General features: G+C 54.7%; 2 protein-coding genes across 2 annotated transcripts; one reads left to right on the forward strand and one right to left on the reverse strand.

The window, feature by feature from the left end:
• Positions 1 to 1,477: 1,477 nt before the first annotated feature.
• On the reverse strand, positions 1,478 to 13,058 carry LOC147413152 (coiled-coil domain-containing protein 40-like). Its single transcript, XM_086480601.1, has 17 exons — positions 12,896 to 13,058; positions 12,518 to 12,708; positions 11,912 to 11,995; positions 11,604 to 11,823; positions 10,615 to 10,769; positions 9,669 to 9,791; positions 9,146 to 9,267; positions 8,180 to 8,423; positions 7,890 to 8,072; positions 6,404 to 6,649; positions 5,450 to 5,663; positions 4,731 to 4,900; positions 4,515 to 4,606; positions 3,792 to 3,912; positions 2,940 to 3,128; positions 2,570 to 2,728; positions 1,478 to 1,810 (listed from the first exon to the last, which is right to left on the reverse strand). The coding sequence occupies exons 1-17, from the start codon at positions 12,996 to 12,998 to the stop codon at positions 1,565 to 1,567; spliced, it is 2,862 nt and encodes a 953-aa protein (XP_086336727.1). The 5' UTR covers positions 12,999 to 13,058; the 3' UTR covers positions 1,478 to 1,564.
• A 1,497-nt stretch (positions 13,059 to 14,555) lies between these two features.
• Positions 14,556 to 106,021, forward strand: LOC147413153 (M-phase inducer phosphatase 2-like). Its single transcript, XM_086480597.1, has 12 exons — positions 14,556 to 14,602; positions 15,125 to 15,141; positions 53,074 to 53,213; positions 103,359 to 103,493; positions 103,644 to 103,718; positions 103,974 to 104,153; positions 104,280 to 104,375; positions 104,698 to 104,760; positions 104,853 to 104,951; positions 105,266 to 105,399; positions 105,505 to 105,616; positions 105,881 to 106,021. Exons 1-12 carry the CDS (start codon positions 14,556 to 14,558, stop codon positions 106,019 to 106,021), a joined length of 1,239 nt encoding a protein of 412 aa, XP_086336723.1.
• The last annotated feature ends 33,428 nt before the right edge of the window (positions 106,022 to 139,449 follow it).

The following is a 139,449-nucleotide window of genomic DNA, read 5'->3' on the forward strand; positions in this document are numbered from 1 at the left end:
AGCCACCGACGCCTTTCCCCAGCCCCAAACAAGATGTCAGAGGTTGCAGGGCCACCCCCACAGGCGCAGATGAGCCACCTCCCTCTCCCTCAGCCCCGCTCCGTACCACAGGCGCCATACCCCGATTCCAGAGGGTGACCCTGGTCCACGCCGTGTCGAGGACCAGCGGCGTCTGGTGCTCCCCCAGCCCAGAAATGAAATGGGAGGGCAAAGAGGTGGAGATCTGCAGGAACTGGTCTGCGAAGAAGAGGGGCGCGACGGTGGTGTTCGGCCTGTTGGAGAGAAAGGGAGACTCCGGCAAACAGCCCCAGCGGTGCCCAGCAGCCGGGTTTCGACTGATCTCTGGGACTCCTGCTTCCCTTCCCAGGCACCGAACCGCAGAGGGGCTCAAAGCAAAGCCCCCGCAGCCGCTGACCGCCACCCCGCTGCTGTCACCGCCATCCCCTGCCGCATCCCTGCTCTGTCCCACGCACCGCTGGGGTTGGGGCCAGGACCCGCTTCCAGACCGAATCCCTTCGGGAAGGCTCGGGGCAGGACGGGCACTTACAGGACCTGCCCGTCGCGCTGCCGGCAGACGACGAGGCCGAAGGGATCCTGGTTGATCTGCAGCCCGTAGAGCGGGGAGGCGGCTCGGCCGCTCGCCCGCGGCGTGGCCAGGGGCACCTCGTACCGCTGCCGGGCCGGGTCCCGCAGCTGCGGGGACAGAAGGGAGGGGGGGGGTGTCAGCGGGGGGGTCCGGAGCACCGGGGCACCGGTCCCGGGGCCGGCTCGCACCGTGAAGCGGAGGCGGGTGGGGGTCTCCAGCGCCACGTCCAGCCGCCAGCTGCCCACGGCCCCCGGCAGGAAGCTGGCGGCGACGCGGCGGAGCCGGGTGGCGGAGCCGGTGGCGGTGGCCGTCAGGTTCTCCGCCCGGTAGCTCCGGTAGTCGCTGGGGAAGAAGCACCAGGGCGGGCCGGGGCTGGAGCCGGAGCCGGGGCTGGAGCCGGAGCCGGGGCTGGAGCCGGAGCCGGCGGGTGCGTAGCAGCAGCCCCGCTCCTCGCAGTCCGCCCGCGACAGCAGCCGCTCGGGGCCGCAGTCGAAGCGTTCGCCCGGGGGCACCTGGCAGCCGGCGGCCCCGGGGCTGCCCGCCGCGGCGGAGCCCAGCAGCGCGGCCGGGAGCCCCGGCCCCGCCATGGCCCCGCCGGCCCGGCCCGGCCTCCCAGCAGGCGCGGCGGGACCGGCCCCACGGCACGGAGGCGTCTGCGGGGCGGGACCGGCCCCGGGAGCGGGCGGGCGCCTTCCCCCGCCGGGGCCGGGGCCTTCCGCCTCCCGGAGCTGCAGGGAAAGGCGGTGAGAGAGGGGGGGCCCGGAGGGGAAGGGGGCGGCTGCCCCCAGCGCCCCAGGCCAGGGGGAGGGATGAAGCCACCCTTGTGCAGCCAAGGAAACAAAAATCAGTTGCACTGCTACAGCTTTGGTGACCACTACCTGCTACACAGACTTAGTTTTTAGATATTTGTTTATTTACAAAGCCTGCAGGCTCCAGCAGAACAAGAGCTGAGGGTTACATGGATGGGGTTGGTGGCAGTCAGGCTTCCTGCGAGCCCAGCCTGGAGCCCAAGCACTGTCTGAGCCACTGGAGAGTCCGGTAGTGCTGGGGATGGTCCTGCTGGATCTGCTGGACGATGGCATCGATGGTCTGGAGCCGGTGGCGCAGTTTCTGGTGCTCATTTCTCCAGGCTTGCTCCGTGCGGCACAGGGGAGTGTACGTCCCTTCCTTCAGCGCCTGCAGGTGCTTCCGGCGAGTCTGGTAGGACACGATCTCCAAAAGGTTCTGAGGAAAGCAACAACAGAAATTGCTTTGACAGCAGGCCGCAGAGAGAAAAGCACTAAGAAAGGCAGGTGACTTTTGTCACCGGTACTGGAACCATCACATTCTGAAAGGGAAGGGCTTCTGAAGAGGGACAGGGCTATGAAGTCCCCCTTGTACCGGCAGAACAGCTGCTAACGGGTACAGCCAGAGAAGTGGTTAGGTTGGAAGAGACCTTTAAGATCATTGAGTCCAACCATGAACCTAACGCTGCCAAGTCCACCATTAAACCGTGTCCCTAAGCACCACATCTACACGTCAGCTAATAGAAAAAAAAAAATAAATTAAATGTTCATCACAGAATTCCATAAACCAGAGAAATACCTGCATGCACAGGGCAACCCTCGCCAGGACAGAGTTTGACCAACTTACAACCTTTGCAGGAGGCCATTCAAGACCTTCAGCTGGCTCTCAAATCTGTAACATATGAGCAGCCAGAAAGCGCTCACAGAGGAGAGCTGTGACCGGGTATTTTCAAGACACAAACCATGTCCTTCAGGCTGATGTCTCCAGGTGAATGCTGCCTCGCTAAGAGTACAACTGCAGCCCCAATTCAGGACCCCCATGAGCCCTCAAGGTGTGCTCAGTTAACTTAAAGTGCCGCTAAAATGCCAAGCACACTCAGTTCAGGATGGTGGCGAGACAGGGAGATGGGGAGCCGGCACCAGGAGAAAGCAGCCGGTCCCGTCGGGCTCGCGAGCTCCAGGGAGCGGAGCCGCTCACCCGTCGCTTCCTGTTCCAACGAGCTTCTGCGTCTGCATCGAGGCCGTCGCACTCAGCCTCCAGCCTGCGCAGTTCTCGCTGCTTTTCCGAGAAGGCGGCACCGAGGGACGCCTGGGCGCTCTCCAGCTCCAGGAGGGTTGCGTTGCAGTCCTGAACGTTCTGGCAAACGGAAGAGAAGGAAAGGGCAGAGTGTGGTTCTTCGTCCAGCTGCACTCCCAGCCATCTCCCCAGAACTCTCCTGTGGGGTTTTTTAAGGAGCCTCCAAAGCCTGTCCCGTCCGTGTCCCGACACCCCGCGTGTCTGCGCTCAGCCCACCCTGGTGCTCCTTACAGCCCCGGTGAACTCCTGCAGCCCTGCTCTGCTCGCTCACCTTCTGGGCTTTGCTGATCTTCTTTCTCAGCTCCTGTTTCTTGCAGTGGAAGACGCTCTTGGGGACAAGCTTCTTGTCTCTTTTGTTCTGACCCTCTCCACAAAGCGCTATCACCTCTCTGTGAGAAACAGATGCCTCCATATCACGAATCATCTTCTCCTGCTGCTTCATCAGCTGGCCATAGCGGACCTGCCGTGTGTCAAGATATGAAATAGGCTGAAAGTAACAAATGTTCACAAACGGCACCGAACCGATTCTGTGTGGCACATCCCCTCTACATAAACCAGACATACGTGACACGTGAGCGTTGGCAAGCCAAATTTGCTCTAAACCCAAACCCGGCTTGCCCTGTGTGGATCTGGAAAGCAAAGGGCTGGATTATCAACTCGTCTAAAGTAATCTTCAAAAGGTTTCACTGGAACTCCTTAGCAATAGGAAAAGCAGAAGAGTAAAGTAACCTGGGAACAAAAGGGAAGAGTTGCTTTGCCAGAAGACAGAAGGCTTCCCTAACCAGTGATTAAGATGATGCAATATTTAGTCATCAACATTCCTTTGCTTATAAATTGGGGTCACGGCATAAGGTGGCAAACATATTATGTTTTAAATAGATTGCTCAGGTGTCTCTAGACTCTGCTGCAGCCCATTACACGGCAGGCGCAAGGAAGGCACGAAGAGCACGCACGCTGGATGTATTTCATTCGGCCCAGCTGGAGGGTGTACGATTTCCAACATTGCTGTGGCCTGGCAATGCTGCTTCCCCAGCCCGTTTCTCATCTCCTGCCTTCAGCAACGCCGAAGCTGAATCCATCGTGTGCAGCTTCCCCTCCCCAGTGCTCCTCCCCCGGGGCTCACCTGCATCCTGTGAATCTCTGTTCTCATGGCGTGGAGCTCGCCGTGCCCTGACTCAGACTCCACCGCTGCACGCATCTCTCTCGTCAGCTGGATCTTCTTCTCCCACAGCAGGATTTGATGCCTTCAGTGACAGAAAGGGAAAGCGGCACCTTTGTCAGCGCCCGAGAGGACGCTCGCTCCCTGTGCACGCGTGGCAGCACGCTCCCGAGCTCAGTCCTGAACATGGAGCTGAAGGTGCAGCAGAACCTGAGGGTTTGCACGTGGGACACGTAAAAGGGCAGCCAGGAGCAGCGTGGAACCAGACAGGGAGCTCCGCCATCCACAACGTGGCACGGTGGTGGCACGGTGACTAACAACAAGCGTGCCCAGGCTGCCGGGGGCTGGTGGACCCCAGTGAGCTGCCCAGCGCAGCACGCTCGCTCCGAGTTACTGGCGGAGGAGAGCGCAGGCAGAGTCACCCCATACAGATCTCAGCAACGTCCAGCACGAGCCTGCTGGAACTGTTAAAGCCGACATCCTCACGGCTCTCGCTGCTTGCAGAGACAGCTAAAGCACCTTTCAGCTTCTGCGCCCCAAAATCCATGAAACTCCTTTCATCTTCTCCGAGAAGGACAGAAGCACATTTGCTGTTGCTGGTTCAGTTCGATGAGCAGAGAGGAAAGGTGACATGGACACCTACATTCAAAGAGGGTGGCACAAAGCAAGAACCTCTCTGGTACCTACTCTGCTTCCACCAGGCTGTTTAGGAGTCTTTCCTTCTCCTCAGTCAGCTGACTGTGCTTCTCCTGCATCTCAACCGACTCTTTTTCTGCTGCCTAGGTTTGGGAAGCATAACATTGTCAGACAACACAACGTGGTCAGACTAAGAAAGATTTACACGGTCACTGTCTGCCTCCGATCTGCACGGGAGGCTGAGACCTGGAAATGAGATGTCTGTACCTTGAGAGAGCGCACAAACTCGTTCTCGGTGATCGTGTTGCCATATTGCAGCTCCTCGAAGCTGCTGCTGTTCTTGTGGATCAACACATTCAGCTTTATCAAGTCATTGGACATGTTCCTCATGTGACGTTCGATGTCTTTCTGCTCTTTTGTTTCCTGCTGAATTTCATCTACAGGTGAACAGAAAAAAAAAAAAAAAAAGTCTTAAAATTCCCACAAGCAGCAGGTGGAACACAGGCAAGGCGTGACAGACTGCCATCAGACCAGACAACGCTGCCTGCAGAGCCACCTGCGTCCCACGTACCCAGCCAAACCGTTTTTCCACAAGCCCAAAACCCAAATACGGTTTTGAAGGAGACTGCTGTGGAAAAGAGCTGGTTTGAGCCAAGGGAAGTGCCATCGTGGTGGGGACATTTACCCACCAACTACTTGCAAACGTTATTTAAGAAGTGTAGCACGTGACACGGCCACTTCGGTTCGGTTGTGCCCGTTAAGGCAGCGGGATCAGTCGGGACAGGGAATAACGCCAGGCAGAGCAGCAGAGGTGCCTGGCTCGTAGCCCCAGAGCAGCGCTGGGGCCGCCTGCGTTACTGCTCACACGGACGTAGGAGCACGGCGCATTCTCTGGTGAAGGTCTGGCTCACCCGTCCGTAAGCCCTCGCTCCCTTTTTCCTCCATTCACAGCTGAACGTTTTAAAAAGAGTTGGGGAATGACCTACTTTCCCTGCGCACTTTCTTCTGCTGCATTACTGTGATCCGTTTCTTTAACGTGTCCAGGGAGGCTACTTGTTCCTCCCGTTGGTGTGTTAACTTGACCAGCTCTTGCTGCTGATTGAGCCAGTGCTTTTGTAGCGTCATCACCTCAGAGTGATATTCTTCTATCTGCTTGGACAGCTTGTTGATCTCCATTTCCAGTGGCCCCAGTTCTTGACCCTGGATGAGGGCAAGGTTGGGGATTAATCAGGCAGAAGCTGCTGAAGCACTTTTTGCAGAAGGCCGGTCCAGCTGCTGAGATGCCTACCGAATACTTCAGCAATACTGTTACTTCCTTTGTGCCTCTATTTCCCAGGAGCTGGATGGGACCAATCATTCCTGACCTCACGGGAACAAATGCAAGGGAAGCCCGAACAGCTCTCAGGCTCTGGGGCGAGAGGGGCCTCCTAAGCTCCTACAACAGGCACATCTGGGTGTCCAAGAGTCTGCCACAGCACTCATTCTTGCATTGGGCTCTATAAAGGTCTTGCAGCTCACGGTGCCAGGGGCAGACCTGGGTATCTATCAGCTGAATGGGGCCAAGCACCAAGTGATCTACATCACCCCGCCTGCTCCATTCGCCCCTTGTCAGGATTTGCAGGTTTTCTGATGAGACCCTAGTTACTCCCAGAGTATTGATGTCATTCAACGTTTTCATCAGGCGCAGACAACTCCCTGCAGAAATCTGTGCTGGGCACACCCTCATTTCACAATTCCCTCATGCCAGCTCCTCCCCCCGTGCACTAAGAGCTGTTTGACAGACGTAAACATTTACATTAACTAGTGCAGCTTTTAAACCTCTATACTGATGCCTGAAAGTTTTAACTACTCAGCACTTACACAGCTACATTTATCAGGGGCACCTGTGGTCACCACAAAGAATAAAATCAAGCCTGGGACTGAAATGGGAATGTACATACCCCCTGCCGCGCAAGAATCTTCTCCAACCTCTTGTTGTACTGGCTGAGCGCCGCTTGCCTGTTCTCGGTCAGGAGACTGCACCTTGCAATCTCGCTTTCCCTGCAGCTGATCAGGTCACGGGTATTTTTCACTTCCTTGTCCAGCTGACAAAGTGTGTTTTGGAGAACTGTCAGCCTGCAGCTGGTATGAGTTCCATTCAGAATAACCTGGGCCACATCATTCTCAACCTTGGAAAAATGCAGCTCCTAGGAACGCCAACAGACAGAAAACAAATTACTGTCACCAGCAGCAGCCCATTGATTTGGAACGCCCGCTTCCCGAGGCACAGGAGTCAGGGGATTTAGATTCTCCTCCCAGGTCTGTGCCACAAGCTGCGAGCCAGCCACTTACCCGCTCTGTACCTTTGTTTCTCCATCTCCTGACGGAGATACCAACATTTACCTCTGCCATAAGGCTGCTGAAGAGCATGAAGGAGCCCAAACATCCCAAAGCCTTTAAGAGGCCGCGCTCATCACCTCTGCAGTTACCTGCCCTGCCTGGGTGTCTCCAGCTGCCCGGCTCACCGGAGCAGGACATTCTCCACCACACCCGACAAGCACATCCCTCACCGAACCACCACCGCAGCAGCCAGAAAGGCGGGTGCCTGTTGAGCGCAGCGCGAATGCAGCCGGGTGACTTCTGCTGCCCCCGCGCCGCCAGCGGCCACGACTCTCTGGCTACATCCAGCCGTGCACCGCAGGTGCTGATGGGAGACAACGCGAGTGTCCACTTGTTGGTGTGCCTGTGGGAAGGGGGCGGGGGGCCCCTCTCTCACAACGAAAGCCAGCCCTGGAACTCTTCCTCTTGCTCAAGATAATGCCCCCGATTTAAAAATCCCAGGGCCAGGCTGAAGTAACCCGCAGAAATACAGAGGTGTGGGTGCCTTGTTAGTGCCAGCCCACACAACTCAACACCACAAACACTACGCTGGATCTTCTCGTTTTTCTATCTGTTCCAGTTACACACTCCCAAAGAGAGCAACTGATCGTGCCACAAAGAACTGTGGGTCTGGTTTGATTGCTCCTTGGGCTGTAATCCTCACTCAGGAACGAGAGCAGGCCTGTATCGCATTCCATGATGCCGGACAGAGATACAGGTTAGTTCAATGTGGAGTACAGCAGTACTACATATCCACTGTCTTCCTCCAATACATAAGAACTGGTACTACTTTATGGTAAAAACTCCCAGAATTCATCGTTCTGTCCCGTTTTTTAAGTAAAGAAAGAACAGTACATTATGTGTCAAGGCCTTTTTGGCCAAACCCTCTCGCGTACACCAGAATCCCACAATAAGAGCACTGGAAGAACCAAACTGAAGTCACAAACTCAGCAGACCTTCAACTTCAGGTCTGAAAAGCAGAACAAAGGCGCGGACGAAACACACTTGAGAAACACCGCTCAGGGCGGTTTCCTTCCCCCGCCCTCCCAAACGGAAGAGATAACACACCAGGTCTGTTTTTCTCCTACGGAGCTTTGCAGCCAGCTGCGAGAAGTGCTTTGTGGCTTTGCTGGACACCATCTGGTCCTGAAGCTTTGCCATGATTTCGTTCTCCATCTGCACTTTGGCATCAGTTCCTTTCTCTATGTCCTTACTGATGGACAGCAACTGATTCAGACAAGCAGCTTGATCCTAAACACAGGAAAGACAGGAGACAGGGTCACTACAACCGTTTGGGGAAGGGGATTAAACATCTGTGTCTGATTTGAAAGGTTCTTCTTCCAAGTAACTCTCCTCACCATCCTGGTCCTGTTGAGGGCCTGCTCTGTCTCGTGGAGAACGCGAGCGTAGGTGCCAGATTCCACCTTCAAGGCCTCCTGCCTGGAAAGGCACTGGGCAATCAGCTTCTTTGTCATGTTGGCATCGTTCTGTGAACGGCTCAGGATGGCGACAAGCAACTCATTCTTCTCCTCCTCCTTCCTGATTGACTTCCTACAGCCATGGATGTCCGTTTCTAGGGACTTGAGGTCATGTCTGTACTTGCTGGAGAGGCAAAGAGGATGGAAAATCACCACAGGGGTAGACTCACGCGCTGAACAGTCATCTACAAATTCCTCTTTTCAAACACGCTACTGCAGCGACAACAGACCAAGGAGGAAGATCTTTACAAAGGCCACCCTGCTGTGACAGTGCAGAGTCATCAGAAGATGGATGGAGACAGAAGACTGAAAAGCAAACGTACGTAGGAAAATTAATTCCCGCTTTCAGTCCTGTCCCCACCCCCCACTCTTACCAGGATGCCACCATCAAAGCACATTGCAGGGAATCAGCCAGGCTGACTCCAGAGCAAATAAGCGCTTCCTTTGGCAACAACAGGACGGTTTTCCTGATGATTTCTGAAGGCATCACAAAACCCTAACTGAGAGCGACAGGTAAAATCCCTCTTGAAGTCTAGCTCTTTGGATTGAGAGATGTTGCAAAGGTGAAGGAACTCTTCTAAAGGACTAAAATATGAACAGAAAAACTCTAAACAGCTTTAAAAACCCCACACATTTGGGGGGAGAGTTGTGTTTTGGATACAGAATAGTGACGAAGAACTGTGCTTCCTATCCTTTAACCTTACTACGTGCTTCAGAGCAGCAAACTTGTTCTGCTTGACATACCCTGCACGCGCAGCAATAAACTGGAGACGCACTGCCCCTTTCAGCATCCCTCCCGTCCAACCCGTGTGAGGCCTCTCCTGGGACTGTTCTCAGACACCGTACCTCAGCAGCGCTTGGGTGGCGATATAGGCCTCATCTCTCTGCTTCATTCCCGCCAAGCTGCTATTCCAGTGGTTCATCAGTCGCTTTTTCTCCATGTTAATAGCCTGAACCTCCATACAAGCCTGGGGGAGAGAGGATTTGTAGACAGGATAAATCTGTACTAGGCTGGGAAACCAAATTCACGTTACAATGCCTTTTTTGTGTGTGTGTTCATAATACGCTGGGCAGGAACAGCTTCAGCTAACGTGCCTCTGGTTTATGGTCACCCCCGACCACAGAGCATAGGTCTGCAAGGAAAAAAATGCAGAGAGGGTGGGGGAGGAAGTGATTTATAGGCAATTCTTGAGGACAAAGGGAAAAACAAACCAAACCAAACCAAAACAAAAAAGTCTTCATTCCTCCAAACAGGAACTGATCATACAACTCTGTCCTACACTGTAGCTACCACGTGAGCATGAGCCAACGGGGTCGGTCCTTCCAGAGGGAAATATTAACCAGAAGCGAAAAAAAAGCATTCTCCTACCTCATTTGCTGCTTGCCGAGTTACTTTTGTGTCCTCTGCCTGAGCCACAAACTGAGCTTCGAACAGAGCAACCTGTTCCTGCAGCTCGTAGGCTTTCCGGGTCAAGCGGTCTACCAGAAGATCCTAGAGAGGCAGAGCCAAACAGCTCAGGATGAGTAACATAATCTCAGGCTTAACCAACTACATTCTACAGCAATAACTTGGGCTGAAAATGAACTCAGTTAGCTTTGATTCCTACTGAAACTCTTCCATTCCTATCCAAACGACTCCTGAATGCAGCAGTGACAATTTTCAAGAGAACAAAACCTTCTTTGCTGGTTTTTATCGTTCCACCCACAGTAGGAAATTGGTCCTTCAGATCTGAAGCAGCATTCATCCCTGCCAGCATGGGTTACATTGCGCCACCTCTCCAGCAGCTGGGAATCTTGATAATTTATGGTTTAAAATCCTTTGTTAAAAACCATCTAAACCCATTCCATCTCAACCGTTTGCCCGCAATTCTGCATCAACAGTAATTAGTTGGTGTCCTGCTGCAAGCAGGAGGCAGCAGAGGGAGTCCAGCACACCGACCGCTCAGTTCACCTTCCAAGTTCGCTCTTCCTTGGGACTCAGAGCAATTCTCCAGACTTCAACATATGATACTTCTTTGCTAAATATCTTTCTGCCCCCACACCCCCGTTGCCTGCGTGAAGAGTGATCACTACTGATTACCACTTCCTATTATAAGGCTCATAAAAAAATTCTGTTCAGTACATGCCACTATCTTGGTGGTGGGGATTCTTCTCATTTTCAATTATTTGGGGAAAATATCCCCACGCACCTTCCATGGTGTCTGTATATTCACTACAGCCTTCCTTCTGCCAAGGCAGCACGTCCTCCGAGACTCGCCGCTAGCTGTCACCTGAATTCATTTATTTATTTGAAAGAAGAGAGTTTTACTTGATACCTGTTTTTTCTTTTCCACGTCAGCTTGGGCCTTCTCCAGCTCAGCCCTCTTTGTCGACCGTTTCGTTAGTAAAATATTATGGTGCATATGGTCCGTGTTCTGCACGTAGAAGAGGTGCAAGGCCAAGTTTTCAAGCTGGGTCTGCATTGCAGAGACTGGGGAGGCAGGGGGAAAAATATTTACAGAAAAGTATGTTTGTAAGACACACTTTAAACAGAGGTAAAAGGGAAAGAAACACAGAAACACCCAAAGCCAAATTCGCACACTGACCAGCCAAATCGGCCCCCCTGAAATGTGAATTTGCATCGGCTTTGGAGTACAGCTCCACAAGCACAGCTAATATCTTGGTAAGCAATTCATTGCTTCCCAGCACTCAGAAGCCCAGGAGATCAAAGAAGGGGCGGCCTCAGGAGGCTGTGACTCCACTCCTCTGCCCCAAAACAGAACTGTCTCTTTCTCAGTCTGTTGAACGCTTCTCTATTTTTTTCAGCAACCTGCCAAACCTTTCTAGGCAGTTTATCCTACGCTGAGTTACCCTCGCCATCACAGTTGTTTTCCTGTCCCCTACCCACAGGCCTGCAGCACAACCAGCATGAGTCAAGTCCATTTCTTTGGCTGGGACGGGTTCCCACACGGATGGCACTCTCAGGCTCCCGCGTGCCCCTCACGACCCACGACCTTTGCGATCTCGTCACACCCTTACAGAGACACAGGCAAACGTAACAGAGCGACAGGATCTTCCTCCTTCTAAGTCACAGAGCAGCCCATCTGCCCGGAACAGTTTTAGTCCTAAAGACCTTCTTAGAAGTACAAGGTAGCCACACGGTCTTAGAAACAACCAGGAATACCTGTGAAAGGTTTCAGCGAGTGCCTTATTCCTGATCAATGTTACTGTATTTTTCAATCCAATGCTTGACTTGGATTCAAATAAATCCCTTTCTCCACACAGTACTAGAGCCAGGAAACCTGGCAAGGGCTGCCTCGGTCACCTTTCTGGCGTTCATCGTGTGTGTTCTGACACATTTGCTTGTAAGTAAGCCTGAGGCCCTCCAGCTCCTCCTCCAGCTGCTGACGTGCTGCGGCCACCTGAGAACGGCGGTCGTGGCTCTTCTCCAGTTCCAGCTGCAGGCGGGCCAGCTGCTGCTGCGCTCCGTAAAGAACCAGCCCAAGCTCTTCCCTCTCTGCTTGCCCCTTCTTCGCTGCTGCCCTCTGCAAACACAAGAGGAAACCAGTTACCTGGCTTCAGCTCGGGCAGGGGTGGGCTGCTGCGGGAAGGCAAAGTAAGAATGCCACGTACCAGTTCCTGAAGCTCTAGGCTCACTTTTTCCATCTGCTTAGTGAGGTGACTCTTCAGGGCAGCCTGGAATCTTCTCATCAGAGGCTGTCAAGAAGTATGACATTGATACAAGTCAACGTACTTGTGTAAAGAAATTATGAAGAAACCTTACTGCTGCCCCCGCTGTTAAATAACACAGCGTATTTTCTGCCACAGACCCTTGCATTCTTCCTTTAGCTACGCTCACTGTAACGAGTGAGAGGAGTTACATAGTGGGTATTTGTTGACAGCAGAAAGCCACTACTGAGGATATCTGAAAGTCAGAAACACATCAGAAGAGCTGCCTCTGAGAGCCCATCCCCTCGCTCTTGCTGACAGTACTTCTCTTTCAGGAGCACTGAGGAGTATCAGATTTACCCACTACACGGCTCCCTCCTGAGCCTCCCGTTTGGGGTTAACCCTGAGGGAGCAGACACGCTCAGGAGTCAGTACTTCTGCAAAAGCCTGTTTTAAACATGTGGTTTCAGCCTATGGCTGAGCCGCTGCTGACAATCTACCTTGTGTATTTCATACAAATAAAAACAGCAGGTCTGCGAAGAAGAACGACAAGATTTGAGGACTTCTCACATGTTCTAGATCCAAGACAACCAGCTCTGTTTCTTCTACGGTTTCTTCACTTCTTCCACTCATTTCGTGCCCCTCAGCTCCACGCTGCTGGCATGCCTGTTCCCGCCTTTGGTCACCATGCTCACTGGTGAGCTGATCCAACTGCTCAAAGGCAGTCTCTGAGCAGAGAGAAATGGGTTCTCCAATGTCACCTGGACCCCACCCCCCAAGAAAAAAAAAAAAAAAAAAAAAAAAGAAGAAAAAGACAAAGAAAATGCTTAGATTTCAAAGCGTTGTGCCTCCAGTTGGACTAACAATGATGAGAAAGGGAGAAAACTAGAAACTGTGCTTGACGGGTGGTATGGAGTGTTGTACTGTTAGCAAGGGACTGAAGGATACCTGACTCTGTGCAGCTGTTCCGCTCCGCTGACCACGCAGACACCTGCTGAGGAGCTCCTGAAGGAAGGGGAGGGTTTTCTCTCTCGGTTACTGGCTGCTCCATGTCACCCAACGCAGGAGGACAACTGTCTAATTCGACTTTGTCCAAGAAAGTCTCAGGGGATTTTTTCTGAAACGTAAAATCCACCACCTGAAACAGCTTTTCAGTCTGCCCTGACAATCTGCTTGTTTCTGTCATCACGAGACAAGAACGATGCAGACACAGAATCGGCAAGAGGGCCTTGTTCTAAACTCAGCCCACAGATACACTGGCAAAGCTGTGCCTCTGCCGATTCAAAAACCACCTTTACCCACATGCAGCACAACAGAGGAACCTCTCCAGCTCTGTCACAGCTTTTGTAGACTTTGTGCCTGACCAGTTAGCTTCTCTCTGTTCAGTTCTGGTCGGGTTTGTGTTGGCAGCAACAAAACCGCCCCAGGAGAATTTGAAGTTACAAATACCGACCATGCCTTCTGTGAATAAGATTGTGTGTGTTATTAGTGTCTCACCTCTGCAGAACTAACAAACAGCTCTGTAGCTCCTCTTTCTGCTGCTGGAAATGTCTCATTTTGGTCCTGCAGAGGAACGGACCCTTCTTCTTCACTGTCGCTCCCATTCTCCACCTCTACTGCCTAGCACACATGCAGGCAAAAAGCAGAATAGCAGCGTTACAGCAGGCTGTGCATTTCGTTTAATGCTCATGCTACGGTGCTGTAACAACTGCTTTTTGTCATGGGAGTTTAATTTTGAAGTTTAATCTCGTTCACAAAAACAGTCACCCAGGCAGCATGAAGATGGTAAAGATCCTGACAAAAATTCTACACACCACTTTTAATTTCAGATGTGTCTCTGGCTCACGTCTATTTTTTAAAAAAATGCCCTTAGGGATATTAGTCCTCCAGCTGGTGCTACACGTAGCCAAACTATTATCTTCTTTTTAAAGAGACACTGTTTTATCCCGTACCATCATTTGCCAAATTCAAATATCGTGCAGTACCAACAGACAAAAAAAACTTAGCACCACCAACCTCGAACACAGCCCCCGTACGTGTGTCTGTGAGATGGGGGCAACCTCCCGTTTAACATGCCTACAGCCATCTGGGAGCTGAGTGAGAAGCACATGCTTCAGGACGCTGCTGACACACAGAACTACAACTACATTTAACTTGGTTTTTTTTAATAGGCAGGGCAAGACTTCAACAACCGCTCCCTTGTTTTACTTCTCCCTATCGAAACTGCTTCCACGAAGCCATCACTCTGCAAGGAGAGCGTAGGAACATCATGCTGCCCCGCGAACGTTCTGAAGGAAATCACCTCCATAGCAAGAGGCGACGGAACTCGGACGATATCCCGCGCAGCGGAGCCGGATTCCACCCCAGAGCCCTCTGCTGCGCCACCGGCGGCCTCCTCCATATTGCTGGGCTGGGGATGGCCTGTGCCTGCAACCAGAGCGGAGGGAAGAGTGAGAACCAGCCCGGCTCCCCGGGGCCCGCCAGCTGCAGGCCGCCGCGGGGCTGGGCACGGGCACCCGCGGGGCCGGGGAGGCCGGGCGGCCGAGGGCCGGGCGGTTCAAGGCCCGGCCGCGGCCCAGCCCCGCACTCACCCGCCGCCGTCTGCGCCATGTTCCCGTGTTCCCGTTGCCAGGCGACGCAGCAACACCCGGTCACGTGAGCGCTCCGGGCCGCACCACCTCAGCCCGGGGCGGGGGGGGGGGGGGGGAACGCGGGCCGCACCACCTCGGCTCGTGGAGATGGGGGGGGGGCTGGGGGGGGGGGCGCTCGGCCCGCACTACCTCAGCCCGCCGGGCCTGGGGGGGGCCCGCGGGGTCCCGGCCGCCCTGGCGGCGCCAGCCCCGGTGCGGGGCAGCAGGTAACGGCGCCGAGGGCTGGAGTCCGGGCGGGGGGAGCTGCGGGGACGAGGCACCCGGGACGCTGCCCAGCACCCCGGGGATGCATCCATTTTCTTTTCTCCCGCTCTTTGTCTTCCCTTCCACCGGAGCCCCGAGGCGCTCGGTGTGCTGCCGGCTGGGGGGTGGCGGAATGCGAAAGAGTTCATTTTAACTTTATTTTCTGCTGTTCTGGGCTGGCTCCCTAAAGCTTGGGGTGTATTTAGGATTGCCCTCCTTTTGGGGAGGGGGTCCTCTCTCAAATTGCCCCAGTATCTACCTCTTCCTTTGCTGTTATCAGCAGAGACATGAAGGTGGACGGTCGGTGTAATAAGTAACGTATTGTGCTTTGTTCATTAAACCTGTATGGGAAGGTATGGAGGGAAGATTTATGTGCCTGCAAGGCTTGATAGCCCAACCGAAGGACATTCGGCAAAGTAAACAAGACCCGTTGCTGAGGGGGTTGAGTAATCACATTCTTGCATAAGTTCACCCACAGGGCAACGAGGAAGACCCTCAGCCTTCATCCTTACGACCACCAGGAGGTAGAAAAAGACCCCCTAGCAACAGAAGGAGTATGCGCAGAGTATCGACCTGATTGCGACATCACCCTGATTGTGACGTCGCGAATACAGAAAATGAGACTGTATATAATGTGCTTACACGAGGCGGGAAGTTGCGAGCCGTTGGCGGAGCGCAGACTCCCCGGCCGCCCAGCGCTGCCTTTGCTCTTGTTCGCTTGCTAATATAATAAAATTCGCATTGGATTTTGACACTTTAAATTGTCCGTGTCTCTACTTATCACAAACAGAATGAGTTAAAAAATTTCAACAAAACAAGGAACAAAGTCTGAAATACAAATTACTGGGATAAACCTATGTTAAGGCAGGTTTATTAAATGCAGTTATTCTGTCACAGAACAGATTGACAGAACAGTCGAGGTTGGAAGGAACTTCTGCAGACCATCTAGTCCAACCTCCCTGCTCAAAGCCTATGATCTCGTCTAGTCTTTCAGTTGGCTTTGGATTTTTTTATTTGACTTCAGTTTCTACACAAAGGTATTCTGACAAGTGTTCAAGCCATCCAATCACAGTTAACCTTAAGCCCAACAACAAAGAAGCAAAAGAAAAGGTAAGTGAAGGTAGTTTTCCTTCAAGGCAATAAATATTATTAAACATCACCAATTAACATGTGTACGCCCTGCAACTGAAGCATCCTGAATTGACAATAATTATAGCAGTGAGTCTAAAGTTTTAGAATACTTACTTCAGAAAAAACAATTCCAAATCTAAGACTTTGCAGCTGTTTAGTTTAATATCCACCTACACCTGTTCTTTTACTCATTTTATTGACTCTATCAGCCTGTCTGGGCTCTACATTTTTCAGAATGCAAGATGTATATAGATATGGTCCTACTTTCTATCTCAATGAACAGTGACACAGTAAAGTACTCGGACATTTCCGATCATCACTCCAAGCTGGGCTAAAAACTGGCTGGATGGCCAAGCACAGAGAATGGTGGTGAAGGGAGTTCAATCCAGCTGGCGGCCGGTCACAAGGGGTGTCCCCCAGGGCTCAGCATTGGGACCGCTCTGGTGTCACATCTTGATGGATGAGCTGGATGAGGGGATCGAGTGCTCCCGCAGGGAGCTTGCAGATGACACCACGTTGGGTGGGAGTGTCGATCTGCTGGAGGGCAGGGAAGCTCTACAGAGGGATCTGGACAGGCTGGATCGCTGGGCCAAGGCCAGTTCCACGAGTTGCAACAAGGTCAAGTGCTGGGTCCTGCACTTCGGCCACAACAACCCCCAGCAGCGCTACAGGCTGGGGAGGAGTGGCTGGGAAGCTGCCCGGCAGAGAGGGACCTGGGGGTGCTGGTCGACAGGCGGCTGAACATGAGCCGGCAGTGTGCCCAGGTGGGCAAGGCGGCCAACAGCATCCTGGCCTGTGTCAGCCATGGGGTGGCCAGCAGGAGCAGGGAGGTGATCGTGCCCCTGTACTGGGCACTGGTGAGGCCGCCCCTCGAATGCTGCGTGCGGTTTTGGGCCCCTCAGGACAAGACAGACATGGAGGTGCTGGAGCGTGTCCAGAGAAGGGCAGCGAAGCTGGTGAGGGGTCTGGAGAGCAGGTCTGATGGGGAGCAGCTGAGGGAGCTGGGGTGGTTTAGTCTGGAGAAGAGGAGGCTGAGGGGAGACCTTACTGCTCTCTGCAACTGCCTGAAAGGAGGGTGGAGTGAGGTGGGGTCGGTCTCTTGTCCCAAGTGACAAGCCATAGGACAAGAGGAAATGTCCTCAAGTTGTGCCAGGGGAGGTTTAGGTTGGACATGAGGAAAATTTTCTTTACTGAAAGAGTGGTCAGACATTGGAACAGGCTGCCCAGGGAGGTGGTGGAGTCACCATCCCTGGAGGTGTTCAAAGACGCACCCATGTGGTGCTCAGGGTCCTGGTTTAGTGGCGGGCTTGGTAGTGTTAGGATAACGGTTGGACCTGATGATCTTAAAGGTCTTTTCCAACCAAAATGATTCTTCTATGTTGCGCCAGGGAGGTTTAGATTGGACATCAGGATAAATTTCTTTACCGAAAGGGTTATCCAGCATTGGGACAGGCTGCCGAGGGAAGTGGTGGAGTCACCAGCCTTGGAGGTGTTCAAAATCGTGTTGATGTAGTGCTTCTAGACATGGTTTAGTGCGCATGGTGGTGTTAGGTCAACGGTTGGACTTGATGATCTTAGAGGTCTACTCCAGCCTAATGATTCCATGATTCTATGATCACTACTGGCACAGTTTTAAGAATGGGTCAGTTCATACCTCAGAGCTATTGTTTTAAGCTCTCTGACAGCTCAAGCAGACAGTGTGTTACTGGATTGACTTGGTTTTGGTGTTGAATGTTTCCTGGCAACTACAACTACAGAACTGGTTCTCATTTGAAAGCAAAATCAAAAACACAGGTCTACCTCTGTTCCCAAGATACTTTCTTTTATGTCCCCTGGGATTGCTGCTATTATTCTAAGAAGTTTGGCTTTACACAAAATCCTGCTTAAATTGAAGATGGCAAGGAACAGCATGTATTACACAAATCTGCACACAAAGTTCCACCAACAGAACTTCATTGATTCAGGTTGTGAAAATTTATGGCTACTGATCACCATGTTCAGAAAAAGGAATCAAATAGCTACACAAGTTCACTACAAATATTTCAAATCTTACTGTATTAAGCCTTTGAGTGGAATAGATCATCAAAAGCAACAGGACTGCTTAAAGAATGGAAGAGAACTTGCATTTCCAATGCACTGAGAAAAAAAATAATAGCCACCATCATCATCATTTAGTTGGATCAAAGTAAGTCCTCGCTTTTTATCTGTTATCTGTTTAAAGGCTCCATATTTAATAACAGAGCTTTAATAAAGAACAGAGGACTTCCCACATTTAAGATACCCAGAGGACTTCATTAAGCTCCTCAGTACAACCTGACACCTGAAATAACAACATCCAAACAAAACACAGACGTCTCACTGCGTTACTCAAAGGTCCATGGGGACTAAGGGTTTCTGTACAAAAGCCGGGGTAGTACAAATCTGGAAAAAAACAAAAACCATAAAGCACACTGGAGACTTTTTGGACTAAATAGTTGCCAAAGGAAGGTGCAATGGAGAGGGGATAAAACTAAACAAAATACAATCCGTTTAACTCCCAGGACACTCTACACTTTGTAAGTGAACAGGACAAAGTCTCCTTATCACAGTAACAGGTAAAACTTGGGGATAACACTATAGATTAGCCATGAGAGGTAGTTTTATGCATTTTATGCATATGAATATAACTTTTGATGAAGCTATTACAAAGTAAACATTTGAAGCCAGTTTATTCCCTACTAGTTTGTTTTCTGTAGTGGTTTTATTGCTTTTTACCCAAGGGCTTACAGAAATAAGCATTAATTAGGTCTTTTTTTTTTCCGCTGATGGCAGAATACACACATGGTAATCTGCCCAAACCATTGTTTTCCCATGCTACAGCTACTGGCATAGTAGAAGCTAGCCCTAAAAGAAAAAAAGAGAGGACTAGAAGCTACTGAATATATTTTCCTGTTCATTGTCAGAGAAGTGATTGTCTCGATCTCTTTCAAAACAGACTTTGCTTTATACCCGTGTGTTTAGATACCCTTGCAGCTGGTTACCCTATGGAGAACTCCAAAGATTAACAACCAAATCTGAAGACCCAGGTGAACCTTGTAAAACACCATTCAGTGATTCTGCACCTTCCATACTGGTTTTGTTCAGCCATGTGCCTCTAGTGGTATATTCTACTTTTGTAGTGAGATGCTCTAAGAGCTTTTACCGGCACATTATGTCAGCTTACGTGCCCCGTCATGACAAGCTTGAGTAAGGAATGCACTTGAACGCCAAGCTATGACTTTTCCTAAAGTCACTGGACGTGACCAGATCCGAAAGCATGCAGGGTGTTAACGTCAATGGTGTGATACACTTTGCAACAGCCCTACTGCTCATTGCTTAGTGAAGACACACCTCAAAAGAGCACTTAAGTCTTCCTCAGAAACTATCACTGACATTTCCAAGAACTGAAAAGACAGGCTGTCTTTCTGAAGCCGTGCAACAACTTCATGCTAATCATCCAGTGTCAGGAGACAGATCAAGAAGTTGTACAAGTTCAGAAGTACAATGACAAATCATACCTCCAAGTTTTTTGTCCCCGAGGTTGGTTGGAGAGTTATCGCTGCAGTGAACTCACAGTCCACAAAGATCACTAACTAGTAAAATGTTTTGGGGCTGTTGAACTATAAAGTTGCAACTGTCTCTCACTCAAAATAAAAAGGTTGTCAGGACGCACTCAGTTTTGTAAAGCAGTCAGAGTACTACTTAACTAGAGGCTCTAGTTTGAGACTGGAAAACTCTCTGTGAACACCAGTATCACAGAACACAACTATTCCCGTTCTCGTGTTTCAGATTTGGAAGTATTTGCATTTTATTTCCAGTACTAATGGCATCACTTTTGTTCTAGCCAATTTTATTACTTTGCTGTCCTGGCTCCCGGTCCTTTTGAGAGAAAGGTTTCATTCAGTCCTTTGAACAATAACGATGAGGTTACTAACAATGAGTTTAAGAAAGAACTGACACACACAAACTTGTTCAGGCATGCAGAACAAAAGAACCTGGAAGTGTTGAGAGCAAAGTTCAGGACAATGAAGAAAAGGATCTATTTTTCATTTGTAATTAGACCAAGAAGGGAAAATGCTATAAAGTAGATTCAAATCATTCAGATCAGATTACCAGTGCAGCACTGTGCCAAATTATAAATTAGGACTTTACTTCATTTGACATTTTTATCGATATTAGAAGCATTTTCCAAAGCCTCAGTAGAAATTGATGGAAAAACCAAACTCTGAACTCTCACACCCTAACCATCAGACTGCTCTTCAGTCAACACTTACTCTTCCAGTGGTCATTCCAACACTTGGGACAACTGAAATAAACAGACTGTAACCAGGAATAAAAATCTGTGCTTTAAAAGTATTTTGCATAGTTAAGGCCAACACTTGACTGATTATTGCAAGTCCTGGCCAATTAACTTGAGTATATCAAAAGTAAAATAAACACAAAGTGCATTGAAAGCAAAGCACAAACCAACAGGAACTTCTCACACAGGTGACCGCCACAGCATAGTATTAATAGTAATGGCTGTGGCTGGGACAACCACCTGAAAACCTCCTACTGACAGAAAGTAAGACTAAGGCTTGTGCAACTCTACAGAGAAGCTGGCCATTCAAATCCCTGGGGCTCTAGCCCTTTAAGAGACAAAGAATTCCTTTATTTCTAGGAAAAGCAGAAAAGAATTGCCATCGAAACCACCAGAAGACCTTGAGATCTAAAACCACAGGTCAGGCTATTTATTTTGTCGTGGCTTTGGTCAGAAACTCATTCAGCAGTGTCACCGGGGTGTTTCTGCACTGTCCTCTTCTAAAATGAATGCTCCAGCAAACTTCATATTCATTTCTTCAGAAAACAAAACAAAACAAAAACCACCTTTAAGAGAAAAACCCACTATATTTCTAGCTCTTTGATGACAAAGGCAGACTTCCAAATAAGAATCATTTCAACCCTGTGCCTGTAGAAAAATTGCTCCTCTGCCTCCTCTGTTGCTATTCAGAGACTTCTAAGCAGCTACGAGTCCCGACCAGACAAACGTAACAAATTCAAACACTCCTGGCAGAGGCCTGTTTATTATTTTCCAGTATGACTGTCTGCCAAGTTTCCCTGTCCAGGGTTTGGCTTGGCTTTGTTTGGCTTTTTTTTTTAAAAAAAAAAAAAAGAAAGGAACTGTGTGAGCTAAGCTGTGTCAGGGACTCTCCTTCCAACAGTTCTTGCAGAAAGTGGAAGTGCACCAGCACGTATGCAGACTTGTATCTGAATACGGTTCAAAACCATTACAAGACACAGCACAGTCAAAACTTTAGTCTTCAAAAACCAAAATGCTATGCTGTGAGTCTTGGAAATCATTTACCAGTACAGAATACTCAAAGTTGTTCTTAACACATGATGAAAAAAGCATAAACTTTAATGAAATCAAGCTGAAATTGATGAACACAGACATCTTTGGCTCCCCTCAAAATACAACCTTTTAATAACACCTTTGGTTTGATGACTTTTCAATGCAATTCTACAGCGCCTGTTTCCAGTCTATTGCCCATCAGTTTAGCTGTACAAATCTGCACACAGCGTTACAGCACAAAGGCACAGATCTGGTGAGGGTTTCTTAGAAGCACTGCTGCACACTGTTATCTTAAATGATGGTCTTGTGATTAAGGCACCTAAAGGCAAGAAAAGGAGGACGAACCCCCCTTCAAATCCCTCGCGACCCTGTACAGGTCATCCAATCCCTCGCTCTATATTCCACATCTAAAATACCAAATTAAGAATTGCTCAAATATTTTAAATTTTTTAAAATCATTTGCTAACTGCATACGTGGCACTCAGACACAAATGCAGTCAGGCAGTCTGTATGTGCGATAAACACTGAAAACAATTTCTTTGCAGGAGTAGAATTAAAAGCAAGAAAAAAATCAAGAGCCTTTGCAAAGGTTCTGCACACAATTCTCAGCTTTCAATCTGAACACAGTCTGGAAAGGCCAACGTGAAGGAATCATCCTCTGGCGAGAGTTTAATCCAATTTCAAATAACTCCAGTAAAAGCACCCAACAACAGAGATATTGCTTAAAAGGGCAGTGGTTTGACACGGCAAGCCTTTTGATTACTCTTGCTATTAGGAGGTTTTCAGGTCTTGAGGTACAAAACTCTGTTCAGGACATGAACTGGGGAGTTGTGGGGGAGACAAAACCCTGAAGTTATGACTGCATGAACAACAGCAATCACTTCAAAGTTACCATCCTGAAGAACTAAAAACTTAAGCCCATACACGACTCACAAATGAGACCGTGGGTTCTACTGCTTCTCTCCTACAAATAAGTAACTCTCCTTGACAATTATGCATTAGAAAAATGCAGGGCTCCAATTATTGTTTCTAACTAAAAACATTTGTAGCGTATTTCTAGGAAAAAAGGATTAAGGGTGGAACTCCTGGAGGCAGCCAGACATACACTGATTTTATAGGAATTGTGATCATTCTATACTTTTGAAAAACCACGTTCTCGATGTTATGGAGCCACACCAGGCAGATCATCTCCTGACAAACTTCCTTGCACCCAACGGAAGGATTGCCCCTTGAAATTTTAATCATGTCTCAACTATTAAGAAACTGTCTTAAAACAAAAAGATAGATCTAATACATGATTTCCTACAACAACGGCAAGCTAACAAAAATATTTAAAGGTGACATTTTTGACACATTCATCCTGTTATTGTGGCTGCTACTGGTCAATAGCCAGGGATCAAGGTCTCTGTTAACACAGACAACTCCAGAACATAATCCTCACATGAATACACTACCTCTAGTGCTAGCAGTACCCTGGTTTGAGGAGCTGAAACAGCAGAATTCCTCTGCAGAGCTTCAGTGTGTGCAGCATTTCAGGACACACAACTGGTAGAAAATCCCCTGCCCTTCTTTAGTTACTCATCGCAGCATCCACAGGCAGCTCACAAAATACTCTGAAACAGTAAACTACTTTCAGCTCCAGAACAGCTCAAACCTCCATTAGTGCTAACAAAGAACTCAGTCATTTGAGGACAACAGACTGAGTCGACCTCCAGAAGAAAAAACACGAACCAAAACACCCCCCAGCCCTCCTCAGCTCAGCAAATAAATTGCATCAGGCTTTCCCCTCTGCTTCTCCCTGCCCCACAATTCTAAGTGACTTTCTAGTCTAAAGGCACTCACAAATAGCCACACCGTGCCTTTGTCCAAACAAGCCCAATGAAATCAGACGGCTTCAGAAAGCAACATTTACGCCGTGTGACGGCTGCTGCATCAAACCCTCGCACTAGGAAACTCCTGTTCACTATTGCACACCACGAAACATCTAGGATTATTAACGAAACATAAAAGAAAAATAATGCAAGCTACTGGATTTGAAAACTCAGCCATCCACCTTCGAGGCAGGTGCAGATTCAACTGCATGACCAAGCTTCCAGTTTCAACTGATGGCTGCTGCAAAGCAGCTGTAAAAACGGCCAAAGTTTTGTACTACTCAGTTTTAAGCATTACTTGTGCTTCTCCTGACCCTTCTACACCAAATTATCTATCTTCAGATAAATAAAAGCATTACGCTGCAATCTTAGTCGCCAAGGTTTCTCCTAAACCAACTTCTTACTAAAGGGTCTTTGGCCAACGCCACTCTGATCTACTGTTACTTTTCCATCACCATTTTATCTCCACAACTTTATTGTCAAATGTATAAGCTTCGGCCTCTCGCCGTCAATGTTCTGCTATCAAAATACCGAGTCCCTGGTCATGAGGGTACTACAAGTAAAAAAATGGAACCGCTCAACCTTTAGAAACTACAGAATTCAAACATCCAGGGAAATTAAATGGTTTACTAAGAGACAGATGACTATTGACAGAAACCAGATTATTAATAAAATTAAAATATCGCATTGCTAGTGGTTTCCACAAGAGAATGACATTCTGAAAAAGCCAAAGACTATCTTGGAAAGAATCAGATGTTGCTAAGGTTTTCTTTCAACAACTCAAGCTCCCACAAAACAAGTAAGGTATTTATGGAAGCAACTGAAGAACATGACAAACAAACAGGCTACAGAAAGCCTCCTGAGCCTAAAGAAGAGATGATCAGTTGAAGAAGTGACCTGTTTCTCACTGTGTTTGTGTTTTGTTCTGTTTTTTAAGTCTGTCACATAGGCACCTAGATTAGGCAGCTCCACCAAGCTTTCTCCGCCAGCAAAAGTATTTTCTTGTGCACGCATCACCCTGCAGTCAGGCTTGAAGTCTGGCTGGTTTTAGTTTATTTCTGCTGATACACGGGCAAGATGAACACTAGATATTTGGAATTCATTTTATTTACATTTTCACATCCCTTAACCTAAATATAACCACCTAAAATTTTCACGAAAGCAGGCAACACAAAACGTGCTCACAAACTGCACAGTGCTCACGAGAACACTGTAGTTCTCCACTATGTTCAACACCTCTTGGACACTTCTCAGCCAGGGGGACTTTGTTCTCCTTCTCTCCCACTGCACAGAGCAATCAACCTCACCTAACACTTCATCTACTTCCACAAGTCTGGAGATAAGAAATTCCAGGGGATGAGTCAGCCCCGTGAACCAAAGCAAGCGAAACCAAAAGGGAGCACCTTGGATCACTGGTCCCTGTTGTTGCAACTCCCACGTCAGCATTTTCTGCAGCCCTGGCTCTCAGCACTCTCTTCCTCCAGCCACCCCCACCCTCCCCCCCACCTCACCTCACATGCTCTGCATCTCCCTTTCCGCTCCCAGCCTTCCTTTCAACACATCCTCCCCTCCTCCTGTTTGTCCACTCGGGCAATCCCTCCTACAAAACCCCACTTCAAAATGACGACTAACAATATTGCCATGCCATCTGTTTTCGTAATATATCACTCTTCCTACACCTTTTAACTCCTCCTTTTATAGAGAACAGAATTCTTTTGGAGTGAGGACTATCCACCATTACACTGTCTAAAACAACTGGTTTCTGTTCTTAAGTCTTTCATCTTTAATATAGCCGTGGTTAAAAACGACTATTTATTTCCTTGATTAGGTTTCCAACTGCTGGCATAAGAACACAAGCTCACCAAAACCTGACATGCTGGCACAACCTCTAAATGCTTAGCAGAGCTTTAGTCTGTTCTTCCCACCTATCCTATGGTGGGTGGTTTTGTTGGTGGGTTTTGGAGATGTTTCAAGCACCAGACTCAAACCAGAAATCTAGACTGTAAAGGTACTAAATCCATCTCTGCATGGGCATTGCAGGTTCACAAACATACATGTGAATGCACAAATTCCTTAAGAACCATCCATTAAAAAAGAACATAATAAAGAATGACCTGAATTACCATGGCAAGTTAAATTACTTTATGCACAACATATGCCACTCTTCTGAAGTAAAGAAAACATGGGACAATTTAAAACTGTATTTCTGGTACAGAACACCTTCTTAGTCAAATGACGACTTCTATTCAGTTATTTTAGATCATTCCTGTGTTTTCTGTTCAGGTAATACATACCATCAAAAATCAGAAAATACAGACTCAGGATTTGTCACTATTACTTTAGTCATACCATACCCAAGATATCTACATAAAAGTTTTCTAAAAGCTACAAAACAAGCCTTGCTGTAATCAGAAATGAAATGCATCACGTACACGTTCACCCCAGAGGACGGCATGTTAAAAAAAGGAAGAGGTAACAACAAAACACACCCTGGAGAGCTCTAAACCAGATTTGGCTGTTATGCAGCGGAGAGAGAAATGAAACTGAAGCGAGGAGAAGCAGCCTTGTGGTAATGCAACACAGAGGCCAGTCACTAGTGGTGCTCCAGAGGTCAACACTGAGGCCAATATTGCTGAACACCTTCATTAACGGCCTGGACAGCGAACAGGTGTACCCTCAGCAGGTCTGCAGATGATAACATTTGGAGGAGTGCCTTACACACCAGAGGGTTGTGCTGACATTCAGCAGGACCTCGGCAGGCCGGAGAAACGGGCAGAGAGGAATCTCCTGAAGCCCTACAAGGGGAAATGCAAAGTCCTCACGCGGGGAGGAATAACTCCGTCCCTCACTGCGGGCTGGAGGCAGACTGTCTGGAAAGCAGCTCTGCAGAACAGGACCCGGGGTCCTGGGTGAAGCAGCCAGCAACGCGCCTCGGCCACAAAGGCGGCCAACAGTGTCCCGGGCTGCATTAGGAAGAGCACCAGCAGGTCGGGGGACGTGACCCTTCCCTCTGCTCAGCACTGGTGAGACACATCTGGAGTGCTGGGCCCAGGTCTAGGCTCCCCAGTACAAGGCAAACACGGACATACTGGAGCCCGATGAAGGGCTTGGAGCATCGGGCATACAAGAGAAGGCTGTGTGAGCCAGGATTTTGTAGCCTCAAGAAGGACTGGGGGTGGCGGGAAAGAATCTTATTGATGCGTATAAAAACCTGATGGGAAGCAGTAAAAAAGAGTGGGTCTGACTCACCCAAGTGGTGCCCAGTGAACGGACAAGAGGCAACAGGCACAACTGGAAACACAAGAAACTTAAAAAGGAAGTTTGGGGTGGGTTTGGTTTCTTTCTTTCATGGTTTCCCCCCCCTCCCTTGCTGTTTGTTTTGTTTTTCTGTGAGGGTGGTCAAACACTGGAACTTACACAGACAGGTTGTGGCGTTTCCATCCCTGGAGCTGGTCTAGGTGACCCTGATGGGAGCAGGGCGCTTGGACTAACTAAATGATCTCTAGAGGTCCCTTCCAACCTGAACATTAATCTGAGGGTAAAAAACCCACTTCTGTGGTAGGAAACAGAGGAACAGATAATACTCGCAGCAGAACTGGGTTGGTTTTCCTGCTGCTGTTTACACCTAACAGTAAAGATGATTAAGCCTCAGTATTACAAAGCTAATTCAAACAGCCTAAAAGTCAAAATAGTTGATACCAAGTATTTATAAAACCAGCTTTATTTTACCTCAATGTAAGAAACTGCCAGACAACCTCAGGCTCTACAGTTTTTAATAATGAATCGTTACTCATGCATTGCATAAATATTATTACATCATATCTCATATGTATGCAAAATCAGAACTACAATAAAATAGGTTGCTCTGTTTCAATATTGTATCAATTAACCCACTCATCCACTTAATTTGGAGCTGTAGATGCATCAGGTCACAACAGCTTTAACATCTCACATGCCTCTGTGTCTAAACAGGAACAGACAGACCATTCTAAATACAAAAAAAAAACCAACCCACCACCAACAAAAATCCCAAGAAAAAGACCTGCTCTACCATAATAACTGGGTGAGAGGAAAGATACCATTACTGTGCTTTTTTATTATGTTTTTGTCTTAACTAACATCTAACGTACATATCAACGCTTCACTTTCAAGATGTAAGTCAATAAAACACGCAGAAATACCTTCATCCCCAAGGTCAGCATTACACAATGTGAGTATAAAATGGATCACAACAAGGACGCTGAACACGGCTCACATCTCAAAGAACACAGCTTTTTTTCCAACTCGGTAATTAATGCATGAGTAAACTACAATAAGTATTACATTCATTTTCCTAAATATTAAACCCGTTAGAAATTTGTTCTGACGGTCAGAAACACACTTGAGACACGGGAAGACTGTAACCCTGAGCCCATGGAGAAGGGGCAACGAAGAAGTGGGATGTGACATGAGGAAGTCTCGGGGGCAACACGGGCCAGGGGTTAGGACGTTCCCTTCTGCAGCGCAGCACCAGTGCCCGCCGTTGTAGGCAGTTTGTACCACGCTAGCGTAGGACCACCATAAACCCCCCACTTTGCAAGTCCTGCACAAGTCTCCCTTGTGACTACGCCCAGAGGTCTCCCCTCGCACGCTCACCCCTTCGCCACCCGCCCCGCAGGAACACACCTCCTGCTGTGCCGCCTTCACCCCCGCGCCCACAGACTGACCCCCCAGGTGACAACCCAGGAATCATTTACAGCCACATGAAACATCTGAATTCGAATTACTTCGCATCTCCAGCTTCTGACTAGCAGCACAAAATTCAGTGGCTTTAATTCTGAAACAACCTTTCCTAATTCTAAGCTGCTGAAATAGGCTGCTGAGTCAGCACCGTATAAAAACTTAAGTCTTACGCTAAAGGGGGAGATGAAAATACAGGAATTTGTGCCCCCCTGTGCTGCACAGTAATCCCACCCCGAAATTCCACTCCCCGTGGCTGAGCGTAGGCTGTATCTAACAGACCCCAGCCTGGCACGAGCAAACCTGTCCCCACGGCATTCCAGAAGTCTGGGCAGAGACCGACTGCTGCTCCTGGCCCCGGCAACTCGGACCCGGGGGTCTCCCTCTTCACCACCTGACGTTGCCCTTGGCAAGCGAGCCCTGGTTTGAACACCTCCCCAGCAACCCACCAGCACAACTGGTCTTGTACCAGAGAGCTGCCCTTTTTCCTGACAGAAGCAAGGGGCTCGAGGAACTGGAAGACCAGCAGCCAATTATCTTTCCTAATCACAAAACAACCCCACAGACCTTTACTTCAGCTGATGGCAAACTCCTTCCGTTCACAGCTCAGTCCTTGCACAGTCCTCACCATCCTCCAGGAAACTGGGTGGGCCTGGAAATAACTGGGTTCTCTGGACATACACACACTCTTCACCTTGAAGGTGTACTGATAGCTACACCCACAAGGTACCCCAGGGGTCACAGCATACAGGCCTGTTGTTCTGCCAGAATAAAACACACAGTGCACACCTAGAAACCTGTACCGTGAACTCTGATCTGAGAATCAGAGCTTTTAAAATCTCCAGTTGCTGACACTGCTGAACTGGTAAAGCACGGTAGAGGTCTAAAGCTTTTCCAAGAAACTTCTCTGCCTACATTGTATTTACGTGCACAGGCTACAGGTATTTAGAGGTTCTTGTTCTTGAGTGCCTAAATTTTAACCAAACCTTCTGAAGCACAGCAAGTTCTCCACTACTCCAAGGTTCTTCGTTTTCGAGGAGACTTTCACACTTTGAATCAGCCTGTCTCTAGTTAGATGAAGCTAGCCATTTCCCTCCACCTTCATTGCCAAAAAAGCTCGTTTCATGTCCCCCCGAGATGGAGGTGTTTGTTAACTGACCTGCTCCTGTCTCTCCAATCCCACACGTGGGACCAGTCCGTAAGTATCACCTCGGGGTTGCTCAGCCACAGCTTTCCAGGCTCAGCTTCTCCTCGTCCACCAAGCACCTCGTAAAAAAAGACGTAATTACAAAAGTTACTGCCTTTGCAAAGTTGTGAGATTCTAACTGGGCGGAAAAGTTCCCCAAGTCATCATACTACCCAGTGTTACAGCACCCTCAAACACAGGGCTCAACTGGCGGTTCACAGGAAGGCCGAACACTCCTGCCTCGAGCACAGCCACACTCAGAAGCACCAGGAACACCTTTGGGGGCTGTAGCAGTTTGGGCTGTCTAACTGCAGTCCACGGGCCCCAGTCCGTTAGAGTTTGCATCCAGCAGCGTGCCTGGCTACGTCACCCCTGAGCCATGACTCTTCCCAGTCCTTCTCCCTCCACCTCTACCAGGAGAGTTGTTTCAAGGGACACAGGAAAAGTTGTGTTTAAAAAAATCCAAACAAAACCACAAAACAAAATAAAACAAGAGATAATTCTAAAGCCTCACTGATTGATGTGAGCGAGCTTAAAGCTTTGCAGAAACTTCAGGCAAAGCACCTAGAAACTGAAATGGCTATTTTTATCTTCTTTGCTGGAGGCACCTACACAAAACTGTTTAGAAACTCCACCCAAAAGGGAACGATTCCTAGGTACTGCCTTTTGATTTGGGTTGAGGTTTGGGAAACCATAGAACAGTAGGTACACCAGAGACATCAGAGAGGACTTCTCTGAAGGAAGGTGAGGCTAAGAACGCTTCTGAACACACTGCAAATGGTCAACAGAGCCTCAAATTGTGACTGCAGACAGTAAAACAGTGTCGAGTCCTTCATACCAAGTAAAATACCATCTCCCCTCAAAACCCACACCGACAAGCAGCAAGGGTTACTGACATTGGCATTACTGAAGCTACAGAGAACTGTGCCTGCTGCAGCTCAACAGCTGAAATTTTTACCTCACCTACAAAGCCAAAAGCTAGAACATTATCTTCCCATGGAACATACTTATTTGCCACTTAAGAGGCCACCTGAATTCAAAACTATCGGCTCCGTTCCCACAGCTTTCAACAGCGAGGGTTCTCCTAAGGAAAACCCACTGTGTGCTGTAAGAAAGCACAACCAGGGGCATTGATTGTCATTTTGCTCCAGTTAAACACAACCGCATCTCCGAGTCCAACGATTCAGCTCTGCCCTCCCTCGCTTCCCGGCGAGGTGACCTCGAGTACGGCGTCACGGCCAAGGTGACAAGTCCCGAAAGCTGCGGCTTCCCAGTTCAGCTCCCAGCCCCCACGGTCTGCAGTTACGGCAAGGGACGTCAAGCACTTCCCTCCCTCCTTCCCTCCCTCCCTCCCTCCCTCCCTCCCCCCCGGCAGCGCCGAGATGAAACCCTCTCACCTCCACCCCGCCGCGGCCGTCCCCGGCAGGCGGCTCTCCGAAGGCACGGGGCGGCCAGGGAAGGGGAGCGGGCCCGGCGGCAGGGACGCAGAGAGCGGGACCGGAGGCCCCGCGGGCGGACGCCGCGTTACCTCGCTCCCCTCCGGGGCCCGGCAGCGGCGCTCCCGCCGGGAGAGGCCTCCCGGCCGCGGGGCTGCAGCTCCCTCGGCCCGGGCCGGGGCTGGTGTCGCGGCAGCCGCAGCGCCGGCCCCGCCGCCGGACGGCGAGGCGGCCCCGGCAGCGCCTCTTCCCCCGGGCTCTCACCGCAAGTGCGAGCGGCGCAAGAGCGCAGGCGCCGGCGCGGCGCGGGGAGGGCGGCCCGGGGCGGGGGGGGTCGGGGGGCGGGGCCGGGGCGGCCCCTCCGCTGCCCGGGGGAGAGCGGGCGCGTCCGGGCCGCGTCTCCCGCCGTGCCGGCGCCTGCGGGACAACGGTCCCGGGGCTGCGAGCGTCCCGCCGGTTGCTTCCGCCTTCGGTCCCCGCTGCGGCGATGAACGCGCTCGCGGGGCGGCGGGCGGGAGGCACGCGCGGCTCCGAGACAAAGCCGCGATCGGGCACAGGGTCATCGGCCACCGCCGGGGCTTGGGGCCTGACCCCCCCCTCTGACGAGGCTGCAGAGCTGGCAGGTAGGAGGTGCCCTTGGGCCAGCGCCTTGTAGCTCCTTTTTAGCTGTTTTTCATCTCAAAACGGAGCGCGCGAGCTGGGGAGGCTCGTGTGGCGCCGTGGGGGATGTGGCTGGGGAGCTGACGTAGGCAGGATCTCCCTGCGGTTCCTTCCCTCGGGCAGAAATCAATCTGAAACTCGACTTTCCCGGGTGAGTTCGCCTTCCCGGTGGCAGCGTGGGATCCAGGAGCAGCGTCGTGAGTGATAAACCTCATGTTCGCCTCCGTGGTCAGAGCTGAGGCTTCTGCTTACCCGCTTCAAACACACCCCCCCGCCCCCCGTTCTTTTTTACCTTCCAATCTAGAATTTATTTTCCTCTGTGAGAGAAGGGGAAAGTACTGTTTCTGGGAGGTACATAGTGGTAAGGGGATGGCTCGACTTGCAACTGAGGAAACGGTTTCAACCATTGAGTCTTGACGGTGCTGTAAGCCTTTGTGTTCTGTCTTGATGGTCACTGCTTTTTAAACAAGATCGAGCTCGTTTTATACTTTAGATACATGGAGGAAAGGATTGTAGAAGAGTTGGATTAGTGGGACAACAAGAGGAGGTAACTCATCCTACTTACGGGAGAGGGAGTGGGGAGAGGGAGTGGTTTGCGGGGTTTTTTTTGTACTTGGTATTGATGTCCTCAACTTGATTGTCATTTAAAAATGCAGCCAACAAATGAACCAAACCCAAAAACCACAACCAAAACCAACCAACCAACCAAAAGAACCCCATAAAAAAAAACCCAAACTGGTTTGGATTTTGCATTTCAGTGGGTTTTTTTTCACTATGGTGAAAATTCTTGTTTTAAGACAGCTTATAGTAGCTTCTCAGTACCTCCCTACTTCTGGCAAATTTGGAAAATTCAAGCCTTGTTCTACACCTATTATGTTCTTAAGTTTAGGCTGTAGAAGTTGTAGGCATTTGAGCATCTGAAACTTGGGCCATTTTTTGGTTTAAGTATATGTTTTAAGAAAGTTTTAGTCCTGTGTTTAGTGCCATTTGTGTTCAGAAAAATCACAGAATCACACGCTCTGCTGACTTGTGCATCTGTATATCTCTTTAAATGTGTGTTTTGAAGCTTAATTTGCCTCTGCATAGTTAAAATCTTGATGTTTACCCAAACTGAGTTTTTCATGAGGCCACTTCACCTCCAGAGCCTGGGAAGCATTTGCTGAAGCAGTGCTGTAACTGACTCAAAGAAAACTCACTGACAACTCAGTGTTATTAAGCAGGGATTCTGTATTACGGTGCCGGGCAGCACGGGGGATGGCTCCTTCCACCCGTGCTCCAACGGGTTAGCAAAACACATCAGTTCCTATACACAAAGATCATACGTTTGTGAAAACGAATTTGTGAAACATACCTTTGTGTAGAAACTGGAGTCAAATTAAAAAAATCCAAAGCCAACTGAAAGACTAGACGAGGTCATAGGCTTTGAGCAGGGAGGTTGGACTAGATGGTCTCCAGAAGCTCCTTCCAACCTCGACTGTTCTGTCAATCTGTTCTGTGACAGAAGAATTGCATTTAATAAACCTGCATTAAAAGAGGTTTATCCAACTAGTTTGTATTTCAGATTTTGTTCCTTGTTTTGTTGAAATTTTTTAACTCATTCTGTTGTCTTCAATGACAAGAAGGAATACCTGAGTCATTTCCACGTAGTAGAAATTAATGGAATCAAAACTAGAAACAAGTTTTCAGCTCTTCCTCAGTGTTGAAAGTTTTACAAGACCTTTTTTAAAGGTGTTTTTTTTCTTTTATTTTATTAAGCTATCTTGAATATTCCATAGTAGACGAAACAAATCTAAGAGGGAGATGGTCATAGACCTAGGGATTATTAGTCAGATGACTGAAGAACTTGCTGAACACTAGAAAAAAGAAAACAAAACCAACCCAAACCCCTCGCTCTTGCCAGATCCAGTCCCTGAGCACCTCATCACACACCTGAGCTCAGCACTGGACACAGCTTAGTGCAAGGCAGCAGCAGCAGCTCATGCTGCTGCAGAGCTACACTTTCAAACCCCAACCTGTTTGTGAGGTAGCAGGGTCTGGTTAAAGCTGTTGGTTCTCTGAGTTCATTGATAACGTCAGAGTTAAAGAAATTAGACCGAAGCCATTCAGTACAATACTTGAATGTGTAGTGCGTCAGGCAGAGGGCTTTTGAGCAGTGATTGAGTTGCTTACAAAGAACAGAATCAGGATTACATGGGGCTGTTCTTTGATATTTTGGGATTTTCAGTCCTTTGCCACCCATGTGTGTAATTTTCAGCTATTTTGTTTTTTATTGTGAATGGACACAGTGAATACCTGGCTATCAGTGTTTTTAAAGCCTTACTAAAGCATTGAGTAATAAATAAATAGGGCTGGTTTTTCTCATGTTGCTACCTCCACATGCAACATTTTGTGATGTCTCGAACAAGGTGACAGTTCTTAAACTTTTGGGGTTTTATGCTTCCTGTACTACTTGTGGCATCCTCAGGGAGAAAGCACGATACCCAGAGCAAAGCAGCAGACTTTTGGACTGGGCTAACTTGGATTCTTCCCTTAGTTCTCTTGCTGCAAAGCACGTTCTAGTTACTCCTCACGGTTAAAAGCTTGGAGGCACAATTACCAGCTGACACAGCTCCCGTGTCATTTCTCTGTTTTCCCAGATGTTGAAATCATAATGCAGTGCCTCATTCCTGGAATGATGACCGGGAAAATGCTCACCAGCTGCATGTTATACTGTGTTTTCTTCAGTGTTCTGCAAGTCCAACAAAACTACAGTTTAGTAAACGCTTGTTCCCTGACTGCAGCATGGCCATCTGCACATGTTGTTGCAGCCTGTTGGGTGTTTATTTTTCCATAGGTAAAAATTAGAAGTACTTGATTTTCAGTTATTAGGGCTAAATGATGAGGAAACACATGGAAAAGTTCCACTGTATGTGATAGAAAATGTACCTTAAAAGCAAGAGCGTGGCTGTTTATTTTGGAAAACTGGTTGTCCGTGCTTTAAATTCAGGAAATGTGAGTGTGTACTCGCACAGTTGGATACAGCCGTGTTTACTCTGCATTTCTGAAATTACAGTGACTGTATCCAACCTGTTGTGCAGTATCGTGTGGAGTCCCTGGTGCTGCGTATTGCAAAGCCAACAAATTGTGTTCCTGGGACACCCAGCATCCAGCAGCGAGCTCAAGGGAAAGCCCTGCAACGTGCTCCCTCAGTACCGGAGCCAGAATCCCGCTCCTGCGGCAGTGCTGTTCTCGTGTGAGCCTTCCAGCCGTTAGAGCCTTCCGCTGGGATAGCGCACAGCTACTGGTTTTCAGCCTGCCTGGGACAGGTTGAAAGCTTAGGGAAGTAAGTGGTTCATCTTTTCTCACAAACTTTAATCTTTTCGAAGGTACTGAGAACCCTTGGGTTTCATTGGAAACCAGGGGCAGGTGTGAATAGCACCATTTTCTGCTACACAATAGAGATGATAAAAATCTACCCTGTGGGTGTGTGCATGCACACACACATACCTATGCACATCAATAGGTATTTTTAATTAAACGGAGAATTAGACTGTTCTGTTAAAAAAAAAAAAAATCAGCTCTGTATGTCCATGTGTGTACAGCTGTCCCATTCTTGTGGTGAGGCCGGTTTTTCCTGTTGCTTCAGAATAACTTAGAATGTCACATAAATGTACTCCCTGTTTTCCAAACTGGACTGGTATTATTCGGCTGTATGTTAATAAATGATTGTTGTTCTCTTTTACCAGTTGTAGTTCATTCTGGTCTTAACTATGCGAAATGGAAAGATACAATGAGTTACTCTGTGTGGCCTCTCTTATGGAGCTTAACAGCGATTCTGTTGATTGGAAATCTCATGGGTCATTATAACATGTTATTTGTAATTGTACGTAGCTAAGAAATTTTGAATGACAGTATGTTTGTTTATAGCTGAGATTATAATTGTGACTGTATCCTTGCTAGTGTTACCAGCATTTAATGTGAGTTGGTGGGTTTCCTTGCTCGGGCTGTAAATGAAAGAATTGTCGTCATATTTCATTTTCCTCTCTATCAGACAGGATGCATTCCAATCTGGCCGTGCATCTCTCAGAGCCCTTCTTGACTGACTGTACCAGATTAGAGATGATACCCCAGTGTCACCCAGTGGAGGAGCTTTTGTCAAGGTGACGCTATCAGGGCTCTCTGACAGGCACTTTCCCTTCCTGTCGGCCGAGCAGCTGGAGATCAACTTGATCTTGTGGTTTCTCTTTTGCTGCATTACGAGCAGACAGAAGGGGGGGAGGTTCAGTCTCCCATTTCCCCATTTTTTTTGGTATTTGTCAGATGGCTGAACTTCTGGCAGTTCAGGAAATATTTACACTTTATGCTTTCATGTACACTGAAGGCTCATTTCATCAATAATTCAACTGTGTTTTACTTGTGCAGTTTGGGGATCAAACAGTAATTATCTGTGTGTAACACGTCATTCTTCCTCTGCCTGTAGAGCAGAATGTCTTCCCAGAAAAAGAGTCCTGGTTCGGGAGATGAAACTCCCTGACCTGCTTTCTGTTGTTCTCATTTTATATGAGGTGTCTGCTGGCTGCTTGGTAAGGAAGTAATAAATATGGCCTGGAACTCTTTCAAATAATTAGCCAGTCACCAGCATACACCTATTTAACGTAAACCACAAACTTCAAGTAAAGAATATTTGCAGAATTTTTAAACAGTGTTCCTTTAGCATTTAACATTTTGAGAATGAACAAGTAAGTCTTGAAGTCCCGTTTCAGTTAACAAGGGTATCTAACCAGTGGGTGAATGGGGCTGAGGAGAACAAAGAACAACACGCTGTTTACCCTGCCCTTTAGAGCTTTGCCTGCATTCGGAGTTGCTCGTGGTAGTTGTGGGAAGAGCCAAACCGTTGGTGCCTGAGGCACCTTGCACATTAATTTGTCCTCTGAACAGCGATTATCTTAACAGTTCTGGGGTTTGCTTTTACTGCTCACTCTTTAGGTTGGGCTTTTGAACGTGATTTTTTCCTTGGTTCCCTTTGTGGCAACCTTCAAGAAGAAAGGGTGTGCTGGCGGGAGTGCTGGGAGGGATCTTGGAGCCGAGGACGGCGGTGAAACAGCCCGTGAAGGCTTATGAGCCTGACAAGGCTGTGACTGGAATGCCTGCAGCTCGGCAGTCGGGTCTGGAATTTACAGCTGACGTCACGTGCGGTGCCAGCGGTGCTGATGGGTCTGGAGGCGGGCCGGCGGGGGCGGGGCGGCGCTGCCGCGGCGGGGGCCGCCGCTGGGGAGAGCGGGGCCGGCCCGGGCCTGGGCTGGCGGCCGGGCTGGGCGGCGGAGAGCGGCGGAGCCACCGGCTGCTCGCTGGGGGCTGCTGGGGAGCGGCGGCCCCGGCCCCGGCGGCGTCGCGGGGCTCCCGGCGGGCGGGCGGTGCCGGACTCCGCTGCCCGGGGCGCGGGGCGGCACAGGCGCAGCGCGGACCCGCGCGGGGCCGGCCGGGCCGCGGGTGCCGGTGCCCGCGGGGCAGGAGGAGCCGTCGGCCGAGCGGGAGCGCCGGGGACCGGGGCAGGCGGGGTCGCAGTGCCCGCGGCGGGGCCGGGGCAGGGGCGTCTTTGGGCCTCGGGTAGCGGCGGGGGGGGCGGCAGGCGGCGGCAGCGACCGTGCGGGAGCCGCCCGGCCCGGCCCGGGTGCGGGGAGGGGCCCCCCGGGTGGCGAGCGGTTTCGCTGCGGGTGTGGAGCGAAGGGCGCGGTAGAGGTTTCCGCGGGGCTGCCCCGTCCGTGCGGGCCAGGCGGTCTGGGAGCCGTTCCGGCTCGGCCCCGCTCTCTCCCGAGCCAGGACCCCCAGGGGTGCGCCCTGGGGCTCCGGTGGCTTCGCGTCAGGGTCGGGACGGGCCGTGGCGAGGAGTGAGGCGGCTCCGACATGGCCGGGCTGGAGCTTGGGTCAGCCCGTCCTGCCCTCCCTGCCTGGGAGCCTTGTGGGGGAAAAAACAGCTTGTCCCGCGGTTTTTTCTTTTTCTTTTCTTTTTTTTTTTTTTTTTTTTCTTTGATGACCAAAGGACGATGGCTTTGTGCTGGCATCAGAGCCGATAATCCTGGGAAGTTTTCATTCCCGCTGAGCAGTGCTTGCACAGCGTCCGGGTCTTTTCTGCTTCTCCCACTGCCCCAGCAGCGAGCAGGCCGGCCGTGCGGAAGAATTTGGGAGGGGACAGAGCCGGCACAGCGGGCCCCAGCTGACCGAAGGACTGTGCCGTACCGTGTGACGTCATGCTCGGCAGTAAAGAGCTGGGGGAAGAAGGAAGGGGGACACGTTGGGAGCGGTGGCGTTTGTCTGCCCAAGTACCCGTAAGGCGTGGTGGAGCCCGGCTCTCCTGGAGGGGGCTGCACGCCTGCCTGCCGATGGGAAGGGGTGACTGGAGCCCTTGTCTCGCTTTGCCTGTGTGCGCAGCTTTTGCTTTGCCTCTTAAACGGCCTTTATCTCCACCCACGAGTTCTCTCACTTTTACCCCTCCGATTCTCTCCGCCGTCACACCAGGGGGAAGTGAGCAGCGGCTGTGTGGGGCTGAGCTCCCGGCAGCGGTTAAACGGCAACTGTGCCGACGGCTGCTGTTCCTGCCCAGAGGAAAAGCCGGCAGGGGATTAGGTGTGGAAGAGGCGCGGGCTGTTGGTTTTGCTGTTCAAAGTGCAGGCAAGGCTAACGGAGGGGTTATGACTGCGAGGGCAGAAGGAGGGTGGGGGCGCTTTGGGAGAAGCCCGGGGCTGCGACAGTGCGAAAGTTGGGCAAGTTCCTCCCCGCGGGGCAGGGGGAGGCTGCAGCCGCTCGCCGCGACCCTCTGCGTGAGAGCCCGGCCGGGAGCCGCTGCGCCTCGCCTGCTCCTCGCTGCGGGGGGAGATGCTGCAGCCCAGGAGGTCCCGTCGGGTCTGGTTCAGCATCGGCTGGGGCAGAGCCCAGGCGCTGACGAACCTCCTTTCCCCGCGGCGAACGCGCAGAGACGCCCCGGCCCCCGCGGTGCTGCCTCTGGTCGTGTCCGTCTGAGCGAGAGGGGTGCGCAGCGCGGTTCCCGGGACAGAGCGGGCCCCCGGGGAGCCCCTGCTGGCGCCTGGTCTGCCCGTGCGTGAGCCGGGCTGTGCCGGCGAAGGACGATTTGAGAGAGGCACCTCTGTCTGTCAGGGATTTGAACTCTCCCTCACTGTCAGCAGTTCTGACTGAAATAGCGGAGCTGTTGCGTTCCAGGGTGCGGAGCGAGGGCCGCGGTAGCTGTCTGTGCTGCCCCGGGGCGCTCCGGTGCCGGGCAGGACGGCGGCTCCGTGCCGAGCGCGGGGCGCTGGTTTCTGCCGCCCGCCGCGGTGGAGCTGCGGGACCGTCCCCGCTCCCCCGGGGGGAGACTTGCCGGGCCGGAGGCTGAGCACGGGCCTCGGGTGCCGAACGGCCGGAGGAGTGACAGGGGGTCGTGGCTGTGGAACGCTCCTGCGGCGCCTCGGTCTGGTCGGGGGCGTTTCCAGCCCCCACAGCCCAACCCCCGCCCTGCCGGTCTCCTCCCTCCCGCCCTACCCCGCCCGCCCCCGCGCTCCCAGCGGAGCCGCAGCCGGCGGGGACTCGCCCGGCGCCCGGTACGTCCCGCCCGGCGCCCCCAGCCGCCGGCCGGGCTCGCCTCTGCCGCGGGCGGACCGGCTCCGGGAGCGGCGGGGGCGGGAGGCGGGGACGGCAGCGGGACCCTCCGAGCCCCGCGTCCGCGGGAGGGGCCGGCGGGAGCAGCTGCCGTGAGCGCTCCGCTCTCCGCACGCCTCCGCGGGGCGCGCTGGCGCGGGCGGTTTGCGGGCAGAGAGCGGGGTGTCTGTGAGGGGCCGAGCGCGGTTTGGGGGGAGGTGGCAGCCGCTCCGGCCGGAGTCGGTCACTGCGGAGCCGCGCCGTCCCGGAGGAGGGGCGCGGCGGTGACGGCGGGGCCGGGGCTGAGCGCTGCCGCCGGGGCGGGCGCTGGGACGCGGCACTGTCCCCCGGGCGCTGCGGGGGTCCCGGCTCCCGGCTGGTCTCCGCTGGGCGCAGGCACCGGGAGAGGATTTGGGGGGCGCCGGCCGATGCCGAGCTGCCAGGTCGGAGCCGGGCGAGGAGAAGGCCCGGTCTCTCGCTGATTCACGTCAATCGTTGCCGTTAAAAGGATTCGCGCCTCGGGGTGCGAGCCCTCGGCCCTGCCCCCTCGGCGTGTCCCCTGAGCTCGGCCGTCCCTCGGCCCCCCCCCCGAGCGGGAGCGCGGCCGGGGACGGAGCGGAGCGGGCTCCCCGGCACCCCGCGCCCCGCAGGCGCCTTTCGGGTGCGTCATTAGTGATAATAATATCCGTTCTTTTTGTAGCGAGATTGAGGATGGATGGGGGAAAGCGATGGGAAATAATCGCCTTTTTTTCCGGTGGAAATAAGGAAACGTGAAAATCATGCACTGGGGGGGGGGGAATTTCAAACAGAAAGAAAACGCTTTTATTGGGAAAAATATGTCTGTAATCAAACCTGTCTAAATTAAATGCTGTGTACAAACCAGAAGTCACCAACCAGCAAAAAGTATACGCGCTCAGTTCGGTTTCCCCTTAGTTTTATAGTTTCGCTTCCGACTCGAAATTTCCAAGTGATTACCGCTCCCGATTTCAAGGCTGAAAGAGCATTTTCTGTAAACGTTCGGTTTATAAGTACAGGGAGAAACACGTATTTGGGGATCCTGATATTCAGGCGAACGCGCCAAGAAGAAACCAGCTGCCGGCGGCGGAAGAACAAATGAACGGGAGAGAAAGGTGCGGGGGATGCCCTGCGAATAAAGTAATCGCTACAGAGATATTTAGATGTATTTAATGGGATGCGTTATTCAAAAGCCCTGCTGACTGGTCTAATCATTTAGAATCGCCTGTTTTCCTAAAAACTTTACCAAATATTTACACTCAATAAACATTAATCGATTAACAAGCCGGTCATGCTCTTACAGGACCTTTCCTGCGGTCCCGCCGTCGCGTTGTCCCCGCACGTCTCCACCGTTTTGTCGTTTTGACAAAGTATAAACGGAGCCCTTCAGGCGGTGGTGTTTATAAACCAGCTCGTTTGGGCTCGGAGTGAGTCTCTCCGTCCATCCACATCACCAGATAGAATAATAGTAACGAATCAGACAGGGAAGATCCGGACTGAACCACCGGCCTTTTCCCTTTTTCCCCAGGGGTACTGAAGTCCCGAATCACCAATTCTTCTGACTTTCTGGCCGTTGATCCACGGGAATTCGTAGTTCAACGACAAAGGTAACAACAAAGCATTATTCGACTGTTCGACAGCTGGAGGAAAAGGGTAACTCCTGTGTACGAGCTGCTGCTGAGCTTGGCCAGATTGAGGGGAAAAAAGGGCGAACAGCCCGGCGGGGTGACGTCAGGCGCACCCAGCGCGCTGTCCGGGCTCCGGGGCTCCTTTCCCGGCGGGCCGGCAGGAGCCCCGGCGGGCGGCAGCCGCTGAGCTCTCTCCCCCTGCGCAGCCCGCGCCCTCCCGGCCCGGCCTCCCGCTCTCCCCCGCGGCTCCTCTGGCTGCCGGTGGCGGGACCCGGCTTCCACGGCCGTTCCCGGCTCGCTGTCCCGGGCAAGGCCGGCACCGCGCGCGGGCTCCGGCGGCGGATCCCGCTGCCCCTTGCGAGGCGCGGTGAGACCCGAGTCCTCCGGCCGAGGCGGGGGAAGCCGCGCTCGGCGCCGCTTCTCGGGGCCGGGCCGGGGGCCGGGTGCGGAGCGGAGCGATGCTCTCCCTGAGCCCGCCCGGGGCCCTGCTGCTCCTTCGGCCCCGCTGCCAGGGGCGGCCCGGAGCCCCCCGGGAGAGCCGAGCTCTGGGCGGGCGGCCGGGCTGTCCCCGCCGCTCGGGGGGAGGGAGGGGGGCGGCGGGGCCGGCGGCGGCCGAGCTCCCGCGGGGGGACCCGCCCGTCCCCGCCTCCCCATCCCCGGTCAGCGCCGGCGGGGCTCGCCCGCCCCGGGACGGCTGCGGGCGGTCTCGGGGCTGCCGCTGCTGCCCACCCTGCCCTCCCCGGGCGTTTGCGGGGCGGACGGACACCCGCCGCCGGGGCTGCCCGGTGCCGGGGATGCTCCCGCCGTGCCTCGGTCCCGCCGTGCCCGGGGCGGGGGGGCTCTCGCCCCTGCAGTCCCCGCAGCCCCCTCTTTTCTTTGCCCCCCCCGGCGCCGCCGTAAAAGGCGGAGCTCTGCAGGGGGCGCGGCGGGGACGGGCGCGGGTGCCCCCGAGCGAGAGGCGACTGCTGCCGGGCGGCCGCTGGCGTTCCCGGGACCGGCGAGGGGCCCGATCCCGTCCGGCCGCGACTTGCCGGCCGAAGCTCTCCCCTCCCGCTGGCAGCGCTTCGCCGGCGCTGTCGTGCCGACCCGGCGCTCCGCTGTGACGAGCTTTAGCGGCAGCGGCGCTTCCCCGCCCGCTCGACCCCTCGTCCCGGCCCCACCGTCGATTATCCCGGGCCAGCCCGGGAAATGTCTCGAGGGGCAACGGCCGGGGGCCGGGCCGGGCCGCGGAGGGTGGGTGGGCTGCTGCGCGCCCGATCCCGAGACAGCTCCGGGACTTGATTTTCGCGGGGGCCACTGCAGCGGCGGAGCCCGGGAGAGCGGCGCTCCCCCCCTCCCCTCCTCGCCCCGTGCCCCCGGCACTGGTTTCCCTGTGGGAGGGGGGAGCAGTCGGCCCCCTCTCCTCCGCACCGCAGCCGGCTGCCCCGCGGCTCCCCGCCCCCTCGCCCCGACCTCCCCGCCCCGCTCCGCTCCGCTCGCCACCCGGGCCCCTCCGGGAAGGGGCTCTGGCCCTGTCACCCGGATCCTGCCGCTCTGGCCCCCCCGGAGGAGGGCAAGGAGGGGCCGGGGGAAGGAGCAGGAGCGGCGAAAGCGGCGTGAGAGGGAAGGAGGACACTGCCCCTTTCCGGGCTCTCTCCCCCCGCCCCGTGGGCAGAGCCCAGCTCGGCCAAGGCACGGCCGGGCCGGGGCCGGGCCGGGCGCTCTGGGGGTTCCCCCGCGGCGGCACCGCCGCCCGGCCTGGCAGCCCCTTCCCGCGGCCCCCCGGGGCCCGACGGCGCCGGCCCCGAGCCGAGGGAACCGCGCGGCCGCGCTCCCGGCGGCACCGGCAGCGCGGGCAGAAACGGCTCCGACCGGAGCGGGGCGCCGGGCGCGGGGCCGGGGCCGCTGCGGGGGCGTTTGCCCTGCGGGACAGCGGCGGGGCCGGGGGTTGCGGGGCGCTTCCCTCCCGTGAGATACGGGGAGGAAACTTCCCGGGAGGGCGGCGAGGCGCTGACACAGGCTGCCCGGAGCGGCTGGGGCTGCCCCTGCCTGGCAGGGCTCCAGGCCAGGCTGGACGGGGCTGGGAGCGACTGGTCTGGTGGGAGGTTTCCCTGCCCAGGGCAGCGGGTGGCACTGGATGGCCTTGGAGGCCCCTTCCAGCCCAAACCCTTCTGGGATGAGTCTGTGAAAGAAGCAGCGCAAACACACTGTAAGCACCAAACTAGTATATGTTAATCCAGCTTTGTGATGAGAACGTACACTGCAGCCTCTGCCTTCCTCAGTCAGTACACGTGGATTACATCAGCTGCATACATTAAAATTAGGGAAAAAATCAATGTCAGACTGGTGACTTCTGTTCGCTGCACAGATTCATCCAGGAAATGTGTCTGTTCTGCGAGGGAAACAAACAAAAAAGGACAATAAACCCAGTAAAGAAACCTCACAGAAAAGTCCTTACACCAGAAAGAAAACAACAACAATTCAAACGAGAAGAAAAATGTCAAATGATTCAATCTTCTGGGGATATTCTAAAACCTGATGCTTTGGGGTGGGAATTAGCTTTGTATTTGTTCTGGCACCATTTACTCCAAAATATACCACACTAAAGCATACAGCCCTAGTTGGGGGGGAGGGCGGGGAACAACACCCCAAAACCAACAAACAAAAACATGTCTCTGCTTTTATTCACCCAGCATCCCGGGGAAGTTAGATAATGGAAAAGTAATTCTGTGGAGCCTTGCTAAGTTTTAATGCATTTGTAATCATTAATTATTCTTCCAATATATTGAATTTATTCACAATGAATGCGAACAGTTTAAACATCTTGTCTCTACAATGGAAAAATCATATGTTTATCACAATTATTTGTCAATATTAGAAAATTGTTTACTCTTCCTCCATATGCAATCTCTCCAAGCGGGCAGAGAGATCATTCTTTCTAGTCTAATTCTGTTTAGGATGACTGAACACCTACACAGAACGTTAAATGCTGCTTCCAAAGTGCTCTCAAAATATAAGTAACCCTCTTCACCACCTCTTGAGTGGGTAAATATTGCACCTTTTTTTAAAGGGAGTAAATAATGTCATTTAAATCTGTTTATGGTAGTGTAACCCAGGAAAGATCTCAAAGGAACTACTTTGGTATACAAGCAACAGGTACCCAGAACATGGCTCAGCCCAGTGGGGTCGGTAATTTTCAGGAATTCTGACTAATTGTGATTATTTGAGTGTTGGATGCAGTTCCCTCGGCTGCAATGAAGAGAGCTCACGCTTCAGTTACCACACTGACCTAACTAAAGCTTCGGACAGTGTTAATCCGCAACTCGACCGAAACCAAATGGCTTTTTTCCAGTTTTTGTTCCCACTTGGTCTACTTCGGGAAAAAGGCCACTTTTTTTTGATTTGAGGATTTGCCTTTTCCAGAGCTTTTTTTTCCAGGGATGAAGGCAGAATTTTTTTTTTTCTCATTTTTAGAAAAGGCACCCAGACAATGTGGGCTCAGAAGGAACTTGTGTACCCCTTCAGTACTGCAACTCGTGATGCCTGACATTCCTGAAAGTGTTACAGATTATTTATTTGTTTATTTTAACCTGGATAATGATGATACTGGCCACTAGCTCCTCCTCGCCCCCAGTCTTTATACTACCTCTAAAGCCAGGATCTCTTGAGGTAGAAAAGAAGAGAAAGAGATGAGGAGATTTACACTAATCAATTTCCCTAAGTCAGAAATATCTTTTTCTTTTCTGACTGTTCTAGTTACACCTATAGCTCTACTAATCAGAAAAATACATTTCAAGACGTCTCACTGAAATGTTCCAGAAATTATCTCAAATTTATACTTCCACGAGGTGAAGGGTTCTCGCTCACCACCTGCAGCAAAGCTCACGACCAAAGTGCACCCATCTGCCTCTCACAGGACTGTGAACTCCGCTCACAACCACAAGAGCTGTTTCCATAGCAACAAGCGAATTGTTCAGGGTTACAGATGACAGAGCTCCTGCATCCCTCTGTCAGCAGGCTGACAAATGAACCAACAGAGCCTTCAGTCAAAAAGCTGCCTCTCAGACCGTGAGGGACAAAAGGGGAGACGTTAAGTTTCTGAAGTAAGTAGGAACACAGACAGCAGGACTCCAGAAGACCTGCCCTGGACCGTGGAATCCATCACCTCCACCTGCCCCCAGCATCTCAGGTGACCAGGCCCAGCATTCCCATCACACAGTCCTCAAACTCCACCTTAAACACGGACTTTGGCTTTTCCACCCACTCCAGCCAGGCTTTTGCAGTTCAGGCTGTAAACGAACGACCAAAGCCACCCACCTCTGTCCACACCAGCGTGCAGGCATGTCAGCAGGCCCTCTGACACCAGGCTTTTACCAAGAGCACCTTTGCAGATCTCGCTGATTCCCTGCAGCCACAGTCACTGCCCTCTGGTTTGCCCTGACCTGGAAGGCTTTGGGGTGCTGCCTCCTCCGTTGGGGTCAGGGCTTCTACTTCCACGCTACCAGAAGTCTCATGTGGTACTTCCCTGCTGGCTGCAATACTAAGGAAAGCGGGAGGCTCTGGTTCTTTGGTGGTCTCCATGGGTTTTTCCTTTGATGTTTTCTTCTCTGTCGAGCCAGATCCCCGCTCGCGGTGCCTGGAGGCAGTTTTGTTCCTGCCCGGCCTGGCCTGCGTAGCTTTGGGCTGTCCCCGCTCGGGACGTCTGCTCCAACCCCTTGTTCCTGCTCCGCTGGCAGTGAGTCTTGCTCCTGCCCCGATGAGGCAGCTGGTTGCTATTCCTGCCCCACTTGAACTGGCCGGTTTGGCCCCTGCCCCAAACTGAGGTCATCCAGTTTTCCCAGTGTCCACTCAGGGCAGTTGGTTTTCCTCCTGCTCAGCTCAGGGCAGTTCGTTCTGCCCCTGCTCCACCCGGGGAGACTTTCTTCTTTTTATCCCCCGCTGGGGCATCCCGTTTGGCCACAGCCTTGCTCGGGCGCCTTTTGCTCATCGTGTCCCCCTCGGTTCTTCCCCTCCCTTGCTTGGGGAGGCTCCTTTTGCCCCTTCTCCACAGAGGCTGCCTGGATTTACTCCAGCCCTGCTCCGGTGGCTCTATATGCCCCTGCCCAAATCAGGGTGGTTAGCTTTGCTCCTGCCCCACTTGAGGCACTGAGTTTTGTCCCTGCCCTGCTCCCGCCCTGCTCGGAGTGCCATTTTTTGTCCCAAAAGCCTCATTTTTATGCTCCAGACCCTCCTTTTAGGGTACAAACTCCTCCCTTAGAGGACAAAGCTTCATTTTCTTCATGTCCAAAGCCTCATTTTTAGGGTCCAAACGGTCAGCTTGACTTGCAAAATCTCACTTTCAGGCTCCAGAGCCTCGTTTTTAGGATCCTGCCAGGCATTTTTAGGGCCCAAGCTGCATTGTGAGTCTAAACCCGCATTTGGAGGGTCCAAATCCCTCTTTTAGGGCTCAAAGTCTCAGTTTGAGTTCTGAAAGATGCATTTTTACGGTCCAAACCCTCCTTTTAGTGTACAAGTTTCTCCCTTAGGGCTCAAAGCCTCATTTTCTTCATGTCCAACGCCTCAATTTCAGCACCCAAAGACCCATTTTTAGGCTGGAAAGCCCCATTTGTAGGGCTCACATCCTCCTTTTTAGGCTCCAAGCCTGCCTTTTAGCACCCATAGCCTTTCCTCATCTTCCTCCTCCTCACTCTGAAGCTTTTAACGCCACAGCCCTGCACACAGCAGAGCAGCAGCGCAGCAATCCTTGCTGCACTCCGGAGCTCACCTCAGGAAGAGCCATTTGAATCTCTCCACACTGACCCCCGTCTCTGCTGGATCGCATCAATATTTCGTCACGTGAAACCAGCTGCACCCAGGGCACCTCATCCCGCTGCTTCTCCCGCTTACAAAACAACAGGAGCTGCAAAATGGTGTCAGAATGAACAGTCCCGAGCCATGGGCATTTTTCCCTGTTATCCAGGGTATCAGGTGGCCACCAACCATTCCAATACAGAATGAGGGGGGGCCCAGACATACACACACACAGAGCCCTGCAATCAAAAGCTGGTTGGGGACATGGGGAGTGACACACGTGGGACACGGAGGGACAGGAGGGGACAGAGACACAGAAGTGAGTTTATTGCTTAACTCAGCGAGCGCTCGGCTGGGACGGTCACTGTCCAGGCACAAGCACCTTGTAAACAGCTGAATTAATTCTGTGGTTCCTTGCTGCAGGCAGCGTTCAGGCTTTAGGAGCCTTCATCAGTTGCTTCACACCTTGATGTGGACGACTCAAGGCAGCGGAGCACTGTGCTACAACACACCACTGAATTCCGCCTCGGTCCGGACTACAGCTGACCACAGACCCCCCGTTATTGCTGGGTCTCCGTCTGTCTCACCGCTTCAATTACACTGGAGTTGCATAAAACCCGGATTGTGTTTATGCCTTCCCAGCCTTATCTTCCTCCCCTGATGCTCCTGGTTTCCTAAAATACCTGTCAGCCTAGGAAAGAAATCGTGTGTAAAGATAAAGCTTGATTTGAGGTTATGCTCCATGCCCGGTGTCACTTCAGGACACCTCTCCTAATGAAGCTCATGGGTCACGACCACCTGGACCTGCATATGCAGACAGCGAGGAGACACGGCCAGAAATGAGAGCTTGGCCCTCTGAAACTCCACAGGGCAGAGCTGTGAAAGAGGAAAGAGCAGGTGAGTGCGATGGCTCAATGCTGACCTCTCCGTAATGTACTCATTCGGTTGAAAAGGTTGGGAAAAATGCCGCTCAGCCCCTGTTTTTCCCCAGTGGGACATGGAAAAAAGCGGGTCCTGAGGGGCAGACCGTAACTACGACCTTCTTCAGTGGGGTGTGAAGCAGTTACGCCTGATCCAACAGCGGCGATACCCTCCGTCTTCTGCATTTTTCTATCAGTATTTAGGCACACGTGGACACACGCATATAAAATTTCTCACCAGTTATGTCAAATCTGAACTGGTTTCTGCAGAGTTATTATTATGCTGAAGCTCAGACATACTGTGACGGCTTAGAGGTCTTGCAGTTTCCAAACGGACGAATGGGAAAGAAATCAGCCAACCCGGCCACTCCTCAGAATTGCTGCCCAGATACACACCTGCATAAATCAGCATATTGTCCCCAAAGACACTTCAGAGAAGCATTTCCTGATGGCAAGAAAGAAATTACCTTCCCTGATCAAACTATGAAGAATTATTTAGGGATGGGCAAGAAGAAAGTGTCTTTCCAGACAGCGCTGCTGTTCATATCCAGCGGCTTTACCTCTTCAGGTGCCCGAGGCTGCTGCTGGGAGAGGAGCAGTTTGGGCTCACTGACAGAGGCAGGGTGTGGTGACAGAGCCAGCTCGAGAAGTTCACACTGGAACATACTGCACTGTAAACATGGATGTACTGCTGGAAAGTTGGATTTTGATGTTTTTTGATAGCTTGGAGGAGACATAAAGGCTGAATAGCCGTGTGTATTTCCTCCTACCCTAATCTGAGGGATTTTTCTCGCTTGTGCATGGTTCTGGAGAACATGGGAGAACCAAGGTGGTATGGCAGGCAGGTCTGACGGACAGCTGATAACTGAGAGCGCTCAAAGCATCACAGTTTACACTCTGCTTGGCCTGCTGCAGCAATAGACTTAGTGCAGAAGAGGTGTGGTAGAGGCTCTCAAGTATAAAGAAGTCAGGTCAGTTTTGCAGAAACAGGTTTTTGAGTACCAGCCAGCTGGGATGACACTTAACAGGCTTTACACAAACATCGTATTTTTAAGTTCTTCCTTCATTTAGGCTTGCATATTGAATGTTTTTCCTGAGATTAAGCTGAAGCCTATATATAGTCCTTAATTTATTTTTTTTTTAATACTTCTACACATTTCTTTAATGCAGAGATGGAAACAAAACTATGGAGCTCAGTAATGGCCAGAGAGAAGTACACACATCACAGTTCAAGAGACAAGAGCACCCAGAGGGTGCTGTCACGACTGTACCTGAAGGGACAGCAGGAAAGTACGTACGGCTCTGGGAGAGTCATGGCCAAGGATGGTGATATCACCAGGGGCACCGATTGCGGGTAACGTCAAAACTGTTGGGAGTGTTGGCACATCAGCAAAAAGAACGTACATTCCTGTAAGCAAGAGGAGAAACCCCTTTAAGCTTGTTGTGTATATATTGTTTACAGTTTTCCTGAAATAAATTTGTTTTTCAGTGGGTGTCAATCTATCAGAGCTTTTCCTATTTTTTTCCCATTTCTACTTTTAAGCAGCAGTTTATTGGTTCAGTGTTCTGTCACATGTAGTTTAGAGGGTCGGGTTTTTTAAATCCTCAGCTGTCAGTGGAAATCCATCAAACAGCTGTAGATTACCTTCTTTCAGACATCTAAGAAAAAAGAATCTTCAATCCAAGGTAAAAGGTTGTGCTGTTGGAATCCCTGCCATGGTGAAATACAGCAGGTGGCCAGCTTTAAGCGTCTGGGTATCAGCTTACTTGTTGCTTGACTTCCTCTGCAGTTCGCCTTAGGCGATTCTTCTTCCCTCAGAATCCCATTTTCTCTCCCTCTCACAGTCAGGAGGCAGCAGCATCAGCAGACCCCAAAGTCTGCTCTGCCAACTGCTCCTCTACGTTCATGAGGCCAGGACAGGGGAGACTGGGGGACAGGTTCATGCTCCAAGCTACTCAGAAATGTGGGAGGAAACACAGCAACAGCACAGCTCATCTCACCCCGTTCTTCCACCTCACGGGCACTTTGAAGCTGACTTGTCTTTTAAACTCCTGCAGTACCTACAAGCTCAGTGCTGCTGCCAGTGTCTGCTCCAGCTCTCCAGTGCAGTGGGTGCTGGGAAATGTCACTCTCTCACACAGCGGAAGGCACTCGCTTTCTTCCCCTTGTTCCCGCGCTTCTCCTCCGGGCAAGCGAGCTCTGCCCTCCCTGTGCCTGCGCCTTGTTACCCCAGGGGCACCCCAGCTTGCAGCAGTGAGACCTGCGCTCACTCACAGCTGGGAGGGGCTTGGGGGGGCGGGTGGGCAGGTCCTGGCACCCCTGAACAGCAGCTCGTAGGGAACGCAGGGCTAAGTCCCTTTCATGAGCATTGATAAGCAAGTCCTGTTTTGGTTTGGTTTTTATTAAATGAAAATAAGGAAAGAGAGACATTCTGAAGCCAGCACGCGACAGCTCTACTGGGCGTTTGCACCAGCACACGGCACGTGTCTGATTAACCCCAGAGGGTGCCCTAAAACTGTGAGGGGGCCCTTCCGCTGCCAGCACAGACAGGCCGGCCACCCCGCAGCAGCCTCAGCAACACGCCTGAGGGCAGTTTTGCACACTTCTTTCACGTGATCTTGAGGGAAGAGACGTACATAAGGATATGTGTGTACGTGCGCAGGAATGGGCACACACCGAAACACAGGAGGTCCCCTCTGAACATCAGGAAACACTTTTGTACTGTGAGGGTGACCGAGCACTGGAACTGGTTGTGGAGTCTTCATCGTGCCTGTTTTTTCCCTGATAATCTGGGCAGCGTTCTCTGTGGGGAGACTGAAACGGGCTGAGCCGTAAATGGAAGGGAAATACTATGTAGGAGTAAGTCAGAGGCGACCTTTGGAAGCCAGCCAGGCACGGTTGCTTTGGTTGGCGGGAAGCCGTGGGAACGTAACAGTTACCAGGGCCCGCAAGAGGGTATAAATAAGTTTGTTACTAAATAAAGTATCTCCGCTGGGTATAAGTAGGTTGTTGCTAAATACAGTATCTCAGCTGGGTATAAATAAGTGTGCCTGCTGAACAAAGGTGTCTCCGTGTGAGCTTTCACCTCAGCCTGAGCCCGTGCCTTCAATTGCCACAATACCACACTAGTACAATAGAGACATCCACAAGAGCCCTGACACATGGCAGTGGGAAAGAGACACAAGCTTGCAGGCGCAGGCTGAGAAACCTCCTGTTTACTCCAACACGTTCCAATGAACACTGCAGCTCCCGGAGGAGGAAGGAGGTGCAGGGACACCCCAAACACATCCATCTCATCACGACTGAAAACAGAAAACACAGCAGCAACGCAAATATGTTCAGAACAAAGGCAGTAACACTCCCCTACCCCCAAAGACTCACTCCCAGTTCCAGAAGGGTACTGCAGAAGTCTGTCCACAAACAGGCCTGAAACACAAACAAGAGTGACAGCACAGTAATGAAATGGTCACCTCCCCTCCAAGCCTTCTAACAAGACACTAGAACAAGAGTGCCCAGCACCAGCTGTTTGTCTGTTTTGTTCACAAACTGACTCCTTGAGACGCCCCTCTTTCATCCTACAACAGAAATCACAAGCTTGAAGCTCTGACACCCAAAGAAATGACGGAGATGGAACAGGGACAGGTTTCAACGGAAAGATCCGGCTCAATCAGAAGGCAGCTCGTCCTTTTCTAACCTCTGGGAGTTTTGGCAGTTTAGCAAACATTTTAAGGAGCTATTACTAAGAGCAAGTGAAAAGTACCTCTTCAGAAACATGGGTATGACACCTGCCAGGCAGTACCTATCCAGATTATTCACAAAAATTTTGGTCTCGAAATTTTCATCAGTTTAAAACCTGTTTCCCCAGCCTGATTTTGATAGATCAAAGCATCTATTAAACAAAACAGAGCCCCAAGAATATCGCACAGCGGTGCACTGCAGAGGTTAATTCCACTTTGCCTTCAGAACATGTTCTTTGGTGGGTTTTACGTGTGTCTCAAATTCAACTGACTGCACCTTCAATTCTGGAAAATACAACAAGGCAAACAACCCAGGACAACCCGGGTTTCCTTTCAGAGTTAAGACACAGGGGCAGCTCCCCACAGAAACAAACCAACCCACAGTGGAGCACCCACCGCACAGAGGTGTTTTGTGGGAGCCCCGCCTGCACAGCGCTGATGCAGCCCTACATTTCTCATCCCGATATCCAGGACGTGTTCTGGAGGAAGGGGTGCCAGAGCCTGCTGCTGACTCTGCCTGGGAACAGTTGCCTGCAGGGGGTCGTCCCACTGCTCATACCAAATGTCACAGCCCTGGCCCACCCGCACGGCGCTTCCTCAGGGCAACAGCAGTGCAACCACTGGGAGAGGCCGGTGCTGGAAACGGGGGTGTTTCAACCATTGCACAGAACAGGGGTGTCGCAGAAATCACCAGATTTAGGATTTTAGAATACTGCTTAGAAGTCCCCTTACTTTTCCCATTTTGATTTGAATATCAAGAATTCTAATCAGTGGATATTAGTAGGAGAGACTAATGATTATTTTGGGAAAATAAGTCTCAAACAGAATAAATGATCAAATTGTCTGTACTGCTAATGCTGCTAGGATACTCCTGTAAAGTCCCAGACCTGAGGTATTCATTAACCAATGATCTGTTAGTGGTTAGAAACAAGGATAATGTGTTGCAGTCCAAGATGTCTGCTAGACAGGGTTTCTGATGGTTCCCGCTGTGTATGATCTTTGAATCGTGACCAAAGGAGGTATGAGCCAAGAGCCTACGAGCCAAGGACATGTTCCTTGACCAAACATGGTCAATTCGAGGAGTGGTCGAGACCTCCGACTCATGGACCACCTACCCAAATTATACCCCCTACTCACAAGGGAACAATACAAGACTACGACAGAGGCTCCATGCTAATTTGCATCAGAAGCGAGAGAAGAAGAACCAATCATCGAGAAAAGGATAATGAATATGCATTGTATAGACTGAATCTGTATGAATTCAATGTATAAATATTTGTTGATTGCAACGTGCAGGTGGATATCTTTGGGAAGGATCCCATGTCCCCGGTGCGCATCGTTAATAAAGGACGTCTCTACTGATCCGACTGTGTGTAGAGGAGTTTTTCTTAACCACTGCAGATTGACAACAGGGGCGATTCTTTTTCCGTTGAAAATGTTAAGAAATGAATAGTCTCAAAGCAGAGCACAAAGTGATTTTCAGGAGTCTGTCACCTATCAGCTGGCTGGCGATTGACCACTCGTGTAACACGAGGATGGCATATCCAGTTTTCTTTTCCTAGAACTTTAACAGCAAAATAAGAACACAATAAGACACTGTACGGCCCCTCCCATGACAGCCCATGCAGGGCTCTATTATAGGAACCACTGCCCCATAGGCACCCCACAGACACCCCACAGACACCCCCTGTGAGGGGCCCTATAGGCACCACCCCCTCATAGGCACCCCACAGACACCCCATGCAGGGCCCTCAAACGTCATAGGTGCATGATACATAATGTAACACACATGTCTTTCTTAAATAATTCTTTGTAAGGGCATAGAGAACAGAATGTGAAGCTGTAGTTTCATGAGTTTTGACAAATCCATAAGGACGAAATGATAACACGAGCGTTTGTTGCTATTGTTCACTCGTTAATTAAATGGAGCTGAAGTTGAAATGGAAGCGAGGATGAGCCGTCTTCCCACCAAAGAGCTCACTAGGCCTAATTAGGCTTCTCATCCCAGAGCTCGTTAGGCTGCTCTAGAGCAGACACCGTTGCTTTCAAACGGCATCCAGCCCTTTCACCAGGACAACCCTCCCTGCCGCTCCCCGTCCCCTGCCACCCCCACAACAGCTCTGCCACCGCCCACCCTGCGTGTCACCGCCCGCCCTCCCCCGCTGTGCTCAAACCCGGACCTCCGCTCTCCCGCCCGGCAGGGAGCGATCGGGCCTGGCGGCGTCTCGCCGCCCGCCGCAGCCCAGCCCCGCCTCAGGGCGCCAACATGGCGGCAGAGGCTGCCCGTGAGGGCCGCGGCAGCCCCCGCCCCCGCCTCGCCGTGATTGGCTGTCATGGGAAGGCGGGTCGGCGAGGCGCTCGGTGATTGGTGGCTGGTCGGGGAGGCTGTTCTGGCGCGCAGCGGTCCTCCAGGCTGCTGCCACGAGGCTGCCGTCCGTCCGTCCTCCGCGCTGAGGGGAGGCGCGGCCCGGCCCGGCCCCGGCGGCGTCGGTAGGTCCGTGCTCCAGCCTCTTCCCCGGCGGTGGTGCTCTGGGGCCGGCTGGGAGGGAAGGGGCAAAAAGGGAAAAAAAAAAGAAAGGGCGGGGGCGGCGGTGAGGAGAGACCCAGGGGAGCCACGGGGCCGGGCAGCGGCTGGGGAGGGGAGCCGGGGCCGGGGCAGGCGGGGGGTCGCAAGGGACTCGGCGGAAAAGAGAAGCGATCGCTCGGGGGCGCGTGGCCGGGGAGGGGGTTTGCGGGGCGGGAGCGGCGGGTCCGGCCGTGCCGGTGGCGGGGCGGGAGGGGCGGAGCGGCCCTGGGGCGGCGGGGGGTGCGGGGCGGGCGAGCGCCTGCTGCGGGGCAGGGTCGGCCCTGCGGGGAAACGGGGGTGCGTTTGGGGAGGGTTTGTGTCTGCCCGCTGCGTTTTACTGTGTGCCGGGGGCTGGGAGTGACCTGCGGGGCGGCTCGGCCGCGGAGTGCGGGGGTGCGCCGTAGGGAACTTGCCTTTGGGGTTTTTTAAAGTCACGACACCCTTGTGAGTGGAAGGGAGGAGTTCTCCTGGGTGGCTGACGGTGATGAGGAACTTAACAGAAGAAAACTGAAAGCTCTGTGGTGTTTGAATTCTGAGATGACTCCAGTGGCCTTGATGTTTTTAAGTTCTGACCGTGTTGTTACTAGGAAATAGTGTTGAGAAGATGTAAAAAGTAATGTTTGTGTTCTGCAGTGTTGCAAGTGTGATGAGTCCATTTGTACGTGTTATTTGTGTGTGTAAAACGTGCAGTTTGTGGAAAGCTCTAGCATTTGCAGAAGGTTCAGGGAAAAAGACACTTTAAATGTGTCTTGGGATGTTGTCAAATACCGAGGTTTTAGGCTAAAAATACCTTGTGTTGATCTGTGTGTATATTTTATAAGCAAGTAAATCAGCGTTGATCTATTAAATACACTCTTAGTTAAATAACGACAGAATGACTGTGATTGAAGTTGATTGTATAACAATTCCTCGCTTCTGGTTCTAGTTACCTTAAATGCTGCACTCCTAAAAGCTCTGGCACCGCCTCTGTGGGCGATGAGCTCAGTGCCACAGGGGCCAGTTGCTTCTCCTCCGGTGATTCCGCTGGTTTAGGCAGACTGTTTTGTGAGAGGCTTCTGTGAGAGCTGTGTAGAGCCTGTGTGTGCTATGCAGAAGGGCAGCTGTGGGGGCCCGTACAGCGGAATTGAAGAGCCTTCCTGGGAGGTTGGCAGTGGGTGGTTTTAGTATAATCTGCTGTGTGTTCTAAAAGTTTTAACAGCCCCCTCGATATCTGATGGGATAGCTAAAAGAGAATAGTTGGGCTCAAATGACAAATGAATCCTGGAATGTTACCGGCCCTGTGTTTTCCTCTCGCTGAGGATAAATATCACTGCCCCCTCCGAAGGTTTTGTTCAGCCTTGCCAAAACCATCGGATGACAAACAGTTACTAGAGATGAGTTTGCAGATGGTGCTAGTAGGAAGGAAACTTTCTGAAAAAGGAGGTACCTGTAGTGTATGTCGCAGTGTGAATTGTACTGTTTCAAAAATAGTCGTGTGTATGTGTTTTGAGATGGGAAAGTAGAAAATATCTGAAAATATTCTTTTTGAAATATGTGATATGCTTTAGTCTCTGCAATATTAGCTAGCTAGCCTTGTCTTTGGTAAACAAGAGTGTGACCCCCTGCCCTTGGCAGGGCTTAAGTAGGGTCTTTATCACTTGAAGGCCTGCTTCATTGTGCTCAAGTAGGGTCTTGATCACTCGAAGGCCTGCTTCATTGTTTTAGGTGAGATGGGGATGGGGGAGGAATTGTATTTGTGCAAGAGACCGTGACCACGGAGGGGGATGTTGCCTTGAGCTGTGGTCGTGGGGTGGGGGTGGGGGGGTGTGTGGAGACGAGACACTGCCCAGCTGTGGCTGAACTGCGCACTCTGGAGGACGGGTTCAAAAGGACAGTCATGATGAAGACTATCGAGGAACTCTTACTTCCTCCCCAAGACCACCAAAAGACCCCCGAAGGGGAAGACTGTGCCTGCGCAAGGGGGAGGAGATCTAATTGACATCCGAAGCGGGACAGAGTGATAAATAGGTAAATATGTAAGTTTTGTTGCTTTAAATAGGATGCAATTACCACGGCTCGGGGTGCAGCATCCTTAGGGTACCTGACCCTCGCTGCACCCAGCGCTGCAGAGCTGTAATAAACAGACCTGCTTCACCATCAGCTTGGATTGCGGAGTTCTTTCGCTGATCTGTTCAATGACAGCTTTTGAAATCCTCAAATGCGTCTGAAGTGTCTGTGGGAAGTTTGAGATTTCATTTAAAATGCGGCTCTACTTTTAGCTTCAAATTTAGAATTTGGGTTTGCATCTGAGCTGCCTGTTTCAGAGTGAGCCTTTTAGTTCGGTTTTTACCTCACCTTTAGTCTTGGGGTTTGCATCTGATCTGGCTGTTTCTGGGTGAGGTTTTTGGTTCGGGCTTTAGCTCACCTTTAGAGTTTGTGTTTGCATCTGGCCTGCCTGTTTCTGGGTAAGCTTTTTGGTTCGGCTTCAAGCTCACATTTCAAGTTTGGTTTGCATCTGACCTTCCTGTTTTGGGGTGAGCCTTTTTGTTCGGTTTTTACCTCCCCTTTAGAGTTGGGATTTGCATCTGACCTGCCTGTTTCAGGGCGTGCTTTTTGGTTCGTGCTTTAAGCTCACGTTTAGAGTTTGTGTTTGCATCTGACCTGCCTGTTTCTGAGTGGGGTTTTTCGTTCGGCTTTTAGCTTCAAATTTAAAGTTTGGGTTTGCATTGGATCTGCCTGTTTATCTGTAAGCTTTTTCGTTTGGCTTTTAGCTCACCTTTAGGGTTTGGGTTTGCATCTGAGCTGCCTTTTCAGGGTGAGCTTTTTGGTTTAGGCTTTAGCTTGCCTTTAGATTTTGGGTTTGCATCTGACCTGCCTGTTTCAGGGTGAGTCTTTTGGTTCGGCTTCTAGCTCACCTTTAGACTTCGAGTTTGCATCTGACCTGCATGTTTCATGATTAGGTTTTTGGTTCGGGGTTTAGCTCACCTTTTAGAGTTACGGTCTGCATCTGAGCTGCCTGTTTCAGGGCGAGCTTTTTTGGTTCGGCTTTTAGCTCACATTATGTCATTTTACCTTTAGACTTCGTTGATGTCTTTTTATGTTTAGATGTTACATAATTATATGTCTATATGTTATGTTTTGTTTTTTAAGTCTAGACTTTATTTTTTATAATTAGGTATAGTTTTTAGGTTTGGGTTTCAGGTTACGATTTTATATCGTTTTAGGGTTAGGTTGGACAGGTGGAATCTGTCAAGGCACAGGCTGCTTTGCCCAAGCCCAAACCCCTGGGGAAATGGAGCCGAGGCAAGAGCAGAGCTCGCTCCCGCTACAAACTGCAAAGGGCACGAGAGCCCGAGAGAGCCAGGGCACAAGCAGCGCCTGGGAGGTGCGAGAGCCGCAGGCAAGAAGCTGGCCAGAACGGCCCAGAGGAGCCCTGGCAAGGGGCCGTGCTGCAGAGGAAGGCAAAAAACCCCCGGGGACACTTGCTAGCCCACCTCGGGGGTAAAAAAGCCTTCCTCCGCCCAGCTGCAGGGCCCGAGAGGCCATTGTCGTGGGGCAGGAGCAGCAGGCAGTGACCCAGCCAAACCGGAGCAGAGGGGCCCTCACAAGTGGTGGTGCTCAGTGCTGCAGAGGAAGGCAAAAAACCCCCAGGGCCCAGTGCCAATCTGCCCCGGGGGAAAATTCCTTCCTGACCCCAGCACTGGTGATCGGCTGCTCCCTGAGCATGTGAGCATGACCTGCCTCCTCCTCCTCCTCCCACAGGCTGGTCGCACCTCCCAGGAGGTGCCTGACCCCTGCTTCTCCCTCAACCTGGAGCCACCTCCGGGGCTGCCCAGAGCGGCCAAATGCCCCCGGCCTGATCGACCTCGGGGGCAAGAATCCCCCTCCACCACGCCTGGCAGGGCACCTGTGGGTGCTCCAAAGCACTGGCACCCCTGCCAGCATGCCTGCGTCCCCCTTCTTACTGCCGCTGCCCCTGGCTCCGCAGGGGTGAGGATGGCGAGCTCCGCAGTGCTCCTCCAGAAGGCATCCCCTTGCCTGGCCGCTGCTCTCCAGCTGGAAAGGCCCGACAGCCCTGGGCACCTCGGGCTGTCGCTGATGGTTCTCCTCCCCAGCAGCCCCGTGCGGCCTCCGCTCGTCCTCCCTCAGCCCCTCCAAGCCATTCCGCCGGCTCCTCAGGGACCTCCTCGGGGATGTCTCCCTTGGGCTGCCCGGGCCAGCTCTGCAGGGACAGGGCAGGGGGCTCCCTTGATCCTGCCCCGGGGCATTGTGCCATGGGGGTGATGCAGCCCCCATGCACCGCCCCGCCCACCACCCCTCTGCCCAGCCCCCTTCAGCGGAAGGCCTGGGGGCACACGGGGGGGCGATTTCAGCAGCCGCAGCCCAGAGGAAACCCAAAGTCTGGGGGGTAAAATAGTGCTGTACTGCCCTGGAGCAGAACTTGTGATTCTTGGAGTGCAAATTTTCAGCAAGACACAGATCTGTTCCTGTGTTAGGGCTTGTGTCTCTGTTGGGGACACTTCACCCCACGCCAGGAAGACTCTGCTTTAGAATTTTCTTACCGCAGTCCAAAAAGCGGCAAAGCTTTTTGTCTTTAGAAGTGCTCAGCTGATTTATTAAGAGTTTATAAATGGAAAAGGAATGGCTAAGAGGCTTAAAATGGTTAATAAGTGATATTTAGATATATACAATTAGGATATATATATATATGTAAAAGGAATGGTTAGTATCTTCCTTTTTCCCTTATTCATGTTTTTTCTTTGGTATTTCTTTTTCTATTATTCCGTTCTCTACCTCCTTAACAGTAAAATGCTGTGCTGACCCTGCTGCCTGTAGAAGGGTTCAGGCTCACTCTTAGTTTTTGGGCTCTGCATAGCAACAGAAGTTGGCAAGAGGAAAGGAGCTCCCCAGTATAACACAGTCTGGGGAAGAATCAGCAATTGGAAAAATTCTTCCTGAAGGGAAGCATGTTCTTTGTCCTTTTCAGAATGAGCTGTAGTGTTTCTAGACAGAATCATCTTGAAGAGAATAATAAAGACAAAAACCAAAATGTGTGTTATCTTGGATGCCCTTTGTGGTTTGTTAAACATTCTTTTTAGTTTGGAGATTGTTTTTGGCATGTGCTTCTCTGGCAGTAACTTGATTTCCTGTGTTGGAAGAGGAAGATAATAGTGGATCTAAAAACCGCTTTTGTGGTCTACCATGAAGTCTCCATCTGCTAAAGTGTTGTAAAGCAAGAACTGTCACGTAGGGGGTTGTAGAACTCGGCTCTATGGTACTAACACAGAATTGTCTTACTCTTTTGTAGCTGGTTCCTGGAGGAGAAGGACCGGAATTGCTATTGTTGTAATCTCTGAAGACCTGTTATAAATACATGGGTATATAATCTAAATGGAGCTTTTGGGGTATGAGTGTGAGTGGGATTTAGTGTGGGTTTTTGTGGGGATTTTTATTCACACACTGTTGCAGCTGACATTTGAAAAAGGGTCGGGATTCCCTCTTCAGGAGAGGTGCATTGCTAATGATAATGCTGACTTTGTAAGTTGCAATGGTGGCTTTCTTGTAAAACGCACTAATCTGTTCTGAAGAAAAGGCTTTCTTTTTGTTAGTTACCGTGTTCTGTTACGGAAGTGCACGAGTTAAGTAGTTTTAGAACTGGTTGCTGGAATGGAAAAATAACAGTTATGTTTCAGTTGCTCTCAGTCTTCAGGTTTTCTACATCTGTGGCATTTGTTTGTGGCCCAAGTCTCTCTAAAACCCGAGCCCTGAGCCGAGAGACTGCTGTTCGTTAGAGTGCTGGCAGGTACTAAGCTGGATCGTTTGTTGAAACGCAGCTTCAGGCTGCGTCATCAGAAACCTTGTGGCAGAGCACTGTTGAGTTCTGAAAGCTCTTCAAAGTGCATCCATCTGTTTGATGCTCAGCAGCCTTTCTTTCTGCTGGCCTGGAGGTTCTGCTGTCCCCAAATCAGGGTTCTTTTACCCAGTGTGCAAAGAGCAGACAACCACAGAGTCCAGATACTGGTTTAATTCCAGTCTGCACAAAAAAGGGTGTGAGGTGGTAACTCCATAAAGCTAGCACAGCTTTTGAGAGCTAAAGCTGGATCTTATATACAAAACTACAGTGAAGTCAGCGATGTCACTCCTAACCTTACATATGAAACCAGACCTTTAACATTCTTTTATGTCGATTCTCTTGTTGTCTTTGAGATTAGTTGGGTGCCACCAAGGCAACAGACACACAAGTTGGTTGGATTGCTGGTGATAAACTCGCTGTCTGCAAAGCACGTGCAAGTTTCAGGTAAGAGTAACACAGCCTGGCTATAAAACACACTAAGTTATAAAAGCAACTCGACAGAGATTTCTAAGTTTGCTGGGGAGCACGTGGTGCAAGCGAGTGTTTGAGTCTTACCCAAAGGTCTCCCTGTGGGGGGAAAGAGAGGCTCAGCCTGTCGACTGATCCCAGAAGTTTAAGGGAGTCTGTGACATGTCAGCGATGACATCTTCCCGAACAGCCTCCTCTCTTAAGCTATTTTTATACTATTTTTTACTTTTTGGGCGGAGCTTGAGTGACTCCAGTCGTACAGACCCTCATTATGATTGGTGTCCAACTCTCCCGCTTCACTTTTAGAGGTACAGGCTAGAGACATTCAGGGCTCAAGCTCAGCGAGGGATGGCCGCACCTTGAAGGCGGGTAGCTTTTGGGATGGAGGCAGGTTCTGGGATTATAGTGAGATTATGATGGGCAAAGTCCACCCAAAGGACAGTATTCTCTCAAGGAATGACAGCGTCGGCCCCGGGTAGCAAATACGCAGCTTATTGGTTCCGCAGCACCATCCAGTTCCCATCCCAGGGCGGTACCGCAGAGCCTGGCCGCCCCCACCCTCTGTGCCGTGCCGTTTGTCTCTCAGAGTCAGCACATCAAGCTCCCCTGATGTTGCCAACAGCCAAGGTTGCCTGGGGAGCTCCTGGGGAATGGATTCCTTGTGTACCCGCCGCACTCTGCTTTTGTGCCCTTCCTTAGCGGGGGAACACTGCTGCACCGTTAATCCAAGTCTAATTTCCAGGTCGCCTCTAGCTCTGCTTCCACAGCTGCGCAGAGGGGAAGGATCACTGCCCTCAGCCTGCCAGCAGCACTCCTCCCAAGGCAGCCCTGGGTGCTGTTGGCCGCCTTTGCAGCAAGGGCACGTTGCTGCCTCGTGTTCAACTTGGTGTCCCCCAGGTCCTTTTCTGCAAAGCCACTTTCCAGCCAGGCAGCCCCCAGCATATACTGGTGCCTGGGGTTGTTCCTCTCCAGGGGCAGCTGGGGACTATCCAATCAGCTGTGCTTAGTGGAAAGATCCACTTTCCTGCAAGTGCATTGAGGAGATAGTGCTGGGTACCAGGACCGTCGTGTAAGATGAACGCAGCCAGTTTTCTTGTGGTCCTGTTCTGAGCAATGTTTAATCTGTACTGTAAAGGTATCCCGCGTTTCCTGAGCACTCAAATCTGATAGGCGGGTTTCCTCCGGCTACTCTGAAAGGTCAGTGAAGAAGTATTCCCTGTTTAAGCCTTCCTTGGACACTGAGCTGCCTGTGACTTCTTTAGGAGTGCCGCTTCACATGCTGATGGTGAAGCGAGAAGGAATATGGGTTCTTCTCCTAAGTTTGCAGGATTTGGAAACGAGCTTGGACAAGCGAGCGCCTTGGGATTGGTAGGAGGGAGATTCCAGGTGATAGGTTTGATTTTAGTTCAGTATCCTGTGCCCATGATATAAGTAGAGTTGCCTTCCTCATAGTGGAATGGGAATACTTGTTCCGTCTTTTAAAACCCTTTTTCCCCTCTGGGGGGAACCTTCACTTCCAGGGCCCCAAGGGCGAGAACAGCCTTAATGACCCTGCTCAGCCTCTCCTGGGGTCTCCCCCCAGCCTGGCCCCAGCCCAGGAGCTCCATTGAAGCTCAGCCTGAGGCTATAACCTTCTCCCTGAGCAGTGCTGTGGGAGTGTGGGTCTTCATTGCTCCCGGCCCCAGCATGCTGGCTGTTGTTCTGTCTGTCTGTCTTGTCCTTGTAGGCCTGCCTGGCCCCCACGGGACTGTGTCTGACCTTGGCTGTGCTGGCTGGCCGTGATCCTGACTTACCTTCCTGGCTTGGTATGGGCCCTGCCTTGTCCCCGTGGCTTTGCCTGGTGCTCTGGACTTGTAGCCACCTCTGGGGCTGCCCTGCTGCCTTACTGGGGTGCTGAGGTAGGTCCTGCTGGCCCGGAGATCCCCATCCCGTCAGGAGCAGCCTGCTCTTGCTGTGCCTGGACTGGGAAGCAACCTTTCCTTCTGCTTCTAGAGCTGGCTCAAAGCAGGTTAGATCACAGCCCCGGCGTGCCAATATGACGGCAGGAAGGTTTTGGTTTGGTGTGGGTTTTTTTTGTGGGGAAAGGGGTTATTTCATTGTTTGTTCTTGTTTGAAATCAGAATCTCTAGTTGAGCACAAAGACCTACATTGTGGATTATGAAACCTATTGGAAGTATTGGCGTCCCCTTACTTGGATAGGTTATAAATACTGTTTGAGGGAAGTCTGTCATTTTAGGTGTAGAGTTGACCTTTTTTTGTTTAGGTTTTGCCTGTCGATTTTATGGCATTTTCCATTTAGATTATTTTTCTGAATCTGTTTCCGAGCCAAAGGGCGGTCACAGAGGTACAGAAAGGAGCAGCAGGATTTTATGCCACTTTACAGTGAGATTTTAGGTCTAGATTTTAGATTTCGATTTTCGGTTTAGATTTTGTCCTATTTTCCATTTAGATTTTACGTCATTTTAGGTTTTGTTTTTATGTTTACGTTTTATGTCACTTTACAATTTGATTTTAGGGTTAGATTTTACATTCAGATTTCAAGTTCAACTTTTTAAGTCTAGATTTAACATCTAGTATTTATACAACTTTATGTTTAGATTTTAGGTCTGGATGTTAGGCTGAGATTTGAGATTTAGATTCTGTCTCTTTTTATGTTTAGGTTTTATGTCACTGTATGTTTAGGTTTCTGATTCAGATTTTACATTTAACTTTTCTGTAATTTTCAGTTTAAATTACGCATTTACTTTTTTGGCCTAGCTTTCACATGTTTGTTCTATGTCATTTTACTTTTGTTTTTGTGAATCTGTTTCTGAGCCGATGCTCCCGAGCACTGACACAACTCCCGTGTGTCGCCAGGAGCAGGCTGATGCGTTCTTCAGTTCAGCTTGAAAAGACATCCCTTGCAACCTGGTGAGGGACGGTCACAGGGGTCCAGAAAAGAGCAGCGGGGGGTTATGTCATTTCATGTTTGGGTTTACACCTAGGTGTTAGGTTTAGGGTTTCCGTCGGGACGTTGGGGTTTACGTTGGGAAGTTGGGGTTTGGATCGGTTTAGGGTTCGGAGGTTAGGGTTTATGTCGGGATTTTAGGGTTTGGATCGGTTTAGGCTTTGGATGGGGACGTTTGGCAGGCTTTGGATGGGGACGTTTGGCAGGCTTTGGATGGGGACGTTTGGCAGGCTTTGGATGGGGACGTTTGGCAGGCTTTGGATGGGGACGTTTGGCAGGCTTTGGATGGGGACGTTTGGCAGGCTTTGGATGGGGACGTTTGGCAGGCTTTGGATGGGGACGTTTGGCAGGCTTTGGATGGGGACGTTTGGCAGGCTTTGGATGGGGACGTTTGGCAGGCTTTGGATGGGGACGTTTGGCAGGCTTTGGATGGGGACGTTTGGCAGGCTTTGGATGGGGACGTTTGGCAGGCTTTGGATGGGGACGTTTGGCAGGCTTTGGATGGGGACGTTTGGCAGGCTTTGGATGGGGACGTTTGGCAGGCTTTGGATGGGGACGTTTGGCAGGCTTTGGATGGGGACAGGGTCTACATCTGGATGTGACGGTTTACCTGGCGTTGGGGTCGTAGGTGGCGTTGGGGTGTACCTCTGGATGTGACGCTTTACCTGGCGTTGGGGTCGTGGATGGCTTTGGGGTCGTGGATGGCTTTGGGGTGTGCCTCTGGATGTGACGGTTTGCCTGGCGTTGGGGTCGGGGATGGCTTTGGGGTGTGCCTCTGGATGTGACGGTTTGCCTGGCGTTGGGGTCGGGGATGGCTTTGGGGTGTGCCTCTGGATGTGACGGTTTGCCTGGCGTTGGGGTCGGGGATGGCTTTGGGGTGTGCCTCTGGATGTGACGGTTTGCCTGGCGTTGGGGTCGGGGATGGCTTTGGGGTGTGCCTCTGGATGTGACGGTTTGCCTGGCGTTGGGGAGTGCCTCTGGATGTGACGGTTTGCCTGGCGTTGGGGTTGTGGATGGCTTTGGGGTCGTGGATGGCTTTGGGGTGTGCCTCTGGATGTGACGGTTTGCCTGGCGTTGGGGTCGGGGATGGCTTTGGGGTGTGCCTCTGGATGTGACGGTTTGCCTGGCGTTGGGGTCGGGGATGGCTTTGGGGTGTGCCTCTGGATGTGACGGTTTGCCTGGCGTTGGGGTCGGGGATGGCTTTGGGGTGTGCCTCTGGATGTGACGGTTTGCCTGGCGTTGGGGAGTGCCTCTGGATGTGACGGTTTGCCTGGCGTTGGGGTTGTGGAGGGCGTTGGGGTCGTCGAGGGCGTTGGGGTGTGCCTCTGGATGTGACGGTTTACATGGCGTTGGGGTCGTCGAGGGCGTTGGGGTCGTCGAGGGCGTTGGGGTCGTCGAGGGCGTTGGGGTCGTCGAGGGCGTTGGGGTCGTCGAGGGCGTTGGGGTCGTCGAGGGCGTTGGGGTCGTCGAGGGCGTTGGGGTCGTCGAGGGCGTTGGGGTCGTCGAGGGCGTTGGGGTCGTCGAGGGCGTTGGGGTCGTCGAGGGCGTTGGGGTCGTCGAGGGCGTTGGGGTCGTCGAGGGCGTTGGGGTCGTCGAGGGCGTTGGGGTCGTCGAGGGCGTTGGGGTCGTCGAGGGCGTTGGGGTCGTCGAGGGCGTTGGGGTGTGCCTCTGGATGTGACGGTTTACCTGGCTTTGGGGTCGGGGATGGCTTTGGGGTCGGGGATGGCTTTGGGGTGTGCCTCTGGATGTGACGGTTTGCCTGGCGTTGGGGTCGGGGATGGCTTTGGGGTGTGCCTCTGGATGTGACGGTTTGCCTGGCGTTGCGGTCGGGGATGGCTTTGGGGTGTGCCTCTGGATGTGACGGTTTAGCTGCCTTTGGGGTCGTGGTGGGCTTTGGGGGGGGGATCTGGATGTGACGGTTTAGCTGCCTTTGGGGTCGTGGTGGGCTTTGGGGTGTGCATCTGGATGTGACGGTTTAGCTGCCTTTGGGGTCGTCGAGGGCTTTGAGGTCGTCGAGGGCTTTGGGGTCGTCGAGGGCTTTCGGGTGTACATCTGGATTTGACGGTTTACCGCGCTTTGGGGTCGTCGAGGGCTTTCGGGTGTACATCTGGATTTGACGGTTTACCGCGCTTTGGGGTCGTCGAGGGCTTTGGGGTCGTCGAGGGCTTTGGGGTCGTCGAGGGCTTTGGGGTCGTCGAGGGCTTTGGGGTCGTCGAGGGCTTTGGGGTATACATTTGGACGTGACGGTTTACCTGGCGTTGGGGTCGTCGAGGGCGTTGGGGTCGTCGAGGGCGTTGGGGTCGTCGAGGGCGTTGGGGTCGTCGAGGGCGTTGGGGTGTACATCTGGATGTGACTGTTTACCGGGCGTTGGGGTCGTCGAGGGCGTTGGGGTCGTCGAGGGCGTTGGGGTCGTCGAGGGCGTTGGGGTCGTCGAGGGCGTTGGGGTCGTCGAGGGCTTTCGGGTGTACATCTGGATTTGACGGTTTACCGGGCTTTGGGGTCGTCGAGGGCTTTGGGGTGTACATTTGGACGTGACGGTTTACCGGGCTTTGGGGTCGTCGAGGGCTTTGGGGTCGTCGAGGGCTTTGGGGTCGTCGAGGGCTTTGGGGTATACATTTGGACGTGACGGTTTACCTGGCGTTGGGGTCGTCGAGGGCGTTGGGGTCGTCGAGGGCGTTGGGGTGTACATTTGGATGTGACGGTTTACCGGGCTTTGGGGTCGTCGAGGGCGTTGGGGTCGTCGAGGGCGTTGGGGTCGTCGAGGGCGTTGGGGTCGTCGAGGGCGTTGGGGTCGTCGAGGGCGTTGGGGTCGTCGAGGGCGTTGGGGTCGTCGAGGGCGTTGGGGTGTGCATCTGGATGTGACGGTTTGCCTGGCGTTGGGGTCGTCGAGGGCGTTGGGGTGTGCATCTGGATGTGACGGTTTGCCTGGCGTTGGGGTCGTCGAGGGCGTTGGGGTGTGCATCTGGATGTGACGGTTTACATGGCGTTGGGGTCGTCGAGGGCGTTGGGGTGTGCATCTGGGTGTGACGGTTTGCCTGGCGTTGGGGTCGTCGAGGGCGTTGGGGTCGTCGAGGGCGTTGGGGTCGTCGAGGGCGTTGGGGTCGTCGAGGGCGTTGGGGTGTGCATCTGGATGTGACGGTTTGCCTGGCGTTGGGGTCGTCGAGGGCGTTGGGGTGTGCATCTGGATGTGACGGTTTGCCTGGCGTTGGGGTCGGGGATGGCTTTGGGGTCGGGGATGGCTTTGGGGTGTGCATCTGGATGTGACGGTTTGCCTGGCGTTGGGGTCGTCGAGGGCGTTGGGGTCGTCGAGGGCGTTGGGGTGTGCATCTGGATGTGATGGTTTACATGGCGTTGGGGTCGTCGAGGGCGTTGGGGTCGTCGAGGGCGTTGGGGTCGTCGAGGGCTTTGGGGTCGTCGAGGGCTTTGGGGTGTACATTTGGATGTGACAGTTTACCTGACTTTGGGGTCGTCGAGGGCGTTGGGGTCGTCGAGGGCGTTGGGGTCGTCGAGGGCGTTGGGGTCGTCGAGGGCGTTGGGGTCGTCGAGGGCGTTGGGGTCGTCGAGGGCGTTGGGGTGTGCATCTGGATGTGACGGTTTACCTGACTTTGGGGTCGTCGAGGGCGTTGGGGTCGTCGAGGGCGTTGGGGTCGTCGAGGGCGTTGGGGTCGTCGAGGGCGTTGGGGTCGTCGAGGGCGTTGGGGTGTGCATCTGGATGTGACGGTTTACCTGGCTTTGGGGTCGGGGATGGCTTTGGGGTGTGCATCTGGATGTGACGGTTTGCCTGGCTTTGGGGTCGGGGATGGCTTTGGGGTCGGGGATGGCTTTGGGGTGTGCATCTGGATGTGACGGTTTACCTGGCTTTGGGGTCGGGGCTGGCTTTGGGGTCGGGGCTGGCTTTGGGGTCGGGGCTGGCTTTGGGGTCGGGGCTGGCTTTGGGGTGTGCATCTGGATGTGACGGTTTGCCTGGCGTTGGGGTCGTCGAGGGCGTTGGGGTCGTCAAGGGCGTTGGGGTCGTCGAGGGCGTTGGGGTGTGCATCTGGATGTGACGGTTTACATGGCGTTGGGGTCGTCGAGGGCGTTGGGGTCGTCGAGGGCGTTGGGGTCGTCGAGGGCGTTGGGGTGTGCATTTGGATGTGACGGTTTACCTGGCGTTGGGGTCGTCGAGGGCGTTGGGGTCGTCGAGGGCGTTGGGGTCGTCGAGGGCGTTGGGGTCGTCGAGGGCGTTGGGGTGTGCATTTGGATGTGACGGTTTACCTGGCGTTGGGGTCGTCGAGGGCGTTGGGGTCGTCGAGGGCGTTGGGGTCGTCGAGGGCGTTGGGGTGTGCATCTGGATGTGACGGTTTACATGGCGTTGGGGTCGTCGAGGGCGTTGGGGTGTGCATCTGGATGTGACGGTTTACATGGCGTTGGGGTCGTCGAGGGCGTTGGGGTCGTCGAGGGCGTTGGGGTCGTCGAGGGCGTTGGGGTCGTCGAGGGCGTTGGGGTGTGCATCTGGATCTGACGGTTTACCTGGCTTTGGGGTCGGGGATGGCTTTGGGGTGTGCATCTGGATGTGACGGTTTGCCTGGCGTTGGGGTCGTCGAGGGCGTTGGGGTCGTCGAGGGCGTTGGGGTCGTCGAGGGCGTTGGGGTGTGCATCTGGATGTGACGGTTTGCCTGGCGTTGGGGTCGTCGAGGGCGTTGGGGTCGTCGAGGGCGTTGGGGTCGTCGAGGGCGTTGGGGTCGTCGAGGGCGTTGGGGTCGTCGAGGGCGTTGGGGTCGTCGAGGGCGTTGGGGTCGTCGAGGGCGTTGGGGTCGTCGAGGGCGTTGGGGTCGTCGAGGGCGTTGGGGTCGTCGAGGGCGTTGGGGTGTGCATCTGGATGTGACGGTTTGCCTGGCGTTGGGGTCGTCGAGGGCGTTGGGGTCGTCGAGGGCGTTGGGGTCGTCGAGGGCGTTGGGGTCGTCGAGGGCGTTGGGGTCGTCGAGGGCGTTGGGGTGTGCATCTGGATGTGACGGTTTACATGGCGTTGGGGTCGTCGAGGGCGTTGGGGTCGTCGAGGGCGTTGGGGTGTGCATCTGGATGTGACGGTTTACATGGCGTTGGGGTCGTCGAGGGCGTTGGGGTCGTCGAGGGCGTTGGGGTGTGCATCTGGACGTGACGGTTTACCGGGCGTTGGGGTCGTCGAGGGCGTTGGGGTCGTCGAGGGCGTTGGGGTCGTCGAGGGCGTTGGGGTGTGCATCTGGACGTGACGGTTTACCGGGCGTTGGGGTCGTCGAGGGCGTTGGGGTCGTCGAGGGCGTTGGGGTCGTCGAGGGCGTTGGGGTCGTCGAGGGCGTTGGGGTCGTCGAGGGCGTTGGGGTCGTCGAGGGCGTTGGGGTCGTCGAGGGCGTTGGGGTGTGCATCTGGACGTGACGGTTTGCCTGGCGTTGGGGTCGTCGAGGGCGTTGGGGTCGTCGAGGGCGTTGGGGTCGTCGAGGGCGTTGGGGTCGTCGAGGGCGTTGGGGTCGTCGAGGGCGTTGGGGTCGTCGAGGGCGTTGGGGTGTGCATTTGGACGTGACGGTTTGCCTGGCGTTGGGGTCGTCGAGGGCGTTGGGGTGTGCATTTGGACGTGACGGTTTGCCTGGCGTTGGGGTCGTCGAGGGCGTTGGGGTCGTCGAGGGCGTTGGGGTCGTCGAGGGCGTTGGGGTCGTCGAGGGCGTTGGGGTCGTCGAGGGCGTTGGGGTCGTCGAGGGCGTTGGGGTCGTCGAGGGCGTTGGGGTGTGCATCTGGATGTGACGGTTTGCCTGGCGTTGGGGTCGTCGAGGGCGTTGGGGTCGTCGAGGGCGTTGGGGTGTGCATCTGGATGTGACGGTTTGCCTGGCGTTGGGGTCGTCGAGGGCGTTGGGGTCGTCGAGGGCGTTGGGGTCGTCGAGGGCGTTGGGGTCGTCGAGGGCGTTGGGGTCGTCGAGGGCGTTGGGGTCGTCGAGGGCGTTGGGGTCGTCGGGCGTTGGGGTGTGCATCTGGATGTGACGGTTTGCCTGGCGTTGGGGTCGTCGAGGGCGTTGGGGTCGTCGGGCGTTGGGGTGTGCATCTGGATGTGACGGTTTGCCTGGCGTTGGGGTCGTCGAGGGCGTTGGGGTCGTCGAGGGCGTTGGGGTCGTCGAGGGCGTTGGGGTCGTCGAGGGCGTTGGGGTCGTCGAGGGCGTTGGGGTCGTCGAGGGCGTTGGGGTGTGCATCTGGATGTGACGGTTTGCCTGGCGTTGGGGTCGTCGAGGGCGTTGGGGTGTGCATCTGGATGTGACGGTTTGCCTGGCGTTGGGGTCGTCGAGGGCGTTGGGGTGTGCATCTGGATGTGACGGTTTACATGGCGTTGGGGTCGTCGAGGGCGTTGGGGTGTGCATCTGGGTGTGACGGTTTACATGGCGTTGGGGTCGTCGAGGGCGTTGGGGTGTGCATCTGGGTGTGACGGTTTGCCTGGCGTTGGGGTCGTCGAGGGCGTTGGGGTCGTCGAGGGCGTTGGAGTCGTCGAGGGCGTTGGGGTCGTCGAGGGCGTTGGGGTGTGCATCTGGGTGTGACGGTTTGCCGGGCGTTGGGGTCGTCGAGGGCGTTGGGGTGTGCATCTGGGTGTGACGGTTTGCCTGGCGTTGGGGTCGTCGAGGGCGTTGGGGTGTGCATCTGGGTGTGACGGTTTGCCTGGCGTTGGGGTCGTCGAGGGCGTTGGGGTGTGCATCTGGATGTGACGGTTTGCCTGGCGTTGGGGTCGTCGAGGGCGTTGGGGTGTGCATCTGGATGTGACGGTTTGCCTGGCGTTGGGGTCGTCGAGGGCGTTGGGGTGTGCATCTGGATGTGACGGTTTACATGGCGTTGGGGTCGTCGAGGGCGTTGGGGTCGTCGAGGGCGTTGGGGTCGTCGAGGGCGTTGGGGTGTGCATCTGGATCTGACGGTTTACCTGGCTTTGGGGTCGGGGATGGCTTTGGGGTGTGCATCTGGATGTGACGGTTTGCCTGGCGTTGGGGTCGTCGAGGGCGTTGGGGTCGTCGAGGGCGTTGGGGTGTGCATCTGGATGTGACGGTTTGCCTGGCGTTGGGGTCGTCGAGGGCGTTGGGGTCGTCGAGGGCGTTGGGGTCGTCGAGGGCGTTGGGGTCGTCGAGGGCGTTGGGGTCGTCGAGGGCGTTGGGGTCGTCGAGGGCGTTGGGGTGTGCATCTGGATGTGACGGTTTACATGGCGTTGGGGTCGTCGAGGGCGTTGGGGTCGTCGAGGGCGTTGGGGTCGTCGAGGGCGTTGGGGTGTGCATCTGGATGTGACGGTTTACATGGCGTTGGGGTCGTCGAGGGCGTTGGGGTCGTCGAGGGCGTTGGGGTGTGCATCTGGATGTGACGGTTTGCCTGGCGTTGGGGTCGTCGAGGGCGTTGGGGTCGTCGAGGGCGTTGGGGTGTGCATCTGGATGTGACGGTTTGCCTGGCGTTGGGGTCGTCGAGGGCGTTGGGGTCGTCGAGGGCGTTGGGGTCGTCGAGGGCGTTGGGGTCGTCGAGGGCGTTGGGGTCGTCGAGGGCGTTGGGGTCGTCGAGGGCGTTGGGGTGTGCATCTGGATGTGACGGTTTACATGGCGTTGGGGTCGTCGAGGGCGTTGGGGTCGTCGAGGGCGTTGGGGTGTGCATCTGGATGTGACGGTTTACATGGCGTTGGGGTCGTCGAGGGCGTTGGGGTCGTCGAGGGCGTTGGGGTGTGCATCTGGATGTGACGGTTTGCCTGGCGTTGGGGTCGTCGAGGGCGTTGGGGTCGTCGAGGGCGTTGGGGTCGTCGAGGGCGTTGGGGTCGTCGAGGGCGTTGGGGTCGTCGAGGGCGTTGGGGTCGTCGAGGGCGTTGGGGTCGTCGAGGGCGTTGGGGTGTACATTTGGACGTGACGGTTTGCCTGGCGTTGGGGTCGTCGAGGGCGTTGGGGTCGTCGAGGGCGTTGGGGTGTGCATCTGGATGTGACGGTTTGCCTGGCGTTGGGGTCGTCGAGGGCGTTGGGGTCGTCGAGGGCGTTGGGGTGTGCATCTGGATGTGACGGTTTGCCTGGCGTTGGGGTCGTCGAGGGCGTTGGGGTCGTCGAGGGCGTTGGGGTCGTCGAGGGCGTTGGGGTCGTCGGGCGTTGGGGTGTGCATCTGGATGTGACGGTTTGCCTGGCGTTGGGGTCGTCGAGGGCGTTGGGGTCGTCGAGGGCGTTGGGGTCGTCGAGGGCGTTGGGGTCGTCGAGGGCGTTGGGGTCGTCGAGGGCGTTGGGGTCGTCGAGGGCGTTGGGGTCGTCGAGGGCGTTGGGGTCGTCGAGGGCGTTGGGGTGTACATTTGGACGTGACGGTTTGCCTGGCGTTGGGGTCGTCGAGGGCGTTGGGGTCGTCGAGGGCGTTGGGGTGTGCATCTGGATGTGACGGTTTGCCTGGCGTTGGGGTTGTCGAGGGCGTTGGGGTCGTCGAGGGCGTTGGGGTGTGCATCTGGATGTGACGGTTTGCCTGGCGTTGGGGTCGTCGAGGGCGTTGGGGTCGTCGAGGGCGTTGGGGTCGTCGAGGGCGTTGGGGTCGTCGAGGGCGTTGGGGTCGTCGAGGGCGTTGGGGTCGTCGGGCGTTGGGGTGTGCATCTGGATGTGACGGTTTGCCTGGCGTTGGGGTCGTCGAGGGCGTTGGGGTCGTCGAGGGCGTTGGGGTCGTCGAGGGCGTTGGGGTCGTCGAGGGCGTTGGGGTCGTCGAGGGCGTTGGGGTCGTCGAGGGCGTTGGGGTCGTCGAGGGCGTTGGGGTCGTCGAGGGCGTTGGGGTCGTCGAGGGCGTTGGGGTCGTCGAGGGCGTTGGGGTGTGCATCTCGATGTGACGGTTTGCCTGGCGTTGGGGTTGTCGAGGGCGTTGGGGTCGTCGAGGGCGTTGGGGTGTGCATCTCGATGTGACGGTTTGCCTGGCGTTGGGGTCGTTGAGGGCGTTGGGGTCGTTGAGGGCGTTGGGGTCGTTGAGGGCGTTGGGGTGTGCATCTGGATGTGACGGTTTGCCTGGCGTTGGGGTCGTCGAGGGCGTTGGGGTGTGCATCTGGATGTGACGGTTTGCCTGGCGTTGGGGTCGTCGAGGGCGTTGGGGTGTGCATCTGGATGTGACGGTTTGCCTGGCGTTGGGGTCGTCGAGGGCGTTGGGGTGTGCATCTGGGTGTGACGGTTTGCCTGGCGTTGGGGTCGTCGAGGGCGTTGGGGTGTGCATCTGGGTGTGACGGTTTGCCTGGCGTTGGGGTCGTGGATGGCGTTGGGGTGTGCATCTGGGTGTGACGGTTTGCCTGGCGTTGGGGTCGTGGAGGGCGTTGGGGTGTGCATCTGGGTGTGACGGTTTACATGGCGTTGGGGTCGTCGAGGGCGTTGGGGTGTGCATCTGGGTGTGACGGTTTGCCTGGCGTTGGGGTCGTCGAGGGCGTTGGGGTCGTCGAGGGCGTTGGGGTCGTCGAGGGCGTTGGGGTCGTCGAGGGCGTTGGGGTCGTCGAGGGCGTTGGGGTGTGCATCTGGGTGTGACGGTTTGCCTGGCGTTGGGGTCGTCGAGGGCGTTGGGGTCGTCGAGGGCGTTGGGGTGTGCATCTGGATGTGACGGTTTGCCTGGCGTTGGGGTCGTCGAGGGCGTTGGGGTGTGCATCTGGATGTGACGGTTTACATGGCGTTGGGGTCGTCGAGGGCGTTGGGGTGTGCATCTGGGTGTGACGGTTTGCCTGGCGTTGGGGTCGTCGAGGGCGTTGGGGTCGTCGAGGGCGTTGGGGTCGTCGAGGGCGTTGGGGTCGTCGAGGGCGTTGGGGTGTGCATCTGGGTGTGACGGTTTGCCGGGCGTTGGGGTCGTCGAGGGCGTTGGGGTGTGCATCTGGGTGTGACGGTTTGCCGGGCGTTGGGGTCGTCGAGGGCGTTGGGGTGTGCATCTGGGTGTGACGGTTTGCCTGGCGTTGGGGTCGTCGAGGGCGTTGGGGTGTGCATCTGGATGTGACGGTTTACATGGCGTTGGGGTCGTCGAGGGCGTTGGGGTGTGCATCTGGGTGTGACGGTTTGCCTGGCGTTGGGGTCGTCGAGGGCGTTGGGGTCGTCGAGGGCGTTGGGGTCGTCGAGGGCGTTGGGGTCGTCGAGGGCGTTGGGGTCGTCGAGGGCGTTGGGGTCGTCGAGGGCGTTGGGGTGTGCATCTGGGTGTGACGGTTTGCCGGGCGTTGGGGTCGTCGAGGGCGTTGGGGTGTGCATCTGGGTGTGACGGTTTGCCGGGCGTTGGGGTCGTCGAGGGCGTTGGGGTGTGCATCTGGGTGTGACGGTTTGCCTGGCGTTGGGGTCGTCGAGGGCGTTGGGGTCGTCGAGGGCGTTGGGGTCGTCGAGGGCGTTGGGGTGTGCATCTGGATGTGACGGTTTGCCTGGCGTTGGGGTCGTCGAGGGCGTTGGGGTGTGCATCTGGATGTGACGGTTTGCCTGGCGTTGGGGTCGTCGAGGGCGTTGGGGTGTGCATCTGGATGTGACGGTTTGCCTGGCGTTGGGGTCGTCGAGGGCGTTGGGGTGTGCATCTGGATGTGACGGTTTGCCTGGCGTTGGGGTCGTCGAGGGCGTTGGGGTGTGCATCTGGATGTGACGGTTTGCCTGGCGTTGGGGTCGTCGAGGGCGTTGGGGTGTGCATCTGGATGTGACGGTTTGCCTGGCGTTGGGGTCGTCGAGGGCGTTGGGGTCGTCGAGGGCGTTGGGGTCGTCGAGGGCGTTGGGGTCGTCGAGGGCGTTGGGGTCGTCGAGGGCGTTGGGGTGTGCATCTGGATGTGACGGGTTACCTGGCTTTGGGGTCGTCGAGGGCGTTGGGGTCGTCGAGGGCGTTGGGGTCGTCGAGGGCGTTGGGGTCGTCGAGGGCGTTGGGGTCGTCGAGGGCGTTGGGGTCGTCGAGGGCGTTGGGGTCGTCGAGGGCGTTGGGGTGTGCATCTCGATGTGACGGTTTGCCTGGCGTTGGGGTTGTCGAGGGCGTTGGGGTCGTCGAGGGCGTTGGGGTGTGCATCTCGATGTGACGGTTTGCCTGGCGTTGGGGTCGTTGAGGGCGTTGGGGTCGTTGAGGGCGTTGGGGTCGTTGAGGGCGTTGGGGTGTGCATCTGGATGTGACGGTTTGCCTGGCGTTGGGGTCGTCGAGGGCGTTGGGGTGTGCATCTGGATGTGACGGTTTGCCTGGCGTTGGGGTCGTCGAGGGCGTTGGGGTGTGCATCTGGATGTGACGGTTTGCCTGGCGTTGGGGTCGTCGAGGGCGTTGGGGTGTGCATCTGGGTGTGACGGTTTGCCTGGCGTTGGGGTCGTCGAGGGCGTTGGGGTGTGCATCTGGGTGTGACGGTTTGCCTGGCGTTGGGGTCGTGGATGGCGTTGGGGTGTGCATCTGGGTGTGACGGTTTGCCTGGCGTTGGGGTCGTGGAGGGCGTTGGGGTGTGCATCTGGGTGTGACGGTTTACATGGCGTTGGGGTCGTCGAGGGCGTTGGGGTGTGCATCTGGGTGTGACGGTTTGCCTGGCGTTGGGGTCGTCGAGGGCGTTGGGGTCGTCGAGGGCGTTGGGGTCGTCGAGGGCGTTGGGGTCGTCGAGGGCGTTGGGGTCGTCGAGGGCGTTGGGGTGTGCATCTGGGTGTGACGGTTTGCCTGGCGTTGGGGTCGTCGAGGGCGTTGGGGTCGTCGAGGGCGTTGGGGTGTGCATCTGGATGTGACGGTTTGCCTGGCGTTGGGGTCGTCGAGGGCGTTGGGGTGTGCATCTGGATGTGACGGTTTACATGGCGTTGGGGTCGTCGAGGGCGTTGGGGTGTGCATCTGGGTGTGACGGTTTGCCTGGCGTTGGGGTCGTCGAGGGCGTTGGGGTCGTCGAGGGCGTTGGGGTCGTCGAGGGCGTTGGGGTCGTCGAGGGCGTTGGGGTGTGCATCTGGGTGTGACGGTTTGCCGGGCGTTGGGGTCGTCGAGGGCGTTGGGGTGTGCATCTGGGTGTGACGGTTTGCCGGGCGTTGGGGTCGTCGAGGGCGTTGGGGTGTGCATCTGGGTGTGACGGTTTGCCTGGCGTTGGGGTCGTCGAGGGCGTTGGGGTGTGCATCTGGATGTGACGGTTTACATGGCGTTGGGGTCGTCGAGGGCGTTGGGGTGTGCATCTGGGTGTGACGGTTTGCCTGGCGTTGGGGTCGTCGAGGGCGTTGGGGTCGTCGAGGGCGTTGGGGTCGTCGAGGGCGTTGGGGTCGTCGAGGGCGTTGGGGTCGTCGAGGGCGTTGGGGTGTGCATCTGGGTGTGACGGTTTGCCGGGCGTTGGGGTCGTCGAGGGCGTTGGGGTGTGCATCTGGGTGTGACGGTTTGCCGGGCGTTGGGGTCGTCGAGGGCGTTGGGGTGTGCATCTGGGTGTGACGGTTTGCCTGGCGTTGGGGTCGTCGAGGGCGTTGGGGTCGTCGAGGGCGTTGGGGTCGTCGAGGGCGTTGGGGTGTGCATCTGGATGTGACGGTTTGCCTGGCGTTGGGGTCGTCGAGGGCGTTGGGGTGTGCATCTGGATGTGACGGTTTGCCTGGCGTTGGGGTCGTCGAGGGCGTTGGGGTGTGCATCTGGATGTGACGGTTTGCCTGGCGTTGGGGTCGTCGAGGGCGTTGGGGTGTGCATCTGGATGTGACGGTTTGCCTGGCGTTGGGGTCGTCGAGGGCGTTGGGGTGTGCATCTGGATGTGACGGTTTGCCTGGCGTTGGGGTCGTCGAGGGCGTTGGGGTGTGCATCTGGATGTGACGGTTTGCCTGGCGTTGGGGTCGTCGAGGGCGTTGGGGTCGTCGAGGGCGTTGGGGTCGTCGAGGGCGTTGGGGTCGTCGAGGGCGTTGGGGTCGTCGAGGGCGTTGGGGTGTGCATCTGGATGTGACGGGTTACCTGGCTTTGGGGTCGTCGAGGGCGTTGGGGTCGTCGAGGGCGTTGGGGTCGTCGAGGGCGTTGGGGTCGTCGAGGGCGTTGGGGTCGTCGAGGGCGTTGGGGTGTGCATCTGGATGTGACGGGTTACCGGGCGTTGGGGTCGTCGAGGGCGTTGGGGTGTGCATCTGGATGTGACGGGTTACCGGGCGTTGGGGTCGTCGAGGGCGTTGGGGTGTGCATCTGGATTTGACGGGTTACCGGGCGTTGGGGTCGTCGAGGGCGTTGGGGTCGTCGAGGGCGTTGGGGTGTGCATCTGGATGTGACGGTTACCGGGCGTTGGGGTCGTCGAGGGCGTTGGGGTCGTCGAGGGCGTTGGGGTCGTCGAGGGCGTTGGGGTGTGCATCTGGATGTGACGGTTTGCCTGGCGTTGGGGTCGTCGAGGGCGTTGGGGTCGTCGAGGGCGTTGGGGTCGTCGAGGGCGTTGGGGTCGTCGAGGGCGTTGGGGTCGTCGAGGGCGTTGGGGTCGTCGAGGGCGTTGGGGTGTGCATCTGGATGTGACGGTTTACATGGCGTTGGGGTCGTCGAGGGCGTTGGGGTCGTCGAGGGTGTTGGGGTCGTCGAGGGCGTTGGGGTCGTCGAGGGCGTTGGGGTGTGCATCTGGATGTGACGGTTTACATGGCGTTGGGGTCGTCGAGGGCGTTGGGGTCGTCGAGGGCGTTGGGGTCGTCGAGGGCGTTGGGGTGTGCATCTGGATGTGACGGTTTGCCTGGCGTTGGGGTCGTCGAGGGCGTTGGGGTCGTCGAGGGCGTTGGGGTCGTCGAGGGCGTTGGGGTCGTCGAGGGCGTTGGGGTCGTCGAGGGCGTTGGGGTCGTCGAGGGCGTTGGGGTCGTCGAGGGCGTTGGGGTCGTCGAGGGCGTTGGGGTGTGCATCTGGATGTGACGGTTTGCCTGGCGTTGGGGTCGTCGAGGGCGTTGGGGTGTGCATCTGGATGTGACGGTTTGCCTGGCGTTGGGGTCGTCGAGGGCGTTGGGGTCGTCGAGGGCGTTGGGGTGTGCATCTGGATGTGACGGTTTGCCTGGCGTTGGGGTCGTCGAGGGCGTTGGGGTCGTCGAGGGCGTTGGGGTGTGCATCTGGATGTGACGGTTTGCCTGGCGTTGGGGTCGTCGAGGGCGTTGGGGTCGTCGAGGGCGTTGGGGTCGTCGAGGGCGTTGGGGTCGTCGAGGGCGTTGGGGTGTGCATCTGGATGTGACGGTTTGCCTGGCGTTGGGGTCGTCGAGGGCGTTGGGGTCGTCGAGGGCGTTGGGGTCGTCGAGGGCGTTGGGGTGTGCATCTGGATGTGACGGTTTGCCTGGCGTTGGGGTCGTCGAGGGCGTTGGGGTCGTCGAGGGCGTTGGGGTCGTCGAGGGCGTTGGGGTGTGCATCTGGATGTGACGGTTTGCCTGGCGTTGGGGTCGTCGAGGGCGTTGGGGTCGTCGAGGGCGTTGGGGTCGTCGAGGGCGTTGGGGTCGTCGAGGGCGTTGGGGTCGTCGAGGGCGTTGGGGTGTGCATCTGGATGTGACGGTTTGCCTGGCGTTGGGGTCGTCGAGGGCGTTGGGGTGTGCATCTGGATGTGACGGTTTGCCTGGCGTTGGGGTCGTCGAGGGCGTTGGGGTCGTCGAGGGCGTTGGGGTCGTCGAGGGCGTTGGGGTCGTCGAGGGCGTTGGGGTGTGCATCTGGATGTGACGGTTTGCCTGGCGTTGGGGTCGTCGAGGGCGTTGGGGTGTGCATCTGGGTGTGACGGTTTGCCTGGCGTTGGGGTCGTCGAGGGCGTTGGGGTGTGCATCTGGGTGTGACGGTTTGCCTGGCGTTGGGGTCGTCGAGGGCGTTGGGGTGTGCATCTGGGTGTGACGGTTTGCCTGGCGTTGGGGTCGTCGAGGGCGTTGGGGTGTGCATCTGGGTGTGACGGTTTGCCTGGCGTTGGGGTCGTCGAGGGCGTTGGGGTCGTCGAGGGCGTTGGGGTCGTCGAGGGCGTTGGGGTCGTCGAGGGCGTTGGGGTGTGCATCTGGATGTGACGGTTTGCCTGGCGTTGGGGTCGTCGAGGGCGTTGGGGTGTGCATCTGGGTGTGACGGTTTGCCTGGCGTTGGGGTCGTCGAGGGCGTTGGGGTGTGCATCTGGGTGTGACGGTTTGCCTGGCGTTGGGGTCGTCGAGGGCGTTGGGGTGTGCATCTGGGTGTGACGGTTTGCCTGGCGTTGGGGTCGTCGAGGGCGTTGGGGTGTGCATCTGGGTGTGACGGTTTACATGGCGTTGGGGTCGTCGAGGGCGTTGGGGTGTGCATCTGGGTGTGACGGTTTGCCTGGCGTTGGGGTCGTCGAGGGCGTTGGGGTCGTCGAGGGCGTTGGAGTCGTCGAGGGCGTTGGGGTCGTCGAGGGCGTTGGGGTGTGCATCTGGGTGTGACGGTTTACATGGCGTTGGGGTCGTCGAGGGCGTTGGGGTGTGCATCTGGGTGTGACGGTTTGCCTGGCGTTGGGGTCGTCGAGGGCGTTGGGGTCGTCGAGGGCGTTGGGGTCGTCGAGGGCGTTGGGGTGTGCATCTGGGTGTGACGGTTTGCCTGGCGTTGGGGTCGTCGAGGGCGTTGGGGTCGTCGAGGGCGTTGGAGTCGTCGAGGGCGTTGGGGTCGTCGAGGGCGTTGGGGTGTGCATCTGGGTGTGACGGTTTGCCGGGCGTTGGGGTCGTCGAGGGCGTTGGGGTGTGCATCTGGGTGTGACGGTTTGCCTGGCGTTGGGGTCGTCGAGGGCGTTGGGGTGTGCATCTGGGTGTGACGGTTTGCCTGGCGTTGGGGTCGTCGAGGGCGTTGGGGTGTGCATCTGGATGTGACGGTTTGCCTGGCGTTGGGGTCGTCGAGGGCGTTGGGGTGTGCATCTGGATGTGACGGTTTGCCTGGCGTTGGGGTCGTCGAGGGCGTTGGGGTGTGCATCTGGATGTGACGGTTTACATGGCGTTGGGGTCGTCGAGGGCGTTGGGGTCGTCGAGGGCGTTGGGGTCGTCGAGGGCGTTGGGGTCGTCGAGGGCGTTGGGGTGTGCATCTGGATCTGACGGTTTACCTGGCTTTGGGGTCGGGGATGGCTTTGGGGTGTGCATCTGGATGTGACGGTTTGCCTGGCGTTGGGGTCGTCGAGGGCGTTGGGGTCGTCGAGGGCGTTGGGGTGTGCATCTGGATGTGACGGTTTGCCTGGCGTTGGGGTCGTCGAGGGCGTTGGGGTCGTCGAGGGCGTTGGGGTCGTCGAGGGCGTTGGGGTGTGCATCTGGATGTGACGGTTTACATGGCGTTGGGGTCGTCGAGGGCGTTGGGGTCGTCGAGGGCGTTGGGGTCGTCGAGGGCGTTGGGGTGTGCATCTGGATGTGACGGTTTACATGGCGTTGGGGTCGTCGAGGGCGTTGGGGTCGTCGAGGGCGTTGGGGTGTGCATCTGGATGTGACGGTTTGCCTGGCGTTGGGGTCGTCGAGGGCGTTGGGGTCGTCGAGGGCGTTGGGGTCGTCGAGGGCGTTGGGGTGTGCATCTGGATGTGACGGTTTGCCTGGCGTTGGGGTCGTCGAGGGCGTTGGGGTCGTCGAGGGCGTTGGGGTCGTCGAGGGCGTTGGGGTCGTCGAGGGCGTTGGGGTGTGCATCTGGATGTGACGGTTTACATGGCGTTGGGGTCGTCGAGGGCGTTGGGGTCGTCGAGGGCGTTGGGGTGTGCATCTGGATGTGACGGTTTACATGGCGTTGGGGTCGTCGAGGGCGTTGGGGTCGTCGAGGGCGTTGGGGTGTGCATCTGGATGTGACGGTTTGCCTGGCGTTGGGGTCGTCGAGGGCGTTGGGGTCGTCGAGGGCGTTGGGGTCGTCGAGGGCGTTGGGGTCGTCGAGGGCGTTGGGGTCGTCGAGGGCGTTGGGGTGTGCATCTGGATGTGACGGTTTGCCTGGCGTTGGGGTCGTCGAGGGCGTTGGGGTCGTCGAGGGCGTTGGGGTCGTCGAGGGCGTTGGGGTCGTCGGGCGTTGGGGTGTGCATCTGGATGTGACGGTTTGCCTGGCGTTGGGGTCGTCGAGGGCGTTGGGGTCGTCGAGGGCGTTGGGGTCGTCGAGGGCGTTGGGGTCGTCGAGGGCGTTGGGGTCGTCGAGGGCGTTGGGGTGTACATTTGGACGTGACGGTTTGCCTGGCGTTGGGGTCGTCGAGGGCGTTGGGGTCGTCGAGGGCGTTGGGGTGTGCATCTGGATGTGACGGTTTGCCTGGCGTTGGGGTCGTCGAGGGCGTTGGGGTCGTCGAGGGCGTTGGGGTGTGCATCTGGATGTGACGGTTTGCCTGGCGTTGGGGTCGTCGAGGGCGTTGGGGTCGTCGAGGGCGTTGGGGTCGTCGAGGGCGTTGGGGTCGTCGGGCGTTGGGGTGTGCATCTGGATGTGACGGTTTGCCTGGCGTTGGGGTCGTCGAGGGCGTTGGGGTCGTCGAGGGCGTTGGGGTCGTCGAGGGCGTTGGGGTCGTCGAGGGCGTTGGGGTCGTCGAGGGCGTTGGGGTGTACATTTGGACGTGACGGTTTGCCTGGCGTTGGGGTCGTCGAGGGCGTTGGGGTCGTCGAGGGCGTTGGGGTGTGCATCTGGATGTGACGGTTTGCCTGGCGTTGGGGTCGTCGAGGGCGTTGGGGTCGTCGAGGGCGTTGGGGTGTGCATCTGGATGTGACGGTTTGCCTGGCGTTGGGGTCGTCGAGGGCGTTGGGGTCGTCGAGGGCGTTGGGGTCGTCGAGGGCGTTGGGGTCGTCGGGCGTTGGGGTGTGCATCTGGATGTGACGGTTTGCCTGGCGTTGGGGTCGTCGAGGGCGTTGGGGTCGTCGAGGGCGTTGGGGTCGTCGAGGGCGTTGGGGTCGTCGAGGGCGTTGGGGTCGTCGAGGGCGTTGGGGTGTGCATCTCGATGTGACGGTTTGCCTGGCGTTGGGGTTGTCGAGGGCGTTGGGGTCGTCGAGGGCGTTGGGGTGTGCAACTCGATGTGACGGTTTGCCTGGCGTTGGGGTCGTTGAGGGCGTTGGGGTCGTTGAGGGCGTTGGGGTCGTTGAGGGCGTTGGGGTCGTTGAGGGCGTTGGGGTGTGCATCTGGATGTGACGGTTTGCCTGGCGTTGGGGTCGTCGAGGGCGTTGGGGTGTGCATCTGGATGTGACGGTTTGCCTGGCGTTGGGGTCGTCGAGGGCGTTGGGGTGTGCATCTGGATGTGACGGTTTGCCTGGCGTTGGGGTCGTCGAGGGCGTTGGGGTGTGCATCTGGGTGTGACGGTTTGCCTGGCGTTGGGGTCGTCGAGGGCGTTGGGGTGTGCATCTGGGTGTGACGGTTTGCCTGGCGTTGGGGTCGTGGATGGCGTTGGGGTGTGCATCTGGGTGTGACGGTTTGCCTGGCGTTGGGGTCGTGGAGGGCGTTGGGGTGTGCATCTGGGTGTGACGGTTTACATGGCGTTGGGGTCGTCGAGGGCGTTGGGGTGTGCATCTGGGTGTGACGGTTTGCCTGGCGTTGGGGTCGTCGAGGGCGTTGGGGTCGTCGAGGGCGTTGGGGTCGTCGAGGGCGTTGGGGTCGTCGAGGGCGTTGGGGTCGTCGAGGGCGTTGGGGTGTGCATCTGGGTGTGACGGTTTGCCTGGCGTTGGGGTCGTCGAGGGCGTTGGGGTCGTCGAGGGCGTTGGGGTGTGCATCTGGATGTGACGGTTTGCCTGGCGTTGGGGTCGTCGAGGGCGTTGGGGTGTGCATCTGGATGTGACGGTTTGCCTGGCGTTGGGGTCGTCGAGGGCGTTGGGGTGTGCATCTGGATGTGACGGTTTACATGGCGTTGGGGTCGTCGAGGGCGTTGGGGTGTGCATCTGGGTGTGACGGTTTGCCTGGCGTTGGGGTCGTCGAGGGCGTTGGGGTCGTCGAGGGCGTTGGGGTCGTCGAGGGCGTTGGGGTCGTCGAGGGCGTTGGGGTCGTCGAGGGCGTTGGGGTCGTCGAGGGCGTTGGGGTGTGCATCTGGGTGTGACGGTTTGCCGGGCGTTGGGGTCGTCGAGGGCGTTGGGGTGTGCATCTGGGTGTGACGGTTTGCCTGGCGTTGGGGTCGTCGAGGGCGTTGGGGTGTGCATCTGGATGTGACGGTTTACATGGCGTTGGGGTCGTCGAGGGCGTTGGGGTGTGCATCTGGGTGTGACGGTTTGCCTGGCGTTGGGGTCGTCGAGGGCGTTGGGGTCGTCGAGGGCGTTGGGGTCGTCGAGGGCGTTGGGGTCGTCGAGGGCGTTGGGGTCGTCGAGGGCGTTGGGGTCGTCGAGGGCGTTGGGGTGTGCATCTGGGTGTGACGGTTTGCCGGGCGTTGGGGTCGTCGAGGGCGTTGGGGTGTGCATCTGGGTGTGACGGTTTGCCGGGCGTTGGGGTCGTCGAGGGCGTTGGGGTGTGCATCTGGGTGTGACGGTTTGCCGGGCGTTGGGGTCGTCGAGGGCGTTGGGGTGTGCATCTGGGTGTGACGGTTTGCCTGGCGTTGGGGTCGTCGAGGGCGTTGGGGTCGTCGAGGGCGTTGGGGTCGTCGAGGGCGTTGGGGTGTGCATCTGGATGTGACGGTTTGCCTGGCGTTGGGGTCGTCGAGGGCGTTGGGGTGTGCATCTGGATGTGACGGTTTGCCTGGCGTTGGGGTCGTCGAGGGCGTTGGGGTGTGCATCTGGATGTGACGGTTTGCCTGGCGTTGGGGTCGTCGAGGGCGTTGGGGTGTGCATCTGGATGTGACGGTTTGCCTGGCGTTGGGGTCGTCGAGGGCGTTGGGGTGTGCATCTGGATGTGACGGTTTGCCTGGCGTTGGGGTCGTCGAGGGCGTTGGGGTCGTCGAGGGCGTTGGGGTCGTCGAGGGCGTTGGGGTCGTCGAGGGCGTTGGGGTCGTCGAGGGCGTTGGGGTCGTCGAGGGCGTTGGGGTCGTCGAGGGCGTTGGGGTGTGCATCTGGATGTGACGGGTTACCTGGCTTTGGGGTCGTCGAGGGCGTTGGGGTCGTCGAGGGCGTTGGGGTCGTCGAGGGCGTTGGGGTCGTCGAGGGCGTTGGGGTCGTCGAGGGCGTTGGGGTCGTCGAGGGCGTTGGGGTCGTCGAGGGCGTTGGGGTCGTCGAGGGCGTTGGGGTGTGCATCTGGATGTGACGGGTTACCGGGCGTTGGGGTCGTCGAGGGCGTTGGGGTGTGCATCTGGATTTGACGGGTTACCGGGCGTTGGGGTCGTCGAGGGCGTTGGGGTCGTCGAGGGCGTTGGGGTCGTCGAGGGCGTTGGGGTCGTCGAGGGCGTTGGGGTGTGCATCTGGATGTGACGGTTACCGGGCGTTGGGGTCGTCGAGGGCGTTGGGGTCGTCGAGGGCGTTGGGGTGTGCATCTGGATGTGACGGTTTGCCTGGCGTTGGGGTCGTCGAGGGCGTTGGGGTCGTCGAGGGCGTTGGGGTCGTCGAGGGCGTTGGGGTCGTCGAGGGCGTTGGGGTCGTCGAGGGCGTTGGGGTCGTCGAGGGCGTTGGGGTCGTCGAGGGCGTTGGGGTGTGCATCTGGATGTGACGGTTTACATGGCGTTGGGGTCGTCGAGGGCGTTGGGGTCGTCGAGGGCGTTGGGGTCGTCGAGGGCGTTGGGGTCGTCGAGGGCGTTGGGGTGTGCATCTGGATGTGACGGTTTACATGGCGTTGGGGTCGTCGAGGGCGTTGGGGTCGTCGAGGGCGTTGGGGTCGTCGAGGGCGTTGGGGTGTGCATCTGGATGTGACGGTTTGCCTGGCGTTGGGGTCGTCGAGGGCGTTGGGGTCGTCGAGGGCGTTGGGGTCGTCGAGGGCGTTGGGGTCGTCGAGGGCGTTGGGGTCGTCGAGGGCGTTGGGGTGTGCATCTGGATGTGACGGTTTGCCTGGCGTTGGGGTCGTCGAGGGTGTTGGGGTGTGCATCTGGATGTGACGGTTTGCCTGGCGTTGGGGTCGTCGAGGGCGTTGGGGTCGTCGAGGGCGTTGGGGTGTGCATCTGGATGTGACGGTTTGCCTGGCGTTGGGGTCGTCGAGGGCGTTGGGGTCGTCGAGGGCGTTGGGGTGTGCATCTGGATGTGACGGTTTGCCTGGCGTTGGGGTCGTCGAGGGCGTTGGGGTCGTCGAGGGCGTTGGGGTCGTCGAGGGCGTTGGGGTCGTCGAGGGCGTTGGGGTCGTCGAGGGCGTTGGGGTGTGCATCTGGATGTGACGGTTTGCCTGGCGTTGGGGTCGTCGAGGGCGTTGGGGTCGTCGAGGGCGTTGGGGTCGTCGAGGGCGTTGGGGTCGTCGAGGGCGTTGGGGTCGTCGAGGGCGTTGGGGTGTGCATCTGGATGTGACGGTTTGCCTGGCGTTGGGGTCGTCGAGGGCGTTGGGGTCGTCGAGGGCGTTGGGGTCGTCGAGGGCGTTGGGGTGTGCATCTGGATGTGACGGTTTGCCTGGCGTTGGGGTCGTCGAGGGCGTTGGGGTCGTCGAGGGCGTTGGGGTCGTCGAGGGCGTTGGGGTCGTCGAGGGCGTTGGGGTCGTCGAGGGCGTTGGGGTCGTCGAGGGCGTTGGGGTCGTCGAGGGCGTTGGGGTGTGCATCTGGATGTGACGGTTTGCCTGGCGTTGGGGTCGTCGAGGGCGTTGGGGTGTGCATCTGGATGTGACGGTTTGCCTGGCGTTGGGGTCGTCGAGGGCGTTGGGGTCGTCGAGGGCGTTGGGGTCGTCGAGGGCGTTGGGGTCGTCGAGGGCGTTGGGGTGTGCATCTGGATGTGACGGTTTGCCTGGCGTTGGGGTCGTCGAGGGCGTTGGGGTGTGCATCTGGGTGTGACGGTTTGCCTGGCGTTGGGGTCGTCGAGGGCGTTGGGGTGTGCATCTGGGTGTGACGGTTTGCCTGGCGTTGGGGTCGTCGAGGGCGTTGGGGTGTGCATCTGGGTGTGACGGTTTGCCTGGCGTTGGGGTCGTCGAGGGCGTTGGGGTGTGCATCTGGGTGTGACGGTTTGCCTGGCGTTGGGGTCGTCGAGGGCGTTGGGGTCGTCGAGGGCGTTGGGGTCGTCGAGGGCGTTGGGGTGTGCATCTGGATGTGACGGTTTGCCTGGCGTTGGGGTCGTCGAGGGCGTTGGGGTCGTCGAGGGCGTTGGGGTCGTCGAGGGCGTTGGGGTGTGCATCTGGATGTGACGGTTTGCCTGGCGTTGGGGTCGTCGAGGGCGTTGGGGTGTGCATCTGGGTGTGACGGTTTGCCTGGCGTTGGGGTCGTCGAGGGCGTTGGGGTGTGCATCTGGGTGTGACGGTTTGCCTGGCGTTGGGGTCGTCGAGGGCGTTGGGGTGTGCATCTGGGTGTGACGGTTTGCCTGGCGTTGGGGTCGTCGAGGGCGTTGGGGTGTGCATCTGGGTGTGACGGTTTGCCTGGCGTTGGGGTCGTCGAGGGCGTTGGGGTGTGCATCTGGGTGTGACGGTTTGCCTGGCGTTGGGGTCGTCGAGGGCGTTGGGGTGTGCATCTGGGTGTGACGGTTTGCCTGGCGTTGGGGTCGTGGAGGGCGTTGGGGTGTGCATCTGGGTGTGACGGTTTGCCTGGCGTTGGGGTCGTGGAGGGCGTTGGGGTGTGCATCTGGGTGTGACGGTTTGCCTGGCGTTGGGGTCGTGGAGGGCGTTGGGGTCGTCGATGGCGTTGGGGTCGTCGATGGCGTTGGGGTCGTGGAGGGCGTTGGGGTGTGCATCTGGGTGTGACGGTTTGCCTGGCGTTGGGGTCGTGGAGGGCGTTGGGGTGTGCATCTGGGTGTGACGGTTTGCCTGGCGTTGGGGTCGTGGAGGGCGTTGGGGTGTGCATCTGGGTGTGACGGTTTGCCTGGCGTTGGGGTCGTGGAGGGCGTTGGGGTGTGCATCTGGGTGTGACGGTTTGCCTGGCGTTGGGGTCGTCGATGGCGTTGGGGTGTGCATCTGGGTGTGACGGTTTGCCTGGCGTTGGGGTCGTGGAGGGCGTTGGGGTGTGCATCTGGGTGTGACGGTTTGCCTGGCGTTGGGGTCGTGGAGGGCGTTGGGGTGTGCATCTGGGTGTGACGGTTTGCCTGGCGTTGGGGTCGTGGAGGGCGTTGGGGTGTGCATCTGGGTGTGACGGTTTGCCTGGCGTTGGGGTCGTGGAGGGCGTTGGGGTGTGCATCTGGGTGTGACGGTTTGCCTGGCGTTGGGGTCGTGGAGGGCGTTGGGGTGTGCATCTGGGTGTGACGGTTTGCCTGGCGTTGGGGTCGTGGAGGGCGTTGGGGTGTGCATCTGGGTGTGACGGTTTGCCTGGCGTTGGGGTCGTGGAGGGCGTTGGGGTGTGCATCTGGGTGTGACGGTTTGCCTGGCGTTGGGGTCGTGGAGGGCGTTGGGGTCGTGGATGGCGTTGGGGTGTGCATCTGGGTGTGACGGTTTGCCTGGCGTTGGGGTCGTGGAGGGCGTTGGGGTCGTGGATGGCGTTGGGGTGTGCATCTGGGTGTGACGGTTTGCCTGGCGTTGGGGTCGTCGGTGGCTTTGGGGTGTGCATCTGGGTGTGACGGTTTGCCTGGCGTTGGGGTCGTCGGTGGCTTTGGGGTGTGCATCTGGGTGTGACGGTTTGCCTGGCGTTGGGGTCGTCGGTGGCTTTGGGGTGTGCATCTGGGTGTGACGGTTTGCCTGGCGTTGGGGTCGTCGGTGGCTTTGGGGTGTGCATCTGGGTGTGGCGGTTTGCCTGGCTTTGGGGTCGTAGAGGGCTTTGGGGTGTACATCTGGATGTGAAGGTTTACCTGGCTTTACGGTCTACATCTGCATGTTACTATTTACCTCGCTTTAGGGCCTTCCCTCGCTTTGGGGTCTACATCTTGATGTTAGGGTCTACATTGGTTTAAGGTTTCCATATGGATGTTAGGGGTTTGCCTCGGTTTAGGGGTTTGCCTCGGTTTAGGGGTTCCACCTGGGTGTTACGGTTTACATCGGTTTAGGGGTTTACATCGGTTTAGGGGTTTACATCGGTTTAGGATTTACACCTGGATGTTACGGATTACATCGGTTTAGGTTTCCACATCGGTTTAGGGTTTAGATCTGGATGTTAGGGTTTCACACTGGTTTAGGGTTTACATCTGGATGTTACGGTTCACCTCGGTTTCGGGGTTCACCTCGGTTTCGGGGTTCACATCTGGATGTTACGGTTCACACCGGTTTAGGGTTTCACACCGGTTTAGGGTTTCACATCTGGATGTTGCGGTTCGCGTCGCTTTAGGGGTTCGCGTCGCTTTAGGGGTTCACATCTGGATGTTGTGGTTCGCGTCGCTTTAGGGGTTCGCGTCGGTTTAGGGTTTACACCTGGATGTTGCGGTTCGTCGCCTTAGGGGTTCGCGTCGGTTTAGGGTTTACACCTGGATGTTGCGGTTCGCGTCGCCTTAGGGGTTCGCGTCGGTTTAGGGTTTACACCTGGATGTTGCGGTTCGCGTCGCCTTAGGGGTTTACGTCGCCTTAGGGGTTACATCTTGATGTTACGGTTCACATCGGTTTAGGGGTTCACATCGGTTTAGGGTTTATAGCTGGATTTTAGGGTTTACATTCGTTTAGGCTTTACATCGGCTTAGGCTTTACGTTTAGATGTTAGAATTTACGTCCAGATGTTATTGTCTACCTTACTTTAGGCTCTACGTTGCTTTAGGCTTTTTATCTAGATGTTGGGGTTTGCATCCCCTTAGGTTTTTCGTTGCCTTGGATTTTAGATCTAGATTATAGGTTTCATGTCATTTTTCTGTATATGTTGCCAATCCGATGCTCCTGAGCACTGGCACAACGCCCGTGTGTCACCAGGAGCAGGCTGATGCACTCTTCAGTTCAGCTTGAAAAGACATCTCTTGCAGCCTGGTGGTCCAGAAAGGAGCAGCGGGGGGTTATGTCATTTCACGTTTGGGTTCTGTTTAGAGTTTAGGTTTGGATTTTAACTTCCTATTTCAGGGTGAGCTTTTCGGTTCATGTTGTAGCCCACGTTGAGGGTTTGGGTTTGCACCTGAGCTGCCTGTTTCAGAGTGAGATTTTTGGTTTCGCTTTTAGTTTCAAATTTAGAGTTTGGGTTTGCATCAGACCTTCCTGTTTCAGGTGATGTGCGGAAAACGCACTCCCCAGTCTGTGAGATTGTAAAGTAGGTATGTGTATTCAGCGCTGGGCAGCACGGGGAGCAGCCCCACCAAAATCATGCGTGCCCCAACGCGGCAACTTGTCTCTGATTTAAACGGTCAGATGCTACATATACCCAAGGTTTCCCAATACACCTATACATAGGCATAACCTGTCCCTGCTTTGTATTAAAATTAGTTCCAAAAGGTTGTTTCCATAAACTCCTCCTAACTGCGCTTGCGCAGTGCCTCCTTGTGGTGGTCGTCGGGGGGGGGGGGCAGGTAGGGGGGTCGTGGAGATGAAGGCTGATGGCTCCTCTTTGCCATCGCTACTAACCCCTTGAAGGCTGATGGCTCCTCTTCGTCACCGCTAGTAACCCCTTGTTCTTGCGCAGACTCAGTTGCTCCTTGGCTCTTGCTCAAACCGTAGGGTTGGTTTCAGTCGGTTCTTGAGGCATCGCCCAGGTTCTTATCAGGAACTATCCTTGTATGGAGCCATAAATCTTCGTGATTCTGTGAGTTTATCAGGAATTGTCTTTTGTAAGGGGCCACAACATTCCTTGCTTCAACTAGTTTGTACAATAGTCAGCAAAATATTAAGCGGTATCCATTAGCCTGATTCTTTGGGTTACACAGTAATCTAGATCATCATTAAGCAATAATATTTTCACCAAGATTTCCTTAGCCCCTTCCCTTACAGGAGGAGTTTTTTGGTTCGGGTTTTAGCTTCAAATTTAGAGTTTGGGTTTGCATCTGACCTGCCTGTTTCAGGGTCAGCTTTTTGTTTCAGGCTTTAGCTCACCTTTAGGCTTGGGGTTTGCATCTGAGCTGCCCGTTTCAGGGTGAGCTTTTTGGTTCGGCTTTTATCTCAGAAGAAGCAAACAGGTTTGGGTTCAGCCTGATGCTGAGTCAGCTGAGTGCACCGCAGCTGGCAGGGTGGCAGTAGGCCTGTGTCCCTGGTTTACAGGCTGAAAATTCCCAGCTTCCTTAACCTCAACTGTTGATTAGGGCTCCTCGAGAAGCCTCAGGTCAACTGTGAGGAAGGGAACTGGATTTCTTATCTCTAATCAAATTCACATTCAGCGATTCCTGCCCTTGCCCAGATTATTTGAGATGCTCTTTTTCTTCATACATGCCTCGTCTGCTGCGGGAGTTGAGATCAGCACTTGGAGCTTCAAGGCATCTTCAGGTGTCTGAGTCAACCTGCAGGAGGTTAAAATCAGGCACCTGGAGTTGGTCCCGTCTGTGTTCACTCCTGGAGTCTTGGGCAGAGGCTGTTGCCCCTGAGCTGGGAACAGTGAACAGCTTGTGATGGACCGCCTGAAGTTCCCCAGTTTCCCAGCTGGAGTAGCTGTGGCTGCATCAGTTTTTTTTTTTGTAGGTATAGAAAAATCATCTCTAACCCTCTGCCAGGGAAGAAACTGGCACTGAAGACTGGACCTTAAAAAATGGGCTCTCTGTGAGCAGTTCTGGGTAAGAAAGAAACAGGTGGAGTCTTGTGTTTCTTGTCACTCTAGGCGATGGATCTGATAGCGACCAACGGGACACCAGAGCTGCAGAACCCCGAGCAACTGTCCGCTGAGTTTCGGGCCTTTTGGAGCTGCTGCCTGGAGGTGGACGTGGGCAGGTGAGGGTCTGCCCAGGACCTCCTGCAGGTAAAATGCAAAGCGGCTGCAGGTGAAAGAGCTGCGCTGTGTCCTGGTTTTGTCATCAGCTGAACTCGAAGGCATCAGATGGAGCCCCCTCGTGTTAGTCTCCACTCTGGGTGCTTTTCAGCTGAAAAATCAGTGGAATCCTACAGTGGTTTGGGCTGGAAGGGACCATTAGAGGCCATCCAGTCCAGCCCCCCTGCAGTGAGCAGGGACATCTTTAGCTGCATCAGGTTGCTCAGAGCCGCATCCAGCCTGACCTTGGATGTCTCCAGGGATGGGGCTTCTGCCACCTCTCTGGGCAGCCTGTGCCTGTGTTTCACCACCCTCAGCGTAAAAAATTTCTTCCTTATATCTAGTCCGAATCTGGCCTCTTTAGTTTAAAACCGTTACCCCTTGTCCTATTGCAACAGGCCCTGCTAAAAAGTCTGTCCCCATCTTTCTTCTAGGCCCCCTTTCAGCACTGGAAGGGTGCTAGAAGGTCTTCCCGGAGCCTTCTCTTCTCCAGGCTGAACAACCCCAACTCGCTCAGCTTGTGCTCACAGGGGAGGTGTTCCATCCCTCTGGTCATTTTCGTGGCCCTCTTTTGTGTTTTGGTAGGAAGTTCAGGTTTACAGGGTGGCAAAATAACTGCAGTGGAACGATAGCAGGCGCAGAGGCCTGAAATGGGGTTGGGGACTGGTGTATGCCGAGAGATGAGCAGGGAGGAACGCGGTGAAGTCAGTCCCAGCCAAGCGGACAGAGGTTTGGCGGTGGGAAGGAAGGGGCTGCGGGTGCTCCCTGTGAGCATCAGAGGGGCCCCGGCTTGTCCCTCCTGCCCCACTTGTAGAGGTTTCTGCCAGCGAAACGGGGATGGCTGAGCAGGACTTGTCACAGCTCCTTCTGTTGCCTGGCATAGTCGAGTAGATGAAAACTGCTGCAGGTTTGGTGCTAGGTTTTGTGGCAGATAGGGGGTGGCACCGTGTGCCCCTTGGCTGTCCCTGCTGTGAAGGTGCCAGCCAGCGCAGGAGGGGCAGGACATGGGGTGGTAGACACTGCTGTCCCTGCAACCCAGATCTGAGTGCATCAGCGCTCTGTCACTTGTCTCCCTGCTCTTCTCTCGACCTCAGTGGCCTTCAGAAGAACACGTGGGCCTAAATATTGCTGGGATAAACATTTCCTAGAGATACTGGAGTTCCTTGAGGTGTGGCTTGTGCCCCTCATCTTTTCTGAGCACTAAAAGAGCCCGTGTCTGTAGCAAACAGGAACCTAAGTGAGCATTTTGAGGTTCCTGAGAGGAACAAGGCCCTGGGACAGCAAGCAGCATTCCCAGAGCACTGGCAGGGCAAAATTGCCAGCAAGCTGAAGACACCTTGATAAATGGATTAATCGAATGACGGGCCATGTTGGCCTGGGATAGCAAGGGACTGGAATTGCAGACGCAGGTGCAGGTGGTCCCCTAAGTCCCATTTCTGCATATTGCTGGTAACCAGCAGAACACTGCTTGAGCCCGTCAGTAACTGAGTTTGGAAAGTAATGGTTCATTTCTTTTTTTTTTTTTCCTTTGGGCAGCATCCATTTTTAAAGAAAGCCCAGCCTCTGCCGCTGCCAGCCACAGGGCCTGCACGCCCTCATACCGCAGGCAGAGTGTTCAGCAGGGGTTTGTCAGGGCTGTCCGATCCCAGCTTCCGCCTCCCCTCCTGCTTGGAAACCCCCCGTATTGCTGACACCCCCACCTCCACCCCCCCTTGAGAGGCCACCGTGCCCCACGCCCAGAAACGGCGGCTCTGTGACATCAGCCCCAGGGCCAAGGCCATCAGAGGCAGCGAGACTGCTGCGGGCAGTACGTCGGCGGCTGCGCTGGAGGCAACAAGACCTCGTTCTTGCAGCTGACACGTGCCGCCGGCAGCGATGAAAGTGCTCGCCCTCCTCGTCCTGCTGGCCGTGTGCCGGCCTGCGCACGGCATGTGGGACAGCTGTGGGTAAGTGGGCCGAGGCTTTGGGAGGGAGCTCGGGCAGCCCTTGACGGGCTTCACTGGAGGGGGCCCGCGCGGCCCCTGTGGCCACTCCACAGCTTCCCAAACTCCCTGTGGGAGCCTCAGCTCCTTGCCAGCACCCAGGCTGCTGGCACAACCCGTCTACGGGGCTACAGCGGACAGAGGGCTGGAGGCACAGCCACGGGGTTCCCTGGCCCTGCCATCCGTGCAGCCCCTCGGGGGGAGGGAAGACGGCTGACCTTCAGCCTCAACAGCAGCACAGCCGTCCAGCAGCACACTTATGAGTTTCTTCTTACACCAGGACCTGCGGGCTCCGGCCCATGGCGGCTAGCTACGGCATGTCGCGCGTCGTGGGTGGCTCGGGTGCCCAGCCAGGGGCCTGGCCCTGGATCGTCAGCATCCAGAGCCCCTGGGGCCACGTGTGCGGAGGGTCCCTCATCAGCCCGCAGTGGGTCCTCACAGCAGCCCACTGCTTCAACGCGGCCAGGTAAGGAGGAGCAGGGAAGGGGGCTATCCCCACAGCACCAGCAGGCGCCCCGTCCGCAGCCCCACGAGCTCCTGCCATCCCGCTGCCTTGCAGTATGCCCGGTGCCAGGGCACTGGCGAGCCCAGCTGAGAGACTGCTCCGCAGAAGGCTGGGCTCGTGCCACCGCTTCCTAGCAGCCTCCAGCTCCACGTTCCTGGTGCCCAAGGCATGCTAGGGCAGTGGCACCCTCCGCAGCGCTGCTTTCCTCCCTGCCTTGGGAAGCAGAAGGCAGGGAACCGCGGGGCTGCTGCAGCACGTGGCTCCGCTCCCTGAGGCCTCTCTGCATCTGCCTTCCAGGTACCTCACCATGTGGCGTGTGGTGATCGGGGCCACCCACTTGGCTCAGCTGGGCCCTGAGACCCAAGTGCGCGGTATTTATCGGCTGATACTTCATGAACACTACAATAACGTCACGGAGAGGAACGACATCGCCTTGCTGGAACTGGACCAGCCTGTCCAGTGCGGCTACTACGTACAGCTGGCCTGCGTGCCCGACGCCTCGCTGAGAGTGTCAGAGCTGACGAGCTGCTACGTCAGCGGTTGGGGTGCCACCATGGCAAGATGTGAGTTCCCAAAGAGTATTCGTGTGCCGAGGGTAAGCTCGGCACGCTGGGGAGGCGGGCTGAGCTTCTGGGCAGCGGCGAAAACCAGAGTCGGACTGCGGGGACGTACGGCCACGGAGAGATGGGCCCGAGCCATTAGCCAAAGCGAGAGGGAAGGGCAAGCCCGGCACAAGGCCTCTGCAGGGGCAAAGGCGGGCCCTAGGGAAGGGCTTCGCCCACACAGGGGAGGAGAAGTGGGAACAGAAGGGCTGCTGGCTGCTAACTCCTTCCTGTGCTCACAGCTGGAGGATCGACCGCTTTCCTGCAGGAGGCCCAGGTCCACCTCATCGATGTCAAGGTCTGCAACAGCAGCCGCTGGTACAGAGGGGCCGTCCACCCCCACAACGTGTGTGCCGGCTATCCGCAGGGCGGCATCGACACCTGCCAGGTAGGAGCGTGCTCCGCGCCAGCCCCCAGCAGCACAGGCAGCCCTGTCGCCAGCGCCCAAACGTCCCCTGGCGCGTGTTGCGCCTGCCGAGTCGCCCTCCTGCCGCTGGGTCCCCACCGCTGTCGGGGCTTGCCTTCCCTTCCCCGTCTGCAGGCCCTTGCCCAGCACCCCTCTTGTCCCAGAGCCCCGGCACTCTGCCCAGAAAGGCCACCCAGTGCTCTTGCCCAGCCCAGAGGTCTGCATCCCAGTCCTGGAACGTCCCCCTTCCACACCTCCAGGATCAGCGGGCAGAGAGGAGAGAGCGCCCTACCTTGCAGGCCCACCACCCCCTCCCAGACAAGGTCCTGCAGGCTCCAGCACCTGAGCAGAGCCTTTCTGGGCACTGGGTACAGCTCTGGCAGGTGCCAGGAGAGAGAAGGAGCCAGCCACAGTGCTGACAGGGGCCACCCAACACCACCAGAACCCTCTGACTCTCCTCCGCTCCGCTGCAGGGTGACAGCGGTGGTCCTCTCGTCTGCCAAGACAAGCATGCCGACTACTTCTGGCTCGTGGGGGTGACCAGCTGGGGGATAGGCTGCGCGAGAGCCAGGCGGCCCGGAGTCTACACCTCCACGCAGCACTTTTATGACTGGATCTTGGTACAGATGGGACTGCACCCAGCAGTCCGGGCTGCTCCAACGGCGCGGGCATGGAGTCATTTTCTCACCGCCTCCACCCCCGTGCAGAGGCCAAGGCCGATCCCAACACAGTCGGGCACGTTTAGCTCCTGCCCATTCCCACTCCAGAAGCTGGTGGAGTTCTTTACTCGGCTGCAGGAGCTCCTGCAGGAGCTAAGGGGGAAAAAGGCTTGAGCAGCAAGAGGAAGAGGATCCAGTGCAGGCTGCAGAGTAGCACCACCCTTTCCTCCTGGGGCAATGCCTGCTGAGATCCAAAGGCAGCCTCAGTGCCAGTGGCCTGATCGGTCCTGCCCACGCTCCTCTCAGGGCACACACAACTGCTGCTCTTGACTTAGTTCTTGAAATAAAGTTGACCATTTTCACAGCTAACCAGGCTTCAGTCCAGTCCCCTGTGCAAGGCAAGGACTTCCACGCCCAGCACCTGCAGAACGAGGCTGCAGGCAGACAAGTCGGTCACACGGGCAAAGAGTCACTCCAAAAGCTGAAACCGTGCCCGGTCTGAGACGAGGGTGCTCAGAGCCACCGTGGGGTGGAGAAGACTGGCTAGAGGGAGGCTAGCAAGAGGAGAGGAGGAAATGATGTGACACGCAGCCAGCGTTGGGGGTATGCCTTAAGGCACGCAAGCTGAAGATTAGGGCCTGCTGGGAGCCTTCGCTTACTGAACACACTGTGGGAAACGCCTGAGCATGCCAAGAGCTATTGCTGCCTGTAGCAAAGCAAGTGCGAAGCTGACGGGAGTCAGAGTGCCATGAGGAAGAGCTGGATTTCACAGGTAGTTAAGGGGGATTGGTGTGGGAGGTGGCCACACTTGACAGATAACTGAAGGAAGAGCTGGGGTGGTTTTGGGGAGAGAAGTCTGGCAGGGACAGCAGTACCCAGGAAAAAACTGCATCGGTAATGCCGTGGAAGTCCGAGGTGACCCAGCTAACAGCGCCTGAAACACCAAACCTGTGGACGGCTGTGGCAAACCTGGGAGCAACGGGGGAAAAAATACCCGCGGGGAGGTCCCTTGCTTGGGAGGAGACGGGGCGGAGAAAGAGGGGAGTCAAGGCATTTGAGGGGCATGTATAGGCATGGAAAAAGGAGGGGAGGGGGGGATCAAGGAGCCAACCCCACAGAGGCAAACTGCTGGTTGGTGTGCTTGTTTGACTGAGCCCTGCAGGTGATCACCGCAGTGCGTCCTACCTCCTCTTGGAGAGCGATTCCCACTCCTTCGTGTGCGGCCCCACTCTGCACCCAGGGCGCGGGTGGGTCCAGAGGGCTGGCGGCCAGCAAGGGCAGAAGGGAACACAGGCCACGGCGACCCAGCGGTGGGCAAGAGCGAGTGTCTCGGGCCAGCTACTGTTCGGAGCGCTGTGTGTTTGTGCAATTCACTAGGGAAACCAGAAGCTGGACTAGCTCACGAGCAAAGGAGAGAGACCCTTGCAGTCGTGCAGATGGCCTGTGGTTGCAGCCCACCCGCTTTGTTGAGCTGCCCGGTGGTGCCGATCCTGGGGAAGGCTCAAGAAACGGCGGCTGCCTGTACCTGCAGGCGGGCAGTGGAGTGTGCACAGCGGGAGCCAGCGGTGGTTTGTGCGGCTGTTGAACGGGTTTGGGCTTTCAATGTGCCCAGCCCGGTACGCCTGGTTCCTTTCTCCTTGCAGGTTGTATTCAGAGCTGTAATGCTATTTTTTAAAAAAAGCAAAAGCAAAAGCAACCAGCAAACAAAAAAAAAAGCTGGGCAATTCCACCCTGCAACTGGTTGTCTCCCCAGGCCCTGGCCACCCTGCCAGGCGACATTCACCACCACCAGCAGGGTGCAGGAGCGGGCCCGGGGCAGGGCTTTCACAGGCCACCCCTATTTTGGGGCTCCTGGCCGTGCAGTTCCTGGGCAGTGCTCAAGCAATGGCAGCAGTGCCCACAGCCGGTATTTTTGATCTTTCTCCCTTTCTCCCAGGCTCTGGCTCCCTGGTTTCCAGCTGTTCTCTTTCTGCCTTAAAGCCTGTTGTGCTGCTTCTCTTCCCCTTCCTCACTCTGGCTCCTTGTCCCCATCTTTTTTAGCCTCCTCCCTGCCTGCCCCGGCCCCTCGTGCTCCCCCTGCACCCCCACCCCGGCGACCACCGTTGCTCGGTCCCTCTCTGCCGCCCTGCCCCACACTCCCCCTCCCGCTGGCCCTCAGGCTCTGGGGGCTGTTTCCCGCCCTGCTCTTGGCTTGGGGGAGGGGCCATGGGGCCCGCGGGGGCGGGGCAGGGCCGGGGGAAGTGTCCCTGCAGGGGCAGGCAGCAGGAAGAGGCCCCGGGGCATGCTGGGAGCTGTAGTCCTGGGGCAGGGGCTGGTGCCGGGAGGTGCAGGCTCTGCTCCAGCCATGGCCCGTCTGAGGTGAGGGCTGGGCTGCCCCTGAGGTGAGCGAGGCCCTTGCACGGGGGAGGGGGTGTCTCCTGCCTGCTGGCTGCCCGGGGGTGGTGGGTGGGAGCTCCAAGCCGGAGCCGGGTCAGTTGGGGCATCCCCGGGGGTGACCTGAGAGCTGGGGAGGGGAAGGAGAAGGGAGACAGACCCCCCAGCACAGGCACTGGGCACCCCGACTCTCAGAGCCCCCCTGATCCCCCCCAGCCCCGCTCCCCCCCTGCAGCTGCCCCGTCCCCAGCCCCTCCCCTGAGGCCTGTCCCGCAGCCCCAGGCTGCCCCACGGCCTGTCCTGGCAGCGGCGAGCGGGGCCTCGGGCAGGCCCAGGGCTCTGTTAACCCAGGGGCCTTCAGCAGCAGTGCGGGGAAGGAGCGGGGTCTGCAGGAGCGGCTGCAGCAGGAGGGGCTCCGGCCTGGGGCCGGCTGTGACAGTCAGGGTTCTTTCCCTCTGCCAGAGGCCGTGCCAGGGCTCGGTGGTCTGTTCCTGCCCTGGGGATGTCGTCAGCTGCATCCAGCTCAGGCTGAAGCTGAGGAGATGGGCAAAAGGAAAAGCAGCCGGAGAAGGACACGAAGGGGATCTGGCTGCAAGCTGCCCCCAGCTGCAGACAAGAGACAGCCGGCCTCTCGGCGTGAGGAAGGGTCCCTGTGAGTAGTCCTGAGCAGAGCTGGTCACCAACATGCACCGCGGGGTCTGTGTGCGTAACCAAAGCACGGTACAGCCATGTAGCGTGTGTGTGTGCGCAGTGAGGCTGTGTATGTAGGAAGCCTCATATTGTAAGAGCTGAGAGAGGCAGAGACAGAAGTGTCTCAACAGTAAAATCCTCCCAGCAGCACCAAGAGCGGGAGCGGCAGTGAGTCCTGGGCCCTTGTGTTATAATCAGATCTGAATTTTGAATTTCATTGATAATTAATTGTTTTGAATAAACAACTAATTTCTTATAGTTAATTATTTCCTGATTCAATTAATTTACATTATGGTAAGGAGTAGACAAAACCTCACTTATGCTAAGAGACAGCAGATGCAGGCCTTAGGAAGATGGCCAAAGCTAAAGCTGCTGTGGATTGGGAAACTGTACAGAACACAGAAGGAGGAGGGAGGGAGGCAGGTACAAGGGGTGAAATTGTACGTTCTCAGCTAGTTCTCTTATGTGATGAAACCATCGAAACAAAGGCATGTTGCTGTGAAGACTCTCCCGTCCTCCCCATCCTAATTTGTATATCAGAGATTTTGATCAGTAAAATAACCAATGATTAGATTAGGATAGGACTATTAAGAAAGTTATAGAATAGGGCGGACCAATCATTGTAACTGTCAAAATTAATAGCGGGCATAAGATGCATGCTTATGTTAAAATCTGTTAAAGATCCTGACTTTGCAGAAAAAGGGTATAAGATATTGAATTTTTGATGTAACTTTGAAGCCCGTCGGGTGGAGCTGTCCCCGTGTTTCCCAGCGCTGCAATAAAGACGTGCCGGCTTATCTGCAGTTGTGTAGATAAATTTGTCGTGATTGCGACCCTCCGTCCACACTTGGGGCCGTGTCACCCCTCTTGTGCTCCGGGTGCCTCCCTGTGCCTGTGCCCTCCCACCTTCCATCACTGGCGTCACTCTTTTGCTTCCCTGTACCTTTCTTCTTCTGTCTGTTCTCATACCCTGCTCCCTCTTCGTCCCTCTCTGGTTTCCAAGCCCCTCTCTTGTTCTGCTATTCTACCTGCCCCTTTGGTTTTCCTTGCTCTCCCTCTGTCCTGCTCCCTGCCCCTCTTTTTTCCTTCCTCTGTCTCTGTCCTGCAGCGCATGGCTGGTTTTTCATTCACTGCCTCTTTGTCCCAATCTGCATTCCTCCTTGATGTTCCCAATCTCTCTGGCTTCTTGCCTGAGATGCTTTTTCTCTCTTGTTTGTAACAGGAGACGCTGTTCTCTAAAAACATAACGGCATTCTTTTGGCAAGCCGCTGAAACGCTGAGAAGATCCTCTCCTGGGAACACTGTGCAATATTCTTCCTGTCTGCAAGTGGCACCTGTTCATCAGAATGGATTCCAGAACCCAAGGGGCAGTTAACCTCCAGAAGTCTTAAACCTTCTGGGGAATCGCACAGACTATTTCTTGCTAAGAAGATGAAGGCTCTGTTGTTCCAGCTGTCCTTAGTGTTTCGAGACAACAAGCACTTGCACTGGTACTTGTTCTTTTCTGATCTGCGGCTCCTGTGAATGTTTCTCCAAGTTCTTGGTTTCCTGTCCGGGTGACTCTCCAGAGGACTGTAAAAATCAGTCTTCGTGGAGACTCTCTGTGCTGCGGAGCTGCCTGTATCGTTGTTGTCACCCAGCTGCCTACAAACGGCTCCCAACCCCAGACAGTGGGGCGGCATTTCTGATCTGCTGGAAGGGGGTGTCTCCATTTTTAATGTTGTTTCTTTCAGGGAGCACTGTGAGCGTGGCAGATCCTAAGCAGAAATACACTCGATTTGAACAAGTCGGGCAAGGGTAAGTCCAGTCACAGCTACTTATACAAAAGCACGGGCCAGGTATTTTGCTGGTGTGATATCAAGCGTGAAGTCGGGCAAGCTCCAAACGTGTTCAGACCCTGGGCTTAGATTCTCCTGTCTCTCAGTACTGATCAGAATTGGTGCCTGTGGTCAGAAGGCGTCGTCAAAGAGCACTTGATGCTGGCAACGTCTTGTCTGCAGCGAGGGGCAGGACCTGGAAGATCTACTGTCCCTCAAGTTTGTAGCACCCGTTTGCTTGTTTTCTTAGGGGAAATCATTTTTGTCTGTCTCAAAATAATATGGCCACGCTAAAGAAAGGAGAAAAATCTTTATTGCCTGAAAGAGCAGCTTAGAACCTGATAGCTGTCAGATAAATAACACTTCTCAAGAACATTTCTTTCCAATATTTTGCTTTCAAAAAATACTCAGTGATCAGGATTATAACGGCATAGTTTAGAAACTGCAACCAGAGATTAGATATTCAGCTCTCTTTTCTGGCAGAGGTAGTGAAAACCAACAATTCAGTAATAAACACAGTGTCGATGCACTGTCCTTTCCTCAGATGGCTGGCACGTGTGTTCAGGGCTCTCAGAATGACTGCGTGGTGTTGCCTGAGTTTTGCAGATAGATCCAAAGAAGAGATCTGAGAAGGCACAGCTAGACTGTATGCGTGTTACATTTTCCGGAAAAAACCCACACAAACACACCGCAGGAAAAAAAAAAGGGAAAAAATAAAACCCAACAGCGCAAAACTGGAGAAAAAGGGAAAAGAATGAAATCTATTATTTTCCAGTCTGTATATGCACCCCGCCTTTCAGTTGTGGACTAAAAGAATTTAGTATGAACTCTGGAGATTTGCATCAGCCCTTTTTCTTCCTGTTGGACCTAAGTTTTCTCTTGGATAGCCTGCATGGCAGGGGGCTTCTGGGCTGCTGCGCTGTGCGCTGCTGGCTGCAGGAGTGGAGGAACCAAGGTGTTTTTGAAACACTACAGGCAGCAGAGAGCTCCTGTCAGGGCTTTCACTTCCAGGGTCTAAACCACTTCTCATGTCTCTGCTGCTCTTTTGTTTCTAGGGCGTCTGGAACTGTCTATACAGCACTCGACATCACCACAGGAAAAGAGGTGGGTGTCAGCAGCCCCAGCAGATTTGGCAGGGGTTCAGCGCTTTCCCCCCTGGTGCGAACAGCGGATGGGCTTTCGGATCGCCAGGAGATCTTTACTGCAAAGACTTCCACATGGCTGGGGGCTTGTGGCTGGGGGTGGGGGCAGTGTCCAAACACTGGGCTCCCCCCTGGGCTGCACAATCACTGACGGACACCCACCCCTCATCCTGCCCAGCCGCACGCCCGACGTGCAGCCCCCCAGCGATGTCTCCCCACCCACGCACCATTCCGTGCCCCCCCAGCCGTATGCCCCCCAAGACCCCAACTACGCACCCCTCCATTTCCATTTACCCCCTCAGCCGTGCCCCCCCCATGCCCTTCACCCACTTTGGGCCGAGCTCTCCTGTGCTCCCCAGCCATGTCCCCCCACCCAGCCATGCCCCCCCCCATTTTGGGCGATGCCCCCTGAGCCCCTCCAGCCATGCCCCTGCACCCCTGCTGGCCCCTCCCCCCGTGCTTTGCCCGCACCCCCGGGCTCCGCTCCCCTGCCCGCGCGCCCCCGACCCGGCCGTGGCCCCGCCCCCCGCCCCTCCCCATTGGCTCCCGCCGCGCCGCTCCCCTGTTAGTTTTCGAATATAAATAGGGGCGGCCGCGGGCGCGCGCCCCCCCCCCCCTCGCGCACCGGACGGCGGAGCATCGGCGCGGCCCCGCTCCGCTCCGCCGGGGCCGGGAACGGTCGCTCCAACGGGTGTAATTAACGCCTCCCTTCCTTTCCTGCACTCGCCATGGCGGCGCAGGGCGGCCCCGGTGGCCGTGGGCTAGCCGGAGTGGCCAGGAGGCGAGCGGGCATGTCGCCGGTCACCCCGCTGACGCTGGATATGGACAAGCTGGTGGGACTGGGAAGGTGAGTGGAGACGGGGGGGCTGCCCCGCACCGCACCCGCCTCCCCCCCACGCGTGAATGCTGCCGGCTCAGGGCAGTGCTGAGCGCGGAGGGGGGACACACCACCCACCGCCCCACCCGAGGGGGGCACCCCGAGGGGTACCGGTGGGTCCCCACGGGCTGATCGCCGCCCCCGCCCTGCCCGCAGCCACTGGGACACCCCGAAGCGGCGGGTGGCGTGGCTGTCCTTGCAGAGGCACCGGGCCAGCCCGTGCCGGGGGTCGGCAGCCTTGGGCTCCCCCCGCAGCTCCGTCTCCTCCGAGTCCTCGGACGCGGGTGAGCGATGGGTGCTGTTGCCACACCCGCCCCTGCCCCGACCCCCCTCCTCCCCGGGGCTGGGGGTGTGCAGGGGGAGCTGTGCCGAGGGGGTGGGCGTTGGGCAGGGGGTCACTGCATGCAGGGGTGGGGTTTGAGGGTGGGGAAGGGTCTTTCTGGGGGTGCACGTGGGAGCCGGGTCCCCCGCTCTGTCTCAGCTCCTGGCCATGCTCTGAGTCAAACTGGGATTTTAAACGGGGATTTCCTCCCCAGCGCTTCCTTCCCTGTGCTGGATGATGGGTGGGAGCCCCCCCCACCCGCCCAGGCCTGCACCCCGGGGGGGGGCTCGGCTGTGGACCACCCCAGTGGGGGTCCCTGGACAGGGTGATGTGGGACATGTTGGCCAGGACGGGTGGTCCCAGGGTCGTCCCTTTGCCATGCTGGGGGACGGGAGAAGCTTTGGGTGAGGGTCCCGCCTGAGCACACAGCAGATCCCACCCTGTGGCCCCCTCCCCAGCACTAGAAGGGAACACAGCTGGGGTGGGGGGGCTCCCCTGCACCCTGCCAGCGCCCCACAGGAGCGGGGGGACACCTGTGCTGGAGCAGGGTCCCGGGGGCACGGCGTGCCTCCCACCCGCCCCCCCCGATGCTACCCCTGCCCCTTGTTCCCGCAGGAGTGGGGCTGGACTCCCCCACGCAGGAGGACCCCGCGGCACTGGAGGAAGTGTGAGTGTCCCTCGCCCCGCGTCCCCCCACTCCGGGAGGTCTCCACCCTTGCCCACTGTGTCCCCCCTGCTCACCCTCCCCAGGCTGCCTGCAGTGCCCACGCTCAACCTGTCCCAGCCTTGCTGGGGGGCTGTGCTTCCAGCTGTGCCCTCCACCCCAAAATTGATTTTTGGTGGGGGGTGGTGTGAGAAACCACCTCTAGTGGGGCTGTCGGTGCTGGTGCTCGGCCCAGCCCTGCTGCAGGCAGGGGTCTGGCAGCGGGTGCAGGCAAGAAGCCTCTGCGGTGCTGCCGTGCCAAGTCCTCCTCTGGCAGGGACGGCCGGCAGACGGCTCGCTGCCTCACCACGCAGCGGGGTGAGGGTGCTGAGCACCTCCCTGGGCTCCCAGCACCCCCGCCTCAGCCTCCTTGGGGTGCTGCTGCCCAGGCCTGGCAGATTTGGGGTGCAGGGATCAGCTGAGAGCCGAGCTCTGTGGGGCTGAGGGGCTCTGGGTGCCACGCTGGTGCCACGCCGGTGGCTTCGCCCACTCCCAGGGCCGTAGGCAGAGCCCCTCTCTGGCAGATGTTGGTGACTGAGTAACTGGGGGCAGATGGTGATGCTGGGGCAGCCTTGGGGCTGGGTGGGCTGGGCTGCAGGGGACACGCCAGTGTCCCCTTCGTCCTGTCGCAGTGTGCAGCTGCATGGCCATATGGCCGACGGCCAGCATCCCCAGCATCCCCGCTGCCGGATTTACATACAGGTGGAGAGCGGGCGCCACTGCCACCAGCTACATCTGGGCCCCGAGTGGGGTCAGCGGGGTGCCCTGGACCACCTCAGCGTGCTGCTTAACCCCCCAGCCCAGATTGGGGTCCCCCTGTCTGAAACCAGTGATTTCCAGATGGGGTTTTAACCCTTTGTGGGGCTGAAAGCCGCTCAGCTGTTCTCCCCTTGGGGGGGCTGATGACCCCTGCGTGGGGTGGGGTCCCTGTAAGGGCTGCGGCTGCCCATCCCCAGGGCTCCTGGGCTGCTCAGGCTGGGGCACGGGGTGCCATCCCCCCTAACCCTGGCTCCTCTCTTCCCGCAGCTTTGAGACAGCGATCCTAGAATCCAGGAGAGCTCTCAAAGAGTAAGTGAAGGGGCTCTGTCCCTGTGCCCAGACCCGAAAGCCAGGCTGTCTGTCTGCCCTTCCTTGGGGTTTGGATCAAGCTGTCGGTGTTGCTCAGTGGCTGGAGGAATTGCTGCCCTGGGGTCCTGTCCGGGGAGGTCTCACCCCACTGTGGGGACCCAGGGGACAAGGGGATCCATGCCAGCTTCGGGGCGGTGGGGGGGGTGGGACGCTGCTGGTCCAGGGCATCTTCTCTCCTCATTCAATCCTTTTCTTTTTGCAGCAATAAGCTCCTTATCCGGAGGATCCACTCACTGCCGGTAAGTCCCGGGGGCTCTGCAGGGCTGAGCTGAGGGCGGCTGGATCCTGCTGTGCGCCTGGCTGAGCTGGGAGGAGGAGGAGGAGAAGGAGGAGGATGGAGCTGGGGAGCGCAGGGGCTGTGCAGCACCTCTCACCCCTCCCAACCCGCCCTGCAGCCACAGCTCCTGGGGGCCAGCCCGGTCCTGAAGAACATCACCCACTGCCGGGAGTTCAACAGCCACGGGGCCAGGGAGCAGAGGGGCCCAAGGAAGCCTGAGGACAAGGTGAGGGGGGGCAGCAAGGCTGGGGAGAGGGAGGCAGGACCGGGGAAGGGGCAGGGGGATGCCGTGCCCACCCCCCCCCTCCCCCACTGCTGCAGGAGGGGTTTGTCTTCAAGAAGCTGCAGAGGCCAAGTCAGCGCAGCCGGCTGCCCGCCGGCGATGGGGCTGCGGGGAGGGACCCCCTCAGCCAGAGACTCGGCTCTGCACCCGGCCTGCTGGTGAGAGGGGCTGGGGGTGCTGAGAGGGGGGCACCGGGGGTGGGTGGTCCTGCTGCAGGGGCTGCTGAGCCGGGACCTGCTGCTCCAGCCTCCCTGTTTGCACTGGAGACCTGTGGGTGTGGGAGCTGGGGGGATTGGGGTCACTGTGTCTGCAAACAGGGCTGGTGTGGGGCTGGCCCCACTCCTGAGCCATGGGCTGTGTCGTGTCCCCTCCCCAGTTCGACACCCCCAAGAAGGAAAACGCCACCCAGGGCGAGAGCCCCATCATCCTGCGCCGGTGCTCCTTGACCTCCTCCATGTCTGAAGAGGAAGATGATGGCTTCGTGGAGATCCTGGATGAGGAGGAGATGAAGGTAGGGAGGGCTCCTCCATCTGGACAGCTGGATGTACCCTGGCCAGGGGCTCCGTCCCTGCCCAGGGGGGTGCGAAGCAGCAGTGGGACTCGTTCCCTTCACGCTCTCCTCTGTCTCGCCCCGTGGCCCCCCCGGGTGCCCCCCTGGCAGAGCAATGCTGACGTGCCGCAGGGGATGGAGAACCTGCTGACCGCGCCGCTGGTGAGGAAGGAGGAGGCCGAGCCGGTCCATTGGGTGTCTCGGGGGGTGGATGGGGCCCCAGGCTCCTCCCCCCTTCCTTGGGTCTCCAAGGTGGGGTCTGAGGGTGAGGGTCGCTGGTTGGCGAGCAGCACTCACCCCAGGGCTGTGGGCTTGTCCTGGGTGGTGTGCAGCCACTAGAGAGGGACCCTTTTGCCTTTGTTCTCGTGGTGCTGGGGGGGGGGGGTATGTGGGGGGAATGCTGGACCCTTGGGCAGCGACACGGTCTCTCTCCCCACACAGTGTCCGGTGAAGCGCGGCAAGTGCCGGCAGCTCTTCCGCTCGCCCTCGATGCCCAGCAGCGTCACCAGGCCCATCCTGAAGCGGATAGACCGACCCCAGGACCGGGACAACCCCGTCAAGACCAAGCGACGGAGGAGCGTGGCCGGTAGCCCTGGCGAGGAGGCAGCAGCGGCGGAGCCGGTGGGTGATGGGGAATCCTCGGGGTGAGGCGTCCTTGCCCATTCCTGGTGGGACTGCCCGGTGCCACGGCTCTGCCGGCGCCCTCGCTAACGCTGAGGGGGGTGTCTCTGGTTCATGTCCCCGCAGAAAGCGCGGCTGCTGTGCTCCAGGTCCTTCTGCCACGAGGAGATGGAGAACCTGCTGGCCAACGACCATCAGGAGCTCATCGGGGACTTCTCCAAGGTAGGGCTGCTGGGGGTGCTGCAGGCTTGGGGGTGCCGCCTGCCCCCCTCTCCTGACACAAAGGGGGACCATCAGTGGAGCCCTGCGCTGGTGCCAGAGCCCCAATACAGCTGGTGGCCCTTGTTTGGGACCAAGGGGACTTGGGGCTGAGACTTTCCAGCCTGAAGAGCCTGACCCGCTGCTCTTCCAGTGCCGCAGCGCCGTCCCTCTTGAGAGGGAGCAAACCTCGCAGGCGGGGGGTCTTCTGGGCTGGGGGGAGCGGGTGGCAGCCAGGACGTCTCCCCAGGGACAGATCCTGACCCAGCACCCGCCTCTCCTCCAGCCTTACCTTCTGCAGGCGGTAGAGGGGAAGCACCCAGACCTGAAGTACATTTCCCCCGAAATGGTAAGGGAGCAGTGACCTCTTCCCCAAAAAAACACCCCCACAGGGCTGCCTCCCTGCCCCGCCCCCCCCTCGGTGACGGGCTCCCCCCACAGATGGTGGCAGTGCTGACGGGGCAGTTCAGCAGCCTCATCGAGAGCTGCGTGATCGTGGACTGCAGGTACCCCTACGAGTACGAGGGAGGCCACATCAAGGTCAGAACCGCCGCTGCGCCCCTCGGGGCTGGGGACAGGGTGGTCATGGGTGGGGGAGACACAAACCTGTCAAACCTCAGAGGGGCTGATGCCCCCCCCCAAAGGTGCTGAGCCTTCTTGAGGGGTTGAGAGCCTCCCCAAAGGTGCTGAGCACCCCCGGAGGTGCTGAGCCCCAGCTGGAAGGAGGAGGGGGGTGAAGGCATTCCCAGCAGATGGGGCAGAAGGGGGGCAGGGTTTGGAGGGCCACCCCTCCCCCCCCGAGATGAAATGGGAGGAGGAGGTGGGGGCTGAAAGGGGGCCCTCTCCCTCGCCAGGGCGCCGTCAACCTGCCGCTGGAGCAGGATGTGGAGGAGTTCCTGCTGAAGAAGCCCATCGTGCCCTTCGACGCCAGCAAGAGGGTGATCGTCATCTTCCACTGCGAGTTCTCCTCCGAGAGGGGGCCCAGGATGTGAGTTTGGGGGGTGGGGGGGGTGGGGTGGGCGCTGGGTTCTGCCGGACCCCCTGGACATGGCAGGATCCTATCTGGGTGCCAATCCTGTCCCCTGTCCCGCAGGTGCCGGTTCATCAGGGAGAAGGACCGAGCCTGTAACGAGTACCCCCACCTCCACTACCCCGAGCTCTATGTCCTGAAGGGGGGGTACCGGGAGTTCTTCCCCCAGTACCAGGTAAGCCCCCCTACCTTTCACCCCCTGTGTGGGAGGGGGGGCGGTCCCTGGCAGGAGGGTGAGAGTGCTGGGTGGGGGGAAATCACCCTCTCCGCTCCCCAAAACCCTGCCCTGTGAGGGGAAAGGGTCTGGCTCTGAGCATCCTCCATGAGGGTGGTACCTCCAGGGGAAGGGGGTTGTGCTGGGGGTCCTGGGGGGTGCTGGGTTTGCCCCAGGGGGTGGGGAGGGGGGCCTGCGGGTGCTGACAGAGCCGTGGGTGCCCAGATGCACTGCGAGCCCCAGGACTACCGGCCGATGGACCACGAGGACTTCAAGGAGGACCTGCGCAAGTTCCGCCAGAAGAGCCGCAGCGGGGCGGGCGAGCGCAGCAAGCGGGAGCTCTACAGCCGCCTCAAGAACTTCTGAGGGACCCCTGCAGCCCCCTGCCCACCCCCTACCCAGGGCTGCCGGTGCTCACGGTTGCCCAGCCCAAAACCTGGTTGCCCCCCTCCCCCCACCCCCCCCAGCCTTCCCAGCTCTGTGCTGGGTGCCCTGCCCAGCATCGCCCCCCTCAGCAGCGTGAGAACCGGGGGGTATGGTTGTGGGTTTTTACCCCTTTTTTAACCTAAACAGGGTTTAGGTTTTACCCCAAATGGTGGCTGGGGGCTGTAGCATGTGAGTGGGGAATGCCTAGGGGGGCTCAATCCCTGCCAGGTTCAAACTTCCTCTGGGAGTGGGGGTCAGGCTACCTCCCCTCCCCAGCATCAGGGATGGGGCTCGGGGGCTGTGGGGCAGCCCCCCAAGCCAGTTCCCCCCTTCCCCTTGCACCCTGGGCTGGGTGGGGGGTGGCTTTGCCAGCTTTGGGAAAGCCACGGGGCTGCAGCACATCACCCCCCCCCCTCCCCCCCCCAGGGTGATCCTGTGTCCCCAGGGCCTGTCACACACATCACCACCACCACCCCGTCCCTAAGGGCTGCGACCCCCCGTCAGCCAAGCTTTATTGGCAGAACTCTTATAGAAAAGCACTTAAACCTCCTTTGCAGCCAGGGGGTGCTGCAGGGGGTGGGGCTGGGGGGTGCCCCTTGTACTGCTCACTGACTATTTGGGGAGTTCCTTGTTGTTGTGGTGTTTTGCCACCCTGTTGGTTAACTTTGGGGGGGCAGGAGGGGCTTCACCCCCACCCCAGAGTGGCTGCTGCCAGAGCACCACATGCTGGGGAGGGGGGAATGGCCCCTGTGCCCCCATGTCTTGTCTGTTTTTATTGTTTTTTTTAACATTTCTGTTTAATAACTCTGTGAGGAGGGAAAGCCTTGGCTCTGGTCTGTGACTGCACTGCAAATCTGAGGGGGGTTGGGGGGTCCCCCCCTGCTTTGAGGGTGGGGTTGGGGCGCTTGGGGGAACGGGAGAGCTGTTTAAAGGGGTGATGGCTGCCCTGTGGGGCTGGGGTCACAGCTAGACCAACCCCCTCAGGGCTGTGTGTGGGGCAGGAGGAGGGGTGGGGATGGTGGGGTGACCGTGGGGTCCCACAACTGGGACAGTGGTGTGTGATGGGGGGGCACCCCCAGCTCGGTTGTTGTGCCCCTCATGCTCGCCCTGCCACCTGCTGCCCCCCCCCCAGGGTGATCCTGTGTCCCCAGGCCCTGTCACACACACCACCACTACCCCCCCCACCCCCGGGGTGATCCTGTGTCCCCCAGGCCTGTGACACCCTGACGTGCGGAAAAGACTTTAGAACCCGAAAGGTTACACAGTAGGTGTGTTTATTGCGCGCAGATGCACGGGGGATCGCTCCACCACAAACGTGCATCCCCACCGTGGCCACTTCTCCAGGATTTACCCAGTTAAAACATCACCTATTTCGAAACGCCTAGACATATTCATGACCTGTCCCCAAAAAGGCCATTCCTTCCTGTCACTTGTCATTTCCATAATCTCCGCCTCGGGCTCCTCCTCGGGGCGCTTGCGCAGTTCCTCCTGGTGGTCCTGGGCAGGGGTCTTCAGGGATGAAGGCCGTAGATCTTCCTCGCTGTATACTCCTCCCCTCTCCCCTGGAATCTCTAATTTGGCTGAGCTTGCAGTCCCAGACCGGTTTCAGCCTGGTCTGTCCCTGTGTGCACACCTGGCTATCTCCTCTTTGTTCTTGTTTAGAGATGGATGTTAGCGAGCCCTCCTTAGCCCTTAGCTCCTCCTGCCTTTGATGCCTTTGAGCCATGAATTATGTCCTTGTTTCTGTCCTTTCTGTTTCCCTTATCAGCTTCTTTCTTGAGCAGTTTGCAGGGGTTAGTGACTAATTGTCTACTTGCATGCGTGTTAGTTCTGGGAAGAAAGTTTTAATAGGTTTAGCTTTTTTCTATGTAGCTCCCTATTAATATTTTCGATATATCTTCAGTTATAAAATATATTTTCTATATGTCCCTCTATCAATTCCCCCCTTTTCTGTTAAGTGAATTCTTTTACTTGGCTGTTCTGGTTGGTATAATGCTTCGTACATTGAAGTTATTCTTCTAACTACACGCCAAACCCACATATATAGGGTCCCTACTAGAAATAATAAAATAGCGGTAGCTATCAACAACACTACTATCGGATGCATTAGGATGTTGAAAAAGTCCGGTGTCTGAAGGTGACCACCCAAAAAGTGTATCCCACCATTTGTGTTCTCCGTCCTTTTTTACCCTTTTCAAGACCCTACTTATCTCATTTGCCTCATGATGAACAGTTATTAGAGTTTCCTGTCCATTATTCTTGGCTTCCTCTAATATCCGCATTAAGTCTGGGTGTTTCAACAACCTTTTTGTCACTGCTAAGTCTATCCCTGTAGGTGTGGGTTCTAGTTCAGAAATCAGTGTATAGTTTGATCTCAGGATTTGATGAGAAACCACAGGAGCAAAGTAGCTAAAGTCACATCCTGTGATGGTGGTAAAATTACAAATACAGAAGTTCGAGTGATTCCTGGTGTCTATTTCTACTCCTTCTACAGACACAAAGTGACATGTTGTTCTTAAACAAGCACAACCTTTTCCTGCATAGACAACAAGATTTCAATGGTAATCCTATTTCACCAGGTGCCCAGACCCAGGTTACAAAGACAGGCTGTGTTAGAGTAAAATTATGCCAACAATCCAAGATACTGCAAGGCTTTCTATTTGTTGTGTTTGTTATTATATTGGATACAGCTATCTGGTTTGCCCTTTTGTAGGAAGTTCCGTTAATTCCTCGGCATCCTACGCTTATGTTTTGACCCAGCATTCCCTGCAGTTGAGGCATCATTCTCTGAAGGTCTGTGCTCCAATAATTTTTGGGCTACACTTCATTTTTATGCATAACCACGGTGGCAAGGCTTAAGCTTTTTCTATCAGAGAGCGTTCCCATATCCCCAGTATATTCAATATGAGCTTGGGTCCATGGCCATTCTGGGGTGTTACTGTTCGACCCTTGGGTTACGATAACTACAAATACAACAATTTTCCTGACTAAATCTTGGCAGGCCGAGTTACTAAACACTTCTGGGTGCAATATACTCATTTTGCTCGGCAAAGCTTTAGTTTCAGTTCATCCTCACCCTGTGTTACTTTCCAAGGAGTTTTAGGAGCTTTCTTCACTCAGGAGTGGTGAATCCAGGCGCTTTGTTCCCTGATCTTGATTGCCGTGAAAGAGGTAAGAAGCACTTGGTATGGTCCTTCCCACTGTGGCTCCACAGTTTTCTCTGTAAGAGACTTAACATACACCTAGTCTCCAGGTTGTATGTTATGCACTGGCCCATCCAAACCCCTGCATCGGGTTCCAAACACCTGTTTTTCAATTTTACGAAGCTGTTTCCCTAATGCCACCATATAGGAAGTCATCAATTCTTCACCAATTTGTGAAGAGGTTCCCTTTTGTACCCCATAGGGTCACCCATATAGGATTTCAAATGGGCTTAGCCCTTCTTTAGCTCGGGGTCTAGTTTGTATCCGTAGCATTGCTAGGGGTAGAGATTGTGGCCAGGCTCAATTGGTTTCTTGTCCTAATTTAACAATCTGTTGTTTAATCTGGTGATTCATTTTCTCCACCTGGCCACTGGATTGTGGCCGGTATGGAGTGTGTAGTTGCCAGTCTGTCCCTAGATGGTGGCTTATTTTTGGCACAACTTTGGAGATGAAGTGCGGCCCTCTATCTGAGGACATCACCGCTGGGACTCCAAACCTGGGTATGATTTCTTGTCGCGACACCTTGGTCACCTCTCGAGCTTTATCTGTTCTGCATAGGAAGGCTTCTGGCCAGCCTGAAAAGGTATCAGTTGGTACAAGCAAGTATTTATACCCCCCTTTTCTAGGAAGTTCTGAGAAATCAATTTGCCAATGTTGTCCCGGACAATTCCCTTTCCCAATTTGGCCCATTTCTGGTTTGGGGACAATTTTTGGATTAGTCTGGAGGCAAAGGTCACATTGCTGAGTCACTTGTCTGACATTGGTGTATAAATATCGAGCTGTCCCGTGTCTGATAAGGTATTTGTGTAATGCCTCCGCCCCCCAGTGTCCCTTCTTGTGTTCCTCCCGGACCAATGGCCAAACCCTATAAGAGGGGACTATGAGTTTCCCATGTGATGTTATGGCCCACCCGTCCTCATTGTACGTTCCTTCCAAAGCTGTGATTAACTTTCAATCCTCCTTAGTGTATTCTGGCTTACCTTCTAGGGTTATCTGTCCGTCTGGGACTAGTGCTCCCTCTACCTTTACCATTTCTTTAACTGCCTGTTTTGCCTCTCTGTCCGCCAGTTCGTGTCCTCTTTCCAATTCAGTGCTCGCTTTCTGGTGTGCCCTGATGTGCATAATTGCCACTTTTTCAGGAAGTTGGATTGCATTCAAAAGTCTTAAAATTTCCTTCACGTGCTTGATAGTCTTTCCTTGGGAGTTCAACAGTCCTCGCTCCTTCCAAATTGCTCCGTGGGCATGTACCACTCCAAAGGCGTATTTAGAATCAGTCCAAATATTCACAGCCTTTCCTTCGGCCCTCTCCAGGGCCCGAGTGAGGGCTATGATCTCGGCCTTTTGCGCTGAAGTGTCAGCCGGTAGTGGTCCAGATTCTATTACCTTTTCAGCAGTGGTGATGGCGTACCCAGAATGTCGTTTTCCGCCCAGGATATAGCTGCTCCCATCTGTGAACCAGTGCTCTACCCCATCCATGGGGGTATCCTTTAGGTCCATGCGGCTAGAGTACGTGGCCTCAATCGTCTCGAGGCAGTTGTGGTCCACTGGTTCTCCAGTCTTCCCACTAAGAAATGAAGCTGGGTTGACAATGTTAGTGGTCACAATCTCAACATCATCCTGCTCGACCATGATAGCTTGATATTTCAGGAATCTCTGTGGGGAGAGCCAATGTCCCCCTTTCACTTCAAGGACTGTAGACACTGTGTGAGATAGGAAACCAGTCATTTTCTGACCCAGGGTAGACTTCTGAGGTTCCTGGACATTCAGGATGACTGCTGCTACCGCCCTTAGGCAGCCAGGCCACCCTTTGGCAGCAGCGTCCAATTGTTTGGAGAAGTACGCCACAGCTCGTCTGTATGGTCCCAGGTCTTGTGCCAGTACTCCTAACGCTATTCCCTGCTTTTCATGGGAAAACAGGAGAAATGGTCTACTCACATCAGGGAGTCCCAGTGCAGGTGCTGACATCAGGGCCTTCTTCAGCTGATGGAATGCCCGATCTGACTCAGCATCCCATTGGAGGTGACTTTGACTGGATTTTATCAGGGAATACAGTGGTTTGACCAGCAGGCCACAGTCATGTATCCAGAGCCGGCACCACGCGGTCATTCCCAGGAAGGTCCGCAGTTCTTTTACAGTCTGTGGCTGAGGGGTCTGGCATACGGCTTCTTTCCGGGTTTGCCTCAAGGACCGTTGCCCTGCACCGATCTTATACCCTAAGTATGTAACCTGCTGCAAAGTCACTTGTGCCTTGTTTCGGGACACTCAGTACCCCTGAAGCCCAAGAAAAGTTAATAAACTTACAGTCCAGGTGACACAGGCTTCTCTGGTTTTAGTTGCAATGAGGATGTCATCCACGTATTGTAGTATTTTTCCTTCTTCCGATGGTGGTTCCCATAATCCCAAATCTTTTGCTAGTTGGTTCCCAAAGATGGTAGGGCTGTTCTTGAAACCTTGTGGCAACACCGTCCCTGTGAGCTGGGTCTTCCGACCGCTCTTAGGGTTTTCCCACTTGAATGCAAAACTTTTCTGACTGGCTTCATGGAGAGGGAGGCAAAAGAAGGCATCTTTTACTTCTATAAACTGTAAACCAAATTAAATCAGGGGTTAAGGTGATTAGCAAGGTATGTGGATTGGCAACCCCGGGGTATAGAACCTCTGTTATTTTGTTAATGGCCCTCAGATCTTGGACTATTCGATAGGACCCATCTGGTTTTCGGACCGGGAGAATGGGGGTATTAAACTCCAATTCACATTCCCTCAATAAGCCCAATTCTAGGAATCGCTCTATTTTCGGTTGAATCCTTTCCCTGTCTTCTTTCTTTAGTGGGTATTGTTTGATTCTTACCGCTCTCTGTCCATCCTTCAAATTTCTTATTATTGCTTGGGCATTCTTGGCACGTCCTGGGGCATCAGTCACCCAAACCCCGGGGCAGACCTGATTAATGATCTCCTCGTCGATTTGTCCTTCTATGGGAATATTCACCAAAGACAAGCTCATTATTTGTACATATTGATCATCATTTACCTCCAGAGTAATCTCACCCTTTTTGAATTTTATCGTGGCCTCCAGCTGTTCCAATAGGTCTTTTCCCAACAGGGAATTTGGTGAATTTGGCATAGACAAAAATTTATGGATGCCTACCTGCTTGACCAGTTTATATTTTAATGGTTCCAAAAACCAAGCTTTTTCACTCTGGCCAGTTGCTCCCTTTACCATGACATAGTCATTTCCTAAAGGCATTAAAGCTTGATTCAAAACTGAGTATGTTGCCCCCGTATCAACTAGAAACTCCATTTTTTTTTTCTTTGTTTTTCTCCTCATTTCGTTGTAATCAATGGATCTTCTAATCAGTCCATTACATGTGCGATCGTTTTTCTTGGGTTATCCCGCCACCTATTGTTCCCCTGACGCTGTCGCTCCAGACATTCCCTTTTCCAGAGACCCGTTATTTTACATATAGCACATTGATCCCTGCTCAGGGGCGCCGGTCCAGGTCTCATCCTGGATTTAGGTTTCCATTCTCTCTCTTCTCCAACTACTGCCACCAATTTGCCTAGACTCTGCTTATAATTGTCCTCTCTGTTGCTAAACACCCTCCAAGCCTCTTCCAATAACACTTCCAAGTTTCGACTATTTGGTGGACGTAATTTTTGTCATTTACGTCTGATATCATTCTGAGATTGTCCTAGAAATAGGGATACCAGATGTTGTATTCCCACTGCTGACCCGGGGTCCAGTGGTGTATGACAACACATCGTGTCCCTTAGTCTATCCAGAAATTTGGAAGGCGACTCGGAGGGACCTTGTTTCACTGCATATAGCACTGCTCGATTTATAGGTTTTGGAATTGCCTTCTCCATTCCTTTCACTACCCATCCTTGGTCTGCTCGTAATGTATCCACATCAGCTGATCGATTAGGGTCCCAGTTTGGGTCCTGCAAGGGGAAGTATTCTTTAACATCACCCCTTTTTATCTCATAATATTCTTTTGCCAAATCCCCGGCAGTTTTTATAACCAACTGTGTTTCTGTTTCGGTTAAGCAGTCCAATAACAGTTACATGTCATTGCAATCGGGGCTGTACTGTTTTATTATAAACTGGAGATTTTGAGTAACGCCTACTGGGTCACTGCGATATTTTTGGGCAGCATCTTTCCATTCCTTCAGCTCGTTACCAGAGAATGGTATTTTGACTTTTCCTGTTTCTCCATCCGGTCCACCTGCGTCCTGGAGAGGAGCTTGGAGAACTGTTTCTGTTATCTGCCTTCCCCGGGTTCGGGAAGATATCGGGCCATCTGGTGGGGAGGAGGGAGGATGTGGAGGGGTACGGACCCTTTCTAAGTCCTCATCTCGCCCTTGTGGCTGCTGAGGGGGCCTAAATAGATCACTTAGATCTTGTTCTGATCCACGGTTAGTTTGACTTCTCTCTGTACACCTTTGGCCAATGCTACAAGCCGAACAGCACCTTTTAATTTATTTTTGTTGTTGTTTTTGTTTTCTTTTTCTAATGCAAGGACAATGGGTTCTCGTGGGGGTACTAATCCGCAGTCCCTTTGCCACTCAGGATTGTCCCGGAGAACAAAGAACATATCAGCGTATGTTACTTCATCCCATTTCCCTTCTCTCCTCAGAAACAACGTTAACTGCAAGAGCGTGTTATAGTCTAACGTGCCACCTTCCTTAGGCCATTTTGCCCCATCTTCCAGCTTATAAAGCGGCCACCATTGATTGCAATACTTAATTAACTCTTTCTTCTTTTCTGTGCCCCCTTGTCCTGCTCTGTCTTTCCAATGTGTCAGGACACATCCTAAAGGGGATTTTTCATGAGGTTTACCCTTTCCTCCCCCCATCTTTTGTTTTTCAAACCCGAACCCTTCGCTTATCTTTTCCTTCCTTCTCCGCACAACTCTACTTTCCACGGACCAACATTACTACTTATCAATATCCACGTGTTACACAGACGTATCAAGGATGGGCACGGCACTCCTTATTCATACTTCAAGTTATTACACTTGCTTCGCTCTTCTCCGGCCGCCTCAGTCGCCCCAGCTCGGAACCGCGGATAGAGCTCCTCACTCACTTCGTACGTCTCACTCACTCATACACTCAGAATGTCCAGACAGTTTTCATAGTAACGACAGGAATCGTAATTGCAGGAAGCTTCAACTAACATATAAAGCCATTCACAAACGACTCATGTTGATCCCCAGGCAAATCATACAATTACCTCCCCTTTTGTTGCCAGGTGATGGAGTCCACCTACTCATCCAGGGCACAGGCAAACTGACTTCCCTGGACAAGAGTCATAACCAACATCCCCTGGCAAGATTGTGGGGTTTAAGTTTAGTTATTTAGCCTTCCCAGTGAACACCCTTCTAAGCAGCTGCAAATATTGGAAAGATGACATGATCGTGAGAGGCCCACTTATCCTTCTCCTGCTTCTTATATACCAGTCATTAGCAGGTCAGTCCTGGCTCCCGATGTTGGGATGCAGCGGCAACCTCGGATTTGCTCGATCTACTGCCAAGATCGCTAGCGGCCGCCCTATCAGTCAGCAAATCCCCCTGTTACCATGGAGGGTACCCTCCTCCCATACGGGGACTATGCTGCACGCCAGATGTCTCTGCTCGATTTACCAGCTGCCCCAGCCACGCGTACGACTTACAGGCCCCTCTCACAAAACATACCGTTTGATCCGTGGCTTCAGGAGGTTGTTGTCTGCTCCCGCGGTGAGCGGCTGGCAGCGGAGGCTCCTCCGAGGAAAGTGCTTGGGGTGCGCCCAGGGGCGTCCGCTCCCCAGGCGATCCCACAGCCGAGCAGAGAGCCTTCTGGCTGGCTCGCCAAAACTGACGTAGGGAAAAGACTTTACAACCCGAAAGGTTACACAGTAGGTGTGTTTATTGCGCGCAGACGCACAAGGGATCGCTCCACCACAAACGTGCATCCCCACTGTGGCCGCTTCTCCAGTATTTATCCAGTTAAAACATCACCTATTTCGAAACGCCTAGACATATTCATGACCTGTCCCCAAAAAGGCCATTCCTTCCTGTCACTTGTCGTTTCCATAATCTCTGCCTCGGGCTCCTCCTCGGGGCGCTTGCGCAGTTCCTCCTGGTGGTCCTGGGCAGGGGTCTTCAGGGATGAAGGCCGTAGATCTTCCTCGCTGTATACTCCTCCCCTCTCCCCTGGAAGCTCTAATTTGGCTGAGCTTGCAGTCCCAGACTGGTTTCAGCCTGGTCTGTCCCTGTGTGCACACCTGGCTATCTCCTTTTTGTTCTTGGTTAGAGATGGATGTTAGCGAGCCCTCCTTAGCCCTTAGCTCCTCCTGCCTTTGACACCTTTGAGCCATGAATTAGGTCCTTGTTTCTGTCTTTTCTGTTTCCCTTATCAGCTTCTTTCTTGAGCAGTTTGCAGGGGTTAGTGACTAATTGCCTACTTGCATGCGTGTTAGTTCTGGGATGCAAGTTTTAATAGTTTTAGCTTTGTTTTCCTATGTAGCTCCCTATTAATATTTTCGATGTATCTTTGGTTATACAATATATTTTCTATGTGGCCCCCTATCACCAGCTGTCTTTTCCATGAGGTAATTTAGCTGTGCCTGTTCATCTCAGTGCCCTTGTTTTCTTCTTTCAGCTACCTGGTCGGTGATGAGCTCCGGGTGGTGATGGAATACATGGCCGGAGGTGCTTTAACCGAAGATGTTACCCAGTTTTGTATGGAGGAAGGGCAGATGGCAGCTGTCCGTAGGGAGGTGAGGGATCCCGCGTGTGCTTCCTCTTCCTTGGACGGGATGGTACTGGTGAACAGGTGGCAAGAACAGGAGGGATTTCATCTTGAGAGCTTTATTTCTGCCTTGCTTTATGATATGGAGAAGAAAGGGCACCTTAAGTGAGCTGCCTGACAGTGTCACTGCACTTTCTGTACTCTGTGATTACACTCTTAAACACCGTTATTGCATTACATTTTTTTACTTTTTTTTTTTTTAGTTTGACTCTTCTCAACTTTTCCTCTTTAAACACGTGCCTGGAGCATGTCTGTACTGCATTCCTTGCCTGTAAAAGCAAACATGCTGGTGGCAGTATTTTAAAAGAACAGCAAGGCAAAGGAGAGACTCATTTGTCAGAGTCTCAGCTTAAAAGGATAGCATTCCACCCAAAATGGTGTTTGCTCCTGAAAAATGACTAAGGTGCTATTTCCAAATCTGCTGTAGAGCCTGACAATGAAGTCTTTGTCCTGCAACCTCCTAACCAACAGTGATCTACTTCACACGGAAGGAAGGGACTTTCTCATTTCTGGCAAACAATACTTTGTCATATGGATGGACATAGCACACTGATTGCGGCAGCAGCCATCCTGCCCGTGCTTTCAGGGGCTAGTCTGTGACAGTAATGGACATTTCTCTTCCCAAACCTGATATGCCTTCGTTTGGAAAGTTGTTACTTTAATAGTGTTGAAGCAGCAAGCTATTCCTCTTGACAGCGCAATATTCAGGCATTGCTCGCAATTCATCTGGAAATTCAATGTTTTAGAGGCATTTCATTCTTGAGTGATGAAATCAGGTCATTAATTTTTACCCTCATGTTTCCTTTTTACCTATCAGTGCCTGCAAGCCCTGGATTTCCTTCATTCAAAGCAAGTGATTCACAGGGACATCAAAAGCGACAACATTCTGCTTGCAGTGGATGGGACTGTCAAATTGGGTAGGTATTCTTGGTCAGGCACAGTCTTCCCAGACTGTGGCATGGGGCTGCTTTTGACTGACAGCCAGTTCCCCAGAAGGGATGCCTGTGGCAGTGCGCTGACCACTGCTGCCAGCTCCGAGCACAGTTCCAACCTACAGAGAGGCACAGAAAGGAGAAAGGTGTGAAGAGTGTCTTGGGTTTGTGTGTGGCCCTTCCAGAGGGAGGGAGTTACAGTCTAACGGTTCAAGTCAACAAAAGCCACTGCAGGGAACTTGAGGGGTGGGTTTTAAGTGGCCAATTCAACAATATTTCCGTGGCTACAGCACTGAGCAAACAGAGCACGGCCGCTTTTCCAGATAGATTCCACACCGTGTTCTCGGGCATAGAGTGGGGATTTCTTTTGCTCGCTTTCCTAATTCGAGCTGCCTTTAACACCACTTGTTTTCCTCCTCAGCTGATTTTGGCGTCTGTGCTCGGCTCAGCCCTGAGCAGACTCGACGGAGCACAGTGGTCGGGTCTCCATACTGGCTGGCACCAGAAGTGGTGACGAAAGAAGCCTACGGCCCCAAGGTGGACATCTGGTCCCTTGGGGTCGTGGCAATAGAGGTGGCGGAAGGACAGCCTCCTTTTATTGATGAAGATCCTCTCAGGGTAGGGTGTACATAAAATCAGATACCAGTGTCTTTCAAATCTATCCCGTTAATCCCCCGTGAGGCAAAACCCCAGCCGCATCAGCTGGAACCAGTTCCCCCATGGCCCGCTTCTAAAGCTGTCACTGCAGCACAGCAGCATCTCCTGTAGCTTTGGTGACGTCAAGGGGAAGACTTCCAAAGAGACGTGACTTGTAGCCAGGTCAGAGATGTGCCATCTCTGCCTTCAACTGGGCTTGAAATACCTTGTATGCGTTTTGAACTATCTTTGAGCTGTATCTCTGAGTGACAGCGATTTTTCAGCGGCAAGTTTCTCCAGTTGGCGACTTTTTCTGAAAAGCATTCCAGCTGTGTCTGCAGGCAGAGAAGTCTTTTCAAAGTCGGATCAGTGCCGATGGCTCACCTGAGCCTTTCAGGTAAGCAGTGTCGCTGCTTGTAGAAATGCCATAATTACTCATTAGCAAATGACTTTCTAAAAATGGGTTTTAGCACAGAAACTTGGAGTAAACAAATGTATTTTTAATGTTTTGAGGTTTTCCGTTTCATCCTCATTCCTTAAAATGAAATGACCAGCTCTTATCCCAAATGAGTGTGTGATAGTGAAGGCGTGTATACCAAGATAAAACCTCATGACTGGTAGCTGGAATAAAGTTAGGTGCTGCCCAGTTAATTCCTGATAGGGATGCAGGAATGTATGAGGAAATGAATTGTGACCATGTGTATAGATAGATCGTTTGTGTTAAGGCTGGAATTGAAATAGAGCATGACGTGTAGCTTTTCCCATAGCAATAAGGCTGTGCTCTCTCTGGTCTATGGCACCCAGACTGTGTGCTGCAGGCCGAGAGAAGAAACAGCAGAAGGGTCAGGACATACCCCCAGGCAGGCTACTTAAGAAAGGAATACAACAACTACACCAGTGTCAGTCCTCCGCTCTGCTTGAACAAAGATTCCTGAGTTTTCTTGGAAGGCTTGTTTTGGTTTGGTAGGTGCCCGGGGTTGTTGGTTCGAGTGCACACAGGAGGAGCGGTGTGCACTGTGCCACCTCCTGAGGGGGGAGAAGAAGTAAAGAGGTTTGGGTTCAGCCTGATGCTGAGTCAGCTGAGTGCACCGCAGCTGGCAGGGTGGCAGTAGGCCTGTGTCCCTGGTTTGCAGGCTGAAAATTCCCAGCTTCCTTAACCTCAAAGGTTGCTTAGGGCTCCTGGAGAAGCCTCAGGTCAACTGTGAAGCAGGGAACTGGATTTTTTCTCTCTGATCAAATTCACATTCAGCCATTCCTGCCCTTGCCCAGATTATTTGAGATGCTCCCTTTTTTTCTCCCCGATGCATGCCTCGTCTGCTGCGGGAGTTGAGATCAGCTTGAGCACTCAGAGCTTCACGGTGTCTTCAGGTGTCTGAGTCAAACTGCAGGAGGTTAAAATCAGGCACCTGGAGTTGGTCCCACCTGTGTTCACTTCCTGGGCTCTTGGGCAGGGGCTGTTGCCCCTGAGCTGGGAACAGTGAACAGCTTGTGATGGACTGCCTGAAGTTCCCCAGTTCCCAGCTGGTTTTATGAAGGTGAATCATCTCCAACAGGGACAGGATCCCTCTGCTGTTGTGTGTGGAATCACAGAGTGCAGCGAGAGCTCTCAGCTGCATCCAAACAGGAGAGCTGATAAGCAAGACCTGTGTTTGCAGGTCAGGTTTTTAGCTGATGGCACACAGTAGCTGTTGGGTTTAATAGTCACATTTAGACCCCATCCAGGGAGTTCTGCGAAGCCTGGAAACCAAAGGATGTTCTTTCACATTTTCGTGAATGCTTGTTTTAACAGTGCAAGGCATGCAGCAGCTTCCGTTCCTGACAGGAGTTGAAATACCTACATGTACTCTAAGGGCATTAAAGGATCATTGATCAAAGAGTTAACACCAGTCTGAATGTAGATATGATTGTTGTTTTCCACGTGTAGAGTAAATGCATCCCCTGTTGCTCACGTTCTTTCCAGCTGATGCAGAACTCACAGGAATGAACCATTTTCCAGCCAAGAGTGGCCTGGATATTTCTGTGACAGTGTTTGTTTTCTCTCACTGGGATTTCCTTCCACCAGGCATACGCCTGGGGCCTGAGGGACAAATATTGGTGCGATAAACGTCCTTTGAAACGCTGGTTGGACCTCCCCAGTTTCAGTTTTAAAAATACCCAACAAACCAAATCCTAGGCATTCCTGTTTCACAGCCAGGCGAATGTAGCCGGAATAAAATTCCCAAGGCTGGCATGGGTGCTGTGTTCCTTTATCGCAGGAGAAGGGACGTCCCTGGGGCAGCACCATTTAACCGCAGTGAGGACAGGCCCTCCGGCTCACCGCTGTGCCCGGTGCCTGAGGGCAGCTGCAGAGGGACGGGACAGGACTGATTTTGTGACACTTCTCTTGTGGGAAAAGTAGAGAAACTTCCTTTTATCGTTTTTCCTCTAGGATAGTTCATTTGGCTTTTTAGGCCTGGAAATTTTCCTCTACCTTTAAGAGGATAAGATCAAAGTCCCTTTGGCCACCGTCTCTTTAAACGCCAGTAGCGCAGAGCTGTTCTTGTCATGGCGGACATTTGTATGGAAGACTCCTAGGCCTATTTCTATTATTATTGCTGTATATTTGGGACATATTCTGCAAGTTTAGGTTCAAACAGTTCAAAACATTTGTCTTGCCGTTCTGAAGAACGTCTTACAAAAGCAGAATGAACTCATCTGTCCAGCTTCGCAGCATGTTAGACCTTGGTTCCAAGTGAACTGCCCCGGATAATGCTCGCCCGATGTTTTGCAAAATTACGTTCTAATTCCTTGGCATGAGGTCTGTCAGGAAGACTTGCTGATCTGGAATTTGGAGACTGCTGAAAGACAGAGTTGCGGGTGGCTCCTGTCTGCCCAGTTATGTGTTTTCTTCATAATATATTTGTGCACGCAGCTAACGTGTCTGTGTTGAAAATGAGGTTCCAAATGTTTCTGTTTAGCCAAGGAATAAGCTGATGGATCTACTTTTTTATCCTCTAGTTACCATTTTTATCTAGAACAGAGGGAAAATCTGAACTACCTTTGTTTTAAGGAAGCTGTACTTTAGGGAGCAGTGAGCACTGCAGGGATGCATTTTATGTCCGAACCCTTTGAAATAATACAGCTGGACCAAGTTCACTCTTTAAAATAGCCAGGAAAGCTGGTGTCAATGCACAGAGAAGCCAAATGTGCTTTTGCTGATGGAGTTCCTCCTAACTAGGTCAGCCACTGCAATCAGCTGTCAAGGCAAAATCACATTGATGTTGGAGTAGCTGTGGCTGCATCAGAGGTTTTTTGTAGGTATAGAAAAATCATCTCTAACCCTCTGCCAGGGAGGAAACTGGCACTGGAGGCTGGACCTTAAAAAATGGGCTCTCTGTGAGCAGTTCTGGGTAAGAAAGAAACAGGTGGAGTCTTGTGTTTCTTGTCACTCTAGGCAATGGATCTGATAGCGACCAACGGGACACCAGAGCTGCAGAACCCCGAGCAACTGTGCGCTGAGTTTCGGGCCTTTTGGAGCTGCTGCCTGGAGGTGGACGTGGGCAGGCGAGGGTCTGCCCAGGACCTTCTGCAGGTAAAACGCGAAGTGGCTGCAGGTGAAAGAGCTGCGCTGTGTCCTGGTTTTGTCATCAGCTGAACTCGAAAGCATCAGATGGAGCCCCCTTGTGTTAGTCTCCACTCTGGGTGCTTTTCAGCTGAAAAATCAGTGGAATCCTACAGTGGTTTGGGCTGGAAGGGACCATTAGAGGCCATCCAGTCCAGCCCCCCTGCAGTGAGCAGGGACATCTTTAGCTGCATCAGGTTGCTCAGAGCCGCATCCAGCCTGACCTTGGATGTCTCCAGGGATGGGGCTTCTGCCACCTCTCTGGGCAGCCTGTGCCTGTGTTTCACCACCCTCAGCGTAAAAAATTTCTTCCTTATATCTAGTCCGAATCTGGCCTCTTTAGTTTAAAACCGTTACCCCTTGTCCTATTGCAACAGGCCCTGCTAAAAAGTCTGTCCCCATCTTTCTTCTAGGCCCCCTTTCAGCACTGGAAGGGCGCTAGAAGGTCTTCCCGGAGCCTTCTCTTCTCCAGGCTGAACAACCCCAACTCGCTCAGCTTGTGCTCACAGGGGAGGTGTTCCATCCCTCTGGTCATTTTCGTGGCCCTCTTTTGTGTTTTGGTAGGAAGTTCAGGTTTACAGGGTGGCAAAGTACCTGCAGTGGAACAATAGCAGGTGCAGAGGCCTGAAATGGGGTTGGGGACTGGTGTATGCCGAGAGATGAGCAGGGAGGAACGCGGTGAAGTCAGTCCCAGCCAAGCGGACAGAGGTTTGGCGGTGGGAAGGAAGGGGCTGCGGGTGCTCCCTGTGAGCATCAGAGGGGCCCCGGCTTGTCCCTCCTGCCCCACTTGTAGAGGTTTCTGCCAGCGAAACGGGGATGGCTGAGCAGGACTTGTCACAGCTCCTTCTGTTGCCTGGCATAGTCGAGTAGATGAAAACTGCTGCAGGTTTGGTGCTAGGTTTTGTGGCAGATAGGGGGTGGCACCGTGTGCCCCTTGGCTGTCCCTGCTGTGAAGGTGCCAGCCAGCGCAGGAGGGGCAGGACATGGGGTGGTAGACACTGCTGTCCCTGCAACCCAGATCTGAGTGCATCAGCGCTCTGTCACTTGTCTCCCTGCTCTTCTCTCGACCTCAGTGGCCTTCAGAAGAACACGTGGGCCTAAATATTGCTGGGATAAACATGTCCTAGAGGTACTGGAGTTCCTTGAGGTGTGGCTTGTGCCCCTCATCTTTTCTGAGCACTAAAAGAGCCCGTGTCTGTAGCAAACAGGAACCTAAGTGAGCATTTTGAGGTTCCTGAGAGGAACAAGGCCCTGGGACAGCAAGCAGCATTCCCAGAGCACTGGCAGGGCAAAATTGCCAGCAAGCTGAAGACACCTTGATAAATGGATTAATCGAATGACGGGCCATGTTGGCCTGGGATAGCAAGGGACTGGAATTGTAGACGCAGGTGCAGGTGGTCCCCTAAGTCCCATTTCTGCATATTCCTGGTAACCAGCAGAACACTGCTTGAGCCCGTCAGTAACTGAGTTTGGAAAGTAATGGTTCATTTCTTTTTTTTTTTTCCTTTGGGCAGCATCCATTTTTAAAGAAAGCCCAGCCTCTGCCGCTGCCAGCCACGGGGCCTGCATGCCCTCATCCCACAGGCAGAGTGTTCAGCAGGGGTTTGTCAGGGCTGTCCGATCCCAGCTTCCGCCTCCCCTCCTGCTTGGAAACCCCCCGTATTGCTGACACCCCCACCTCCACCCCCCCTTGAGAGGCCACCGTGCCCCACGCCCAGAAACGGCGGCTCTGTGACATCAGCCCCAGGGCCAAGGCCATCAGAGGCAGCGAGACTGCTGCGGGCAGTACGTCGGCGGCTGCGCTGGAGGCAACCAGACCTCGTTCTTGCAGCTGACGCTGACACGTGCCGCCAGCAGCAATGAAATTGCTCGCCCTCCTCGTCCTGCTGGCCGTGTGCCGGCCTGCGCACGGCATGTGGGACAGCTGTGGGTAAGTGGGCCGAGGCTCTGGGAGGGAGCTCGGGCAGCCCTTGACAGGCTTCACTGGAGGGGACCCGCGCGGCTCCTGTGGCCACTCCACAGCTTCCCAAACTCCCTGTGGGAGCCTCAGCTCCTTGCCAGCACCCAGGCTGCTGGCACAACCCGTCTACGGGGCTACAGCGGACAGAGGGCTGGAGGCACAGCCACGGGGTTCCCTGGCCCTGCCGTCCGTGCAGCCCCTCGGGGGGAGGGAAGACGGCTGACCTTCAGCCTCAACAGCAGCACAGCCGTCCAGCAGCACACTCATGAGTTTCTTCTTACACCAGGACCTGCGGGCTCCGGCCCATGGCGGCTAGCTACGGCATGTCGCGCGTCGTGGGTGGCTCGGGTGCCCAGCCAGGGGCCTGGCCCTGGATTGTCAGCATCCAGAGCCCCTGGGACCATGTGTGCAGAGGGTCCCTCATCAGCCCGCAGTGGGTCCTCACAGCAGCCCACTGCTTCAACGCGGCCAGGTAAGGAGGAGCAGGGAAGGGGGCTATCCCCACAGCACCAGCAGGCGCCCCGTCCGCAGCCCCACGAGCTCCTGCCATCCCGCTGCCTTGCAGTATGCCCGGTGCCAGGGCACTGGCGAGCCCAGCTGAGAGACTGCTCCGCAGAAGGCTGGGCTCGTGCCACCGCTTCCTAGCAGCCTCCAGCTCCACGTTCCTGGTGCCCAAGGCATGCTAGGGCAGTGGCACCCTCCGCAGCGCTGCTTTCCTCCCTGCCTTGGGAAGCAGAAGGCAGGGAACCGCGGGGCTGCTGCAGCACGTGGCTCCGCTCCCTCTGAGGCCTCTCTGCATCTGCCTTCCAGGTACCTCACCATGTGGCGTGTGGTGATCGGGGCCACCCACTTGGCTCAGCCGGGCCCTGAGACCCAAGTGCGCGGTATTTATCGGCTGATACTTCATGAACACTACAATAACGTCACGGAGAGGAACGACATCGCCTTGCTGGAACTGGACCACCCTGTCCAGTGCGGCTACTACGTACAGCTGGCCTGCGTGCCCGACGCCTCACTGAGAGTGTCAGAGCTGACGAGCTGCTACGTCAGCGGTTGGGGTGCCACCATGGCAAGATGTGAGTTCCCAAAGAGTATTCGTGTGCCAAGGGTAAGCTCGGCACGCTGGGGAGGCGGGCTGGGCTTCTGGGCAGTGGCGGCGGCGAAAACCAGAGTTGGGCTGCGGGGACGTACGGCCACAGAGAGATGGGCCCGAGCCATTAGCCAAAGCGAGATGGAAGGGCAAGCCCGGCACAAGGCCTCTGCAGGGGCAAAGGCGGGCCCTAGGGAAGGGCTTCGCCCACACAGGGGAGGAGAAGTGGGAACAGAAGGGCTGCTGGCTGCTAACTCCTTCCTGTGCTCACAGCTGGAGGATCGACCGCTGTCCTGCAGGAGGCCCAGGTCCACCTCATCGATGTCAAGGTCTGCAACAGCAGCCGCTGGTACAGAGGGGCCGTCCACCCCCACAACCTGTGTGCCGGCTATCCGCAGGGCGGTATCGACACCTGCCAGGTAGGAGCGTGCTCTGCGCCAGCCCTCAGCAGCACAGGCAGCCCTGTCGCCAGCGCCCAAACATCCTCCGGCGCGTGTTGCGCCTGCCGAGTCGCCCTCCTGCCGCTGGGTCCCCACCGCTGTCGGGGCTTGCCTTCCCTTCCCCGTCTGCAGGCCCTTGCCCAGCACCCCTCTTGTCCCACAGCCCCGGCACTCTGCCCAGAAAGGCCACCCAGTGCTCTTGCCCCAGCGCAGAAGTCTGCATCCCAGTCCTGGAACGTCCCCCTTCCACACCTCCAGGATCAGCGGGCAGAGACGAGAGAGCGCCCTACCTTGCAGGCCCACCACCCCCTCCCAGACAAGGTCCTGCAGGCTCCAGCACCTGAGCAGAGCCTTGCTGGGCACTGGGTACAGCTCTGGCAGGTGCCAGGAGAGAGAAGGAGCCGGCCACAGTGCTGACAGGGGCCACCCAACACCACCAGAACCCTCTGACTCTCCTCCGCTCCGCTGCAGGGTGACAGCGGTGGTCCTCTCGTCTGCCAAGACAAGCACGCCGACTACTTCTGGCTCGTGGGGGTGACCAGCTGGGGGATAGGCTGCGCGAGAGCCAGGCGGCCCGGAGTCTACACCTCCACGCAGCACTTTTATGACTGGATCCTGGTACAGATGGGACTGCACCCAGCAGTCCGGGCTGCTCCAACGGCGCGGGCATGGAGTCATTTTCTCACCGCCTCCACCCCCGTGCAGAGGCCAAGGCCGATCCCAACACAGTCGGGCACGTTTAGCTCCTGCCCATTCCCACTCCAGAAGCTGGTGGAGTTCTTTACTCGGGTGCAGGAGCTCCTGCAGGTGCTAAGGGGGAAAAAGGCTTGAGCAGCAAGAGGAAGAGGATCCAGTGCAGGCTGCAGAGTAGCACCACCCTTTCCTCCTGGGGCAATGCCTGCTGAGATCCAAAGGCAGCCTCAGTGCCAGTGGCCTGCTCGGTCCTGCCCACGCTCCTCTCAGGGCACACACAACAGCTGCTCTTGACTTAGTTCTTGAAATAAAGTTGACAATTTTCACAGCTAACCAGGCTTCAGTCCAGTCTCCTGTGCAAGGCAAGGACTTCCATGCCCAGCACCTGCAGAACGAGGCTGCAGGCAGACAAGTCGGTCACACGGGCAAAGAGTCACTCCAAAAGCTGAAACCGTGCCCGGTCTGAGACGAGGGTGCTCAGAGCCACCGTGGGGTGGAGAAGACTGGCTAGAGGGAGGCTAGCAAGAGGAGAGGAGGAAATGATGTGACACGCAGCCAGCGTTGGGGGTATGCCTTAAGGCACGCAAGCTGAAGATTAGGGCCTGCCGGGAGCCTTCGCTTACTGAAGACACCATGGGAAACGCCTGAGCATGCCAAGAGCTATTGCTGCCTGTAGCAAAGCGAGTGCGAAGCTGACAGGAGTCAGAGTGCCATGAGGAAGAGCTGGATTTCACAGGTAGTTAAGGGGGATTGGTGTGGGAGGTGGCCACACTTGACAGATAACTGAAGGAAGAGCTGGGGTGGTTTTGGGGAGAGAAGTCTGGCAGGGACAGCAGTACCCAGGAAAAAACTGCATCGGTAATGCCGTGGAAGTCCGAGGTGACCCAGCTAACAGCGCCTGAAACAGCAAACCTGTGGACGGCTGTGGCAAACCTGGGAGCAAGGGGGAAAAAATACCCGCGGGGAGGTCCCTTGCTTGGGAGGAGACAGGGGCGGAGAAAGAGGGGAGTCAAGGCATTTGAGGGGCATGTATAGGCATGGAAAAAGGAGGGGAGGGGGGGATCAAGGAGCCAACCCCACAGAGGCAAACTGCTGGTTGGTGTGCTTGTTTGACTGAGCCCTGCAGGTGATCACCGCAGTGCGTCCTACCTCCTCTTGGAGAGCGATTCTCACTCCTTCGTGTGCGGCCCCACTCTGCACCCAGGGCACGGGTGGGTCCAGAGGGCTGGCGGCCAGCAAGGGCAGAAGGGAACACAGGCCACGGCGACCCAGCGGTGGGCAAGAGCGAGCGTCTCGGGCCAGCTACTGTTCGGAGCGCTGTGTGTTTGTGCAATTCACTAGGGAAACCAGAAGCTGGACTAGCTCACGAGCAAAGGAGAGAGACCCTTGCAGTCGTGCAGATGGCCTGTGATTGCAGCCCACCCGGTTTGTTGAGCTGCCCGGTGGTGCCGATCCTGGGGAGGGCTCAAGAAACGGCGGCCGCCTGTACCTGCAGGCGGGCAGTGGAGTGTGCACAGCGGGAGCCAGCGGTGGTTTGTGCGGCTGTTGAACGGGTTTGGGCTTTCAATGTGCCCAGCCCGGTACGCCTGGTTCCTTTCTCCTTGCAGGTTGTATTCAGAGCTGTAATGCTATTTTTTAAAAAAAGCAAAAGCAACCAGCAACCAAAAAAAAAGCTGGGCAATTCCACCCTGCAACTGGTTGTCTCCCCCAGGCCCTGGCCACCCTGCCAGGCGACATTCACCACCACCAGCAGGGTGCAGGAGCGGGCCCGGGGCAGGGCTTTCACAGGCCACCCCTATTTTGAGGCTCCTGGCCGTGCAGTTCCTGGGCAGTGCTCAAGCAATGGCAGCAGTGCCCACAGCCGGTATTTTTGATCTTTCTCCCTTTCTCCCAGGCTCTGGCTCCCTGGTTTCCAGCTGTTCTCTTTCTGCCTTAAAGCCTGTTGTGCTGCTTCTCTTCCCCTTCCTCACTCTGGCTCCTTGTCCCCATCTTTTTTAGCCTCCTCCCTGCCTGCCCCGGCCCCTCGTGCTCCCCCTGCTCCGCCACCCCGGCGGCCACCGTTGCTCGGTCCCTCTCTGCCGCCCTGCCCCACACTCCCCCTCCCGCTGGCCCTCAGGCTCTGGGGGCTGTTTCCCGCCCTGCTCTTGGCTTGGGGGAGGGGCCATGGGGCCCGCGGGGGCGGGGCAGGGCCGGGGGAAGTGTCCCTGCAGGGGCAGGCAGCAGGAAGGAGCCCCGGGGCATGCTGGGAGCTGTAGTCCTGGGACAGGGGCTGGTGCCGGGAGGTGCAGGCTCTGCTCCAGCCATGGCCCGTCTGAGGTGAGGGCTGGGCTGCCCCTGAGGTGAGCCAGGCCCTTGCACGGGGGAGGGGGTGTCTCCTGCCTGCTGGCTGCCCGGGGGTGGTGGGTGGGAGCTCCAAGCCGGAGCCGGGTCAGTTGGGGCATCCCCGGGGGTGACCTGAGAGCTGGGGAGGGGAAGGAGAAGGGAGACAGACCAGCCAGCACAGGCACTAGACACGCCGACTCTCAGAGCCCCCCTGAGCCCCCCCAGCCCCGCTCCCCCCCTGCAGCTGCCCCGTCCCCAGCCCCTCCCCTGAGGCCTGTCCCGCAGCCCCAGGCTGCCCCACGGCCTGTCCTGGCAGCGGCGAGCGGGGCCTCGGGCAGGCCCAGGGCTCTGTTAACCCAGGGGCCTTCAGCAGCAGTGCGGGGAAGGAGCGGGGTCTGCAGGAGCGGCTGCAGCAGGAGGGGCTCCGGCCTGGGGCCGGCTGTGACAGTCAGGGTTCTTTCCCTCTGCCAGAGGCCGTGCCAGGGCTCGGTGGTCTGTTCCTGCCCTGGGGATGTCGTCAGCTGCATCCAGCTCAGGCTGAAGCTGAGGAGATGGGCAAAAGGAAAAGCGGCTGGAGAAGGACACGAAGGGGATCTGGCTGCAAGCTGCCCCCAGCTGCAGACAAGAGACAGCCGGCCTCTCGGCGTGAGGAAGGGTCCCTGTGAGTAGTCCTCAGCAGAGCTGGTCACCAACATGCACCGCGGGGTCTGTGTGCGTAGCCAAAGCACGGTACAGCCATGTAGTGTGTGTGTGTGTGTGCGCACGTGAGGCTGTGTATGTAGGAAGCCTCATATTGTAAGAGCTGAGAGAGGCAGAGACAGAAGTGTCTCAACAGTAAAATCCTCCCAGCAGCACCAAGAGCGGGAGCGGCAGTGAGTCCTGGGCCCTTGTGTTATAATCAGATCTGAATTTTGAATTTCATTGATAATTAATTGTTTTGAATAAACAACTAATTTCTTATAGTTAATTATTTCCTGATTCAAATAATTTACATTATGGTAAGGAGTAGACAAAACCTCACTTATGCTAAGAGACAGCAGATGCAGGCCTTAGGAAGATGGCCAAAGCTGAAGGTGCTGTGGATTGGGAAACTGTACAGAACACAGAACGAGGAGGGAGGGAGGCAGGTACAAGGGGTGAAATTGTACGTTCTCAGCTAGTTCTCTTATGTGATGAAACCATCGAAACAAAGGAATGTTGCTGTGAAGACTCTCCCGTCCTCCCCATCCTAATTTGTATATCAGAGATTTTGATCAGTAAAATAACCAATGATTAGGTTAGGATAGGACTATTAAGAAAGTTATAGAATAGGGCGGACCAATCATTGTAACTGTCAAAATTAATAGCGGGCATAAGATGCATGCTTATGTTAAAATCTGTTAAAGATCCTGACTTTGCAGAAAAAGGGTATAAGATGTTGAATTTTTGATGTAACTTTGAAGCCCGTCGGGTGGAGCTGTCCCTGTGCTTCCCAGTGCTGCAATAAAGACGTGCCGGCTTATCTGCAAGTGTGTAGATAAATTTGTCGTGATTGCGACCCTCCGTCCACACTTGGGGCCGTGTCACCCCTCTTGTGCTCCGGGTGCCTCCCTGTGCCTGTGCCCTCCCACCTTCCATCACTGGCGTCACTCTTTTGCTTCCCTGTACCTTTCTTCTTCTGTCTGTTCTTGTCCCCTGCTCCCTGTTCGTCCCTCTCTGCTTTCCAAGCCCCTCTCTTCTTCTGCTATTCTACCTGCCCCTTTGGTTTTCCTTGCTCTCCCTCTGTCCTGCTCCCTGCCCCTCTTTTTTCCTTCCTCTGTCTCTGTCCTGCAGCGCATGGCTGGTTTTTCGTTCACTGCCTCTTTGTCCCAATCTGCATTCCTCCTTGTTGTTCCCAATCTCTCTGGCTTCTTGCCTGAGATGCTTTTTCTCTCTTGTTTGTAACAGGAGACGCTGTTCTGTAAAAACATGACGGCATTCTTTTGGCAAGCCGCTGAAACATTGAGAAGATCCCCTCCTGGGAACACTCTGCAATATTCTTCCTGTCTGCAAGTGGCACCTGTTCATCAGAATGGATTCCAGAACCCAAGGGGCAGTTAACCTCCAGAAGTCTTAAACCTTCTGGGGAATCGCACAGACTATTTCTTGCTAAGAAGATGAAGGCTCTGTTGTTGCAGCTGTCCTTAGTGTTTCGAGACAACAAGCACTTGCACTGGTACTTGTTCTTTTCTGATCTGTGGCTCCTGTGAATGTTTCTCCAAGTTCTTGGTTTCCTGTCCGGGTGACTCTCCAGAGGACTGTAAAAATCAGTCTTCATGGAGACTCTCTGTGCTGCGGAGCTACCTGTGTCGTTGTTGTCACCCAGCTGCCTACAAACGGCTCCCAACCCCAGACAGTGGGGCGGCATTTCTGATCTGCTGGAAGGGGGTGTCTCCATTTTTAATGTTGTTTCTTTCAGGGAGCACTGTGAGCGTGGCAGATCCTAAGCAGAAATACACTCGATTTGAACAAGTCGGGCAAGGGTAAGTCCAGTCACAGCTACTTACACAAAAGCACACGCCAGGTATTTTGCTGGTGTGATATCAAGCGTGAAGTCGGGCAAGCTCCAAACGTGTTCAGACCCTGGGCTTAGATTCTCCTGTCTCTCAGTACTGATCAGAATTGGTGCCTGTGGTCAGAAGGCGTCGTCAAAGAGCACTTGATGCTGGCAACGTCTTGTCTGCAGCGAGGGGCAGGACCTGGAAGATCTACTGTCCCTCAAGTTTGTGGCACCCGTTTGCTTGTTTTCTTAGGGGAAATCATTTTTGTGTGTCTCAAAATAATACGGCCACGCTAAAGAAAGGAGAAAAATCTTTATTGCCTGAAAGAGCAGCTTAGAACCTGATAGCTGTCAGATAAATAACACTTCTCAAGAACATTTCTTTCCAATCTTTTGCTTTAAAAAAGTATTTAGTGATCAGGATTATAACGGCATAGTTTAGAAACTGCAACCAGAGATTAAATATTCAGCTCTCTTTTCTGGCAGAGGTAGTGAAAACCAACCATTCAGTAATACATGCAGTGTCGATGCACTGTCCTTTCCTCAGATGGCTGGCACGTGTGTTCAGGGCTCTCAGAACGACTGCGTGGTGTTGCCTGAGTTTTGCAGATAGATCCAAAGAAGAGATCTGAGAAGGCACAGCTAGACTGTGTGCGTGTTACATTCTCCGGAAAAAACCCACACAAACACACCGCAGGAAAAAAAAAAGGGACAAAATAAAACCCAACAGCGCAAAACTGGAGAAAAAGGGAAAAGATTGAAATCTATTATTTTCCAGTCTGTGTAGGCACCCCGCCTTTCAGTTTTGGACTGAAAGAATTTAGTATGAACTCTGGAGATTTGCATCAGCCCTTTTTCTTCCTGTTGGACCTAAGTTTTCTCTTGGATAGCCTCCATGGCAGGGGGCTGGTGGGCTGCTGCGCTGTGCGCTGCTGGCTGAAGGAGTGGAGGAACCAAGGTGTTTTGGAAACACTACAGGCAACAGAGAGCTCCTGTCAGGGCTTTCACTTCCAGGGTCTAAACCACTTCTCATGTCTCTGCTGCTCTTTTGTTTCTGGGGCGTCTGGAACTGTCTATACCGCACTCGACATCAGCACGGGACAAGAGGTAGGTGTCAACAGCCCCAGCAGATTTGGCAGGGGTTCAGCGCTTTCCCCCCTGGTGCGAACAGCGGATGGGCTTTCGGATCGCCAGGAGATCTTTACTGCAAAGGCTGTTCCTCTGAAGCACAGGCTTGCGTCAGCCTGCAACGTACCTCGTCTGCTGTCTTCAGCTTTTCAGGGACAGCTCTTTAAGGGCACCGTGGTTCTGTGCCTCAGGAACTGAATGCTTCCTGTGGCTATCCGCTTTCCAGCAGCCATTGCACCGAGGGGTTGATTAATGCCTGAAAAGGTGCCTGCGAATTCCTGGGGGGAGGTCCTGGTCCCCCTGGCATCAGGAAGAACCTTGGTGCTTTCTGTGCTTGGGCTGATGCTTCACCCATCGCTTCCAAGGCCCATCGTAAGAGAACTGGTTTTTTACTTACTGTGTCTTGAGGACAGGTTGGTGCTCTCCACAGTGCTGTTGGTCCTCGGCTGCTACCATGTTACATCATCCCTGACTGGGCATTTGAATGGAGAGAAATCTGTAAAGAAATCGCAGCAAGCCTTTGGGCCTGCTAAAAACTATAGTTTTTACTGCCAATGTGAATGTGTTGGTTTAGAAATTGTTACATCTCTGTTCCCCACTGTGCATGAAGTTGTGCTCTTACAGAGAATGTTGGTCTCGATATACAATTTAACTCTGTACATTTACAGCATGTAAAACTGCCTGTGGACCTGGCCATAGATTGGTTAGTAATACAGATCGTCAAATCTGAAGATCTGTCACAGTGAGAGGCCTCGGGAGAACCCCAGGAGTGGTCACAGATTCCCCTGTTGCTGTGAGGAATAAATAGCTTCGTTACGTCACTTAATTTTGGACACACTTTGTCCTTATTAACAACCAGCAAGAACGCAAGGAGGGCACTTTCTCCTTTCAGAGAAGGCCACACTAGCTCTGTCTTAGTTACTGAATATATTGATGCATCCACTCGCTGCTGAAGGCTGCCGTCATTCAGTCCCAATTTACCTTAACCACAGCTTCAGGCAGTAATACTGTTTAGCATTTTTTCCGTCAGGTGTTTCATCTCCAAAGTGTGATGCAAGACCTAATGAAGGAGAGATCGTGTTTAGGACTCAGTTTTGTGCTTTAGTCATCCTGAAGCTGGTTGACACACACCTGACAGATGAGAAGACGTATCTCAAGACCAAAGCTCTCTCCAAAAGAATACAGCCGTGTTTAGGTCCAGTGTCGGTGACAGCCTGTTACAGCCCGTGGAGTGGTTGCAGTGAAGTGGGGGCCGGGGGGTTGAGAAGCAGCTCTTGAAGGAGAGTTAACACTGACAGTCCCTGTAGTGGCCCCTTTAAAGCGGCATCTTAACGTTTTTGAATATGGGCAAACACTGCCTGAAAATCTGGCTGGAAAACCAGGCCCGAGAGCGGAGGGGTGCTCTCTTTTGGGCCATGTCAAGAGCAGGACTGGGCAGAGGGGGAGGCTGGCCAGACTACGGGGGAGCAAGAGGCAGACTTGAAATAGCCCCGGGGCGTCGTCTCCCCAGCGGGCGCGTGTCGGGTAGGGGGGCTCTTCTGGGGTGGGTTTGTAGGAGCCCTTGGCCGGAGCTGAGCTGGAAGGCAGGGAGGGAAGCAGGGCTGAGCCCAGAGGGACGGGGCTGGCAGAAGCGGGCTCACGAGGAGGCCAGGACGAAAAGCTCAAGCAGGGCCCATGGCTGCCTGGGGGAAGGTGGCACTGGGTGCAGGAGCCAGGCTGAGGCAGAGGCAGGCTGGCTACAGCGGTTCAGAGCAAAAGTGGTCATATTAGTGATAATTAGACAAGGTGGTGTCTTAGAGAATCCCTTTGCTCTTTGGGGCTACAGCTTCAGCTTTCTGATTTATCATTCCTGGCTGTCAACAGATACATCTGAATCTCACGGGTAGTGTCTCATCCACCTGCAGTGCTGCACTTTACAGCTGCTCTGAGACAGAGGTCTGCAAGGGATCTAAAAGCCCTAAGCTCTGCTTATGACCCTGGGTGTATCCATAAAATACCGATGAATGGATTATTGTTTTTTAACCCAGAAAATAATTGCAAATCTAAACTGTGCTAAAAAATGGCATTCAGAGTTGCAAAATAAAAATTCAAGGCATTAGGAAGTGCTAGGGTCGTACTTTTTGTGTAACCTTAGTAATCTTTTTAGTACAGCATTTGCCACGTAATGTGCATTTGTGTTTTGTTTCAGTTATGCAGTCAAGAACACCAGCAATTGCTGAAATAATGATCAAAAATCACGATTGCTAAAGCATTACCAGCTGGTTTTATGTTTTCACAGCAATAAAATCACTTCCTGCTTGAAAGCGTGCATGAATAATAATACCGTGATACACTAAGGCCATTTGAAAAGAACGTAGATAGACCTAAAAATGGTAGACCATTTTGACAGATTTACAAGGCAAAATGTATTTGGCCATGTGTCCTGCAAGCAGCACCCAAGCTAGCAAAGAAATAGGGCGTTGTAGTGTGAGTTACTGACCTCTTACGTCTAATAACAAGACAGCTTGGCAGAGCTCTGCTGTGTCATTCCAAACCCACTCCCTTCGTGTTCATTCTGATCTCGTACCACAGACTGCTCAAATGAATAGTTTTTAATGTCATTTCAGGTGGCCATAAAACAAATGAATCTCCAACAACAGCACAAAAAGGAACGAGCTCTTAACGAAAGCCTGGTGATGAGGGAAAATAGGAATCCAAATATTGTTAACTGTTTAGACAGGTAAGTAGTTCTGGTACTATCACATGAATGTTCATTTACGTACTGCAAGCCAAAGATTAAAAAACTTCTGGTCTCTGGCAGAAGATTGACCTCTTCATTATTTATCTACTCATATACAATTTCTGGGAGAAGATTGTGTTTTGTCTGCGTTAATCTTTTCTGGCATATATAGTTTGAAGACTGTTTTTAAAAATGTGCATCAGCCATGTCTTACTAAAACAACAGCCCGTGAGTTCACTACCTCTGTGTTGTTTTGTTGTTGTTTTTGTTGTTGGGGTTTTTTTTTTTCCTTTTTTTTTTAAATTGATCATATTTTCTCTGTCTTATGATAAGTGCTGATAAGTCCTCATAGAAATTATTTCCGTTGGGCTGTTCCCACTATTTTCCATTACTGTGGATGCCAGGAAGACTAGGTTCTTGTTTCCAGAAACACATCATTTGCCAGTTTTAAATTTTTTTTTCCTCTCTCTGTGTGTTTTTTATGTAAGGTTTTCCAAACTGTGGACCAATTTCTGTCCTCAGTGGTACACACCCTCCTACCATGGATGTCTATGAAAGTTGTGTTGCCTTGTTTCTGGAGTTAATCCTGGAATCTTTGCGTTAAGATGATGAACCAGATGATGTGCTATGTCCTGGTTCCAGATTTATCTTTGCTGTTGGTAAACTGCATTTTTCACTTGCTTGCCATCTAAGACATGTAATTTTTCACTCGCATGCCTTTCTCATTTAGGCTGCACAGATTCTAAGTCCTGTATAGCCTAGAAGGAACGTCTAGTCATTTTATTCTGTCTTCGTTTGAAAATGACCTGGAAACAAAAGCCACCAGCAGTCTTTTCCATGAGGTAATTTAGCTGTGCCTGTTCATCTCAGTGCCCTTGTTTTCTTCTTTCAGCCACCTGGTCGGTGATGAGCTCCGGGTGGTGATGGAATACATGGCTGGTGGCTGTTTAAGAGATGTTGTTACCCAGTTTTGTATGGATGAAGAGCAGATGGCAGCTGTCTGCAGGGAGGTGAGGGATCCCGCGTGTGCTTCCTCTTCCTTGGACAGGATGGTACTGGTGAACAGGTGGCAAGAACAGGAGGGATTTCATCTTGAGAGCTTTGTTTCTGCCTTGCTTTATGATATGGAGAAGAAAGGGCACCTTAAGTGAACTGCCTGCCAGTATCGCTGCACTTACTGTCCTCTGTCATTACACTCTGAAACACTGTTACTGTGTTATCTTTTCTTTTTTTTTTTTTCTTTTTTTACTCTTCTCAGCTCTACCTCTTTAAACACGTGCCTGGAGCATGTCTGTACTGCATTCCTTGCCTGTAAAAGCAAACATGCTGGTGGCAGATTTTTAAAAGAACAGCAAAGAAAAATAGAGACTCATTTGTCAGAGTCCTCAGCTTAAAAGGATAGCATTCGACCCAAAATGGCATTTGCTTCTGAAAAATGACTAAGGTGCTATTTCCAAACCTGCTATAGAGCCTGACAATAAAATCTTTGTCCTGCAACCTCCCACCCAACAGTGATCCACTTCAAACCGAAGGAAGGGACTTTCTCATTTTTGGCAAAGCATAGTTTGTCATACGGATGGAGATAGCACACTGATTGGGCAGCAGCCATCCTGCCTGTGCTTTCAGGGGCTAGTCTGTGACAGTAATGGACATTTCTCTTTCCAAACCTGATAAGCCTTTATTTGGAAAGTTATTACTTTAATAGTAAGTTGAAGCACCAAGCTATTCCTCTGGACAGCGCAATATTTGGGCGTTACTCACAATTAATCTAGAAATTAAATCTTTTAGAGGCATTTCCTTTCTTGTGTGGTGAAATCAGGTCATTAATTTTTACCCTCATGTTTGTTTTTTACGTATCAGTGCCTTCAAGCCCTGGATTTCCTTCATTTAAAGCAAGTGATTCACAGGGACATCAAAAGCAACAGCATTCTACTTGGCATGGACAGGTCTGTCAAATTGGGTGGGTATTCCTGGTCAGGCACAGCCTTCCCAGGCTGTGGCACGGGGCTGCTTTTGACTGATGGCCAGTTCCCCAAAAGGGATGCCTGTGGCAGTGCGCTGACCACTGCTGCCAGCTCCGAGGACAGTTCCAACATGCAGAGAGGCATAGAAAGGAAAAAGGTGTCAAGAGTGGCTTTGGTTTGTGTGTGGCCCTTCCAGAGGGAGGCAGTTACAGTCTAACGGTTCAAGTCAATAAAAGCCACTGCAGAAAACTTGAGGGGTGTTATTAAGTGGCCAAATCAGTATTTCCGTGGCTACAGCACTGAGTAAACAGAGCATGGCAGCTTTTCCAGATAGATTCCACACCGTGTTCTCAGGTATAGAGTGGGGATTTCTTTTGCTCGCCTTCCTAATTCAAGCTGCCTTTAACACCACTTGTTTTTCTCCTCAGCTGATTTTGGCTTCTGTGCTCGGATCATCCCTGAGCAGAGTCGACGGAGCACAATGCTCAGGACTCCATACTGGATGGCACCAGAAGTGATGAGAAAAGAAGCCTATGGCCCCAAGGTGGACATCTGGTCGCCTGGGGTCATGGCTATAGAGATGGTGGATGGAGAACCTCCTTACTTTAGTGAAGATCCTCTCAGGGTAAGGTGCACATAAAATCAGATACCAGTGTCTTTCAAATCTATCCCGTGTTTAGTCCCCCATGAGACAAAACCCGAGCCGCATCAGCTGGAACTAGTTCCCCCATGGGCCACTTCTGAAGCTGTCAGGGAGCGCAGCAGCATCTACTGTAGCTTTGGTGACGTCAAGGGGAGAACCTCCAAAGAGCAGTGACTTGTATCCAGTTCAGAAACATGCCATTTCTGCCTTCAACAGGGCTTGAAATACCTCGTATGTTTTTTGAACTCTCTTTGAGCTGTATCTCTGAGTGACAGCGATTTTTCAGCGGCAAGTTTCTCCAGTTGGCGACTTTTTCTGAAAAGCATTCCAGCTGTGTCTGCAGGCAGAGAAGTCTTTTCAAAGTCGGATCAGTGCCGATGGCTCACCTGAGCCTTTCAGGTAAGCAGTGTCGCTGCTTGTAGAAATGCCATAATTACTCATTAGCAAATAACTTCCTGAAAATGTGTTTTAGCACAGAAACTTGTAGTAAATGAATGTATTTTTAATGATTTGAAGTTTTCAGCTTCATCCTCATTTCTTAACATGAAATGACCAGCTCTTATCCCAAATGGGTGTGTAATAGTGGAGGAATGTATATAAAGATAAAACCTCATGACTGGTAGCTGGAACAAAATTAGATGCTGCACAGTTAATTCCTGATAGGGATGCAGGAATTTATGAGGAAATTAATTGTGACCCATGTGTATAGACACAGAATTTTTGTTAAGGCTGGAATTAAAATAGAGCATGATGCGTAGCTTTTCTCACAGCAGTAAGACTGCACTCTCCCTACTCTACAGCACCCAGAGTGCGTGCTGCAGGCTGAGAGAAGAAACAGCAGAAGGATCAGGACATACCCCCTGGCAGGCTACTTAAGAAAGGAATACAACAGCTACACCAGTGTCAATCCTCCACTCTGAACAAAGGTTCCTGAGTTTTCTTGGAAGACTTCTTTTGGTTTGGTAGGTGCCCCAAGGTTTTTCGTTCCAGTGCACACAGAAGGAGCAGCGTGCGCTGTGCCACCTCGTGAGGGGGGAGAAGAAGCAAACAGGTTTGGGTTCAGCCTGATGCTGAGTCAGCTGAGTGCAGCACAGCTGGCAGGGTGGCAGTAGGCCTGTGTCCCTGGTTTGGAGGCTGAAAATTCCAAGCTTCATTAACCTCAACTGTTAATTAGGGCTCCTCGAGAAGCTTCAGGTCGACTGTGAGGAAGGGAACTGGATTTCTTATCTCTGATCAAATTCACATTCAGCGATTCCTGCCCTTGCCCAGATTATTTGAGATGCTCTTTTTCTTCATACATGCCTCGTCTGCTGCGGGAGTTGAGATCAGCTTGAGCACTTGGAGCTTCAAGGCATCTTCAGGTGTCTGAGTCAACCTGCAGGAGGTTAAAATCAGGCACCTGGAGTTGGTCCCGTCTGTGTTCACTTCCTGGGCTCTTGGGCAGAGGCTGTTGCCCCTGAGCTGGGAACAGTGAACAGCTTGTGATGGACCGCCTGAAGTTCCCCAGTTCCCAGCTGTTTTTATGAAGGTGAATCATCCCCAGCAGGGACAGGATCCCTCTGCTGTTGTGTGTGGAATCACAGAGTGCAGTGAGAGCTCTCAGCTGCATCCAGACAGGAGAGCTGATAAGCAAGACCCGTCTTTACAGGTCAGGTTTTTAGCTGATGGCACACAGTAGGTGTTGGGTTTAATAGTCACATTTAGACCCCATCCAGGGAGTTCTGCGAAGCCTGGAAACCAAAGGATGCTCTTTCAAACTTTGCGTGTTTCAATAGTGCAAGGCACGCAGCAGCTTCCATTACCGACATGGATTGAAATACCGAAATATACTATAAGGGCATTAAAGGATCATTAATCGTAGAGTTTAAACCAGGCTTAATGTCGATGCGTTTGTTGTTTTCCATGTGCAGAGCAAACGCATCCCCTGTTGCTCAAGTTCTTCCCAGCCAATGCAGAACTCACAGGAATGAACCATTTTCCAGCCAAGAGTGGCCTGGATATTTCTGTGACGGTGTTTGTTTTCTCTCACTGTGATTTCCTTCCACCAGGCGTATGCCTGGGGCCTGAGGGACAAATACTGGTGCGATAAATATCCTTTGAAATGCCGGTCGGACCTCCCCAGTTTCAGTTTTAAGAAAACCCAACAAACCAAATCCCAGGCATTTCTGTTTGCTTTTTCCTTTATTAACCACACTGCATCAATTTTCTTCAAACCTATAACATATTTTCCAAATGCTGTGAATCTTCTACAGTTTCAGGCTTCTAAATCATCCATATGTTGTTCCGTCATGTATCTGGGTGCCCTGGATAACTTTAGGGTCTCATTTTCACAGACTGCAGCTGTATGCCAAATCCATTCTTCTTTCTTGGTACGTTAAAGAAATCCATGAGCTTATTGCCCCTTTGCAGCTACTGCAAACACTTCTTTCCTTTGGACTGTCCTTGCTTTTCTCTGCCAGCTGGATCACAGGAAAGCAAAAGAGACACGGCAAGAAGGTGCTTCAGCTTCCCCTAGATCTTTTTCTGTGGTCGTAGAACTGTTTAAAAGGTGCAGTACCCAGCTACAGATGACTCTGCTGATTGGAGTTCTGTGAAGAAAGGAGCAGCTGAAAGAGCTCCCTTTGTCCTGGCACTCCTGTTTCACAGCCAGGTGAATGGAGCCGGAATAAAATTCCCAAGGCTGCCATGGGTGCTGTGTTCCTTTACCGCAGGAGAAGGGACGTCCCTGGGGCAGCA

This window comes from Leptosomus discolor, unplaced genomic scaffold (genome assembly GCF_034619465.1).
Source record: "Leptosomus discolor isolate bLepDis1 unplaced genomic scaffold, bLepDis1.hap2 HAP2_SCAFFOLD_63, whole genome shotgun sequence".
Lineage (NCBI taxonomy): Eukaryota > Metazoa > Chordata > Aves > Leptosomiformes > Leptosomidae > Leptosomus > Leptosomus discolor.

Excerpts from the sequence above, each read along its gene's own strand:
- LOC147413152 (XM_086480601.1), bottom strand. The coding sequence starts at position 12,998 with ATGGAGCAGCCAGTAACCGAGAGAGAAAACCCTCCCCTTCCTTCAGGA. Across the intron at positions 12,709-12,895 it reads GAACAGCTGCACAGAGTCAG|GTGACATTGGAGAACCCATT; the intron begins GTATCCTTCAGT and ends GGTGGGGTCCAG. Across the intron at positions 2,729-2,939 it reads AGATCAGCAAAGCCCAGAAG|AACGTTCAGGACTGCAACGC; the intron begins GTGAGCGAGCAG and ends TCCGTTTGCCAG.
- LOC147413153 (XM_086480597.1), top strand. The coding sequence starts at position 14,556 with ATGTTCCCGTGTTCCCGTTGCCAGGCGACGCAGCAACACCCGGTCAC. Across the intron at positions 104,154-104,279 it reads AGGCAGCAGCGGCGGAGCCG|AAAGCGCGGCTGCTGTGCTC; the intron begins GTGGGTGATGGG and ends ATGTCCCCGCAG. Across the intron at positions 105,617-105,880 it reads AGTTCTTCCCCCAGTACCAG|ATGCACTGCGAGCCCCAGGA; the intron begins GTAAGCCCCCCT and ends GTGGGTGCCCAG.